General features: G+C 44.1%; 4 protein-coding genes and 1 long non-coding RNA gene across 5 annotated transcripts; 2 read left to right on the top strand and 3 right to left on the bottom strand.

Moving 5' to 3' along the window:
- Window positions 1-24,323: 24,323 nt before the first annotated feature.
- On the bottom strand, window positions 24,324-25,307 carry CBY2 (chibby family member 2). The gene has a single exon (XM_052783859.1). The coding sequence runs from the start codon at window positions 25,305-25,307 to the stop codon at window positions 24,324-24,326; it is 984 nt and encodes a 327-aa protein (XP_052639819.1).
- Window positions 25,308-50,693: 25,386 nt separating this feature from the next.
- On the top strand, window positions 50,694-75,674 carry ERICH6B (glutamate rich 6B). Its single transcript, XM_052786096.1, is given in 14 exon segments — window positions 50,694-51,057; window positions 53,627-53,684; window positions 56,083-56,221; window positions 57,458-57,533; window positions 59,743-59,874; window positions 65,708-65,832; window positions 66,760-66,858; window positions 67,059-67,213; window positions 68,805-68,869; window positions 69,449-69,594; window positions 71,429-71,517; window positions 71,744-71,896; window positions 73,867-74,095; window positions 75,218-75,674. Coding segments are annotated over 14 exon segments (1,977 nt in total). The 3' UTR covers window positions 75,365-75,674.
- Window positions 75,675-76,736: 1,062 nt separating this feature from the next.
- Window positions 76,737-109,037, bottom strand: COG3 (component of oligomeric golgi complex 3). The gene is made up of 23 exons (XM_052786095.1): window positions 108,817-109,037; window positions 106,876-107,022; window positions 106,257-106,318; window positions 104,382-104,547; window positions 103,494-103,568; window positions 103,280-103,372; window positions 102,839-102,964; window positions 100,491-100,571; window positions 100,241-100,284; window positions 99,907-100,033; window positions 98,727-98,818; window positions 96,120-96,259; window positions 94,670-94,830; window positions 92,533-92,638; window positions 90,423-90,547; window positions 88,700-88,789; window positions 86,864-86,984; window positions 84,453-84,541; window positions 84,221-84,355; window positions 82,956-83,031; window positions 81,163-81,290; window positions 80,135-80,233; window positions 76,737-78,902 (listed from the first exon to the last, which is right to left on the bottom strand). Exons 1-23 carry the CDS (start codon window positions 108,976-108,978, stop codon window positions 78,873-78,875), a joined length of 2,475 nt encoding a protein of 824 aa, XP_052642055.1. The 5' UTR covers window positions 108,979-109,037; the 3' UTR covers window positions 76,737-78,872.
- Window positions 109,038-109,838: 801 nt separating this feature from the next.
- Window positions 109,839-122,002, bottom strand: SLC25A30 (solute carrier family 25 member 30). Its single transcript, XM_052786098.1, has 10 exons — window positions 121,921-122,002; window positions 119,756-119,834; window positions 118,050-118,197; window positions 117,297-117,391; window positions 116,929-117,014; window positions 115,562-115,657; window positions 114,547-114,671; window positions 113,306-113,444; window positions 112,250-112,330; window positions 109,839-111,446 (listed from the first exon to the last, which is right to left on the bottom strand). The coding sequence occupies exons 2-10, from the start codon at window positions 119,817-119,819 to the stop codon at window positions 111,405-111,407; spliced, it is 876 nt and encodes a 291-aa protein (XP_052642058.1). The 5' UTR covers window positions 119,820-119,834; window positions 121,921-122,002; the 3' UTR covers window positions 109,839-111,404.
- A 1,212-nt stretch (window positions 122,003-123,214) lies between these two features.
- LOC128141403 (uncharacterized) lies at window positions 123,215-133,419 on the top strand. Its single transcript, XR_008235010.1, has 2 exons — window positions 123,215-123,363; window positions 128,448-133,419. It is a non-coding gene; the product is annotated as an uncharacterized LOC128141403 (long non-coding RNA).
- Window positions 133,420-142,059: the final 8,640 nt, after the last annotated feature.

Raw genomic sequence — 142,059 nt, 5'->3', positions numbered from 1 at the left:
TGTGATCAGGAGAAGTCCTCCTGACTCCTCAGCTACACAAATGTTTAGTCTCAGGTCCTCTAGGGAAAGGCAGAAATAACAGTGGTGATGCTGGGAAGCATTTTCATTGTCACTAAAATGCCTATGGCTTACTGCTCTCTTCTCATCCAGTGGTGACCACCATCTTCAAATCACTTTGTCTGGGGGAGATTTTGATTGTGTTCATGGTGACACATGATCCTGAGAGTGGTCCTCGGTCCCCCAGACCACAGCCTTCAGGCTGCAGCTCCGGGTCAAACACCCTCACGGGGTATGGGGTCACCACCCCTACGGCAGAAGAGCTGGCTGTCCCCTCATCATCCCACCCTAGAGCAGTCTCCTTCCCTGGCAAGCAGCCTTGCTTCCAGCCCAAACACCCCACAAAACTATCCTTATTCCTCCACAGGTAGCATTCCCATCCCCTTGCAGTGCTTAAAGGCCCCCTTTTTAATTCTTCTAAAAAGAAAACTTTCCAGCTCAAAAAGTGAACGCAAACCACCTCTATGTTATGTCAACATAATTGCACGTGACTTCATATTCCCAAAGGGTTAAGGGATCCTGGCTATCTCTTCAGCCTTGTGTTAGATGCCACATGTCATAACACAGTGTCATTTCCCAGTATAGACACATTTAACCCTAAGGCAAACTAGCACAAGGCATTGCAAAGTGTGCAGCAGGTAGAAAACAAGCAAGAAACCGTGAGACAGGCTTTCCAGTTTCACTTAGTTAGAAAGAAGCATCAAGGAGTGCAACAAGGAGTGCTTGGAGCAGGGCTGGCAAGGTGGGCATCCCTGAAGCTCAGCAGAAGACTATGGAAAAGAGGGGTTCCTGGAACATGACTACTCCATGATTTAATTACAGTTCAGGTCACTTAATCTGAATGCTTAACCTCTGAGATGCTGAGGTGTGTCCATCGGTGAGCATCAATGACAGCATCTTCAAAAGCCTGGTTTTTTTCTTTTAAAATTCAAGCAGTATCACTCTGCTAATGCCTTGAGAAAATTAATCCTTTGAGAAACTGGAAGTGTTCCTTTTTGGATGAGCAGTCCAAGGCTGTGCCACTTGAGATTCTCAGGACGGCAAAGCTCCCAGAGCAGCTGCTTCATTTAAGGACCAATGCATAGCAATTTTTCCCTAGGACTTCAGTCAGGAGATCTTCGGATATGGTTAAGCATTTCAATGGACAGGGAAGGACTAAGCACAGATTCTAAGATAAGCATGGATAACCTGCCTGAAGCCAGGTGAGGTATGCCAGATTGGAATTTAAATAAAGAAAGTGGCGTAGGAACAGGTAAGAAATTTACTGTACAAATCCTAAGCAGTGTTTTCTTCTGTATGTTTTTTGACATATACATGTATTTGTTAGCATTCATATTCCACTGTCCCCCCCCAAATATTTGACATCGACTTAATGTATTACATTGTATGAAGTGCTCTGCTTTAACGTGCAATGATACCTCAGAGAGAATTTCTTAATCTGAACAAATGTATATAATTTTCTAGAAAACCTTATGATGATGTATTACACGAAAGAGCAGCAATAAACCTTTCCATTGGTATCTGTAAAACATTTCACAATGTCTGCCGTGAAAAATGCCATTAAGTCCTATTTGGCATTCTCAGCTTGTATCACCTTCTTGCATTGGAGGGCTACTTTTATGAAGAGGGTAGTGCATCGTGAGAGGCTAGAAATGAAATATTAGGAAGAAAAGAACAATTGCCAAAGTGCACTGCCTGCTAAAGCTTGCCTTACAATTTGTTATTGCCTACCTTTAATCTTCTACAGTCACAACCAGTTTGAAAACAAAAGTGTCACCATCACTAAAGGCAAAACACAGGTCCCAGTACTCCCAGTTTGGGCTGTCCCCAGTTGCCCTCATGAGCTGGATTCGGCATTTGGTGGCGGGAGCTTGAAAATGCACCTGGGAATCAGAGCTTTGGTTCTGTGTCTAGCCCAAAGCTGGTCATGTGGGGAAACAGAGCAAGGGGTTCTTGGTATTTTCTAATCTTTCTGCCATTTCACTAAATGGAAACAACACAAAGCTGCTCCTCATTTCTTGCAGGCTTTGGGTGTTGATTTTTGTTTGGTTGGTTTTTTCTTCTGGACAATTAACAGGGAATATACTTTAGCGCTACCCCTTAAGTTGTCAAAGACCTCCACATATTAATTCTTTAATTTCAGGTTGGTTATTTGCAAGATCAGAATTGGGCAGCATCTCTAACCCTATTGCCTGTCAATTCCTTTTAACATCAATCTTTTCCTTTGCTTTCTTATTGCCAAAACCTGTTTCAGGCACTCATGAAGCTTGATAGAAATTGCCTTGAAAAAAGCTGAGTGATCAAAACTGACCAGACGTGCAAGATGAATATACATGGTTTATTGGAGCAACCTCCACCCTCTTCTCAGAGCAGGGTACCTTCAGCTGACCTGTTGTCTCTCATACAAATTACTGCCTCATTACCACTCATTCCTCTGGAACCTAGCTGTGAGGGACATCAAGCTCATGTTAAATAATTCAGCAAAACAGTGAAAGAAAACTGTATCTGATCCAGAGTGGAGGCACCTGAAATTCCCTGCCATATGTGCAAATGAAAGTGGACTTGAAGGGACTACAAGAACCAGCTTCTCCCCTCGGACGTGAAGCATGGATGTTGTCCCCTCTGATTTTAGACATCTGGAAGACAAGTGCCTGCATCTGCACAGGTCACCAGTAGTTCCCCTTGTCCAGCGTGGAGGCAGACCACTTTGAGGATGTGACCCATTGCAGCTATTTAGACATCTACTTTGGAAGGAAAGGAATAAAGTCGTTACATTGCTCACATCAACCTCCGCTCATTGTTGGGGGCTCAAATCTCCAGGAAAACCAGAGTGAAACCTACCCCAAACACGGCAGGCTAGAAGCAAAGCACCTTGTGCTTGCACTCCTGTCATATGCTAAAATTCCCCAGGAAAATCATTCATTTACCAGCTGGCAATAACAAAAGGTTACCAAAGGAGCATCCTGGGCTGTGGGTTAGCATCGGTCTCCAGCTGAGCAGCAAACGGAAAATTTAATTTCTGTTGTCCCCACTTTCTCTGGCCTGCCAGTGCAATCCTAGACTCTATTTCAACAAGGTTTAAAGAGGAGGACTCCATTTCTTTCAGGATTAACAACTTTTTTCATGTCAGACACAAAAAAAAGAGCTGGTGATGGAGGGGGGAGATCTGGCAGGTGATTTTCCTTCACTTCCCCATGAACAAATACACTCTTGGCTGCAGAGCAGTCGCTAGTTTGCAGAGAAGGCAGTTGTACCTTAAAACCCAAGGCAGGAAGGTGCAGAGTACTTTCTGTGGACCAAAATGATGTTTGGGGAAGGCAGTGTGGTAGTTCCTTTAATACAGCCAAATTTCATGCGCAGCAAGAACAGGGGCTAAAAATAGACCAGGATGCTAATGAGGGCTTGGCGCACACAGTCTGTATGATGAGGTGATGATTCTTTTTGAAAATGCAATAATTTAAGGGGTTGTTTCATTTTGTTTCTTGCTGCTGCTGCAAGGTGTTGAGAAACACGAGGCTGTTTGGGGCTTCAATTTTTTCTCCTTAATCTTAGGAAAATGAAATGTTAATGGACAAAGGAGAAAACAACTAGAAGCAAGAGTTGCTTTATTTTTCCCGAGGCTGCTCGCACGTGATCAGCAAACAAAGTGGGTCAGAGAGAGCTTTTATAACATTTCAGATGGATTTCCACACAGCCCCAAGATGGGAGATCAGGATACTTCTTACACAGAAGAACTTTGATTTTCCCCAATTTTTAGGTGCTGGGGGCTGAAGCATCCACACTTTTTTTTATTCCAGCCCAAAGCTTAGACACGTGGCTTGTGCAAGAGATGGACTGTGAGCTCCAGCTGGATCTTTCTGCAAGCCCGGGACATTTCTGCAGCCTCATGGCCCTTTCCCAGGCTCTGCACTGTGCCCTGGGACCACACGCGTGATGCAGCTTGTCCTCTGTTGCAGGCACCGCTGGGAGCTCCCTGTCCTCAGCTTGGTCACCTTTCCTCCTGAAATCCATCTGGAAGCTCCAGGCTAGCCCAGGACACTCGCTTTCGTGGCTCACCCAATTCCCCGGCTGCCCATATAGCTCACACACGGATTTTCCCCAGGGATGAGACATCCCACCACCCTGGGAGGGAGATGGGACAGAGGGAAGGCCTTGGTCGCATCTGTGAGCGGCATGGGCACCGGAGAACCGAAATCCAGCCTTGGATGCAGGTGCCGGTGGTGAGGCTGAGCCACCCCCAGCCCTGGTACACCCAGGCAAAATTGCCCAATGGTTCGGGCACGATGAGGGCATCGCATGGCGCAGGGCTGCGTAAACCACATTTTTCCAAAGGAAAGCAGGCTGCAAATCAGGGCAGGAAGGTAGAAGTGTTTATGAAACATATCTTTTTTTTCCCTGTCGGAGACAGCCAACTGCCTGCCTGTTAGCAGCCTACATTGGTGGACCATAAAGCATGCAGCAGATCAGGAGCTGTTTTCTGGCACACGCACGCTTGTCTCCTATAAATACTACTCCGGGAGGGAACGAAACAGGTATTGTCTCTTAATGCTCCCATTAAACAGAGCCACACAGATGGTAATTAATGCATCATGACATGACTAAATTGTAAGAAGAAATTGCTGCAACAAGAAGTCACCACAAGAACAGCAGGATTCAGATTAGTGTTCATTTCGAGATCGACTTCTTCTTTGCTTGAAGAGCTAGGGACCAGCTATTCCACATTATGAAAGATTTATTTGCCTGCTTCCCTGAGTTTTGGGTCACAATGCAGCTTTGTTATCTTTAATAGATTCATGTACTCCTTCCCTAGTGCTTTGTCAAATAATAATACTTACAAGGCAATAAAAGGAAAAAGAAAACACAAAAGAAAGAACCACCCCCTGTGCCATAAGTCCCGGGTAGGTGAAGGCGTGTGTGCATTTCTGTGCACGTGTCTATAGGAGAGGGGTTGTTTATTGCACCGTCCAGCGTAGAATGAAATAATTTATGTACCATCTACATGCAAATGTATCTTTCATTTTGGTAATAAACTGCACCCTTGTATAATTTACCCAAACAATGGAGCTGCAAGGACACCGCTACTAATCTTCGAAAATCAACTGTGCCTTTTCAAAAGAGATTTTTGTCTTTCTGTGAATTGATCAAACTTGACAAGTAATTTCAACCTAATGTTCACGGCTATCCTCCTCTCTCTTCACCATCTGTAGGTGAGAAATCCTATTTTCTGGAAGTGACAGGGTAATGCAGGAGGCTGCAGACATCTGTGAAAAAAAAAGAAGTGGTTTTCCCAGAGCTACAGGCAAAACAAGGGTGGATTCAGGAAGGATAGGAGTATATTTGGACAAATGATAAATTCTTCATGCCTGCAACTGTCCACACAGAGTCATGTTTTTTAAGCCACTAAGTTTAATGAGAGCATCTGAGAGATTAACACGTCTCTGTATTTAAAATACTATGGTAGAAATGCTCCAGTGGAATAGCCTTGCTCTTGTTAACAAATATAATAAAGACGCTCAGAAGAAATTCATTCTGCAAACTTATTGCATCAATGAAAACTGTATTATAGACAAAGAAACTGAATGTAAACTCAATTTGCTTTCAGATTTATTTATAAAAATATCAGCTTTGACTGCAAGCTGATCAGTCCTACATCAAACAATACAGGAGAAATCGGAAAAAGGCCAGTTATCGCCCCTCCAGGATCACTGACATAACTGAGATTAATCCAAAACAATTTGCACAGCTACAAGAGAGTCTTGTGCAAATTTTGGATTTTCCCCCAGGAAGTACAATGCCAGCTTCTTAGAGCCCTTTTTTGGCTGTATCAGCACACTTCAGGGAATACAGAGCAGCCCATGCACCAGCGGATGCAGATTCTGATATCCCCATGCTGAGAGTATCCAACGCCAAATATAAGCACATCTGTGTGCAATCCATATAAATACACCGACGCTGAGGGAGTAATTAATTTTTTTACTTAGAAAACCTTCTATGCACGTGCTTTCCCCCTTTCTGGATCAGCTGCTCCTGAGAAATCATTCAGGGCTATTTTTCCTAGCAAGTAGGAGGTCCTCATGTGGGACACCAGGTGCCCTCACACCCACCCCAAGGTGAAAGGGTGGGTTTTTTCCCCATGCCTACATCTACATAACTGGACCCAGAAGTGTCCTCAGCTGCTGGGTCCTGCTGCATATCTGCATGTGTCCTGCCTCCAAGAGCTCCAAGCCAGGCTTTTTCCCACATGCACACTCTACTTCCCACACAGAGGGATCCCCTACCTCCTCTCTTCAACCCTCTTCTGGGGCTGCTTATTGTCGTCTTTGGGACAGACCTGCTAAACATAAGCTAAAGTATTCATTTCGTGAGGATGAGGGGGAATAAGTGGTGGCTAGCAGGCTCTGACTCAAGGCCAGCTGTAGGTGAGGTTGAAGCAAGGCACGTGGGACAGCTGGAGGGGGGCAATTCACTTTGGTGTCACGAGACTTTTTGAAGTTCTGAAATCTGCTTTATTTTTTTCCCATTAGAAGAAATCCCATAGCTTCTGATGGTTTTCACAGCAGGGGATTATGTCAAAACAGATTGAAAAGGTCCTTTGGAAGATTGAAAAGGTCAGGGCTTTCAGGTCTTCCTGTATTTCTCCCTCTTCGTTTCCCTCCATCAAGGATATAACCAGACAGTCCACCTCAAACTTCACTAAAGCAGAATGGGAAAACAATCAAAATCAATATATGACCACAAAATATCTTCTTCAGGGAAAAAAAAATAAAAAAATTAGAACCCAGCAAAAAAATACATTTTTTAATTAAAAAAAAAAAAATCTCTTTGCAACTGACCTAAACACATTTTCTTCCCAGACATCCCAGCTGAAATATAAATTAAGCTTCTTTCTGTTATCAGGTAGGTGGACACTGTGTTAGCTCCTCAACCAAGAAAACTATCTTCATCTCAAGGTCTGGTCATTGCTAGTTAATGCAGGTCATAGGGTTTTCTGATTGCACAAGCAAGAGCTGAGCCCTTAGATTTGCCCCATGAGGGCACTGGCAGCAATAAGTCAGTGGAGCAGCGGCAGGCTGGCCATGCAAGGAGAGAGATGAGATTTTTTTGGTCACAGAACTCACCAGAATGGGATTTCTGAGCCAGGAAAATGCCAGGTGTGTTTGTTTCTACTTCAATAAGGGGAATGGGATTTCATTTCCATTCTGTGTAAACAAATAGCGGTTTGCCAAAATGCATTGGCCTCTACTAACAACATTACTCTTGTAAGTAAAACAAAGCAAAACAAACCATCTATAATCATTCATCAATTTCTTGAATCATCCATCCCCTTAAATCTTTGGGCTTCCTGAGGTTGTGAACTTAAACCCGTGGTGAAGTCAGAGAAACAGACTCTTCTCCTCTCCTCTCCTCCCCTCTCCTCTTTAGCTGTTGCTCTGGGCCATCTATCAACCATCACTCATGTCAGGCAGGACCAGACCTGCTGTTCCCACCACCAGTAGAAAAAAGTTTATTAATTTCTCCAGACCGTTTGGGTCATTGAAGGGAGCAGGGCAAGAGCTCAATGCCAACGAAACATTCATTTTTTTCTGAAAAGAGAGGCAGCAGCCTAAGTTCCTGCCAATTTCCATAAAGCCATAAAAGTCCTGCAGTATCAGTAAGATAGGATTCAGTCCGCAGCTCCTCATTATTCAGAGGGATGGGAGGATATGGAGATGCCAGAGTAATCTGGAGCAGACAATGGAAGTTGTCGAGGCTCTTCTGATTAAAACTGCAAATCCTGCAACCCTAATCCTAATCCCCCCCTGTGGAAAGGGGAGATTAGCCTAGGTCCCGAAAAAGATAACTCTATCTTTTCCTTAAATTACGTGTTAAAATTCAATCTCCTCCCAGGAGACGGCGTGCATGGATATGGCTTTTTCTCCCCCCCTAATTATGAAAGTATAAGAAAGTAAATGCTGCTGCTTGCACAGTAACTGGCATAGCGGAGCGGGCTGCCTCTGTGCCGATTGCTTTATTAGCACACTAAGCCTACCCACATAGCCAGGCAGGCTGAGCAAAGGGGCCTTTTCCAGCCCTTGGGGGGGTTACGTGGTGTTTTGCAAGATGCTGAAGCGATCCGTCAACTTCTGCTCCCATTTCCACCGGCATGAATCTGCAGCAAGCGGGCATGCTGCCGGGGAGAGTGCCGGCGTGCCGGGGCACCGCGGCCCGTCCGCCTCCTCGGGTCTCGCACGCTCCTCTGGTCGTTAGGAGCAATTTTTTTTAATGGGATTATTTTCTGCATGATCTGCGTGCAGCTAGGCATGATCCCGATCTCTCTTGAGGCTCCCCATCCAGCCAAATCTTCGCGTCCCTAAAAGCTGCCTTTAATATCGGCGGGACAGAGCGCGAAGGCTGCTTTCTCGGCGGAGGGCTGCGTTTAGGTGTTTTGAACTAAGGACCCCAAATCCCACAGCCAGGGTCTGTGATGGCTGATGTCTTCCGGGGATGTGGACAGAGGCAGCCCTGTAAGACAGGCGGCAGCCAGTGGGATAAACCAGTTGGGAAGATGCTCAACGTTGGTACATGGTGAAACCACTCTCGCCTCTGCTGTCCTCCCACCATCCTTCACTCCAGTAAGACCCTGGTGCATTTTTTTTCCTGGCTGACACTCCAGCGAGAGCAGAGACAGGCATGCAAGCCTTCGTTGCACACCCGACAGAGCAGAGGGGCTTTTTCCAGTTCCCACTGGTGCCAACAGGTCCTCGTCACAGCGAGGCACGTCCTTGACGAATTCCCCTCCCTCAGCTTTTCGAGCCACCGCGGTCACCAGTGCCTCCATATGGGGCTGCTGGTTTTCAGCAGGAAAAGGCTGGTTTTGGAGGACAAGGTGGAGCAGAGAAATCCTCCCGGAGAAGTGCAGCTGCCATGGGGCAGGGGACCCACTGCAGAAACCCATGTCACTGGAGGGCTCAGCAAGCCCTGGGGCACCAGGACGAGATTCCACCTGTGAAACGACCCTTCTCAGAGCCCAGAGAAGATGGCAAAGTAGCAGACTGCATTAATGGGACACTTTTTTTTTTTTTTGTCAGCCGGGCTCTGACTGTGCTCGGATGGAGACAATAATAACTCGGTGTCGTTTTGTTTCCAAACCAAACACGGATGAGACCTTTGAGATCAACTGGAAACCCTGCTGATGTCTTTAAAAACATGTCCATGGGAGGAATGCAAAGCATTAGCTGTAATATTTATTTTGCACGGTATAACTGTGTTTTGAGAAGGGGAGGGCGGTGCTCATTAGCAGCATAAATGTACTAACTTGTGTTTTCAAGCTATTAATATGGTGGGTAGTGTTAATGGAAATCTAATAGAATGAGATGCTTTTAAAAGTATGGGATTTAGCACAGTCAGGAAAAAAAAAAAAAGACATTAATGAAATTTTAATGAGAAAATCAGCTTGCAGTAGTTTTACAAGTAATGATTATTTCCTTGATTTGACTAGCCGGAATAGCTTTGTCTTTGGTGGGATGCGCTTGCAAGGTGTGCACGTGAAGACAGTGAACGGTGCATTACAGGCCACTTCTGTGACTGTGCTAGAAAAGAAACATGGTTCAGGGTTTTACTGTCTGCCTGGATGAGAGACTAGAGCCTGACCACCTCCTTTCTGCTGAAAAACAGGGAAGGCTCTCAGACGTGCTTTGGCCACGGGCTGCTAGTCACTCATCATTTCACATCTCAGCTCTCTCAATCTATCCTTGGGGTCACCTACCCTCCTAATTTGGAGCTGGAGCTGAGGCTCTTGACCGAGGTAGTGCACCTGGTCCTCCAGGAGCACATGCACCTAATTAGGCACTCAGTATAAACCCAGTAATACACAGGATCTTATTACTGCTCATGCATATATACTCGTGCACACCTTGCAGAAGTTTCCTCTTTGCTAGGCAGTGACAGATGCTCTCGCCCACCTCTGTGGCATGCTGACACGGGGTGACCATCACGGCTTTCCATCAGTGAAGCTGATCTGGAGGGATAGGATGGTGCTAATTGAGCTAGAAGGGCCAGGGATTTGTCTCACCTAGCTTGGGGTGCCAACAGAGCAGTCGTCTCCTCCTGAACGTCCCAGCTGTCTGTGGGGAGAAATGGGTGCATTTAGCATCTATCCCATCTGACTGCTTTTGGACCTCTGTGCCGGGAGAGGTTTTGCACCTAGAAGGTGCCTATTTGCCTTCACTCTGAATAACATCGACCATGTGTGAGCTTGAGATCTCTGCTGCAGACTTGCCATTTGAATCCAGGCAGACTTGGTCAGTCCTCCCAGGATGCTCCTAAAGTGAAGCCAGTGTATGTGCCTACATCAGTCTTCTCCACTGATGGCATCAGAAGTGCCTAGGGGCCCGAGGAAAGAGCAAGGGAGACGCTATTTCAGGGACAGATCAGGATGATTTTTTCACTGCAGTTCCAACTCAGGTTGCTTGACCCTGCCTTATCACACTCTGGTGTAGAGAGGACACTCAGGCAGGAAAAATTCTCCCTTGTCTGACAGAGACAGCATCACCGCAATCATCTGCTTGGATCCCATCTCCCTAACCCTACAGGTTTGAGAAGCTGTAGCTGAGTAGGATGGTTAAATCTGTATGCATCTTAACGGACACAGCCTCAAAGAGACATTTCTTGCTGTTCCTGGCTCTGACGTCTAGAATATCCTCTCACCCTTTCCCAGTTCTGTAGCTGTTATAAAAAGATAACTTCTGCTACTCTCTATAAGGCAAATTGTCTCTGGTCCCCCATAAAGGGTTGGATCATGGTAGCCAGCCGGGGGAGAAATCCCCTGCGACAAAGACTTTCTCCTGGCTTAAAGCTCCTAGTGCCAGCCCCCGCTGGTATAAAATTCATAAATTTCTGGGCTAGGAAGGAACTAACTGTCTAGTCTGAGCCCCTTGACAGAAATAAGGGCCATTTGATTTCCCTCAGTATTCTCACACGGAGCTCAAATCTCCTTGCTGAGCTATGGCATGCATTTTAGGAGGACATCCAATTGCTTTCCGAGGTCGCCAGTGAGAAAACAGGACGTGAGGGTATTGAGGAGGGTTGTTGCTTATGGTTCCCTCTTTTTTAGTACTGGTCACGTTTTGCAGCAAAAGTAAACTTAAGCCCTGTCAGAATGAAATGATTTGTTAATCTTACGTTCAGCGCTCTGTCCCCACTCTTACTGCTCACTCAGATGAACAGAGTGGGAGCCGCCAACGTGGGCTGTATGCTTTGGCAGGCCAAAGTCCAGGAAATAAGCTGTTACCTGAGCTTTTCCTTTTTTTATGTTCGGTTTTTTTTTTTCATTCTGGATTTAAAAAGGTTAAAGTGAAAAGTGGAAGCCAAACCTTCATGCCTGAACTGCAGTGACTGTAATACAGCGAGGTACCTCTGACCACTTTGAGACTGTAATACCCACAAAATCAAGTGGACACCTCTAATGTTCGGAAGTGACTGGAGCAGCTCTCCGTCATTTTCTTTTCCCTGGTAGATTTATTCTGTCATTTGCTTTTGTTTGGTTTTTTTCCAGCATACTATGAAATTTAAAATCAAAGCTCTGCTCTGAGGGGAAAGGAGTGCAAGAGATGTTCTAATTTATCTGAGCTGCTAAAGCGGAAGGGAAAAACTCAGCGAAGACATTTGTTGTCACCTGTCCTTTAAACTAGAGTGTATCGCTCTGAAACGTGTACCACATTGCGAGGAACCTTTAGTGTCATTTGCAGCATTGCTTCAAGCTTGGTTGCTCGCAACTTAATTTCTCCAACGCTTTCTACCTAAAAGCAAATTGCATATTAGGAACTAACACTGCAAACATGGATCACGCTGAAACACTTTTCAGTGTCAGCAGTAGCATCAGTCCCAGAAGCATACAGAAATTGTGGGGCTGTGCAGAGCTCTCACCTGCCAGCGCACACAGAGGCAAAAGGGATCAAGCAACGTGTGCCACTGACTCACAACCATTTTCTTGCTGCCTCTCTTGCGAGTTTTATTTTAGTGAAGAGTAATCCCACAGGGTTTCATTTTAGTCGTTGTCACAGACAACACAAAAATAGATTAGTCGCTTTTCTTTTTTCTTTTTTCTTTTTTCTTTCATTTCACTAGCTGAGTTTTCTGTGGACTGAACTTGTTTGCTTTAGGTCCTAATTCAGCAGAGTACTTAAACATGCGTTTAATACTCAATGGGTTGTTAGTAAAATGGTTTGTAAACATTTTCAGGATGGAAAAATGTGTCTGTGCTAAAGCTATCTCTTCCTATAGTGAAGGGAAACAAATGACAGTGTAGAAGCTCTTTAATTTTTTGCTCTTGTTAGCTTTTCTTTAAGCGGAAAACTGGACTTTGCAGTAGCAAATCTTGTAGCACGAGGAATCAGAGATGTCTCACTCAGTTTCATAGTTTAAAATGTAGGCATTTACATCTAAGCCCATTACCCTGGCTTCCTTTATCGCCAAGGAAATAAACACTAGTGGGGTGCTGCCACTGGTCCCCTTTGCGGGCGATGGCGAAAGGAGACCCCCTGCCCCAGCACTGGAGACCTTCAGAGCAGCCACGATGGCCCCCACAGCCTGCCTCAAGGGTAAGCCTACTTTTTCCTTAAAACTTGAAAACCTCAAGTTCTTAGCTTTGAGCTCAAGCCCTTGCTTCTTTCCTTCAGTGAAAAACGGAAGCCGGTTGCTGACGATGGCGGCACTTCTTCCTTTGTAATCCATTTGAAAGAGTCAGGTAGTGCTACCAAACTGTTCAGCTCGTGAGATTTATTTGTGTTTCCAGCACACTTTGAAGCTTCAAAGTGCCGTGTAAGTCTTATTGGGACCGTGTATTCAAGACTGTCCATCACCAGCCTTACTGCTGCATACTTGAGCATATCGCTATCCTTTGTAAACATCCACAAAACCCATCTTGTGAGAGGTCATTACGTGTTCATTCCCAGACACCTGTAAAGGATCTGGAAATTAATGATAATGAATTCCATATATATGTGTGTGTGTGTGTGTGTGTCGGAGCGTATGGGCATATGCGCGTGCACATACGCATGTGTATATATGGCTTATGTGTTTTAGAAGTATATATATTAATATATGAAATAACTTGGAATTATGTTAGAAATAGGTGATCCAGAAAAAGAATTAACCAGGCGTGAATTGTGCCTCTTCACCTTCATTTTACCTCCGATATGTATATTTGCATGAGGGCCTTGTTTCCACTGTCACTGCCTGTGTTAGTGACACCTCAGCCTGTTGCAACGCAGATGTGGGATGGCTAAATTGCAGCACTGAGGAAGCAAGAAGGGTCCTGTCTCCTCGAGTAACTGGGACATCTCCAGCCGCAGTGTTTTCTGGGCTATTTACTCGTTAGTTTAGTAGCAGGAGAGCCAGAGGCCAGGCAGAAAGGAAAGCCATAGCTGTAGATGAATAATCTGCCGGTAAACAAGGACGTCCCGGAGCGATGCTCGAGCTCTGGGGCAGGCTGCAGGGGTGTTGCAGCCCAAGACCTGGGACTCATTTCTCCGAGGCTGGGCACAACAGACAGTTAAGTCATTTTCTGCAGACCAAGAAGCAGTTGTCAAGGAGCCTGGCCCACTTCCAGGGCACGTCAAGCCCTAAGGTAAGACGGGCAGGTCTTCAGACTGTTTTGCATGTGTTTAATTCCCTTTCCTGGAGACTCTGTGACTGGGGATGTCTTTTATTAAACCACCGTAAAAAAAAAAATTACCAAGCAGCTGCCTTTTGGTCTCTGCCTTCACCCCATCTCTCCCAGAGCAAGGGGCTGCTGCCTGCCCCTCCGTCATAGCCACTGGGGATGGCCACAGCTCCCTCCCTGCCCCTCTCCCTTCCTTTGCCTCTTTTCTCTATTGAAAACTGTGCGTTCCCTGCCAGAAAAGAAGCGGAGCAGCACAGAGCTGTTACTGGGTGCTGTTACAGTGGGAAGCTCGGGGGTCTCCCAGGAGGGAGTGGATGAGCTAAAGGATTGAGGACCGATGGTTCACATCCCAGGAGGGTGCAAGCCTTGGGAAAGGGGCTTGTCGTCAGGTCCTTCACCTAAATCCCCTCTCCCTCACACACCTCGCAAACTGCTTCTTGCAGGGCCAGAACTAATACGCCTTTTGCCTTCAGGAGGAAAGACTCCTTGCAATCCATACGGGATCTCAGTACACCAAGTTTTCTAACGAGACGTCTCCCTTTTAATGGAGAACTCAGCTGGGTACAGACAACCACAAGGGACTTCAGCCATACCTGGCTCTCCTAAACATCTGTTTGGAGAAATTAGTACAGCTCCATGCCTGAGCAAGTCTGTCCTGCTGAGACTTAAGAAAGAGGTTTAAAAGGAGAAGGCAGGTCTTACTAGCGTAGCACAGCCCTCTACCACTACACATTTCTGAACCACAGCTACGTCAAGTCCCACCGTGTTGGAGCAACAGCCCTGTGGCTGCACCCACCCGACAGATTCGCCTCAAGTTGCAGTGGTAGAAATCTCAAAGCTAGATTATGAAGAGGAAACATTTCAAACGGGGCAAGGCCTGGCCCTCCCTTTTGCCTGACAGCATTTTTCACCTGTAAAAATTGCACCTCCATGTTTGCACTTGCAAAAGACTTCCTTGCGTACTTGCAGCTCTCCCCACTCCCCTTTACCCCAGCAAATGGCTGGAGGTGGCATCAGTTTTATCTGAGCTTGCTTTTCGATCCCAGGTGGAAAGAGTCTGTGCAAATTGCAAGGCTGACCTTCTGAAAATGAGGCTTTGAATTACTCCTCTCTTGTATTTAACTTCCGATTTACCATATGGTGGGAAGATAAATTAGATAGGTTAATTAGGAAGCCCTGGAATTCTGTTCATCATTGTGGTATGCAATCATAGATGCATCTCGCCTTTAGGACCCTGAATATGCTGACATGTAGTCTTTTCTGCGTGCCAGCCTCACGGCATTTCCATCACAATAAAGGAGCAGGAGGGGGAGATGGTTGGAGTAGCCAAGCAAGTCAGGAAAAACAACCAGCTAAATTGAGTGCTTTCTAATCTAATGCATTTAAGTCATACTCAATAAAGCTTGCCAACAATCCCTGGCCTCTCTGCTGCAAAGATCACAGAGGCATCTGATTAGAATAACGCGTGTCTTCTAAAAATCCTCTTTTAAAAAGATTTTCATTCTGGATAGGCAACATGTAATGAATCGGAAATGTCCCTTTGTGAGTGTGGGGTGAAGGGGGCATTCACCAAGCCCACCCAGCCCCAGCAGTCCTACTGCTGTCTGCCTGCCGCAAGATGCGGAACCCATCAGCTGTGGCAAGTTTTTCTTCCCTGCCAAAAGTAAATAAGTGAAACAGAAATAGCTCTGATCAGTCCTGCATTCAAGTCATTTCCTGAAACCAGTTTTGGGCTTGAAATCCAAGCCCAGTTTTAGATCCTAGCAAAAGCAGTCACACATCCAAGGGTCCCCAGGAACCTCATCCCTCAGAAAAGTATCGATTTCAACATGCGTGTTACATGACTTACAGCAACCTGTCCCACGTACAGCTCTTGGGGTTTAGGACATAAAAGTGGGAAAGGATTTGAGGAGAGATTAGGAATATAGTGAGGAAATGGATAACCATGGTGTCACATCATGTGCAGAGGGGCAGAGCAAATCTGTGGCAGGGGCTGTCAAGAGGACAGAAACACAAATATTTTTTTGAAGACTAACTTACGTTTTGCATCTGAATCCTCTGAAAACCAGCCCAGATGAAACCTTGATTATTATATGTTGTAAAAGAGTACAGAGCATGCAACACTTGCTTTGTTTGTGGCTGTTCATTTGCGCAGAGAACAACTCCTCCATGGATTGTGTGCATCCACGCTCTATCTGTGTTTATTCCTAGAAGGAGTTTGAGCTTTCCACTCACAGAATAGCTGGTGTCCGTGCCAGAAAATAGTACTTTCTTGGGCAGTCTTGGTCAATCCAGTGCTCCAGGTCTAGACATGTTCTCTAGCAGGGTCGCTTGCTGCTTCCCCCCGCCCCACCTTGGCATAGCACATCAGCCTGAATAATGTTGTGAATGAGGTGTCCGACCTTCTTGAGAAGGGTTGCATTTGTGTGTTGCATTTCACAAGTGGTGTTAGAGCCAAGAAACCCCTCAGGGTCTCTCAGCCCACACCTGAACGAAGCTTTGCTTGCAGCAACAACGTTCAATACGCCTTCCCCTACTACCGTCCAGCTTCCCCAGATTGCTGGTACCTCTGCAGCCTGGGAGGATTGGAGGACGTGTGATGAAGATGATGTTTCTGTCCAAGACGTGCCTATAGGTGTGGTGGCAGAAGAACCAATTCACATGGGGGAGAAGGGGAGGCCTGGGTGGATATTCAAGGAGGGAACCCCACTGGCCTTCCTAACCTCAACCAGCAACGGGAAGGAAGGCAATGCTGAATACCGTGAAGCTCAGGGCCCCTTCCAACCGTGTCCTCTGCAGAGGTCACTCGTGGCCGGTCAGAGCCCTGGCTCTGGCCTGGTGGGGTGGGATAACCTCCCTTTTCTGATCTGACTGCACCTATGACAGCTGGGGATGTGGGAGGTGATCAAAGCCCCACGGTCCTCTACTCATGGCCCTACACCCACACCGCCGGAGGTCCAGCTGAAGACGAAAGCCTAAGATAGTGGAAAAAAATGTACAGTCAAATGTACAGACTTGCTGCATACTGGTAGCTGGGGAGAGCCCATAATGCCACTGATATTCTTCAGCTGTATCTACAGTGCCCATGACCTCATGCTTTCCATGGAAAATTGGACAGGAATGAGGACATGGCTTGTGATATGTGATACCTGGAGAACCACTGAACTGTCTCAGATTTGCAAACACATTTAAATTGAGCAGTAAACCATTCTTGAAACCCTGTGCCAGACTCTGCTTTTATTTGCTCTGGTAAAAAGGTTTCAGTGCGGCATTAACGCACACTGGTTTTACTGGGAATTAGGCTGTCAGCTTTAGCACGGCATACAGTATTTTGTTGTACCAACAATTAGGTATTTACAGGCATGCAATTTTATGCCTAAGGCTAGCTTCCGCCAAGCAGTAAGGGTTTGCACATATGGTGCAGATTTCCTGTAAACAAGGAGCCTCGGTGGAATAGCAGAGCACTAGAAGGTTGCATTCAAGTCTGACAGTACCTTGAAGAATTGCATTTTCTCCCTTGCTCGTTCCATCTTGGCGGTGTACAACAATGCACTACCTCTAACCATTCCCTACAGTGTGTCCCAAAGAAAATAACTTTTCCATTCTCTTTATGGAATTAAATTAGCGCTGTTACAATTCTTCCTTTAGGGTGTTAAAGAATATATAAAGAACCTGTTTCTCATCTCCAGCTGACAGAGACACACAGTTTTATACTTCCAGTATAAGTGAAATCTGCTCCAATACCCTACCCGCTTCTTTGTCGAGTGCTCTTTTGCAGCGCCCATGAAATCTCTGATTATTTAAAATAGTTAAAAATAGCTATGGGTTAAGAGCACTTGAACCTTTTTGTACTCTTCCAAGAGTAATTTAGAAAACCTGTCAGGGTTCATCATTCTGTTCCTGATCAGTCTAATCTTTTAAAATGTGGGTGGTGGAGTACCAGCGAGACCAAGGGAAGATGACTACTCACGAGTAAGCTGCTGAAATAAAAAGATAATAAGCCAAGGCTTGGGCATCATTCAGTAATGACCTTCATCAGCTGAAATGTTTTTATATTTTAAGTGAATTAATGAGATATAATTATTAGTGATCTCTGAGACAGTGATCAGAGAAAGCATTTTGCATGATGCAAACAGTACAACCGCAAATGGAAGTGCTGTCTGTCTCAAACAATCAGACAAGGTCCCTTTTGTAATAATAAATGTTATCACTTTCCCTGCTGCTTAAAATGTGCTTTGCACTTTATACTTTGATGTCCTCATGCCACCACCCCGTCACTATTTATGGTACAGTCACATCTGTCATAGCAGTGGAGGTTTTGAAAATGTTTTACCTGACTTTTAACAGATGGATGTTAATGGGATATTTATTTACAGAATAAAATTAAATTGAAGCTGAATCTTAATGTAGAATTTACATAATCAGCTTTGTTCTGAGCTGGTGAGCTGTTTTTACCAGCACTTGGGACCCTTCAGTCACAGCTGCATCAAAGAAACAGCCACTAAGAGTGGAGATTAAACAATTTCCTAAAGCTAGAAGTCTTGATGAGAATCTATTATTCCATATTAGAATCCCATAATTTCTCCAGACACTGCCATAAGATCAAAGATGTATGTTAGAGCTTTGGCATAGCCCACGATCAAAAGGAAGATGTTCAATTTGCATTTAGAAAACATTTCTGTCAATTATATTTTTCTAAAAAATTGGAAGTGCTATTTTACTTTCTGCAGCCCAAATAACAACAAAACCTATTAACCCAGAGGCATGGAAAGGCTGAAAAGCTAAAATGCATATGTTTTCAATGAGTTTGGTGAGATTTGGTTGCGCTATTTGTGCAGTCTAACTACGATCCTCTGTCCTGCTGAAGCTCGGCTCAGCTGGAGTTTTGCCATGGGCATCAAGGAGCGCAGGACCAAACACGCAGATGCAACACTGAAAACCTGCTCGGTGGCTAAATCCCTAACTCCGAGGCTGGGTAACTGGCTGTGAGCCACCGGGATCAGGCCGGGGAGCTGATTTTGGGTTCAGGACCTGAGCTTTAGCTTTCTGCTTACAAGGCGAGCGAGACAAGTGACCTCTGCCAAGACACTGCTCCCACACCTCCCTTTCCTTCGGTATCCCTCGAGGTGCTGCCTGGGCAAATGCATTAAGGGATGTAACCATTGCTCAGGACCAGGCTTTTCCCACTTAACTTTGGCCACTCCAGGCTTTCCACAGCCGGCAGGGAAAGACCTGCACCCCTGGAGAGGGGCTCATCCCCTCTTGGCACTGAAGGTCTCCCTGTCTCTCTCCATCAGTTGCAGAAGCCACCTCAGGTGGCCATGGGTCTCAATTACTGCTTTCATTTAAGTGCCTCCACCTTGGTGGGATGAACACCGATTTGGAAACCGCGGTAGTGTTTTAAACCTGTCTGCCTTAAAACCAGCGAATGGCCTCTTGTAGGTAACAATCTCTTCTTGCAGCTTAGCCAAAGAGTTGCTCCCCCACTTTCTTTGCACCCCACTGCACGAATATTGTGAGCAGTCTGCATTCAAATGTGAACGTCAAAAAAAAGAAGAGGACTAGCCCCCTTTCAGCACAAAGGTTGAGTGAACGACTTCCACTGTTTCTTGCATTTAAAAGTATACACATAGCTAATTCTGTGCTGATGTGCTGAACTGGGACCGACACTGGGAAGATCAGACCAGGCTGCTGAGAACCCCAACAAACAGCCTGCACCACCACGGAGAGCATGGGTTTTGGCCAGTGCCACAGCTTCTGAAGCACATCCCCAACTTCATGAAATCACAAGCAACACTCTGGGAAAACTGTCTTCAGCAGTGAACAGGAGCAAGCCAGGGCTCAAGGAAGCTCAAAACACTCTGAAAAAATTCCTAAATTGCAATCTAGGGATGGGAGGATGTGGTGGGGCTGCTAAGACAAGCACAAAAGGCCAGGGTGGGTGTTATATGAAGACAGTACAAAACCAGCTGTATTAGACTGCCTAATAAGAAACGAGAACAGGAAAGTCAGCATTTGCACAGCTACAGGCAATAATCCAATTTACAGGGAAGCAAGAGGCTGATGATGACCTTGCCAAAAAACCAGCTTTCCAAAAATAGTACTGACAAATGAGTAGTGTAAAAATAAGGAGCTAATCAGCAACAATAAGAAGTAGAGAGACAGAAAGTTTGTCTCTCTGCAAAAGGTAAATTGTGCAGCATAAGAATGACATCCATCCGTTTCAAACCAGAATAGCTCTCAGTTTCCAGGGACTTGTAAATCAGTGAACAGGCTAGGAAAAAAAATCAAGCTTACCCCATTTCTTCCCAAACCTGCCTAAATGTTACGATAATTAATGAGTTGTTCCTGTAAATACCTACTGCTGCATTTTTTCCTCTATGTGTACTTTAAGTAAGCTGCAACAGCTGTGGACCCAGCTCTCCCCACCAGCACCCACCCTGGATGGAGACCTGTAGGATGCTGTGACGACCCCACTGAAGTGGTTAATGCCGCTCGCTGGGGGCACGGAGCAAAGCAGAGCATGGCAGTGCTTAGGACTGTCCCGTGCAGTCCTGTGACACTCTGCAGGCAACCCAGCCAAGTCTCACCATCCATGCTCTTGACACTGAGTAACAGATCGAGCAGTACTCATGTAGACCGAGCAATACTCGTGATCGCTTGCTTTTCTCCCATCATCCAGAAGCGATCCTCCACCACTGTCACCAACACTGTCCGGTTTGTAACCGAATAAATGCAGATTGGAGATTTGGTACTTTCTGGGATTTTGAGCGTTTGCTTATAACACAATCCTCTACAAGATTAGGCGCTGGGCAGTCGTTGTGGGCATTGATATCTCAGCATGTGGACAGACTTGAGAAACCTTTAAGGCAGGAGTCAATTCAACTTCTCTCTGAGAGATGCCAAAAAACATACACCAGGTATAGACCTTTTATAACCAGGAAGATCAAAGATCCAAAGCAGCGATCAAAGTGCAAAGGGCTCACAAGACGTAATTCCCTCCAGGAACATTGCTAGCGTTTGGGAGAAGTAGCGTTTTTCCCTGAGGATCCTACACGTGTTCCTGACGGTTAAGCTCTGCCCAAACTAACTCAATTTTATTCACGAAGTAATAATTTCCCCTCATAATGGAGAGATCAGAGTCAGCTGCTTAATGAAGGCATCTCACAGAAAGCAAAGCCAGGGACTGGGATGGGCAGTGCCACTTCACCACCTGGTGAAGCACCTTCTCCACTCGGGACTGCCAAACTCAGAGAGCAGGATATGTCCCCTCCAACTCAGAGAGCTCCAAACTGAACGTCTAAGTTGGAGCTAATTGCCCCCAAAGCAATTACAGAGGCAACAGAGAGAAGCAGGTGACTCCAGCTGGTGACTCAGACCATCCTAAAATGGATGTCCAAGAGAGGTCAGACAAATCACAGCCTGAGGGTGCCCATTTCTTCCTACAGGCTAGAAAGGAAGCCCAAGGTGACTAGTTGAGATCTGGATCTCCTTTCCTGGACACCTGACGTTAGGTGAGATGACTCTTCCCAAGCGCCTGGTGGAAAGCTGCACATCATGTGCCTTTCCTGCCCATCTACAGGGACATGGCAGGAGTCAGTGCCCTGACCACTGGCAAAGGAGCAGTTTATTTCTTCTAACAGGACACAGATCACTTTTTGTTAAAATACAAACACATGACCAAAGCTGGTTCACTACCGCTACTCCTCTCCGGATCTCAGCATTAGGGTGTCCATAGACCACCTCCTGCCTCTTAACAAATATGACATTAAAACACGGTGAGGGGGACAGCCAGGAGAAAAGGAGTGTGAAGGCACAGAAGCACGAACATGTTCCCCAGCACGGGGCTGAGGTATTTATCTATATATAGTTGTAATCCTGTCATTAAGCAGGAGCAACTTGCTGGCTGCGCATCCTTCTATTAATGGCCATTGCTCCAGGCCCTCTTCTTCTTGCCTGGTCCTTACACACACAGCCCTCCGTTCCCCTGCATCGCTGAGAGCCAGCCCCTTACCTTCAACCATGAGAGAAGATTTGCCTCAGCTCCTTGAAGCCCTAACAGCAGAAGAAAATGCCCCTTACTTCAAGCCTCTGAAGTAAACAGTCATCGCTGGTATTTGACCTGGTGGTGTCTGAGTGAAATACAAGGTGAAAGATAATAGGTGCCAAATCACTTAGAGACCTATAAACTAGAGTGACAAGCTGCTGCTTGGGTCCTGTTGCAAAGAGGTAAACCTCACGATAACCTTCCCTTTGCTTTACAATAATGCTTCTACAATTGCTCTGCAGAAGTCTCCTTGTGCCTGTCTTGTTAGATTACCTAAAGACTCTCCCGTATTCTGCCTGAAAGATTGCGACAAATTGCACTGCACCAGAGATGTCCAAGACAGAGAGGAAAATGCATTTCCAGACACTCTGGCCACACAATTGAGACCAGACTTTTTAAACATGTGCGTATCAACAGGTTCTCCTTCTCCTGTGCCAGCAGGTCACTTGAGGCTGGTGTGTCTGTTCATAGTGTGAGCAGATATACAGCCAAGTACCAGCTTAAGCCGTGGAATGGCCACCGAAATGCTGCTTTTGGCAACCTGTGGAGCAGCTGAAAACCCACGTTACCTGGCTATTCAAGAAATCCAGAGGGACCTCAGTGCTCTGTGCAGGAGATGTGGCCCTGCTGCCTGCTCCATTCACACTTGTGGCCCCAACATGATGCCTGGGAGAAGGGATCCTCCCTCATCCATCAGCACTTTGTAGCAGAGGGCTGTGAGTATGCCCTTGGACTATGAGCTGGGACCCACATTTCTCACCGTAGTCTTCTTGTCCACCCCTGCCAGGCTACGATTGCACGCGACAGTTCAGCGATGGTCCAGAAACAGGCAGTTCTCCCCAGAAGTAGTGACCCCACAGCCTCAGCACCCACGTGAGCGTGACAACTCTTTCCTTTCCCTCCCCCTCCGTCACAAGTGAGGGCATACCCCTGACTTCCCTTCATTTTCTCTGGGGCCGTATCCCTAAGGCAGGGCCCAAATTTTTGAGCTGTCAAGTCAATGGGCCAGTTCTGCCGAAAGCAGCTTAATGGTGAACTGCAGGCGTCCCACCAGCTGGTCTGTATGCAAGACAGTCTGGTGGCTGCCAAGCTGTGCAAGGCACAAAAGCAAAGCTGAAGAAAGCCCATGGCGAGGAGACTGCTGAGTTGATATGTTATCAACAGTTTAAAACAAAGGAGGGAAATCGTCAGACATTCGAACAAAAAGGCACTGCAAGGACAAGGTGTAAAAACTCTAAGAGACGCAGCAGCAGGACCAAGGTGCAGAGGAGGTCTGGCTGATGGGGACCCACTGGGCGATGGAGCGGGGCTGGTGAGGGTATCGGGACTGAATGTCACAACATGCTCACCCCAACCCAGTCTTCAGCAAGTTATTGTGGTACGTGCAGTCCTGCTTTCACGTCTCCAAGTCCAATGGAAGATTTCAGAAAGACAGCTCAGACTCACAAAGCTGCCCAGGGGCTTCTGCTGCGCCGGGGCAGGACATTGCCCTTTCCCTTGCCCTGGGGTACCACTAGAAATATCACTGCTCCTCCAGGCTAGAGAGCTGTTAGCCCCGTAACTACACATGACTTTTTGCAGACAAAGACACGCTTAATTCCTGGCCACAAAGAAGAGCTGGTCCAAAAAGACCACCAAAGTCTACAGGAATTTTGTTTTAGCAGCGAGCTATAAATAAGACACTAAGCAGTCTTTCCTATACACACTGCATCCTAAAAGTGCCATTTATCAGCAAATAATAATCTCACTTGAAATCAGTAGGGTTATTCAAGTGTACAAAAACAAGGCAATTTGAGAAGAATTAAGCTTAATTAAGGTACAAAACAATGAGGGTAATTTACAAATAACCAAGGCGGAAGGGGACATGCTGTTCTGGTGGGCGATGTGTGCTTTAGGGTTCTGTTATGCTCTGAGGCAAGAGATAGATTCTTTTCTGAGGAGGAGCTTTAAACAAGGGAAAGAGACAACAATTTAAATGGGAATGTGGGACTGGGAAAAGGAGACAGCAAGAATGTATACACATGGCACATACAGTGTGTTTTTCTGTGTCCTATTGTCTTTCATTGGCCTGTCTGATCTGGGAGGCTACATTTTCCATGATCCACTCCTTACCATGTGTGAGAGGGAAGGCTGGTGCATGGCAGAAGACAGAGTTCAGCCATTGAACTTGGCCAGACATAAGAAGGAAAGGGACCACCAGGGATGCAAATTCAGCTTACAGTTGGGGTCCTCATTTTCAGGAAATGCCCATCCCTCTGAAAAACACGGCCAACATAAGGTACCTCAAATTAAGTGTGGAAAGCATGAATTATCTTTTGAGAATCTAGGCCTTATTATCAGAAACTTTGAAAAAAAAAAAAAGCTGAAAAAAGTGTTTTCCTGACACTAGGCAAATTCATGACAGTCACCCACACTATATAGTCAGAAGGTGAAATACATCTAAGTAATGTAAGAAAGTTTCAGAATAACACAATGTTCCCCAGATGTCTTCAGGCTCTACTGGGATTTTATTAGGTTCCCTGAAACAAGGAGAGAAGCTTTCCAGGAAATTGAACTAGCAGGTCTTAGCACCAAGCTTCACATTTCTCCAAGCTGATGCTCAGTTGCCAGCTTCTGTCCTGCTGCTTCATACATTGGGGAAGTGATGGCGATGAGCTCCTTTTCCAGCATTTCCATTTGAGCCGTAATGTCTGACACGGTGTTTTTAATGGCATTCAGCTGCATCTTCATTTTGTTGTGATCTTCTTGGAAGGATCTGTTCACATCATAGAGAACGTGACAGCCCTGCTTCTCCCCAAGGAGATGGTTCACTTTCAGGAAGACGTGGAGGAGTTCATATAAATCTTGGAGAGCCCAGAGGATTTCATACTCACCCTGCGTGCTTTGGGCAGACTTGATCTTATTCTGGGTTGGAGTGGTGCTCTTCTCTTTAGCTTCATGTTCCTGCTGGGGCGCTGGGCCAGGGTTACCTTCTTCCACAACTGCGACGGTGTCAGCATCCTTCTGGAGATCTGAGCTGGCATCTTTGCTCTCTTCATGGACTGTGGTGGCTTGTTGGTCTTTCCAGATGATGGGGACTGTTTCATTCTCCTGCTGGAAATCCTCTAAGACTCTATTCTTTTCCTGGACCGCCCGGAGAGCTTTGTTGCCTGGGCTGACCTGAAAGCATGTGTTCCTCTCTTGGAAGAATGGGAATGGCTTGTTTTCCTTCGGGAGGCTTTGCTGAATGGCATCAGTGTAAATAACCTGGACAGCTTTGTTCTGTGACTGGAGACATTGCAGAGCCCTGTTTTCTTCCCAGAGCATCCTGTTTTCGAGCTGGAGGACCTGGTTTTCCTCCCAGAGCGCTCTGTTCTCCTCCCAGATGCTCCACTCATTCTGTGCCTTCTTGCTGAAGACTTTCCGGTGGGAAGCGAAGGATGGCTGGCAGTAGATCTCATTCACCCATTTACCATCCACAAAGACAAACACCTCATCCCTCAGTTTTATCCGTGGGGTGATATATTCTATCTCAGGATCTGTACGCTGCATGCTCTGGTTCGTCAGATCAAAAGCAGACATGGCCTTTATTTAGTAAATTGAGGAGGACTGTGTGAAAAGACTTCTTCCAGGACTTCTGCAAGAGGCCACTGTCCACTGGCAAGGAGCAGGTGACACAGGGGAGCTGGAGAAGCTTGATTAGAACTGCAAGAACAGGGAACACAAATGCACAGAGTTACTGCCAAAATTCAAGGTCAGAATTAAAGTACGTTGGACGACAGGAAAAAGCAAATAAGTCAGTTCCCACAGTCGACCGTGTTGCCCCTTCGGCTCTGAAAGGTAAGAAATACACTAGAAACATAGTTTATAGAAGCTGAGAAAATTGGCATTGGTAGATAAAGCAGCTCTATGGCAGCACCACAAGCTTTGGTATAAAAACCTGGACTCTCCTTTTATCTCTCTACCTCATTTTGACAGACATGAAAGGGAGTAAAATGTAAGAATATCTTGTGCTTCAGAATAACCTGTTCCCAAATGACTGACAGACGAATTAAAAATTGTTATGGGGCTGAAACCAACTTTTCAAAATAAAACATTTTTAAAGCATCACAGTGAAAAACTGGCCTTGAGAGAAGCTTTTTGTGTTGATGCCCAGTAGCCTCTGTTAACAGGACACCACAAAACTGCAGTGACAGTTGTGCTTTTTGATCTTAAAACCCACAGAACTGTGAACAGGAAAAGCACCAAGTGATACAATATGCACAAATAATTAAAACTCCAAACCCCAGCCCTGGGACATCAGGCCAGGAGAGCTCTGTTGGTCTTTGCATGTTTTTCTGACAAGTTCCCATCACCATGATCCAGAAACTGTCACAACCCATAGATAATTCTCCATCTTTCCTTCTCATTCCTCCCATCACTCTTGTCTTTATATCCTTTGATAGCTCCATTATTTTTCTTGCTTTCTAGCCTTGCAATAGTGATTGCTCATCTCTTTCCTACAGTCCATCTGCCTCTTTTTCACATCATCAGAAAACCCATCTCTTTAAAATCCACACTGCACGCTATACCTCCAATGCTTCTCATTTCAGTCACAGAAACCTCAGACTTATCTGCTCAGCACTCTTCCCTTCTTCCCTCTACCTGAAATGTTGCGGCTTAAATCACCTTCTAGTCATGAGTAAACCTGGGCAAATGAAGGTTTTCAGTCTTTTTGCAAGAGAAAAAAAAAAAAACCACAAAAAAAATGTGTTTTGTGCCATAGAATATCTTATTTTCTGCCATTTTCACCAAAATTAAATTTGTGTGATTTTTATGATGAAGTCATTTGAACTGAGGTTGAACTATTTTTTATAACCAAATTGTTGGAATTCTTAGGGTTTCTGCGCAGTGTTTCTAACAGCACAAACGTGCTTTTTTCTAGTTAAAAAAAAAAAAAAAGTTGGTTGTCAAATTTCACCCAGGTCTACCCCTCTCCCCTGCTGAGGTCCCCCAGCTCCCCTCCTTTCCCTTGGCAAACCCAGTTCTGCCTTTCCGTTGGTGAGGAGAGTTTTACCTTCATGAATTTTGCCGCTGTGTCTCTGGCCCCAGCGTTAGGCACGAGCTCCTCATACCTTCCAGCTCTGCCATTACATTGTGCATGTCCTGCCCTATTCTCACCCTCTCCTTTCCAAAACCTGCTGCTCCCTGCTTTCCCTGCCATCTCCACTGCCTCTCCGGGCTCCTCCAGGTTGCTTCTGAGAGCCAACATCCATAGATGCTTCCTTCACCCCCCTCCCAAGCTTGTCCAAAAGCTCAGAGAATTATTGGTTGCATTTATAATACAAAATCCCTTCATGCAGGAGAGGGAAACTGCAATATATGTCTGTTTGCAGTAACACTTGATTTTATTGCAATAGGGTCTCCATCTGACTTTCAGGGTTGTCTTCCACATCACCAGCTGGTTTATCACACATCAGACTTGCGTTTTCGTAATATCGTTCCTCTGCTAAAAGGGATTTCCCCCAAAACTCCCAGTTTTGGAGGGTTTTGTTTCCACTTATGCCATGTTCAGAGCCGTGTACCACTCCCTCCCTTGCACCCTCTCCCCCGCCGCCTTTCCGACCCATCCCGTTCCCTGGGGTTGCCCAGTCCCGTTGTTTCCACCAACAGCCCGAAGATGGGGAGGTAAATCAGCCACAGGGGGAACAGACCCCTAAATATCCAGAGGAGAAGCAGAAAACATCCAGCATCATAAGCCCAGACCCACCTGCCACTGCATATCATGGGCAAGCAGCTAGAGTCGTTAAAAGTCACTTAGGCTTAAAGTGTTTAGAAGGCATGTTTTCAGGATAAACAGAAATGTATAATATATACGGCATTGAAGGACATTATCTTGGGGACAGTTCAACTTGACAGCAGCTCTGTCAGCTCTTTTGCACTGCGGGGGAGACATCAACCCAGACTTCAGAGAGATGCTTCAAGTTCTCCCAATTCCCGTATCGTTTTCCCCCAAATCTCTGAACTAAATAATCCCAGGAAATGCTGGGTGGGCGGCGGGGGAAGCCACGCGAAATCGAGCCAGGCTGGGTAATTTAGCAGCACTAAATTAAACGCCTGGCACATGCCTACCTGCTCACCGGGGCCGGTGGTCTTCCCTCTCCCCGTGCCGCTGCCAAGCAGCCCAGTCTGAGGTCCTGCTGCTGCCGGGGTGTCCGAGGGTGGCTGGGGGGGACAGAGAGGACCGATTGTGATGCGAGAACTGGCAGGGACATGGCCCCTGGGAGCTGGGAGCTCCTGAGCACCCTCCTTGCACAACCCACTTCTGCGCTCCTTCCCTGCTGGCCTCCCAGGACTGTCTTTGATTTTTCCCAGCATGGCGCTTTTGGGTTATTTCTCATGGAAATCATCTTTCGGGTAGCTCAGCTCTCATGCCCTTTCCTGATCCCAGACTTCCTGATCTGTCTTTGATGCTCATAACTGAGAGAAGTTTGGGTGGATTCTTTCTCCATCACACCCTCTTAAAACAAATTTTGTCTTTATTCCGAATCTTCCAACTATGTTTGCAGCTGAACTGATATTGATATGTTCAAAAATCACTTCCTGGGATGCGCTATGAGACCTGAAGTTATTTTCCAAGGACAAAATGGGTTTGGAGCTTTTCTTTGACTGTAAGTTTAAGAGCAGACTGTCACTGAACCCTATTAAGAAGAAAATAGAATACGCAGGGCATTCATGCATTGCAAGTTTCAATATTATTTGTAGCAGCTATTCCCACTTCCATGTCTTTACATTTCTAATAATCTCATTCTCTTTCTTATTTGCTACATCTTTCAGATGTGGAATTTTTTTTTCTAATCAGGGTTCTTGAATAATAAATACAGCACTTAATTTATTTTCCAGTGAGAATTACCGACTTGACATCAGTCTCAAGGTGACTGTTACTGCTTTTAGGAAGTTGGAGGTACCATTCTGCTTTGGTGTTCGATGATAAACTCAGGTATAAAATTCTCTGTAATTTCTCCCTTACTTATATTTAATCTTAGACAACAAAAAACATCACAGGTTACTATGGCAACTCCCCAGGGAGCATTCTCCTTTATTCGAGCTCCAGGATCCTGCACAGGAAAGCAGGAAAATGTCCTCATAAGAGAAAAGAAAAGATTTTATCATGGGGTGCTTGTGCTTGGCCTGCCATCAGATGGGAATTTAAGGGTGCTCCCCAGGTGCAGCCAGTTTTCAGGAGAGATGACTGAAATGGCCGATCCGAACTTCTGAAGAACTGAGGCTGTGGACCACTGAAACAGACCTCTGATGAACATTTTAAGGTCTAAGAGCTGACTGGGAACTGAGTTAATAGAGACAAGTGCAGCATAGCACTGATCAGCAGACAAAGCCTACTTAATCCAGAGCTGCTGAGAACTAAGCAGTATACCTTCGCCTTTTTTTATGCAATATTTTTCTTAAACTTGGATAAAGTTCTTCTGGCTAGTCATTTATTTGCTGAAAATTATGACTTCAAATACCAATATATTTGGATCAAATTTAGTGAATATCATCAGATGTGTGTACACATCCGTCAGAATTGGAAATGCTGCAACAGCTCACTGCAGAATTTTTTATAGCATCTACAATGATTTCTGAGCTGGACTCTCAAAAGGACGGAGATGTCATTCACAAGATTACAAAGGCAGAAATAATGCTGAGTGTGTTCCCCTTCCTGCCAAGAGACAAGTAACCCCTGCTCTGGAAGAAGGGTTTGAACTAACTTCCCGAGTTGTCCACAGCTTCAGACTATTCAATTTCTCCAGGTGAAGCTGTTTCACTATACAAAGAATTAAATATTAATTGGAACCTAAGCCATATTCCCCATCCTACCTGCACACCTTACACCAGGCTGTTCAGCTGACCTTGCTGTCCTTCTTGGAGATTATCTTCTTCTGGAAAGGATCCAGTGGGAGAGAGTGGATGATCACACACACACACTCTCATATAATATTCTCCAGTTTGGAAACTCAGCTCCATGCTGGGCTGCAAGAGGTCACCATCCAGTGATGGGCTGGCAGTAGGGGCGGGAGAGCGAGGTCTGAACTGCTGCCATGAAGATCTTGCAGGAAGGACCCTGGAGACCCCATCCCAGCCTCCTTCCCACTGGGAATGGTGGTGTGTACCTACAGTCAAGTTCAGCCCTTTCCTTTGCTTTTGGGTTTAGAAGACCTGTTAAAGTGCCTGCAATCAAAATAATCGAGGGGTTTTTTTAGTAAAAGCATAATGTTTCTTTGAATTTGGAGCATCTTCTCTCTTTTTCTCTTTTATAAGTGTGTTATATTCCCAAATCTTTATTTGATAAAACCAAAAGCATCCACTGCCACTTTCTACCACTCCAAACACATTTATGCCAGCCTCTGTTCATGTCAGCACAGGCTCGTCTCACCACACACTCATCCACTGTTCTACAGGGCATTAAGCCTGGATGCAAATCCCACTGAGTCCCTAAAAAGATTCTTGCATATTTGAGGGATCTTGAATCATCTCCTGACCACAATAATGAGATGATAGGGAGTAAAAATTATGTTTTCTCAGGTTTTGAGGCAGTGAAGTGTCTGGAGGGAGAGGTGGTGATACCTCAGCGTTGTATTCCGCCAGGAAGAAGTGAATGCACTTGGTCAGCAGTGTGAAAATCAGTAATGAAAACCTCCAGAGCAGGTTTTTTTCGGACAGATAAATGGCTTGAGGCACACACCTATGTCACCACCTATTCAGACTAATTGTCCTTCCAGGACACCACCACAGCACTGCTGCCTGTGTGCCTCCCTGTAGCCCTCACCTGTGCAATGCTGTGCAAAACACCAAACTCCGCGTACTCGTATCAACACTGGCCAGGATGGTTGGGTCAGCTGAGAGCTGAAACGAGAGGTGGAAATATCTACTTTCATACCTTGCCTCTGGTCCTAGTTTCATTTTAGACACTGGGCAAGTCATCTGTTCCCATCCACCCATTTCCTCGGGTTCTCAGTGAGTTTGGGATACTAACTTTCTGACGCAAGCTGTCAAGAGAAATTAATTAATACTTACTAAGCACTAATAAAGTGCTTTGAATGTGAAGAACACTACAGTAAAGAAGCCCTACGCACCACTCCTATTTATCCCCACGACTGTAATACATTGTTTACAAGCTGAAGCAAAATATTTGACTTTTGCTAGTAAGTAACATCTTACAGAGATGTCAGGCTTTGTATTGTTCCGCCTTAGATCTCATTCCCACCTTGCTTTCATTCTACTTTAGGTATGAATATTTTAAAAAAACATATCAAAACCACATGCAGTCCCTTGGTCAACTCTAAGCCATTGCCTGTTGACACTAGTTGTTTGTGTTGTGCCGCTGTGATCGACTGCTCGTGAGCCTTGCCAACAAAATACTCAAAGCCCAATTACCGTATCACTCTACTACTTCTGTCTGATCAAACTTCACAGAGCACTCTGTGTTGCTGAAACAGCCCATTAGGAGTTTATTGTTGAGTAAATGCTAGAAGCAATGACCATAGGCGCACTTATTTTTGTTGTGAGGGCAGAGGCACGCTTAGCAAGGGTGATGGAGGGGCAGAGCTGACATTGCACCCGAAGGAGCTCTTTGGTCTTCCCTTACACCAGGACGATTTGGATGGGTACAGTCGCCTCAACATGCCATATGTGACCATGGGGTATCCTGCGTGCCGAACCCGCTGGCCCTGGTCTCTGATACCGATAAACCCCAAACGGCAACAGGTACTGGTCTTGAGGCAACAGATTTGAGCCCTTGGTGGTTTGTCAGTCAAGTGATGCTTCGGCCCTCATTACGGTGCTGATCAGGTCCCTGCTGACTGCAGGAGAGCTTAAACACTTCACTGTCCTGTAGGTATTACACGTAGACATCTCAGAGTAGTTGTCTACAGTTTGGAGGTGAATCCTCCCTGGCCTGCAGTGTTGTGGGACGTGGCGTGTCACCTCCTAAAGACTGAGCTGTCTCTCCCTGCACTGACTGCTGAGGAGTCTGGAGTTGTTAGCCTCCTCGATGAGGTGGCTAAAGCAGAACCTCACACCGCAGCAGAGATCTCCAGCTCAGCTTGACTCTCACATGCACCCTGCAAGGGAAGGTGCTGCCCAGCCAACGACCGCTGCGTGGCCTGGGACACCTAAACGGGGTCCGCTTGGCAGAACAGGTTAAAAATAAGCATCCTATTCCCAGGGGTTACAAAAAGCCATGTGCAAAATCCCTGTCCCTCAGGGGCATCAGGCAAGAGACTGCAAAAGGTGCAGAGATGGGGCAACGCTAAGGAATGTCCCATTTCATGTGCGAGGGCAGGAGATGCGAGTCTTGACGAGCGGAGCGGACCGCGGGAGCACGGAGCCGAGCTGTGATGTCCTGTAAACGGGTGCGATGTTTGGGAGTCGAGGGCATTGCAGCTCGTTTTGAATGCAGCGGTTCTTCCATGTGACAAGTGTCTCTGGGTGAGAGGAAAAGTCAGCGGCTCCGTTCCTGATTGACAGGGAGAAAATTGAGGGTTCAGGCTTATTAAACAATCTCTAATAGTGATTTATGGGGTCCTGTACATTTTAATCTAACAAAAAAAAAATTAAAATCCTCTAATTAGCTAAGTCTGTAATCCTGTATATTAATTGTCTATTAGCCACTTCTTAATTATAATGGAATGCTTATCAAATAACATGTGATGGCCACGTAGCACCAATTCAAGTCATTATCACACTAGCTCCTGCTTTAATAAGAATCTGTTTAACTGAAATCTAACCATTTCATTTTATTTTAAAAGCTGTAAAGAGGAGGAAGTTAAGATCTTAAAAAATTAGTATCTCATTAGGATTTACTAGACTCTATACTATAAACAATGCTAAATGAAGAATCGTGAAAGCAACATAAAAATCCATTCAGATGCTAACCCGGATAATTAAATGGCAGAGCACGGTGGAAACCTACCAGGGAAGAAAGACATGTCTTATTTAGAAATACTGGCAAGCTCAGGTGTTTCCTGTCTCTTGACCGTTTGACTTTACAGCCTTAATGTTCCATTGACATGTGTTTGTGCATGTACCTTTTCTGACATTTTTTAAAGAGATGAACTGAGAAAATTTGATTATATACAACTACATTGATCTCTACATATGTCACCAGCAGGACTGGTAACATCTCCACAATTTGAATTCAGTAGGGTGTATTTGCAATAGCAATAATAACAAGTTATTTTTTTATACACAAAGCCATGCTATAGGGAGACACATATGGTGCAAGGGGATGGCCACACTGTCAATGGGTTTCACAGGTATGTGCTGACTACCAAGGAACCTGCAGACCCCAAAACACTAGGTTTGGATCTGTGGGATGGACAGGGCATCCTAGTAGCTCTTCACCACAGCCCAGCTCCATCAGCTCCTCCGTACCTCTTCTCTGTCTTCCCCAGCCACGGCTGGTCCTGGTTTCTTTCTCCTATACCTATAGCTCACGAAACAGCATTGCGTCCTGGAGATGCCATTTCCAAAAAGGCTGAGAATGTAAGGTCCCACTCTCCTTCCTATGATTTTATACAGCCTCTTCCCTCCCTTCCTCATTACTCATGGTTCATTCATCCTTCGAGAAATTATGAAATAGCTTACTTGGAGTTGCACCCATGCTCTAACGGGCAAACACTGCTGCGTACAACTCTCTTGGTCTTTACTGGCATGCCAGATTTGTTCTCCCATTTTGTTATCACTAGATCTGCAGGGGCAGCCTTCTAACAGGGCACAGGACACATCTGGTAATCTTATTAAAAATCAGATTTGGCTTTCAGAAACTCACTCTACCCTGTGGGTTTCTCTAATGGTTGCTTTGTCACCTGAGTTTTGCGAAGAGCTCCACACCCAGCTCCAAGGACTGTCCTTCCACAGCATTTTTGCCTGCTACAGTTGCACCCAGTTTTTGACTGTAGCTGATGGGTTTGTGCAAAACAAGCATCTTATGAAAAATATAAATAGCTTGAAGGGTCTCTGAAGCCTATTGCCGGACAGTGTAGGTTTGCCAAACTAGATATGTGAAAAGCACAAGAAAAAAAAGAGAATACAGGCTCATAACAAAACTTCAAATGTGGAGCAGTGCTGAAATGAGACCATTTCAAGCTCTGTGGAGCCACTGGTTTACCTTTTCTAGCGTGTGTCATGCTTTGATGGACCACCGCACGCTTTGCTTAGAGGAACACAATTTTAACAACTGTTCATCTCAGGGTTTAACTTGCTGCCAGAGTACTTTTTTAATGGTATGCCAGAAGAAGAGAGGTTTCAGTGGTAAAAGAAGAGAATAAACAGTTAGATCCCAGGTACTATTGTTAAGCACACCTAGGAACAGTTAAACGGGTAATTTTAGAAATGTTATGCAACCCCTAGGAATGATTTTATGCCAGAGAAGCAGCCCCTTTTACCCATTTCTCTCAATTTTTAATCTGCAAAGTCTGTCCCAGGGTGAATGGAGGTTACAGAAGTTACCTGGTCTTATAAAACTACCTGCAAACATCTGCAAATTTGGGGTCACTGCATGTCCAAGTGCTCTGTGGTGGCACTTGAAAAATAACTGGAACCGGAACACACATCCACCCAGAAAAATACAATGAGAAAGAAACAGGTTAAACTGTCTTCGTATGTGTCCGGAGGCTATCATTAACATTAATGTAGTCATAAAGCAGCACCTGCTGGCTCAATGCAGCAAATCTTTGCCTACTACCAATTAACTCTTCAAAATAATAGAGAACAGTTTTTGCCCTTCTTGCCCCAAGCACAATAACTTGTTTCCTGCTAAGCATTATTAATTATAATGTCCCTGCTGCTTTGCCTCGCTCAAATGAACGGTCTCATCAGTGGCATAAGCTTCGTAGTAAGGTGTATCTCAGCAGGAGCAAGCATGGAGTTATTGGGCTTTAAAAAATGCTACACTACTTTTTATTACTATTGTTGTTCCTTACTTGGTATAGTGCTTTCACTCTTCACCATCCAGAAGGAAAAAAAGCGCATAACTCAGTCAAAGCACAGATGTCCGCTAGGTGACGGGACAAATTCCCTGAAGAAGTTCACATTACTGTAATGTCAACGATTCAGTGAGCAAAGTCTGAGAAAAAGGTTTAGGTGGGGCGAGGCGTGTGATGAGATGGGGAGAGACGCTCCTCAGACGCAACTGTAACCTTGTCCTGCATTGCTAAATGTGAACTGCAGTCTGATTGTTGCCACAACTGATGGGAAGAGTATTGGAGGTGACCCGTCTTCTGGGGGCAAGCGTAAGGCTCTGTGACTACGCAGCTGCATGTTAGCTGTGAGCTGCTAGCTCGCATGTGTCCTTGGTTCCCCTCCAGTGCCCTTTTTACACCAGCTCTCCTCCAGCGCGCTCAAGTGATGCCAACCACCCCTCGTGCAAAGTTTCCGATACGGTGGCCCCGGGGCGCAGAACACCGTAACGTGTACTATCCAACAGGCTCACGTACGTATAGCTTTGGATCGCTGATTTACAGCATAAGGGACGCTGTCTCTTCTGCAAGGTGTCTCCTACAACATAAGTGATGTTCTGCGACTGAGTTGCCAGCCGTCTTGGACATCACCAGGCATCACTCGTGGCCGGAGCAGTGCTGGCTGTGCAAAAAGCAAAGCTAAGCCTCTTCTGCTCGGGGAAAAGACAGCTTATCTCCTTCCAACTGTAAGCAAGGATGAGGTGGCAGAAATACGCGACGCCCATTAAAATATTTGGCATGGTATTTACCCATTAAAATATTTGGCATGGTATTTAACCTGAGCATTGTGGTAGAAACCGTAAGCCACCTGGACTTTCTGCACAAGATAAACATATAGTATGTGGCAGTCAGCCCATTAACTGAAACACCGTTTTGCATAATACAAACACTGAGGTTATGCATCGTGCTGATGTTACTCTTCCTATCTTACCAAAGTCACTTTCTGCATGGAGAGAGTATCAGGAATATGATTTACTGCTTACACTTGTCAGTGCATTGCAGGTTATCACCTGCAAGTACCACTGCTGAATGGACAAACACCAAGGACACTGGTTCCCGTCTTTATAATAGAAAGACAATAACGGGTCAATAGTTCGTGTCTGAAGCCAAGCTGTCCTTAGTCTGTAGCTTGTGGAAAGCTGCACAACTGCTCCTCTAAACGTGTGCCTGCTTGCATGTTTGTTCACATATTTGAACTGCACAGAAAGGAACGGTTGCTCTGGCTGCAGAATCTCTGCAAACCCTTTTTTTTACGAGATAGCAAAGTCTTTCCTCAGCCACAAAATGCTTTGTATTATTTGCTGCTGTGATTGTCACATCTCCTGTATCTAACAAGGTACCTGGAGACTGTCCTCCTATTTCTAGCGAAGATTTCTACCTGACATTAATAAGAAGACAGTGGCCTGACACTGCCTTTTCGAGGCAGAAAGGGGCACTCCAGTGACCTGGGAAGCCTCATCTGAAATGACTGAACCAAAGCCTGTCATAAGCTTACAGACAAGGTACATGTCGTCAGCCATATCTCCTTCACCTTCCACCCCAATGCTGATTAATTTCTACAAGTCTTATCCCAAGAACTGATGAATGACAGAAAAAAGATATTTCTGTGGCTTGCGGGCCAATTTTTTGCAGTGCCTCTTTACCTGCTTTGCCTGATCGATCAAACATACCGTTATCTGCTGTACTCTACAGTCTCATTGACTAGGTTCAGCCTTGCTAACCCCAAGCCTTCAACAATCATAAAAAGTGCTAAAAATAAAGGCAATTTAAAAAATAAAAAAAGTGGGGTGCTTTTCATTTGACATCTGGATTCTAGATCTTTATGGAGGTCAAATTTCCTTCACACCCATGGGAGACAGAAAGTTACTTTCTTTCTGATGACAGCAGATGGTCTCTTACAAATAATGAGACATCTGCCTAATTATTTGTATTTGGTTTGTCATATTTACTTTTGCTCTGCGATTTTCTTGGCAGAATGTGTTTCCTTGTTATATAGGGAGTAGAAGACCACATTATGAGCATCTACTTCATGTAACTCTGCTTCAGAAGAGAAAAGCAGATAGACGACTCAACAGCTACCTACCTCCAGCTCCTCTGGCCAGTGCGATTATCAGCAGCCCTTACAGTCCTACCAGTTCTGTTACCTGCCACTATCTCCATTTCTTTCTCTTTGCACCAGCTCCACCCCACCAAACATTGAGCCCCTATCAACCATCTCCAACCATTTCCATTTACACATTCACGCATAACCCTCACATTGCCTCTGTTGAGGAAGCCCCAGGCAGTACTCTTTAAAGGCAAAAAATTCAGATGCAGTAAACCTGCTTGAGCAAATAAGACCAGAAATTGCTTGCGTTGTTGTTGAAACATATCATCTTTGATGCACAACTGCCACCAAAGCACAGATGTAGCTGGGTGATGGCTAGGGCTGAGCTGCAGATCTCCTGGGAGGTCTGCCAAAGGAACTGCTTCTGAGATTTAGGTGAATGTTAATATCAAGTGAAACTGTATCCTTCTGTGGGATACCTGTGTTCTTAGGGAGGAAAAATACGCAGCACTGGAAGTACAGACACTCAAAGAAATCTGAAGCAGCATTTCCTGCAAATTATGCATATAAAACACCAGTACCTGCGAAGTAACACCGCACAACTTCTTTTTTTTTCCAAAAGACAGAATCACTGAAACACTTCCTAAGTAAAAAAAGGCAGATGTGGGTAAAAAAAGTTGAACTAAAATTTGGTTGGACCATGTAGTTTATTAAAAAGATACTTGCTTTAAATGCCTTGTCACTTGCATATACTTATAAAATAAATGATATAGTGGCTCTTCATTATACTGACATCTTTTTGTAGTGTGTCTGAGAAACCACAGGTACAAGTTCACATACATGTCACTGCGCAAAGTGCTTGTGGTAATCATTTTCATGGGGAAAAATAAGCACTTGCAGGATCATATATTTTGTGTTGTAACTTCAGTTAATGCCCACATCAATCAGATTGTCAAAGCTGTTTACAGCCCGTGCCTAGATATTTCGAGCTTTTGACATGTTATGTCAAGGAGAACCAGAATGCTTGAAACACAGTTTTGTCACTCTCTCTCCTTGCTCCTTTCTTCCCATCTTTGATTTCCCTGGTAAACTCTTTATACCATTTGCAGCTGCTTCAGAATCCCACAGCTCCCCGCTCATTAGCAACGTCAAGATCACATTATTCCTCTTCTGAGAGACTGCCCTGGGTTTCCCACAAAACTTACAAGGACTGACTAAGATTTCCAACATTTAGGTGGGTTCAGCTGCCACATCATTCTAACCTAAGTTGCTCTGTTACTCCTTTGCACATTACGCTACAGTCTACTTCCTTTCATCCAATTCCAAGAATGTACCGTTCTTCTTTTTTTTTTCTTCATTTTTTTTCCTTTTGCATTTGATACTTCTATGTCTGGCAAGTCAGAATTTGCTGATGATGAGCTGTGTCTCCTCTGGGTTTTGGCCAAAATTTAGAACTAGCCTAAGATATAATAGTCCCAAAAGAGGGTGTGAAGAGGAAGAAGGGTTGGAGGATCTATATTTTTTCTTGTGAAAACTGAAAAGTCTGAAATTAGAAATGACCCTTTCCTCTATATTTTTGCCCAGATTAAAATCGTGGAAAAATCCAAAGTTACATCTCCATGCATACCATGTGTCATGTAACAGGGACTCTGGAGTCGGGTATTTCAGGCCATAAAGACACAGTGCTCATTAACTGAGTGAGTACTAGCACAGAAAATTTCTAGGAACATCCACTGAAGAGAAACAAGCCCAGATGTACTTTACACCATCACCAGATGAGGTTAACTCAGCCTGATGGACTGTCCTTAAGAGACGGGCACTGGACTTGACAACGAGCCTGTGAGAAATGAATAGGTGTAATTTATTCAAAGGACCGAATATCTCACAGAAACGGGCAGGGGGAAGGGAGGAAAATGCAGGAAGGGAGGAGAGGGGTCAAAAGCAGTCCAAAACTTGTGCAGGCAACTGCAGCATAAAAAACCAAACCAGTACTACCCTGAGAGCTTGGTTATAAAGTTTAATGTCTTGTTATCTTTACGAAGCCTTCAGCAACACAGAAAGAAATGCCTGTTTCCCCTCACTTCACATCTTTACTGTTGGATGCTTTCTTTACTCTCTCTCTCTCCTCCCCCCTCCCTGTTTTAGATAATATATCTGGTTTGAGTGCAACTATAAAGCAGACTGTTAGAAGGGACAGAGGTGTGTGCCAACTGGAAACAGCCCCGCTCCCGTCCCTTCCCAAGGTCGTTCCCCACTAACCACACCTGAGGAAAACGAGCCCGTGACACCGTCATCAGCCGCGAGCTTGCACTGAGGGTAGCAAAGGGACAACGTGCCCCAAAAACTTGCTGGGATATGCCCCAATACAGCAGGATCTTGAGCCTTCGTGGTGTTGTCAAACATTGTTTTCCTTCAAGACATCTATTAAACACCGGATTATAGAACATCCTGATAGGTTTGCATGAAGTGCATTGTGAGTCTGACTGACAGACCGATGGGATAAAGACATCAGGAAAACGTTCAAAGTTTAGTTTCTGCAAAAGTCAAGAAAAAGAACTGCAAAGACTTCCAAATCTTGCTGCAAATGGGCTTTCCCAAGGATTTAATGGGGGAAAAAATGTGCAAATTCCAACAGACCCCATTTTAAGTCACATTAGCGATTTGAGATGCTTCATCATTCTCTACGCTATATGAAATGCAGACTTTTTATTTCCCAGACTCTACTAATAACAAGCCCTATAATTAGGTATCCGTCCTTTGCAATCAGCACTACAGCTTTCTGTTCATAGGAGAAAAATTGTAGGGCGTGAGAACCACTCAAGAGCATAGGAAAAAGCTGTCACCGGTGCAGTGTGACTGGTTAATGATTTCAAAAACATTATTAGGAGAGAACAGTTCCTTAATTTCGGTATGTAGCACGCTAATAAAAACGCTCTTGTTCATTTGTCTCTCTGATTGAACCTGACGCAAGTTTGGGGTTCAGACTTATTCTCTCAGCCTGCAGTAGTTAAGTAACAGATTTCTTCTGATTTCCTCCTCCCCCGTACCCATGAGCTGTTTGCTTGGATGACTGGCCACAGACTGTTCTTGCTCATTAGTGCTGGTCAAGATTTGCTTTTGAAGTTTGATACAGCAAGGCAATGTAGAAAGACATGCTGGAGAGATGCTGCATGGGTTTTTACCTTCCTGTTTTGCCCCGGTTTAGGAGTGAGGATAAAACCAATACCTGTGCAGTTTGCTGGTTTCTGTTCTTTGATTTGCAATGAAGAGCCCAGTTGTCAGCAAGCAAGAACCAGGCTGTTCTTTGACTATCTTGGAAAGCTTTGAGTAGCAGCAGCAGGAGGCTTCAGTGTAAAATCTTGGCCCATTGAAGACACGATGGCATCAAGTGAGTCAGGGGTTTTACATTCAAAGGTAGACGCATTTCACCAGTCTTATTATAGCCATTAGAAGCAAAAGAGCAAAAATTAATCTGATTACCTGGCCCCCGGTAAGGCAAAAGTCTGCTATTCACTGCACGGTACTGTTGAGCCCACAACTCCACAAGCTATTCTGGTGGAGCTCCTCTGGACCCCCTTTTACATCTGAGAACTAAATTTCCCCACCAAGTTGCCTCTGACTACATTTTTTAAATGAATTTCATGCCAGTGCAGCATCCCGTTCTTCATTCCAGCAAAACTGACTCTGGAGGAAGGAATGACAGCTCTTGGAGATAATATTCTGCCCAGCACTTACCCGATAGTCTTTTCATCTCTGAGGTTTCCAAAGCCAGGAGGGTTATTTTCAGGGTCACGCGTATTAAAATTAATGCTAAATCAAAAGGACTGCCTGCCGTGGGGCTTGATTGGATTTGGACAAAGAATGTTGCTTTCTGAAGTCAACCCGCGTGTACATCATTTTTTTTCACCACCTAATCATGATTGTGAGAACGTAAATCATGCGAATTACAATGAGCGGAGTTGATGAATGTGCACCACAGGAACTCCAGCTTCAATCTCCTCCGAGGTCATCACTGGAGAAAGTCCTTTCCTAGGGCTGGGTTTCTACTGCCTGGCACATCCACTCCTTAGCCACGCTCTTTTGGGGGAGACGAGGAGTATACCACCTTTGCTTCTGTTTTGCCTATAAACTGTCTCTCCTTTCACCTGAAAAATGAAGCCTGCTAAGTGTCTTTGCTATAAAGGCTTCCTGTAATTTTTTTTCATTCACTTACAACCGGGCTCTTAATAATTGGATGTAAAGCAAAAATCCTCAGGAGCACAAGAGTGAAGTCTGCAAGTGCATGGGAATTCAGTCCTCTCAATATTTATGTTTAGCATTAAATACTTCATGCAAAAATAATGACTTTGACTCCCGAGGCCTTCTCTCTCCTATCTCAAAAACTGTTCATACACGTGCTCCGGGATCTCTATGCAAATATAAAAAGGGGATTAAGTTGTATGTGTAGTAAATCCTGCTGTTACATTAAATAGGTAAGAACTAACGGAGGGCCTTTGGATTAAAAATAGGTCCCTGTTTGCTGAGCAGACTAAAGCGTTCTTTCCTTTGGCTGCCCTGCCATGCAGGAATTGACTTTTTCCTAGTGAGAAATTTGAGTCAATTATAAAAATCTATAATATATTAGAGGTATGTACTGTACAATACATGCTTTTGATTTAAATTACTGTATTTTAGGGAATGCCCCCTGCCTCCACAAAACCACTCATTGTTTTGCAACGGGAAACCAAGCCCCAGCCCCAGTCTGACAGCACCGTTGCATCAGAAACTTCCACATCTGGGTGCCCTTAGGGAAATTCTGGGGACACAAGGTGAAAATCGAAATCACAGCTGTCTGGAAGAGGAGGCGAAAGCTGCCCCTGGCCCCAGACATCGTCTTTGGCCATCATCTAGTTCTTTCTCTCCTCCCTTTGCAGCAAGAGCCAGGAGGAGGAAAGTTCCTCCAGCCCCACCGGCCCTTCAGACACCAACTTATCAATTGTAACTTCTCGGACCACATGCAAAGGTTAAACACACTGACATTTTGGTTCCATTTTTACCGCTGGTCCCACAAAAAGAGGAAAACCAGGCAGGGCAGGAAAAGCAGAGAGCTCTGCAGGCAGCCTGGCTGCACAGCTGCTGACCTGGCCACATTTTTTTGTTTGTTTCACTTGTTGTCATTTGTTCCCTTATAATAAAAAAACCCCACCAAGACACTGCCAAGCACAAGGTGAATTCCTCTCTGTGCATTTTGTAATGTCATCCCCCGGGCCCACCACGAGCCCAGTTGCCAACGTGGAAAATATCTGGCAGAGTCTGACAGAGGGTTTTAAGTGCAAAACTGGCTGCAAAGGGTAAAACACAGCTGAAGGCAGCAGAGATGGGGCCACAATTTCCTGACAACACCGGTATATCTCACAGCTTGACTTAAGCAAGCGTTCCGTTTAAACCTGGCTTTCCTTTCAAGAAATCTCTGAATGAAATAAAGTAGTTTTTGCCTGAGTCATTGGCCTTTGCAACTTCCACAGGACTCCAAGCCCTTTCAGCTCAGACACTCAGCTGCCAGAATTAGAAGCAGCCTTATTTCACCTCTGGATGGGAGGAAAAAAGGCATATATATAAAAGACCTAAACCCACCAAGCTGGAGAGCTCTTTCTGAGGACAGCAGGGGTTACTAATTCACTCCATGCCTCAGCACCAGCAGCTGGATGGGGTGAGGATGATGGTGTGCTGGGGACACCTCATGCCAAAGAAGGCTCGGGATGCAGCCCACAGCAAAAAAACCAATGGCAAGGGAGCCCTTGGGTGAAAACCATCCACTGTGACTTAGATGGATGGGTCCAAGCCAGGACCAGGCTCTCCTTGTGGAGAAACACAGAAAGGCGATTCTCCCGCCTCCCCTCAGGGCTTGCCTGGGGCTGGTGGTACTGATCCTTTCCTGCAATGAGCTTGCAGGTCGGCATCCCTCTTCCAGCAAGCCGGGCAGTGCCGACATCTCTGGATGCGGTCTCGCACATCCTCCACCACCGCAAGTCCCTGTCCCCTCCATCCCCCAGCCCTGCGCCAGGCTCCTGCAGCCCTGCTGAAATTTCCAGGGAGGGTTGCAAGCTGGCAGGACCCCCCATCTCCCTGCCCGCCCCGTTGCTACGGTCCTGACACCGGTGGCTGGACAGAACGAGGGGACAATGGGACAACAAAGGGAAGAGGTCCACCAACCCTCAGGGCCACTGAGGACCAAGAGGGTGTCCCAGGCACCCCACCACCAACACCAGTGGGTCTCTGCCTGCCCCTCGTGGGGGGGGGTTCCTCTCCCACTCTCCTGGATGCTCCTACCCAGAGAGGTAAGACTGTCCTGGGATGTCTGTCCAGGGTTTTATGGGGAGGAAGCTTTTTTGGGGCCCCACTGTGGCTGTCAGATACTGCTTTACCATTTACCTCTGTGTTTCCTTGTTGCTCCCATTTTTGTTGCTCTCCTTCCCCATTTTCCCTGTCTCCCAGGAGACGAAAATCAAATTCCCGCATGAAAAACCCCAGCACTGTAAGGGGGTTATGGAGGGAGGAGGAGGAGGAGGAGGAAGCTTCAGGATGCCCCAAGAGCTGTCCCCTTCCCCGCAGCAGGCAGGGGTGGAAACACAAGGGTCAGTGATGGAAGGGGGAGAGACACAGAGCAGACCTCCCCCCTTCAGACCCCCAGCCCTCCCTGAAATCAGACTTTCTTGAAATGTAGGAGCAACAGTTGACCAGACCATACTATAACATACCTTAATTAAAAAGTAAAAAAAAAAAAAAGGGAAAAAAATGAAAAACTTTCGTTCTCCAAAGCTGCTGAGCCGGTCCTGGTGAGACTGATGGAGTCTGTGCCTCCATCTGCACCGGCCCCAGGGCACCAGCAAAGACCCTCAGGCTGGCAGACCCTATAAATGGCATACAGGGACAGGGCAGCCTTGCAGGCAGCCTCTTGGCAAGGTGCCTATGGATAACGTGCAGGCAAGTGGTTTTTAGGGCATTTGGTAGGACTGTGCCTCAGCAGGGTCAGTGCTGGCTGCTTTGGCTCTTGCCTTCTTTCTCATTCTCTGTTTTTCTCTTCATAGGCAGTGTTCACACTAATTTATTTGTTTTTCTTTGTTTTTATCAGATTACGCCATCATAAATTTCTACTTCAGAACTTGTAGTTTTAATAGACCGTTCCGTGAATATATGTATTGTTTCCTGAGACTCACCATAACATTTATATTTCTAGATGCACACTTTAGAGAGCATAGCATAAAAAAGAGGCTCAGTTGAATAGTGTAAGTAGTAGTTCATTCTGTCAGGGGAAGGAGGAGACATGAGAAAGCTTCTCAGCTCTTTCTCAGTACAGCTGCCTGTGATTCTGTGATTTATTCTGCCTCTAAACCTACAGTAACTGTAGTTACTTCGTATTGCTGCAAATTTACACCGCTGGCGTTTCACTGGGCGCATCATGACTGTGACCTTGAGCTCTGCATTTAGGGGCTAATGGATTAGTTATGCGTTATTCACCACCTGTAAGAAACGCTGTTCTGCTAAAATATTTGACTTCTGCGGAGGACAGGGCGAAAGGCAGTGGTGCCTGGGCTTCGTTCTTGCACTGCGGGACGTGAAGCAGGAGGGACTCTCCTGCCAAAAGACCTTTGCGTGGATGAGAGGATCGGGTCCCCCGTGCCGAAACGAGCACAAAATGTTTCAACCTGCTGTTTGCTGCAGTGCTAGAAATCAAGGCTGCAGCTGGCAGTAACTCGGGGATTTCTGGGCTTTCAGACAATCTAACTTCAGTTTAATTCTTGTCTCTCATGACACAAATCCCAGAACACACACTAATAACCGTGATTTACAGCTGGAGCCGCTTCATTTTACTGTGTCGTGTAATTGCTATCTTGTTGAAGAGCCAGGCTTTCTGAAGAATATTCATGGACTGTAGCTCTTCAGCTGCGCGTAGAGTGTGTGTCCTGTCCGCTCCATGGCCCAGGCAATGGCATCTGCTAAAATCAGGTTTATTTTAAATGGTAGAGGTTGGTAGTCTGATTCTGCATGCCCCTCCCAAGCTGTTTATGCCTACGTATTACAAATGCAAAGGAAAAGAAGTTACTTTCCCAATTTACCAGAATAAATGGGTTTAACTCTTAATTTGCGGGTGTTAGTGGCTGCCAAGCAGAGGCAGCTGGTTCTCATCCGTGAACCTGCAGAAATAGCGTGGTCTTTATAACCTTGAGGTTGAGTGAATTCACCAGGGCCTGGATCACCGCATATTTGCCATTTCCTTCTGTATTTCCTATAAGCCTGACAACGGCCACTACGGCTTACAGAGATGCAGGCAGCCCCTCGGTTGGAGCCGATGTCACCGCTATGGTGAGATCCAGGCTTTTGGATGCAGCCTTTCAAACTGAAAGACGCTGCTGAGATGAGTATTACTGGCTCGGCTGGTGCTTACGGGACTGGTAGGATGTAATAGGCATAAGGGCTGCACAACGGGAGACCACTCAAGAGTCTTCTGTGTGATTTACGGCGATCAATTGCTCTCCAAATGTCTTTGAAAGTGCAAAGTGCAGAAACGGAGTTATTGTAGGAGATTGTTTTCCCTACAAGAGTAGTGGTTATAACTCGGAATTTGGAGATCTAGTCTGGACGCAGCTGCAATGGCAGAAACAGGGGAAACTTCCCGCTTGCTTTTGATGGGCTTGTTCTGCAATTAAAGCCCATAAATGCTTTTTGAAATATATATAATATTGTATTGTATTATATTATATATATAAACGTATGTAATGTATATAATAATAATAATAGTGTGTATAATGTACACACTATTAGGAAAGTAGTCAACTACTTTCCTTGGATCTGTAAATGGATACCTATATACATATATGCATATGTATATGTATATATACACACATATAGCTGCGTCTTCAAGGAAGTGTGGACTCCCACCAGCCCAGCCTGCCCTCGGTGGGTGATATCAAGCCATAGATCTGCACATCACAGCACCCACAGTGCCAGCAGGCCCCTCTGCTCCAACAAAACGGGGTGAACGCAGCGACGGGGTCACTTCACTGGGGCCTCAGTCCCTCCTGGGCTGTGGGTCCGAAAGCTCCTGAGATCTGATGGCGTATTGTAAAGTCCTGCCTCAAAATCACATCTAAGGAAAGCAGAGGCACTGTCAGATGCCTTTCATTGCAGTGGACTATAGAGCAGGAGATTATAAATCTCGTAGGATCAAGCAGGCATTGCTTAGAGGGAAAGAGTCCCTCTACAAGCACAAATATCTTGAAGATAGCAAAGGAAAGCAGAGGCTGACTAAATTCATATTTACATAGTATTCTCTCCAGACCCGCTGCAGTGTGGAAATTCCCCTGCAGTGTCTGTGTATGAAGGTCTCTCCAGCCTTGTGTACACAGCACTCCTCTACCTTTTGGGATACGTGCAGGGAGCTTACGACTGGAATTAATTTGGTTGGCATTTTGCAGTACGGCGAGGAGTTTAATCCTCATTTGATGGCATTGCACCCTCTGCCTTCTCCTGCTGCCTGGGGAGTTAAAGCCATGCAAATAATAACATTTCCCCTGGGACGATCCTGCGGGGAAGGAATCATCTCTGACCGTGTGTTTGCAGCACCCAGTGGAGCAGCCTGGATTAATGGGTGCCACCAGTAGCTCTCAGCAAAAGAGCTTGCCAATGTTTTCCTGGCCATCCTCGCACCCAACGGGGGACCCCGACCATGATCATCGAAATGGCGAATTCAGCTTGATTCTTAATGGGGGATGACGGGAGAGCTCAGAGTAAGGAAAACAAGGTTTTCATGGCGAATCTGGCAGCTGTGATGGGTATATCCATGGGGGGCCGGGTATCTCGGTTCAGCAGCCCCACCGAGCTCAGGGCAGTGCCCCAGGATGGAGATGGCAGGAGGTCCTGCCGTGACCTGCCATGGACTCATCCAGCCTGGCTGTGGCTGAGAGCGAAGGAGTGAGGGGCTGCGAGATGGGACACGACAGCAAGAGTCAAAGAAATATGGGGGTAACGGCACCAGGGAGGCAATTCTACTGTTATTAACACAAACACAGTCATCGGTCTGCCTTTGTCTCCCGATGAATCAGAGGAAATTGCCTCCCGAGCCCTTCGCCTTCCAGCTACTTCAGCTGTGTTTTGTTTCTCTAAGATTTAAATATTCTGACTGGATTTCAGCATATTATTGTGAGAACAGAAGAGCTACAGAGAAAGTGAAGCTTCACAGAGGAAACAGCCAATAAATGTTGCTTTGAATTCACTTGCTTTTTATGGCGAGCTCTGATGTCAGGGACAGATATGGCTTTGGAGAAGATGCGTCGCTGTGCTGCAGATGTGTTTGTGAATACTTAGTGGACAATCTCCTGTGACATTGTAATAGGAGGCTTACCATTATCTATTAGATTTTTAAGCCTGTCATTTTGATGTGACTGAATTTTCTATTTAATACCGGTCCCCATGAACTATGAGCTTACAAAAGCAAGAGCACTCTTCTTTGTGTGGCGATCCTATCTGGCCAGATTAGCAAAGTGTTTATTTGCATTTTGCAAAAAAAGATTGGGCTTTGTAACAAAAATATGTATCAGGTCAAGTGAAAAATGTGATGGTTTGATATCAAAATCCCAGAATGGCTCATGACGGAGAGGGGGAGGCAAACTTCCAAAGCAGAAATCTTTAATTTTGGCACTTTTAAAATGTGGCATTTCATGCCTCTAATTTGCCATGGGCTTTTTGTTTCGAACATTTCTTTTTATGAAAGCAAGCATGCAAACAAAAAAACCCCTCTATTTAGAATTCAGTAAAAAGCTTCATTTGATCCTCTTCAGTTTCCTGGAAAAGTTCAACATGAAGATTTAAGTACTGCATTTCTTCAAATTGTGGGGAAACTGCTGATCTGGAAGTTGCGCAGCTTTGATGTGCCAAGTGCCAAGAGAGGGTCTTCTAAAAGCTCCTGTAATTCATATTACTCAATAGGACCATCCCGATGAGCGTGAAAGCTCAGCCTGGCAGGTACGGTACGAGCACAGAGCCAAAGGCTGTCTGTCCTGAAGGCTTTACCCTCCTGGTATACAATTCCCATAGGGTCAGCGATTTGGTTTTGTGTGGAGTGGCACAGGGAGAACGGGAAATTCCATTTGAAAAGACTTTCCACTGCTGGAAGAGAAGAAGTTCTCCACACTTGCTGTATAAGCTGATTTTTCTCTTTTGTTTTAGGGGGAAATTGGGATGGGAAGGGTGACAAGGCCAGATAGACAAGCTGTATATTAAGGATGAGATCCTGCCCCTAGGCACTGCTGCTGCAGCTGCGGGGATCCAGGCAGGTGAGATAAGCCCACCTGTTCATGGCTTGTGCTCTTCTGCTGGGTTTGAAAAGTGCTCGTTTCAGTTGTGCCTTTATTAATTCAAATTCCCCATTTTCAAGACCGCAAGAGAAAATTTTTTAAAAGCCTTACTAAAAATATACTACAAAACATCCTTTAAAACATTGGTGAAAGAGGATGAGTCCAAGGGCGGCAGCCAGTTTTAAGCGGTGATGGTGTGCAGGGACTTACCTAGGTACCTGGTCGGAGGTGAAGAGAAGCGCCGTGCAGAGATGCGGGGCCAGGACAGCCCCCGCCACGCAGACATTATGAAAATGGCCCCGGCTTGCCCCAGAGCAGTCTGTGAACTTGCCCAGATCCATGCATTGCAATCCAAGGCAAATGGCAATTACAGGGCTTGAGAGCGGGGAGATGAAGGCGATGCTGGGTTGGAGGAAGCAGCAACCAAAACGGCCGAGTGAGACCTGACTTCCAAACCCCGGGTGGAGGGATGTGATTATTACCCTCTGCTTGGCACTGGTGAGGCACGTCTGGAGTGCTGTGTCCAGTTTGGGGCTCCCCAGTATGAGAAACATGGATGTACTGGAGTGAAGGGTCACCAGGACATAGGGGCTGGAGTCTATATGCCTATTAGGAGGCTGAGAGAGCTGGGACTGTTGAGTGTGGAGAAGAAAAGGCTCAGGGACATCTCATTGCTGCCTACAGCTGCCAAATGGGAGGGTGAAGGGAAGACAGCCAGACTCAGAAGCTGTGCAGCTGTAGGAGAAGGGGCAACGGACACCATGTGGAGTACGGGAAATCCCGATTAAATACTGGAGTCAGAAAGGCTGTAGGATCTCAATCTTTGGAGATATTTAAGATTTGACTGGGCAAGACCCCAAAGCCCCTGATCTAGTTGACTTGCTTTGAGGAGGGGCCTGGAGCAGGTGTCTTCCAGAGGCACCTTCCAGCCTGGCTTGTTCTACAGGTCCATGACCATGAAAACTTGACACAGGCAGCAAAAGGACAGCAGTACCATGATCAGTAGAGTTAATGACATCAGAGATGCCTTAAAGTACAATGAAGAAGCAAAGGAATCTTAACATTAATTTATTACAAGAGAAACGACAGAACTGTTCGTGAAAGGCAGAAACGACAGACTTTTCCAAAGCTAGTTCTCTAAGGAGGTGAAAATCAAGCAACGTAATAAGATTACATGATAATGAGATACTTGCAATGAAGGATGCAGTGTGAGACTGCCACTGGTAAAGCTAGGTGCTTTAAAATTAGATGTAGACATCTAGCCCAGACCAAAGAGTAGTAAAAGAGAAACCTTTGGGATCTCTCTGGGTCATTGCTCCGCATTTGCCTACTCTCTTCTCAGAAATTGTCCTGCCAGGGAAGCCCAGCCGAGGGGTGAGGAGCACATCCCACCGAGCGGTCCATGGTGTCCGCGTGCGTATTTTTCCGTGGGCTCCCACAGCTGGCAGAGACCACTCTGCCCATGTGGACGGAGAGGGATGCATAGTCTGGAGGTGACCCCCAGGTGCCCCAAAGATGGCACCCAGGGCACTGGAAGGTTTTGGGCATCCTGCATCCATAAAACACCTGGAAACAGCCATCTCGGTTTGCAGTCAGTCAGAGCAGAGGAGCATCATGCCCGATGGGAATTGGCAGGGAAGGGGAAGAGGAGGTTGCGAAGCACTAGTTCTGCCAAACTAACCTTATTATTTTTCCCTTCTTTCTCTTTTGACATTAAACAGGCTGAGTGGATGAAGGGAAGATGCAGGCACAATTAACCAGATATTGCAAACAGGAGGACGAGTAGCTTTTTATGGCTAGTTTATGTTTCAGACACACAACTATACAGAATAATGCAATAACAAAAATCATGTGGTAGTTACCCTGGGTTTATTCACTGCAAGTCCTCTGAGAGCTGCTTTTGTTTGTCTTTATTTAATTGGCATGGTCGGATGGCCACCAGCAGGTCCAATTAAACAGATTCAATAGATTCCACTGTACGTTTTTATTATTTTCTTCATCAGCGTGTAGCATAAAACGTCCAAAATAATTTGTCTGAGTACTAGTAATGAATATAAAGTGCACTCTGTTCCAGCCTGCATACAGTAAGTTTCAGCTGTACAGCATTTTTACAGCCAAAGCAAACTAGGTTAATAATGAAATCACTGATGCAATCTTTAGTACAGCCTTAGTGGAGACGAGGGTACCATTGCGTGTTATGATGCGAGGTATTTGGTTGCTCAAGTTTGGGCCTGTCTGAGCACAGATAGGCATTATGCCACGTTTTTTAGCGATCTTAAGCTTTGGTGTTTAAGCGTTAGGTGGAACCTATTTAAGAATATTCCACCAATGGGACTTGGGCATGCCCTTAATATCAGGTATTTGTTTAAGTGCTTTGTTGAATTGGAGCCTAGTAGATCCTCTTGAAAAGAAAGTGATTTTCAATCTAATAAGGTTATCTTAGTGTGAACATTTTAACTACATCAATCAATATGGCCGTCAGGAGTAAATGACTAATGGGATTTCTCTTTTCTTTCTTTCTTTGTTACCAGAATGATGAATTGACTTTGCCTGTTGCTGAAGATTCTCATCTCCTTAATGCATTGCAGATATGTCTAATGGATGCAAGCTGTCAGGGCCTGGCAGTAACCAGTCCCAACCAAAAATATTTCCCCCTGGGACTGGTTCATCAGATTCCAGCTCTGCTCTCACAGTGGAAAATGTGAAAAGGCTGGAAAAGGAGTACATGACTTCTAAAGAAGCCTTCAATAAGCAGAGAATACAAGATTATATTAAGCAGACTAATCTTACTCACTTCAACAAAGACACAACTAGGAAAAGCAGCACAGAGCTTGTCTGGGAAGCAGAGCCTGAAGGATCCTCCTCATCCTTTCCTGCAAAGCAGAGTGAAAATAGCAAAGGAGTTTGCTGGAAGACCTCTGAAGAAATTTCAAGGAAAGATAAGCTATTAACAGGTATTTGTCAGCGATCTGTTAGAGGGAAGGAGAGAAAGACAGCTGTCCTTGATCTTTCCAACATTTCTGTTTCCATATGGTAAATATGAGTGCCATGCATGGATACCTAAAATGGTGATGGATTTTTGAGGAGCAACATGTGCCTGCCCTTCCTTGCCTGCCAGCGAGGGCTGTGGTTTTGTGGACTGCTGGGCTGGTTTGTCCCATGTTTGGGGCAAAGGTATTGAGCTGTGAGAGCACGGTAAGGAGCACCAGCACCCAGACCTGAATCCTAACCATGGAGATTGTCAGAGAGCTCATCACAAATGCAAGGTGCTAGTCAAAGTGTCCCAGCTGGAAAAAATGGGATTTCAACAGGAATTTAAACAGAAGCAGAGTGAAGCCAGGACAGAGTGTAAACAGAGAACCCACACATCCATTTTAGGCAGCACTCCTGAATTTCCGAGGTGTTCAGAGTCCAAATACTGTGATTAGTTTTGTCTGGAACAAAGTTGCTCTGTTGCATGTAAATGCCAGAAAATTAATATTAGACAATTATCTCTCTTACTAGATAGCTCAAGCTATGTTTACTTTTTTTATATATACATATACTCCACTTTCAATAATATTTTACAGCTCATTAAGTAATCCAGCCAATGTTCAGAGGCAGATAGCAGGGACAAAAATGTAGTTAATCCACGGAAAGGAAAACCCTCTAAATTATAGGGGGAAAAACCCCTTTTTTAAGGATGGCAAGACCTTGTCCCATTTTGGTTCTGGCTGCATGTGGTGACACAGCCCATATCCTCTGCTTGCAAGCCAGGATGTGGCTTGTGGCTGTATGCAGGACAGGGTCACAGCTGTTCCCAGTGACTGGGTGAGGAAGGGACAACTGGCCCGATCAAAAGCCACTGGAAATGGACCACACAGCAGCCGTGGGGACCAGCAACTGATTCCCTACATAGGGAGAATCTGGCTTTCTGCAACAGAGACTGGATCCCAAACTGGTGTCCAAGTGGGACAACTTGGCCTTATCCTAAGTATAAATCAGGTTTTTATGGGGAAGATTGGACTTTTTCCATATTTCTTCTTTGAACACGCTATCAGCATGCATTCCACCTGCTGTAGGAGAGCCCCTAGCACAGCCTGCTTTGGCACAGCCGGCATGAAAGAGCCAGGCTAATCCTTGAAGTAAAGGGTTACCTATTTCCTACAGAATTCATGCATTGGTCTTCCTTGGGGGTTGGCCAACAGAAGTGTTTTCTGCTCACTTTTGCATTTTTCTCAATGCAAATTTGTCAGCTCCCAAGAATAGGAAAATCGAATGTTTGCAAACGTAAGGTTTATTTTTGAAGAGCTTTCCATGTGGAAATCAAGTATTCTTAGCAGGCATACACGTGAGCTGCATCCTTGAGGACAAATCTGCCCCTGCAAGAGGCTGAGGATCTGAAACAGCCACAAGTGACTGGAAGCAAATGCATGCTGAAACCTCTCTCAGTGCTATCCCAGGCAATCGCTTGTTGGATTTCCACATCAGAATTTAAAATTCAGATGAAATATGAAGTTTCTCTCAGCCTGTTCCAGTAGAGGGCTAGTATTTAGACACAAGTAGGTTTACCAAGGAAAATCAAATATGGGAATGCCTCATTAGGGACCACGAGTGAACAGCTAATATGTCTTCAAGAATTTTGTACAGTACAGTGATTCACAGGGCTTCTTTGGCCTTTTTCAACCTCTTTTCGTTGTTTTTTTATCCTTCATAAGAGTGGCTTATGTAATCTGATCAGTAACCTTCATTCCAATGCTTTTTCTGGCGCCCTGTCACAACCATGCCTCTCTTTTTTCCACGTCTCTTACTCTTCTACATTTTCTTTTCCACCATCATCTCCTCTGCCACCCTACTGCCCTCCCCAAATGCCTCCATGCCCGTGCTCTTTCCCCAGACCTCTACATGCCCACGGGTGCCTCTCCTCTCTCCCACCACCTTCTGCATATGCCTGCCCTAAATCTCTCCCTCTGTCCTCTCTGATTTTTTGGAAATAAAGCCACTTGGGATGGTGGCACTCAGGTAGGTTGCCTAAGCACTGGCTTATCTGATAGACCGTTTGACCTGAGATGTGCAATTAACCCAGTAGATGGGGGCTGCAACAGCCCCCAGTTCTGCTGTGCTCGAGGGAAACATCCAGCCTGTGGCACGAGCAGGGAAGGTGCAACACGCATGGGAATATGCCCTCCCAAAGAGTCGGTAAAATAAGGAGACCCAAGCTGCTTACAGATGAAACCTGAACAGAAAGGCAAAGTAAATTAGCTTGTAACTCTTGCCTCTTCCTCTGCAAAGCCTGCCCTGGGTCTCCAGCAACTTTTTTTTACAGCTCATTTTTGGGAGCTTTTTCTTCGCTCTCCCGCAATTTATTATACCATTAAAACTGATGGGGAAAAATGTTCGTCGTTAAGGTGGGAAGGTTTTATCTGAAATACAAAATAATGAAATGGCAAGAAATCTCAAGGCAAGAAAAAACCCTGCTGTTCTACACAAAAAGAGGATCTTTTTTGGATTTTTTTTCAAGAAACCTTTTTCTCTCCCCTCCAGCACCAGCGACAGATTCCCTGTCAGCTCAGCCCACTGGCTCTAAGCGGAAGGAATCCAAGTAAGGAGAGTAATTGGTAACATTTTTCTATATAATTCAGTCACGTTAGGCTGTATTTATGCTATACGCGTGTGAGCATCAGGAACATCTAACAACTGGAGATTTACAGTATGCCTGAGACATCCACAGCCTGGCAGCCACTGCTGTGCCTCTGTTGTTAATAAACTGGAAGTTATGTCTGTCCGAGTGGTTGTCTTTGGGCCCCTCCACATTTGCTGTATTAAAAGGGATGCTGCTGGCCTCTGCAGAGGTTTTTTTAATTTTTTTTTTTTTTTTTTTTGTTAGACAGATAAATGCTGTGCAGCATCTCTCGAAGCGGCTGCAGTGTGTGATTTTATTTTGCAGGCTGTTCTTCCAGCTGGGGAGGAAAGGGAGGTCTGATTCCCCAGCCACGGTAAATCAGCCTAATACCACCCTTCATACCACCGATGCTGCTGCAGCAACATGGATTTACATCAGCTGGGGATGTAGCTCACTCCTTTCGGCTGTCCGATATAAACGTTAGACGTATCTAATCTTCCTTGCAGACAGAGAGAAGGGGAGAGAAGAGAAATTGAGTAGACACGCTTGTTCAAGAGACAAATAAAGACCAAATTCTTCTGCAGTGTACTTTAAATGGCACTCAGTTCATTGATAACATTCCTTACGTGAATATCTGAAGGATGGTTTGGCTTTTTTCCTGAAAGATGTTACTACATGCACTTGGCACCAAGGGAAATGCATATAAGCAGCTGTTTAAGGAAAAGCTGTTGTATTGCTACATGAACATGCGGCAAGGTGGTTTTTTTCATTATAGGGTTATAAATTCATAACTTGCAGCCTGAAAGAGTGCAGGCTCTATTTTTTCCCCAAATTATGAAAATGTTACGGTCTGAGATAAAACCTCTGTTGCGATATCAAGGGAAAACGGTCTTACGGTTTCCAGGCTAACAGAAAGTCATTACACAAATGCAAAAAAACCAAGATTTCCAGCCCATCTGAGAGGTTTGTGCCTTCCCGTGAGGCAGGGAGCTGCTGCTGGGTGAGCTGGAGGGGACCCAGCATCCCAGCTCCTAGCGGGGCTGGCCAGAGCTGTCCTTAAGGAACTGGCCGTGATTTGGGGTGGATGCAGCCGGCTGCCCACGCATTGCTGGGGCTGCAGCCAGACCCTTCACGGGCAGGCAGGTTGCTCCGTCTGAGCACACGTCCCATCCTCCAGCAAACACCGGCTTGACCCACGGAGCAGCCCGAGTCACCTGCCAACCCCTCGGTCCCAGGAACGGGGGCTCCCGTGACATTTGGGTTCGGTACCTGTCCCAGTTAACCTGCACGTGGGTCTTTACTGGGCTCTGCTCCTTGTTTAAGGCAGAGATGACGGCATTTTGCTACCTCAGGAGGGCTGGGAGAGCAAACATGCGGTGGAGGCACCAGAGCATCACTGCTTCCCCTATTCCTTGAAAGTTTTCATCCACGGATGCATTAATTTGTGTGTGCTGTGCCCAGAATCCTTTACTATTTGTAGGTAACTAATAAAAAAGCAGTGATGTGTAAAGGCCTTTTTGAATTACTAATGCAGATAACTTAAAAAAAAAAATCAAAAGCCCTTCACTCCTTCTCTTGAATCAGATCAAGTCATGCCCCAACCACAGTTTGTTCAGCATCTTTTTTTCTTTTCATGTTTTTGGTGTGGGTTTGGTTTTTTTTTTTTCACTCACCAAGGCCACAGGCATCTTTAAATTAGTATATCACAGGGGCAATCAAAAAATTCTCCCTGCGTTACACAGATAGAAGCAGCTGGACACCTTGATAGCTCCGTGTTGTAGGCTCAGAATGATTTCACACCTTGCCAAACAGCTTCAGGTGAAAGGAGAGAATGGGAGGGGAAAGCCCCAGTTGCTGCTGGATGTGCTGTGGTAAAGGAGGGGTGCCCCAGTAGACCCCCAACCCGCGTGGGGTGCAGAGCGATGCCGTATCGCCTGGCGGAGCAGGGCTCACCTAATGCCATTTGCAGAACTGTGTGAGCAGAGATAAGCAGGAGAGGGATTTTAGGACTGATACAACCTTGTTTCATCCAGTGAACTAGAGGCAAGGAAAGCAGTAAGTCCATAGATGACTCTGTGCACAGCTGCTACCAATCCTCCTTGCCCGTTTTTGGGGGGCTGGCCGTTGCCCCTCTCCACTCTGCGGTCCTTAGCTTTGCAAGTGCATCTCTCCCCTCCGCACGCTGCAGAGACCTAACTTTCCCATCTTCTGAGGCAGGACTCATTTAAGGTGACTGGTGCTTCCCTGCCCAAAAGAACGCCACCGAGAATCACTGGAAACTGCTGGGAAAGTTTGCCTGCTCCTAAACCCTACAGCCCTCTTCCCCACGGACCGTGAACTGCCTACGAGCATCCCACCCGGTGTCACCTCTTTGCAGACAGCGTGTAGACATCTATCCTGTCTCCTGCCACAGCAGAAGGCACGACATGGAAGATGAGATGACCCAGACGGAGTGGAGCTATTCAGATGAGTCCCTGGCTGCCAGGAAGGACGGTAAATTCATTTAAAGCTGCCCTGTACAAAATCCCAAGTACTCAGAACTGTAGATTTCTTTTTAAAAGTGGCTTTTGGCATCAGTTTACTAAAAAAAATACTCACAAGGTAGGCTTTGCTTGGCAGAAATTTTGATTTGATAAATATCCTCTTACCAATATCCTGAATTCTGTTCCTCTCCTATTAAGTAAGGCACCCTCCTGGTAAGCCAGGGCAATGCTGAGCACCTCGCCCCATAGCCCGGCAGCTGACGAGCATCATCAAGAGTGCTCTGAGCCCATACGACCCCAGCCCGCTCTGTCAAAGAGCAGGCATGAGCTGGTTTTGCGCTGAGCTGCTCCTTGAAGTCAGACTTGCTCTGCATCACCACCCTAAGCCACGATGCTGGAGCTGAGGGATGACACGTCCTGAGGTGGGAGGATGCCCAGACGTGTTCGGCATCTCCGGCCCACGCCTGTGCCAGCCTGGGTTGTCTCACTCAACAGAGATGGTCGTGACCCAGAGTGGAGGAATATTATTATTTGCCCAAAAAGGGGGAGCAAAGTCAACTTCACTTGAAGTTCCTGAGCGTTTCGATGGTGCTGTCATTGCAGTCTACCAGCAACGTGCCAAAGCCGTTCCTCCCCTCCCTGCCTCCTGCAGTCCTGAGGTTGTCCCTCCTTGCTGCCCCCAGCAAAAGGGGCCTCTGCAACCATCCGAGGTCACTTTTCAAGGCCAGCATCTCCTGTTGGGCTAACGCAACTCCTCCATCCCCAGCCATCCAGGTTCAGAAGGAGACCTGAGGGCCTTCTGCACCATTCACAAATGTGATTCAAATCAATCACATTGATTTCCAGGGGCACATTAGACACCTAAATGTTTTAGGGGATCCTGGCCTAAGAGTTGCTCTGTGAGAGAAGCACAACGTTGTCACTAGGCTGTCTCAGCCCACGAGGGTTTATGAAATGCTTAGCTAGCAAAACAAAAAGCATTAACTTCTTGGCTACAGCTTTCTGCCAAGAGATAGGCAGGTTGTGCTTCGATGCAGATGTCTCAGAGAAAAAATGTGCAGTGCATTAGAGAGCTGTGACTCATAGAATAATTATCCTCGTTTCTCATAGTTTATTAATAATTTAAACCCAATCTTGGTGTTATTGATCTATCATTGAATTGGAGATTTATTTCAGATCTGTAGTCACTGGAGCAGTAAATTTAATCCCCCTTCCCCTCCCACCCTTCCATCCACTAAACTCACTTTATAACTAAAACATGATGTTTAGGCTGTTTCAGTAATAGGAGAGAAGAGCTCAGAGGCTGTGGGTGGCGGGAGCAGCCTTAAGCCCACAGAAGACCAAGGTGAGTGGCATTAAGATTCTGGTTTTAATACACCTTTTTTGACCAAACCAGCCTCTGCACATGATCTCAGGGATGCCAAAAGGACCAAGTACTACTTGAAGGCACGTGCATCACAACCAGATCCTAAACCAGTTTTGCCTGTTTTCATCTGAGTTTGCTTGCCTGTTCCCACAGTTGACCATCAGTATTGCAGTCATCCCAGTTGTGGATCCCAGTTCTACTCTTTGTCCCCTGGAAACACAGATAGGAGCTCACCGAAGTAAAAGCGTCTGCAACACGTAGGCTGTTGCAAGGCACACAAGCTCTTGGGCCCGATCCTAATCTTACTTAAAGTGGCGAAAACCTGAAGCAGCTGCCTGGGTGCCCCAGGAGTACCATGAGTGTAAAATCAATTTAAGTGCATGGAGGATCAAGCCTAGAAAACTATAATGTGAAGACTCCTACAGCAGTGCTCACTTGGCTGTACCATGTGTCTGGTGCATTCACTAATATAAGCAGCAAGACCTGGCCTTTTAAAGGAAGCCAGGAATGGAAAACAGAGGGCTTTACAGCTGTAAAGTGCCCAGAAGAGTGATTTTTGTAGGCAAATGAAATACATTTTTATTAGACCAATTGTAGTATACAGTTGGGGTGGGAAATGTGTTCTTGGCCATACCAACTCTTTCTCAGGTCTGAAAGAAAGCAGCAAATGCACCCAAATGCTCATCTGTTGTTTTCCATCTGTATTAATGGATATACTTAAAGATATTACCATTCCCTGCCAGCCCATCCTCTCTGCTGTCCTTAAACCCTGCAGCTGGAACCACAGCAAGCGGGGGCTCTTGGCTGCGGTCAGGGCTCCTGCAGCTATGGAAATGTGCGACAGGGCCAAGCCATCACAGCCTTGCTCTGAAAAGCAAACAAGACACGGTGTAAGCAGGAGGAGAGGATGTGTTGGTGAGGTAAAGCGTTGTGTGCACCACAAGCATGTGCTCTTAGCGCATCCGATGTTTCTCGCCCAAGTGGGAGACGTCCCTAGAGATGAAGCGCAGGAAAACAAAGCACAACAAATTCGGTGTAGTCTATAACTATGTTTTCCAGAGGTATCATTCTTAATGACATAGTTGTGGAGCTGGGTTTTCCTTGGTTTGGGTTTGGGGGATTTTGGGTGCTTGGTTTAGGTCAGCTAAACCTGGAATAAGACCACGGAAATGCTGCTGTTTCATTGATCCTGCAGGACAAGGGATGGTGCCAGCAGTAACAAAACAGGGTGCTGGGTGTTGCGGTGCTGTTGGGAAGGGAACAAATCCAGGGAAATCCGCGGCTGGAAACGCTGCTGGGCAGTTGGGTCCCTGTGACACTGGGTCCCTCCGACACTGGGTCCCTCCTGTCCTGATGGGACCGTTGTCATCGGTGCGTCACAGCTCCTGCAAAACCCAGGCTTGCTAGCATCAAACCTTTCTCTTCCGTGAGGCCTGAGTCTTGTTTGGGGAGATTTCACCCAAAGGCGTGAATTCCTAGAAATCGGGGGGTTTCCTGCAGTTACAAAGCAGTGACCTCCTTTCCTCCCCCCTCCTCAGTGAAATAGGTGGAGTGAGGGATCGCAGGCACAAGTACCCATCACCAGCGCGTTTTGAGCACCCACCTGTGATGGGAGCAGATTCGGTGCCTCTCTGAACCCATAACCCTTCCTCCCACAGTTTAGTCCTGCACCAGGTGATTAGGAGGGTATTTTCAGTACTGTGCAGCCCGGTAGAGAAACTGAGCATCACTTCAGGGTGCAGTTCACCCAGAATATATTATTTAATGTGTTTAGGTCTCATTGCACCCCAGCGAGGTGAAGAAATGCCTTTTCTTGCCCTTTTAGGAGTGGGTAACTAGAGAACTGTGTCCCCATATCATCCTCCCTGGGCTAGGTGCCTACTCCTCCGAATCGCTTGCTGGAGGTGCCTGTTCCTTGCTGTTGACAATATTAGGCTCCTAATTCAGGCACTTCACCTACAGGGATGACCGTGGGCCTTGGTTGAGCTCACACAGGTCTCCTGACTCGTGGGACACCCTCCTCAAAAGGCGCAGGTAAGGTATTTGCAGAGGCAGGTCATGCTCAGCTCGCCCACCCAGGCACGTGGTCCCCACCACCCCACCCAGCACCCTTCAGAGGCTGTATTGGTGCAGAAGCAGTTTCGGCGCCGTGTCCTCATGCTACGGGAAATTCTGCTCTTCCCTCCAGCCGTGGAAGTGCTCTCCAGGGACACCGAGGTGTACTCCAAGGCTGGAGATAAGGAGGAACCAACCGAAACCAAGGAAGAGGCAGCGGCCGAGGATGGAGAGGAGAATAGCCAAGCAGGACTGTATGAGCAAGGTACAGTGCGATATTTGGCATAATCACAGCCACTGTGAGATAAATTTGTGTTTTCTAGGTGCCCACCTACCATCCTTTGAAAATCCCAGGCTAAACTAAAAAAACTTTTTGTTCATAAGAATGGCTGAAGCATTTGAAGTCCTCCTTTTGCTGCTGTGGATCAGAGATTAGCACGGTTTGGTGGCCATGGAGGACAAGTCATCCTGTCTAGTCATCCAGGGCCATGATAAAAATGAGAAGGGAAATGTGAATGGGAGCATTTTTGTCCAAATACTAGAGTTAGCCTCTAGAAAAGGGCCAAGTGGATGTCTGGGAGTACCAGCCTTAAACCGAAGGGTCGCAGCCCTCTTCGTCCCATGGTCTTCCTCCTCAATTTCAGTGGGTTTCAGTTCTGCCACGTCTCAGCTGCGTGGGACATGGGGTGTCAGAGACGACACGAGGCAAGAAAAATATGTGGTTTGGGAAAGGGGATGAAAGAAGGAAAACTGGGAATCTGAGAAAGAGGACAAGAAATATGGGATTAAAAAAGGAAAAAATATCTATCAATAGCTGTGGGGATATGAATGAAAAACTGAGGACAGACCCCAGGGAGGAGAGGAAAACAAGAATAGGGATTAAGAGACAGGCAGACTGGGGGGGATAGAGAGTGAGACATTGAAAGCAGAGGTGGGTATAAATTAGATGCTAAACTTAGAGGACAAGAAATTTAGCAGTGTTACAAAACAAAAACTGCAAAGGGAAGAGCAGCTGATTCCAGAGAGCAGGGGAGATAAGATCAGCAAGACAATGCTCCCGGTTGTCCATTGAAAGTTTGGTGACAAAATAGTGCAGAGAAGGTAACTCCTCTATTCTTCTTCTGTCTGGGTATCTGCAGTCCTCAGAGGAATCAGGCTGTGAAAACAAGACCTGGGACTGCAAAGCATTTCCTTTCTGTTTGGGATGAAAAGCGCTCATTCTGGGGAGAAAAGGGGAAAGGGCAGAAAGAAGACATTCTTGCTTTTCTTTTCTTTTTTTCTTTTTTTTTTTTCCTTTTTTTAGTTTTTATTTTCACAACAAGCTTTGAGACACATTTCTTAGGTAGAGGGTGGTTACCTGGAGCAGGCGACATGCTCCATGGTGAGCTCTGCTCCAGCATTTTCCAGAGCAGATACCAGGCAAAAGGAGGGCACAACTGCAGAGTCGCTGCCTGTGCTACCTCCCTTCGCCCACACCAAACCTCTCGGTGTCCCATTGCTGGGGTCCAGCAGCTTGAAATCTGCAGGAGGAGAGTTCCTGGAAACCCAGCTTTATGCCTTCCCACACCCTGCAGCTCGTCCCTCCATCCCTACTTTTGCTTGTCAGGCATTTGTATAAATAGGATTAACATCTGCAGTTACACTTAGCTAGGTTGCAAATTACACAGGCTATCAAGCCTCGTGCTTCAGGGCATAGACTGATTACCATCGGAGGGGCAAAAATGAGTTTTTCCAATAACAGAATATTGCGTGATTGACTGGGGACATTATGGGGCAGAGTGGGTTAGCCTTTGCCATCAGTATCAGTTATATGTCATTACCGCATCAAAGCACCAGATGTGGGTGAGCCACTTCCATTCAGGCAGCGTTGGAGGTGGCTGGGTCCAGAGGAGTGGGGTTGGTTGGTAAAACCAGCACTGGTTTCTGAAGCTGCTTATAAAAATGTGCCTCCAGCAAGCTGTGCTCCCTGCTTCTGCTTGCCTACCTCCTGGGCTGCATGCCTTCAGCTGGTCGGAGGAGCCTGCCCTCCTCTCCTTTGTCTCCTGGCATTTCCCGACGCTGGTGGGATCAAGAGGTATCAGACGATTTGGGACCCACCGTAACAGGAGGCTGGAAAGGACCTGACCAAAAAGGGCTGCTGACCCCATCCTTACGGTGCTTCCAGGGGCTGAGGTCCCCGTTAGCTCTCTATTATCTATAAACAGCTTTGCCCACCCTCAACTTTGAGGCCGTCTCATGTCCTTCATCTTGGCAGCAAATGATTGTCTCATTTGAATGGAAGAGCTACAATTGACAGAAAATCTAAAACAAGGAGCATAATTAGCAGCAAAACTTTTAATTCCCCTTTCTAAGCCATTTCTAAATGTGTTAGTGCTTATTTATTGAACCTGGCTTGACATTTAGACAGTTCCTTTTAATGCTAATAGGGTTGATTACCAGGTCGAATCCTACTGCTTTGAGGAAATATCTGCTCAGTATTCAGAGCTGCCAAGTTCTTCCCTGCACGGAAACACCCGCCTTTCTTCACAAGAAATATGTATTATTCAGCGCAAATATATTAAAATCAGGCCATCGCGGGAGCGAGGAGCCTGTGCCAGCAGTGTGGCCATGGGGTGCCAGGGTTCTGCTTTTCTGTGGCTAAAAAACCAGCTTGGGGTCTGCCTGTCTGCTGGGGGGGACCCTGGGGGCAGCGGGACCCCCAAACAGTGACAGACGGGGAGCCTTGAGGAGGAGGAGGAGGAGAGGGTGAGAGGGGCAGCTGCAATGAGGGAGGAAGAGGAAGAGGAAGAGGAAGAGGAAGAGGAAGAGGAAGAGGAAGAGGAAGAGGAAGAGGAAGGGGAAGCCACCTGTTTTCCCCAGGTTGCAGCCAAGACCTGCTCTTGCCCACTTGCAGTTGACACTCTACATTCAAGGCTCTCATCTCTCTCCCTATCCTACAGAGCCAAACACAGCAGGAACTCCTTCCTGATGGAAATCTAGGACCGAGAAATGTGGGTGGGGTGTCTTTTGGTTGTTTGGTTTGGTTTGGTTTTTTTTTTTTCCCCATAACTATCGCTATCAGATTGTTTGCTTCAGTGTGTGTAATGGAGCTTTTTGTGCTCCGTCTCCTGCAGATCAATCGACCAGACAGATGTCTGATTGTCCTCTTGTTTCAACATATATCATCATTACTCCTTCGGAGCTGCTGCAAAATAGCTCAGGTGTCAATAAGAATAGAATTTGGCCTTACATTTATTTTGAGTTAGGCTTTATAGGTGAAAAAGGTTGGTTTTTCAGAAAAATAAGCCTCCCCTCTGCATTACTGAGCACGCAGTGTCAACACGAGGCTGCTTAGGCGATGCAGCAGCCTCCAGAAATAGGGTAGACTCCTAAACGCTGAGAGTGACAAGCCAGCCTAGCTTGACAAGCCTTGCCAATGGCTGGCCGAGTGCAAGGAGATTACCCTGATGTGGGGAACAGAGATACTTGAGCTCAGGAATTTTTCCCCGGGGTGTGATTACCTTGTAATAGCCACTATCCCTCACTCTCATTTCTAGCTGGAAAGGAGGTGCAAAGTGAGGCTCCTAGTTTGTATCCATCAGCTGGTAAACAGCCAAGGCATGGCTTTTAAGGCAACCTTGGAAAAGTGCACAGGGACATAAATGTCCCTATCATTAAGGTGGTGAGTTTTCAGCCAGAAGAGTGTCATCGGAGCGTCCAAGTGTTTGTTTTTAATTTACTGGGGGAAAACTTGAGTGAATCGCTCAGATTTGGACCAACTGTGCAAGCCACTGCTGCACATTTTACTTTTTTTGCTCTCCTGTCATTTGTAGCCATGCATCACAAGCAGAACGGGAGCCGCTTTCTTTGAATGCTGCCTTAGAACGATAAAAACCAAGATGATCCAGGTCAGGCTAGGGGAAGGTGACCCAACTGCCATAAAACATCCTTGTTCTGAGCCGCAGCCACCACCAGGTCACGTTTCCACCGCACAGTGAAATTAGAGACCTGCATGGAGCATGAGGTGCATCCCTTGGTTATCAGCCGTGTTTCAGAACGACTTGGCCTCCAGCTGAGGACCTGCGGAGAAGACTTGTCCATGCGGGAGAAGGTGGACTGGAGAGGCTTCCTCAGGTCCCAGACCTGGTGATGGGAAGAGATGGTGCAATCCAGGCTTCTGCAGGGGGTGGTTTTTGCTTTATGTCACTGTGCTTGTTGGGGATAGCAGGCGGCTTGGTGCTTTCCCTCGGTCACTCAGGTCTGCTGCAGGGCTCCCACCGACAGCCACAGAGGTCACTGCTTCGTCTTCCACGGTGGGGGTATCCCATGAGAAGGGCTCCGTGCTCTGAAGTGGTTGCCCTACAGAGGCTTTTGCTTTGGGAGCTAAAGGAAAAGGGGATGCACTTTCCTGCAGGTCTTGGCAGAAGGGTTTTTAAGCCGAAAATCGCGCCTGGTGTGTTCAGGCTGGAAAGCCACCAAGCAGCTATATCTCTGTGATGCGGGGGGCTGCATCAGAAATGATGACAAGCAGCAGCACCAGACACCTCGGGCTACATTTAAGCTGCTTGGCCTTAGTGGGAGAAATGGCCTGGTGTAAAATGCAGGACGTAAGGTTGACTGCAAAGGGTCAGCCCCAAAGTGCGCCTGGCCCAGCATCCTGCCCTGGATGAGAGACAGCAGATGCTCAGGAAGCAATACGAAAATAGAGCAAACATTTGTTCATGCTTCGCAGAATACTCTCCATTCCCCCAGTTGTCTGTGACTCGGGAACCTCCTGAACTGTAGACACCACCTCTGCATTTAATCGCCCTTGATTGGCTTGAGGGATTCTTCTTCCATCGATTAGTTTGCACCTTATCGAACCAACACAAGCTTTAAACATCCACTGTAGCCTATGGCAAGGAGTGTCACAGCTAAAAATCTCTTTTGTTTATTTTGAACTTGTCACTTGATAGTTTTCTTTGACGATCACTCTCTTCCTTTGAAGAGCACTGAATAATGTGAACAGCTGTTCCCCAGTCACGCCACTCTTCCCATCACAAAACTTGTTCATATTTCTTCTTCAGTCATTTTTTTCTTCCAAGATAAAAAGTCTTAATCTATTCAGTCATTCCCTGAATGGAGGCCCTTTTATGCCTTTGATCATCTTCAATTGCCTTCCTCTGTAACTTTTCTGTTTCTTCTGTATCATATTTGAGATTGGTGAATCAGGACTGCACAATAGTATTCAAGAGATGGGAGCCCATGGATTTACGCAGCAGCATAATGATTTCCTCTGTTTTGCTCTCTCCTCCTTTCCTAATAATTTCTAGCTTTCTGTTTGCTTTTTTGATTGCTACTGAGTGTTGAGCTGACATTTGCATAGAGCTATCCATTATAACCTGAAGATTTCGCTCCCGAGTGGAAATAGCCAGCTCAGAGCCCATTATTTTGTATGTAAAGCTAGGATTGTCTTTTCCCATGCGCATCACTTTACATTTATCTACATCAGATTTCATCTGTGATTTTATTACCCTTTTATTCAGTGCCATGAGGGTCTTTCTGCAACTCTTCACAGTCAGCCCTTTGCCTCAACCACCCTGAATATCATCAGCAAACTTCTCCTCTCCCTGCTCACTGCTATTTTGAGATTATTTATGAATATTTCAAAAGCAAGGGACAGTGCTTAGGCTAATTTAGCAGCTTTCCCTCTCAAATTTGAAGTGCCAGGTCCCAAGAAGAGGGAAGAAATGTAGTCTCCCAAGCTCTTGGCATGCGACAGGAGATCAGTTGGTGCTTCTGGGGATGGATGGCGTCATGCCTAGCCAGCACATTTCCCTCTCCCCTTGCACAAATAGATGGGGGGGGGCGATGCCATTTGCTGGGATGTTTGTCTGCCCCCTCCACCAGACTGTTATGGGACCAGTGAGAGACGGATAGGGTTATGGTGGCCCTTTCTTCTGCTGAAGCTGGGCCCTGGTACAAAAAGAGGTGCGCAGAAGTCCTGAGGTCCCAGGAGAGGAGGCGGAGGGGAAGCAATGGATGGCAAAGCCTTTCTCTGAGAAAAGCACTGTACGCAAAGTTGTGAGACATTGCTTTGAATAAATAGGAGCTAACTGGCAACTATTCCTTGCAACAAGCTTCACGGGAGCCTGTTGAGCTTGCCCAAGGGAGTCCAAGGCTGGAGTTAGACGAGGAGCCGCTGTCCACGGGAGGAGAGTGTGAGGATGACGGGATGGCTGTGACTGCCCTCCACCTGGGTGAGGTGAGACCCAGCCGGCCGGTTAACCAGGAATTACTGGGACGTGCACTTTTTCAGTGGTGTTTTTTCCCTGGGGAGCAGCACCTTGCAGCAGTGCCTGGCTGCAGGTCGGTGCCGGGGTGGGCAACAGTGAGGAGAACCTCTCTCTGCTGGGTGCATCCTTGTTTGGGGGAAGAGGCTGGAGAGCTGCCGCTGCTATTTGTAGACAAAAGAAGTCAGGCTGAGCAACACCATGGCACCAGAGGTGAGCATTAAATAAATTTGGAGAAAGCGAACAGCTTTGGTGGAAGATTCCTCCTCCCTGTCCAGTGGTGCACCTCGGAGCCGTGGGTTCCCACCGAGCATGTTTTCCCCTCCTGGTAATTTCTTGTTGCTGCATTTAGAGCCAGGCAGTGCAGGATTTGCCAGCTGTCTGGCAAGACGTCTTCCCGAAAAGGCATACAGCTTCCAGAAAAATGCTCTGCGGAGGTGGTTTGATGCTCCTGCAGCTGTGAGGGGAGAAAGGACGGTAGTGTCTCTTCTCTGATAATGGAGCAAACATTGCTCCAAAGGGGAGATGCTCTCCCCTTTAAGAGACATGGAATAGAATAGAATAGAATATTTTCAGTTGGAAGGGACCTACAATGATCATCTAGTCCAACTGCTGGACCCCTTCAGGTCTGACCAAAAGTTAAAGCATGTTGTTAAGGGCATTGTCCAAATGCCCTTAACACTGGCAGGCTTTACCAGTAGTTTCTCAGGGTTTTGTTTTTAAAGAAGAGACAGGAGCTGCTTTTTAAAACTTCTTTTAAAGTTTTAAGCCTTTTAAAAAGGCTTAAAGCCTTTCTTTGCTCTTTGGTTGCCTTTATGGGAACAGCCTAGACTTAAGCCCAATTTAGTTTTTAAAAAATCAATGATGCTGATGCTGAATTTCCTTTGTCCTCTGGGGAGACCGCCTGGACCAATGACTCTGCAAAGTGCACCTTTTGCAGCGCTCCTGAAAAGCCGATCCCAACAGTGGTGGATCTGAAGGAACAGCCCCAGGAAAATGTGAGTCTACCCAGACCATGTGAGCATGCCTGTAACATAAGTTTCTTCCTGGCAAAAGGGAGAGCAACCACCCCATGGAAGTGGCAGAGAGGAAGGGGAGAGGGATGTGGGCAGTGGGAGCTGGAGGGTGAGGAGGTCCCTGGTCCACCCAGGTGCCCCATGCCAGCCCCACCGCTCCTGATGGGCGCTGCACCCCACAGCTCTTTTGCTGCAGGAGATATAAGGAAGTGTTTGACGCTGTCATCCAAGAGCTGATGAGTGAAGATGAAGTGGAGGAAGAGCTGGACACAGCTCCCTGTGCCGACCCTTCCCAAGCTGAGCTGAGGAGCAGCATCAAGAAGAAACTGCTGCAACAGTAAGGGACTGAGGGAGAGCAGCCCCAGGCCTTGGTGGGAGGAGGGGAGCCCCATCACCATGTCCCTTTGGTCCCAGGGAATTTTGCTGGTGGAAACCTACCTGTGGCATCGCACTGCTGCCCACGTGCACCAGCAAGCACTGAGGCATCCTCATATCAGTCCTATGATGGTACCACTGGCAGGAAAGATCCATCGCCTGTCTCAGGCAGGATGTCCTGAGTATGCAACAGTACCAAACAGGGCCAGAATAAAATGCTGGACCAGGACGGTTCAGTGCTGCCAAGGCAATACTTGCTTGAGAGGCCTCATGCAACTTATCTTCACTTTAGAGCCCTTAGAAAGGCACTGGATGGCTTGATAAGGAGAAGCTAGAGCTGAGGGCTCAGCCGCCATCAGCTGCTCCATCTCTGCAATTTTGGCATTGAAGGTGTGACATTTGCAGATTAGGAAGTGCCCTAGAAAGAAGAATGGATCCACATGCTTTCCCAGATGGCAAAAGTTTTTCCCAAGTCAAACCCCGGGTAACTGTTCTCTGCCAAGAGACCCTGAAGGCACCTGACCCCATCTGGGGTCTCCCTCCCATTGCAGAGCCCCTACACAGCTTCCCACCAGAGTTGCTTCGGTCCCCACACCCAGCAGCCTTGGTGGACATGGATGTGACTTCCCAACCTCCTCCCAGGTTGCTCAGTAGCAGGAGAAGGGTCTAACTCCTGTTTCACCCCCCTAGAGACGCATCTCTCCCAGGGCACACCATGGGTGGCCGTGGCTGGGGCATATTGACCTCACCAAGGTGGGCAGAGACCGGACCGCATCACTTTTGAGTTATCCATGCTTTGTCGCTGTTTCCCCTTTTCTCCTGCTATTTTGGTCCTTTGGGGTCTGACTTGTAAGTGCCATCATATCTTCATGGGAGCGACGGCCCACACTAAAATTTCCCTTGGGTACAGAAGAGCAGCATGAGGTTCAAGTGCCACTCAGATCATAGAATCATAGAATCATTTCGGTTGGAAAAGACCTTCAAGATCATCGAGTCCAGCTATCATCCATGCCCACTAAACCAGGTCTCCAGGTAGGATCTGGTTTGAGCCTTTTGGGTAGGGTCTGTCTTCTGGCTCTGGACGGGTCAGCAGCGTACGTGGCGTGCAACGCTCGGTCCCACCAGCCACGCGAGCTGAGTTTTGCCTTGAGAGACCAGAGTGGCAGTCGGGGGCACAAGGTGCAGGTGGAGTGGGGCAGGGTGTCCGACCACACGCGTGGGCAGCATGTCCTGAGGGTTGGGACTCACGTCATTTCTGTAAGCCCATACCCACGCCTTCACCCATCACCTGCAGCTCCCCTTGACAGAAGGGCAGGGAAATAGGTGTTTCTACTGCACCATTCATCAGACCTGCAGTGAGATGGCTCTCCCATTTCTCTGGCTATAAAAGCCATCGATGGTGACAATCTCATATGCAGACATTTGCATTGCTTCACGTGAATCCTGATATAACATCCCCTGATGATACTTTTTTTTTCCTTTAGATTAAGTGGGTGGTGTCATTAGCCAACAATTTGATCTTATTTTTAACTTCCCTTTTTTTTTGATCTTAGGTTAGGCGAAGGAGGCTTTGAGAGCTACAGGGAAATATTCCAGCAGTATCTGAGATTTGTTGCCTGTAAGTGCCTTTCCTAGTGAGTTGCTGTGATTGCTGGGCTTGACCTGGAGCCAGAAGCACAAGGCAGCTTCAGTGCACCTAGAGAAGAAGCAGAGACTCCAGCCCTTTGTGTAGTAAAAGGTGCCATAATCTTAATTACAAGTGGCCAGGAACCTTCACAGTTTCTCAAAACACAGGTCTGCATAATTCCCTGTCTAGAAGGCCTGTCATCACCATATGTCCTCTGGTTGAGATGAGTAGGAGATGGTACAGAAGAGACTTGCTAGTCCATGTCTAATCCATCCTTTGCTATAAGTAATTATCAGCTGTTCATGGGCTGGATGTTTCATTGTTTTAACCGAGGAGATCCCTTACATCTCTTAGGAAAGCCATCCTGCAGCATCACAGATCCCACCCCATTCTAGTTAGGTAAGATTTTGCCTTTCCACTTATTTCTCCTCAAACAAGGCAAAACACACAAAAACTCCTCAGTCTCTCCCTCCATCCCCCCTCCTTTCCAAATAATCCATGATACAAGGCTTGGAGAAACAGAGCTGCATCGCCTTCTCCTCAACACCAACCTTCTAAAATTTTTTTCAGGGACCAGAATCTCGTTCAGACTCTCAGAACAAAACAAATATGCTGTCAGACTGAAAACTGTCCCTTTCAAAAAGCACCGACTGACATCAGCACCTCCAGAAGACCTGCTGGAGCCAGACAGCGAGTTTGTTGCAGAGCACTTAAAGGTGGGTCTCTTCTTATTGCTTTTCAGGCAGGAATTGTAGAGAGCTGTAGGGTGTCATACCCCGTGAGAGTCCTGTGGTTCCAGTCAAGCCCATTTAGATATCTCCCGTGAGATACGGAGAAGATCCTGATTCAGCAAAACAATAAAATGATTATCGGTGGGTGCACTAAGTTGATGGGACGTACCAACTTGTGGCTGTTTGAAGATGGATTTAATCAGATATTCATGGCTGGGGTGGAAAGCTGAGTCTGGTGTCCCTGTGGTTTTACTGGGATGGCACCCATGTATGAAGGCTTTTACTTACGGAGCATCCTATGCAGCTTGAAGGCTGAACACCACCAGTCAGTGATTTCCACCCAAACTGAAGCCTTAGACCCTGGTCTACTCACTTCCATACTGTTCATCCCTCACCCTCCAAATCAGGCTGCCTTATCCAAACTGCCCAGCAGCGTCAGATCCAGGCTCCTCAGCCAGGAATCACTTGGGGGAGCACTCTCAGTCCTGGGCCAAGCCCTAATCCAACAATTTAACAGCACAGGCAAAAACCTTACAGGTCCAGGCAGCCTTGAATTCATCAGTAGGGGCATCACCGCTGTGCCCAGCAAGGGATGGTGTGTCCCGGGGTGTCCCCTCCACCCCAGCTGCTACAAGAAGCAGCTCCCTGGGGCCAGTTTTCCGAGCCCCAGTGTCTCCGAGAGGGCAAGCAGAGACTGGTGGCCCACTCCATCAGCCAGGGACTGGATGGGACCCCCTCGCCAGCTCAGCCCCCGGCAGCACGGCTCTTCTTTTCCTTCGCCTGCCTCTCCTCTCCCTTCCCAAACCAGAAAGCATTGCAGTTTCTGCGGGTGTGCAAGAAAAGTACCTGTGATTTATTACACAATCAGTGATTTTGTTGGCTTTTTTATTTTTGACATAGAAGCGCCTTATACTGCTCTCCCCTCCTGAAATATAGGGGTAGCAAATCCTCCTGCCTGGGACCCTCTGTCTTTTTAGCCTCATAAAAAGCCTGAAAAATGAAAGCAGGAACAATATCGTCGGTTTGTTGCTTTTTGGTTCCCCTCCATCCCTTACGACCGGGAAGTAATTCTTAGCTATTCTGCAGAGCCAAAATGTGCATCTTCAGGTTATAAATTAGTGCTGCAGTTATGGCTAGAGTCAGCCACTTCACATGTACAAAATGCCTCCACCTGGGAGCTGCTGCGGACGAGTCCCTCAGGTCCTTGCGACAGACAAAACCCGAGCACGGCCCCTTTCTGCACATGAGAATTAGCTGCTGCTTTTAACAAAGATGTTAAAAAGGAACAGCAAGGTCTCCCAGCTTCCCCCGTTTCCTAGCTGCTCTCCATTCTTCCCAGGGAAGCAGGCGGTAATGCTGCTTATTCCTATTAGAAAGCATTAAACCAAGCTCCCTTGTAAGGCTGGGAGCTAAGCCCTTAGCAAAGACATGTTTCTATTTTGCTTGTCAGTATGTTGCAGGATAAATTACTTGTGTGTCTGATGGAAAGAGGGCTCTTGGCAAATTATATCATCAGAGAGCAGCTAATAACATAAAATAAGAGAGCTGAGCTTTGTACATGAAATGCAAAAAACCACAGAAGTGAAGGATGAGTTTTCCTCAGTTATTTAAAAGGATTTAATTAAAAAGTAAGCAAGCAAACAAAAAAACCCCCACAAACCCAAACAAGGCTAGGTGGAAAGTGTGGAACGTGATGGTCTGGCAGTGCTCTGGGCTTGGTACCAGTGTGGGGAGAGGAAGACCTCGGGCAGAGCATCCCCATCCCCTGTGTATCCCCATGACTTACCTGCCTCTCACCACCTTGGTTTTGCTCCTACAGCACTGCCGTTCTCCTGAGCCCGTAAGACGACGTTATCCTGACGGACAGACATTTTTCCTCTTGTTCCTGGATGGAAGCGGTCAGGTTTAGTATCCAGCAGCAACAGCGCTTGGCTGGCTACACAACTCATGCTGCTCTTGCAACAAAATGAGGTCTACAGAGCTGGTGGCCTTGGCGTTGGCTGTCTGAAGGGTGGTGGAGGCTTGGGTCACTTCCCACCCCCCCCCCCCAGACACTGTCCCATGATGGTTTTCTTCTCAAGCATGCTTTTCGGTGGGCTTTCTACGGGCTCGTCTTTCCTTAACTGTTTCTCAGCTACCCGTCGGGCAACTTGGCCATTCTCATCACGTTCACCAAGGAAGCTCTGTTCACCTATTGCATCCTGGAGGACAGCAGGTACCCAGAGATCAGGGCTGCCTTCGGGAGCCACGGCCACGGGCTCTGCTTCCACCCCGACGGCCACCTCTGGTAAGTGCCGGCAAGCCCAGAGGTGATACCGGGTCCCAGTTCGTCCCCGACTCACCCCAGTGGCACCCTAGGGCTTTAAGGCATGGTGAAAGCATTTTCATTTTTTTGTTCCAATTTTGTTTTTTTTTTTTTTTTTTTCCATGAGAAAGCACGGGAAAAGGAGGGAGGGCTGTGCTGCAGCCCACCAGAGCGGTGGCTTCTTGGGTTTTGCACCCAGGTGCTGGGTGCAGGCACCATGCAGGGCACGTGGGGATTGCCCCATCTCCATCACCAGTGACATCTGTCCACAGACCCTGGCGTGAGGACTGATCTCGGCCAAGACTGGCCACACGGCCACGGAGATCTTTTGGCCCCATTACAGTGCAGGGATGAGGGCGAATCTATTTTACCAGCTTCCCGCAGAGCCCCAGGTGGCCACGCTGGAAAAACGTGGGGTTATTATCTGCACACGAGTGAAAGCCTCAATAGCCAGAGTCGGTTAGCTTGAGGTCAGCGTTGCTTCTGGTTTGTTTCTAATATCCAGTGAGAGTTCCTCACTAAAGAATGACTTAGGTGACCAATTTCTTGCAGTCTTTGTAATATGAGGTGACCGATGGCTTTAGTAGAAACTGCTGGCGTTCGAGCCATCAAATACTAATTTTCCGACACCCCATCCCCAGTCTCCAAAGTTCCTCTTCAGAAAGCTAGTATCTGGGGGAATCAGTAAATCCCATCTCAGTTTTACAAGTCCTCCCCATGCTGAGGCTAATTAATGGACATCTTAAATGTCTAACTGGCTATTACAAATAATTTTAAATAGCTTTTGCAATAATGCTTCCATCAGACTCCTGCAGTCCTACCGTTTGCCTGCAGGCATGTTTGGTCTTTCATCCATCACACAGCAGCCAGGTTTTTACAGCCCAGCACCCAGGCGATCCGTAGCAGCACTAAACCACCGCCGACCCCGCCGCGGGTCTCTCCTCACCCCACCGGCCCACACGCTCCCCACTGGTGTTAGCCACGCACCGGCTGCTGGCTTGCCATCAAGCTGGGGCAGGCTGCTACGACTCCCCCCCCCCCAGCCTCTCCCAGCATCTGTAAATTAAGGATGATGCTCGGTGACCGCTCTATTTATAAAAAGAATATGATAGCTTTGATGAGAGGAAAACAGAAAACCAACAGCCTGTGGGTAGGTCGTCTGTCCCGCATATGGACCGGTTCAGGCTTGTCCATGGCTGGAGCTGTAGCACATCACAGCTGCAAAGTTAGATTTATTTTTTTCCCTGCTGTTTTTTCTGAGCTGCAGCATGAGGTAACACTGGGGGAGGCTGAGCCGCTCTCGCAGCCTGCTGAGAATCAACTTCTTCACGCTTAGGCAGGAAAAACTCAATGTAACGTACGCCGTGAATGATAAAAACTCTCCGCATGCCACGGCTGGGGGATGCTCCAGCGCCCAGAGCCGCCTTCTCAGCCTGTCATGAGATGGGGAGTATCAATTTGTATTTGTATGCCGTAATTATGGGCTGTTTTCCCCCACACGCTGCATTTCTCTCTCCTTTGTAGTTTGGCAAGGCCGTTTCCCATACCCAGCCACGCGCGCAATCACACACGCACGCACGGAGGACTTGTTTTTAGCATAAAGGTTGCTAGAGCAAAAGAAATTACCATGTACAGGGACTTTCAGAAGATGCTGATGTGCAATAGGAAAAGGGAGACTCACACACACACAGAGCCCACGCACTGCCCGAGGATTTTCTCTGCCCTTCGGGGACTTGTTGCTCTCCCAGGAGCTGGCCAATTTCTGTAGCGTGCTTTTAGCATAGGACAAAAACTATTACCAAAAAAACAGTCCCTGACCTGATGCATCAGGTCCTAGCAGTGACTCTTGGATGGCAAAAATAAGAAGTTTGGTCCGACTGCAGACAAAAGATGGCATTTGGAACTGGGAAACTGTCAGCTCTGGATTCATCCAGCTTCTCGTTTGTCCCCAGGGCTGCCCTGGATCCTTGCACCGCGATCTGCTTGGACCGGGCAGGGAACAGTCAGAAGCGCTGGAAGTGGCATGACTTCAGCCACCACACTCACAGCCCTCCTTTCCAGCCCATCACCATGAAACTGAACGGCCACCTCACTGTTAAAATCCTGGCTCAGGATCAAATCCACTTATTGTTCACCAGCCGCAGCGATCGTATTCGTTTCAACGTGGGGTCCCGGCTCAAGGTGAGCGCTCGCTGTAGTAACCCAGCCCGGCCAGCTCCTGTCTATCACCTCCTTGGAGAGCAGCAGTAGCAGGGAAACCTCCCAGTGGAGATAACCTTTGGGCTGCCGCATGGGGCCGGTCACAAATTTTCAGGTGGAAAAATCACCATTTTGTTCAAAAGCAAATTTCCTGCCCGTGTGAATCTTAATGAAATTCCCTTTCGGGAAAGCATTTAGATAAGATTGAAATGCTGTCGCTAAAGGGCAAGAACAGCAAATTTATTCTGAAACACTATTTCTTTTCAAAACATTTATATTAAATGTCAATACAAACACAAAGCTCCTGATTTTATCTAAACAGCATTTCACTTAACACGAAACGAGCATCTGGGGAGAGGAGCACCAAAATCCTTTGGTATTTGTTGTCACTCAAATTTCCACCTCTGACACTTCCCTGGAGGTGGAAATGCTGTTTTGGCCAGGGCTCAGCCCTGCTCGGTGCCACTGTGACCGTCCCAGCCTACTGGTGTGCATCCCCGTCCTCCACTGGATGCAAACACCAGTGGTCAGCTCTGAAACACAGGTCACGTCACCAGGACCTCACGCTTGCTTGGGGGCTGCGTCCTCAGGGCGAAGGATTTAAGTTGTCTTCCCCGACGCAGGCACAAACCAAATGTTGACAGCCCTCATAGCAATAGTCTCTACGTGGCCACAGATGTATTGCTAATGGAAACAGATATCTGGGGGAGCTATTCAGAAAGGTGGCAACAACTCAAGGTCGGTATGTGGAAGCGTAAAGCTCTGGCACCTCCTCTTCCATCCCCAAAATTCAGACTTCTTCCCGCGACCCATTGCTACGTTAGGTAAGGAAGTCGTCTCCCTTGCCCCACCACTTCTGGCAGCCCACTCCCACCCAAGGAGGCAAGAGCCGTGAGTTTAGCTCCTCAGTCCCCTTGTACGTGCGCTGGAAGAGGATCGCCTCCCGAGGGAAGCCGTAGGGTTATTGTGCTCCATGGGCATGGAGGGAAAGGGCACCCCGGACACGCTACACGGGTAAGCATGAAAGGTTGGGTTACAAGGGATACTGCCCCGCTTCAGGGGGTTCAGCATTAACACTTCGCTTTGGACGGGCTCTCTTCGCAGTTAAAAGACCCAGAGACAAGTCACCTGCTGAAGCCGCCAGAAAGCCAAGAGGAGCTCTTCCTTCAGTCTAAAAAGATTCAGCTCAGGAACCTGCTGTTCAAAATACAGACAGCGTTGCGATGCTTTTGGCAACCCCTCTCTCAGTGATATCACACCTCGTGTTTCATCGTCTTCTATCTGCACGAAATACCGAAATGAAGGTCTTAAGACTCGCAGCAAGCAGTTACATCAGCATTTCAGATCAACTTTGCCTTCACCAAGGAGGTAACGGTCACTTTGTGATAAAAATAAAGCTCCTTTTTTCAAGTTCCCAATGCCCATCTCCCTGTACATCAAGTCCTTGTAACACCAAACTCATCTCGGTTGAAAGCACTTGATGGATCCTGGTACGATCAGTGGGGTCATACGCCGAAATGTGCAGTACTTCGAAGGAGATGGCTTCATTCCTACAGCTGATGAACTGGACTTTGGGAATTTGTTGTACCGACCGTGACTGAGGAGCCTGCTCTGGCTGTCAGCCGGAGACACCCGGGCTGGTGGAGAGGGGAGGATGAACAACAGCTTGGGTACAGGGAGTGGGGGTAATCCAGGAGAGGGAAGATGAGGGTTTGAAGGGCTCCAGTTGGTGGTAGATAGCTTAAAGGCATGGTTGGCCACCACTGTAAGGGGCCAACCGATTCTTTTTTCTTTTGGTTTTGTTCTATTCAGAGGTCTTTGTACCAAAGATCTGATTTGCTCCACGGTGTTGGCTTGGTTTTAGGGTTCAGTGAGGATAAAAATGCACGAGGGTAGGAGAAAGCAGTGTTTGTGGACACAGGGCTGGATCCTCCTGCAGTCACCGCATGATTTGCTGCAGCAGCACCGACTTTTTCCCCTTTTCCTACCCACATCCCTTTGTCAACACCAAACATGCAGAGTTTGAGGAAGGGACAATTGGTTTTGCTTGGAAAACACCCAGCAGAGCATAAGCTATGCTGTGGGCATCACTGTTGTACAAAAAGAAGCGTGAATGCCTGGCCAGCTGCTTCGGCATTCATTTAATTTATGAGGGATGTAATCCAAAGGGCCAATCCTCTTTATGAGGCTCCAAGCACCTAGGAAGCAATGGTCACACATCACTGCCCCACACCAGGCAGAGAGAAGCTGAATTCCACAAGAAAAGAGCGTTTTTCCTTAGGTTAGTTCATTCAAATGACATTGTCAAAGCCAGAGGGTGAAGGGAAGCTTCACACGGACATTACAGGGGACAAACCACAAGGGTCTGGATGATGTGTTTCTACAGTACCAACAGCCAGAAGAACTGTATGTGGTAATGAAAAACCACGGGTAGATGAGGCTGTGAGTAACCAGGCAACAAGAACAGCTATCAAATACAATACTACTTGTGCTTTCTGCCACCAGCTCCCAAGTTTTCTCTTAGTAAAAGCCAACTAGTTAAAATATGTTCTTATATTACAGTTGCGATTTCTCCCCCCTGACAAAATTGCAAGCCAAGAGACCATTTAGTCACACAATATCATTTGTCAGTAAAGAAAATACAAATTTACTTTTATTATAACCATAAAGAGGCATTACTTCAACAATTAGCTGTACATTCAGCACTCAGGTATACATCTCTGCCAAATAAAGTCAATTCTCTTACTGCTAAAAAGAACACTTCTTCTCAGCAATGCACTGCTTGTGCTTACAAGGATGTTTATTGTCTCTGTATTACAGTTATCTTGACAGACAAGCCTCAGGATACAGAATAAAGCTTTACTCTTGGACCAAAATAGGAGGCAACATTTTCATTTAAAAAAATTAAAAACGGCAAGGTTCTAGTCAGATAATATAAAGCATCTTAAATTAATCTTTTGAAAGTATTTACACTATTTGTAAACGTAAATATCTGAAACTGTACATGTTTAAACAAATGTTCATTTAGCAAACAGGCTGTATAAACTGATTGCTCTTCTAATCGTTCAACCAGCTGTCCTAGAGCTGTCTGGGTACTCTAAGAGAGAAAAAGATCCCAAGCACAAGAGCGACTACTGCAATGGTTTACCCTTCATGTCTTTTCTGTACAATGTCTGTATTAAGTCAGTCATAACTCTATACAGCAGCCATGCAGTCCTCCTGTAAAACTTTATAAAAAACAAATATACATATATTACAATGCACTGGACATTATTTTACAGCCTGTATTTCTACATAAGTAAAAAGAAAGGGCAAGTTTTCTTCCTTGTTAGTTCCTTTAGTTAATTTTTAAGGAGTCATGTAAGGTCCTACGAGTACCATTTATGTACCTCAGCACCACTGCTGCAACACTTCTCGTGGTAGCTTTAATACCTACCATCTTAGTCTCCAGCTATACGGTTTATAACAGGAAAATTATTAAATCAAAACACCACCGATGTGCATGGAAATTTCTACATCTCTAAAACTAAAGAGCAGGTTTTACAAATAAGTTAAAAATCTGCCACGTAAGTCACCACATTTTTCTTTCGCAGTGCTGCACAATAAAGACTTACACACTCAGACACCCTAAAGCTCCTAGTAGTGTCTCATTCCATTAACGGCCAAGTGTTTAGCATTCAGCTTTCTGAAACGATGACCAATTAATGCATACTGAACAGCGTGCATTAGTTACCAGTTACCAAGTACTTATCCTCTCTTGACAATGCTGATTTGACAGGCTTGCACATTCAATTTCTGGCATCCCCACACCCCCTTATTAGCGCTTACTCCAGTGCGCAAAGGCTGTACAAGTTCCAGTCCCAGTTCCCACTTTAAACAATGCACACCACCATCTGATCTTGGGTAAGGCCAAAAAAACAACTCTAACCTAAAACTAAGGACCTGAGAATCTCAATGCTAAGCTTTGCTGTAAAGCATCTGAAAACATGCAGTTCCCTCAGAAACACCAGAAATTACATTGCACAGCTTTCCATTGCAAATCCAAAGGAACTGAGATTCTTTACATGGAGGAAGGTTAGAGCATGAAACTTCAGGTCTGACCTCACAGCTCCCAATCACAACAGTGTAAGAAAAACAGCACATCCAGTGTTTCAAGAAATGCTTCACATGCGGGAAATAAAGTCTTCCCAACTAAAAATCTCTGAATTATGTTCAAGCATGTGATGAATTACCAGGATTTTGGGGGGAGTTAAAGAAAAATCAGAGCATGCCTGCTTAAGTCAAATTGTCATACTAATGGGCTTATCTCCAAGCCTTGCAAATATCTATTACCGCTCCCATTTGATTCCCTGCGCTTTATTTCCAGCACGTCTTTGAAAAGTGCAGCTTTTCACTGCATACATCGGCTTATTAAAGGAAAGCAAGAAAGGTTTTTACATTAAAAAAACCCAGGATTTCAACTTTGAAAACATCTGGATAAGGCAGTAACTGAGCTTCCATAGGAGTGATCAGCAAAGGGTTTTTTGTTTTGTTCCCCCCCCCCCCCCCTTCTCAAGCCAATGACCAGGAAGACCTTTAACATATCAATAAAACTGGTTTTTTCTTTTTTTTCCTAAAACAGGGTTGAGCAGCCTGGATAGTTTTGATGCAGACTGGACTGCACAGTGGGATCCTCTGTTTACTTCAAGCAAATGTCTTTGCATTGCCTTTACTGCCTGGCATTCAGCTGAAGTTTACTTCAAACAGCCCCACTGTTGGGCTACTTCGACACTGATAAAAGTAAGTTCACCTGAAAGACAAAAGCAAAGCCTACATTAGACAGAGCAGCTAAGTTTCAGAACTGATGTCCTGTATTTTAACCTTCAAACAGGATTCCCAGGAAGCACATAGAGTCTTAGATGAATCTGGAGAAGACAGGTACAAAACAACTGGGCAAAATTTCCAGTCAAATGCCTACTCACAGGCTTTTTAAAATGCAATTGCTGACCATGTTGACTAGTCATTTCAGCAGTCACAACCTACGGTATCAAAGTTTCTAGGATGACTTCAGTGTTGTCAAGGAATTCCAAGAAATATGCGCACTGGCAAAAAATGTTAACATTCATCTTAGATATCTGAAACACATTTGGGATCCTTTGCAATACTTGTTTCCCACAGATTACAATACGGTTTCCCATACACTTCAGTTTGTAGAAGAAGCGATCCTAAGGATTAACAGATAAACAATTAGAGGAAGCCATCTCCTCTAGGATAACCCCACCTCCTTCCAGTGCATCACTCCCACTCTGTGCTCCAGGATAGTTATCTTGCATCCCTGTAGCCACGTTCACTGCAGGCAACGTCCTCTAATCCATAAACTAGGTTGTCTGTTTAAACATTGGCATCCTGGGATAATCATGATTCTATCCACATTCCCTGGACCATTAATGTCAAAGTGAGATTTTTCAAAACCTACTTGGTTTCTGTCAGAGCATCCTAATACAAAGAATTCTTAACCCCAATCATCTGTGAGACTAAAGACCTTATCATGTAGGGTTACATTTTCATAAACATCTGCACATTTTCCCAATGCAATTTACTTCAAATGAACCCTTGTAATTCTTTCTCATGCTTCCTAAATGTAAAAGTTGCTGCTTTTTGTATCTGTCAAAAGCAAGACTGCCTCCACACGCATGGGCTTTTTTAAAGCGTATTCACTAGCTTTGATATCTCTCCAAAAAGACAAGCCCAGAAACGGCAAGACTCTGCCAAAATGTTGTACAACTCAATCCCCAGCAACATCAATCACCACCTTCAGTTTAAAAACTCTATTAGATATTCATAAAAAAACCAAACAAAACCCCCTTTTAGCTGAAAGCCTAGAGTTCAGATAAAGCCCGAGTTTAATCATCCAGGATTAAGGGTGATAATAAATAAGTAAAGATTCTGAACACTGAAAATACTAAAAATGAAAAAAATAATGTTTAAAAAAGCCAATCATGTGAAAGAGCAACTGATAAAACAGGGAGCTTCAATATATACCTGTTCCATTGAAGGACAAGCTATGATCTGGAGATCTTCATTATTGAATTCTTCTTTCAACAAAGCATGGAGTTTCTGGAACATTTGCTGAATGTTATTCTTTTAAAGGAAAGAAGAAAAAACTCAATATTAAAAAACATGAAATGCATCTCAAACATGAACCAGAAAAAGCACAATGTACATGGAATAGCTACTGAAGTGACCAGGTAGGGAGAAGCGGTTGAGCTTTAAGAGCTTTCCTTCTAAAACAAGCCCCAAAACAACCACGAGGAATCCACACTGACTGTGAGATAAAAAGTTCAGCTAAGATGTGCTAAGCTGAAACACTGAGTCCAACAGATTTAACCTGGAAGCTTAAAACTCAAGCTTAGTTCTTTCTGGTGGGTTTACAGTGGGTCTCCCATTGAATCTGTACCATCCTCTCTGCCTCCAGTGCTTCTGCCCATGCATAACTGACCAAGCTGTACTGGTTTTGGCTGGGACAGAGTTAATATTCTGTATAGCAGCTCATGTGGTGCCAAGCAGAAGATGTGCAGAATGAACAGAACCGGTTACTTCCCTGTAACGTGTGTATATTATGTAGGCCGAGTACAATGGAGAGCAGGACAGCTAGGTTTGTTTGTTTGGGTTTTTTAAGCTAAACATATCAATATAAAACATACTATTACATTTATTTATTTGTATTTCATATGTCTTTTTAACAAGCTTCTCAGATCAGGGACACCACAGCGACTGTAATAGTCTGTTCGCTATTTGGTGCATGGTATTTGTCACGTTTACTGGCTGGACTGGTAGCCTAGAATAACTCTACAGATATACAGATATGTGTATGTACATGTGTCTGTATATATACACTTATAAATATATGCATGCATACATATATTTATATAGATGTATTATTCACATAACAACACACACACACACAGAAATACAAGGTGAACGATCCCACAAAATGTGTTTAAAGTCTAACTAAATGAAGGCCCAACACCTACAGGAAAGCATGCTGAAGTACATCTAACAATACTCACCCTAACTGGCTTAAACAAAATTAATTCTGTATCTTTATTGGACAAGTATAACGACATGCTTCGTAACGTTGATGGCAGCTTTGTTTTTATTGTCTTATAAGTGGAAGAGACCAGATCGTTGATCTTTGCTGAAAGTAAAAGAAAATATGCTTAATAGGCTAAAATGGCGTTCTGCTAGTTGAAATCTACACTCCAGAATATCACCTCCACTTTACTGGGGCTCATCATAACCACAGGTTTGTGTGAAAGGGAAAGAGGGGGTGACTGGGCTGTGCAGCATCAACCCATCATATGACCACAATATGCCAGAGAAGACTTTTCTTTTGGGACCTACTCAAGACATCAGCCTCTCTCTCCCTGCAGAAAATGCATCTAACCCATTTCTGCAAGCTGCCACATCTTCCTGAGGTTCCTGAAGTCACAGCCTTCCAGCAGCAACAAGTCCTCCACAGGCTCACCCCCAAGAAAACTTGCCTGGAAAAGCAACTGCTGGGAGATAAACAGTGCTAGTAAAGAGAACTACATATCATAAATTCTCCTTACTGACCACAGGCCACATCTGTAAGAAGAAAGGCTGCACAGCCATCTGGATTTTGAATCAACCAGGCAGGAATCCTCTTTCAGACAAGACCTTCTTTCTTTATTGCTAGGTATTTTAATGATTTTACAAGATCTTTGCTTAAAGGGCAGGGGAAAAGTACATTTCATGTAAGTACCAAAGTTAATATACTATGTTTATTTTTTTCCCCCAATTTCTACTGTATCTAAATTTTCTGTCTACTCCTGCTTCCCAGACAAATGACTCCAAGAAACAGCAGAAGCTCTGCTTAGATCTGCCTCTACACATATAATTATCTCCAAACAAACATTAAAAATACTCCTGAACAAGCAGGATATGTTAAGTAGAAGCTCGAGTTAGCCCTTGAGAGTGTCTGACCCATGGAGCAGCACTGAATTATGAATGAATGTGGCCGGCTTTGCATTTTTAAGAACATGACGCAACAGAAGGTTCCAATGTATGAATTGGAATAATCAGATTTTTCAGTGTCACCCAGAAGCACAACTTTGTGATGTGAAGAGCAAAACAACCCAGGAACCAAATGTTTGTATGAAGCATTCACATTTGAATTCTTAAGAAAAGGGAAACAAAGCTGGATTCCATTTTTGCATAGCGACAGGAAAACTGAAAAGGAAGTAGGTACCAAATGTACAGACAATAAAAGCTTCAATGCAGATTCATTTTTTCCTACAAAAGCAAAAGCTTTATCTTAATGTAATCAAATCATTCCTTAAACACATTCCGTATGCAGTTGCAGAAATGCTGTTTTCATGCAAGAACAGTCACAGCTTGAGAAATACTCGAGTCATTCATCTACTGCGCCAATTAAATACATACCCTGAAGTTTATCAGGTTTTGATCTAGAGGTATCTTAAGACATTTAAACTAGCACACAGGTAAAAAAAGAAGCCAGGATTTTCAAGAAAAAGGTAGACAGTTCTTAGGTACTTAGAATTCTTCCAAATCAATCACAGTCTTACAGTCCAAATTAATCTGGCCTGCTTTTCAGATTCCTGTGTTTTAGAAGTCAGGCACAGAGACAAATGACATTCTGAAATACTCGAGCCCCATATAATGCAGCTTATATAGCTCTACCAAAAATGGTGAATGGAAAGGGTCTTTTTCTCCATTTGATGAGAAGTTTTTAGAAGTCATCTCAAAGTAGCAAACAATCATGGCTTTATTAGCCTACAAGCACTTCAGAGACAACATGAATATAAACCAAAGCAAATACCTGGCTGTGCCCAAGGTTGCTGCGAAAGGCTGTACTTGGGACCTCCTTGAGTGGCCATTGTTTTTAAAGCAGCTACCTAAAACAAGGACAACCAACAAAATGATGTTTCTTTCAGCTGAATTCACAACAAAGGGACCAAGTAACAATTGCACAAGTCTCTTAGATACTGCAGTGTACAGAGTCTCCCTTGCTCTTTCTCTTCTATGCCCTGATTTAACAACATACAAGGGAAGCACCTTGACAGAAATGCAAATGAAAATTACAACCATGATCACTTCTTGAAAGTAAAATTCAAAATGGGATTACATTTACAAAGACGCTTAGGCACCTAAGGATACAAAACATCAAGAGATTTATACTTGTTAGTCAAACTCCCCAGATTCCCAATGAATCATTTGGATCACTTGCACAATCTATCAATCTCACTGGTTACCCCTTTATACTTTAGGCTCACCCCAGCATGACAGGCATCAGTAAATTTAATACTGTAATCTTCTAAATTCTCAAAAAACAGCAGCTGGGATATTTGTGATGTCCATGCGATGCTGTAGCCCCAGTTTCTGAGAGGCCATGCCACTTATTCTCAGTACGTAAGGATCCACATCACACTTTTCATTTTCCAGAAGTAATAGATCCTGCTGTGTGTTTTTCTCAAGATGCCTAGAAATCCTGAGCTCTACAGCACGTTCGAGCAAGAAGTGTACTGTAACAAGACATCTTTTTTGTTCCTATCCCCTAGGATGCCTAATCTTTCTGACCAACTTCTATCAGGAATTTCTGTCACAAACAGGACTTGGGAAGAAAGTCCTGCTTAGCAAGCACCTCACTGGTGTAAAATATGCTGAAAACAAAATTTTAACACACTTCACAGCCATGCTTTAAGACCTCCCTCAAGAACACGCACGACCCAAGACTGTTTTTGAAGGCTTACAAATTCAGTTAAGGTAGGAGTTTTCCTGCAAACAGAAAAGCTCCTGCCAACTTTCACAGACCTGTTTCAACTCAATGAAACATTAGAGCTTCTTGATAGAAGAACATAAGGGGTGCTTTTAAAACCAAACTATGTCATGTTCCTTTAACCTATTAATCTCAAAAATGCCTGGAAAATTGTTGTTGGAACTTAAAGGGAAGCACGACCTTCTAATGGGAAATGCCATCAGCTAATCAGACAGAACTAGCAGCTTCTCCTATGCCCAATTTAAATACTAATTCCCTTGTCCTACCAGTATTTCAGTAACATTAGCGAACATACAACATGTCTGTACCTTTGTCATGAACTCCTCCAGCTGCTCTATAAACTGTTTGGTTTGCTGCTGAATAAACTGCTCACAAGCTGATTTCAGATGACGATCTACATCTTTCTTAGAGTCGATGTAATGTTCTCTGATTTCTGGAGTACCCTTGAACAGAAGACAACAATTCTCTGCTTTTTATTTGCCAGAGATCACCACCCGCTTAAATGACCCATTTTCTTAATGCAGTAAGACTCCATATTACCTCCAGTAAGAACTGTATCAAGGCATTGTTGCTGTTTAGTCTAAAAAATCTTGAAACTGTCTTAGGGTTCAGGATTTTAAATGCTGCATCTGTGAATCAGAAAGTTACTCATGCTTTAAGTCAATGGGATTCAGCTCCAGAAATTAAAAACTTTAATCACTCATTTACACACAAAAAATGGCCTAGCTGATTAGGACTATAACGTTAATGATTCCACTGCCACTAGGTGTGGATGCACAAGTGCACATGCACAGAAGCACACAAAGCGTGACCCGCTATTTTTTAATTGCACTTACAGTAAACCTGAATTAACAGTTGCACAGTCTAAACAGATAAATACATTATATGAACATAACAAATAGCTGATATTAGCTGTAGTGCTGATAGCATGCAAACTGTCTGAGCTCTTTTCCTTTTGTAACTCTATCTACAAGTGAAAGGCTTTTACATAAGCTATGTAGTTAAGCATTTACAAACAATATGCAGAATTTGGCCCATGCTGCCTGGGAAAACCAAGTACAGTTGCATGAAATAACTTAGAAGTGGCACTCTCTTTCTCTGGGCTTAATTATTTTAGTTAGGACTGAAGAACAAAACATCAAGGTTGATATACACTCATGTTTATGGTCTCTACAGAAGTCCCAAGAAGGAAAAGCAACAATATCTGAAATTAACACAAGATATTGAAATTATTCCTATAGTGTTAACAGGATGTTGCCAACCTGAGATCTAGTCAAATTGAGGAAAAGGAAAATTATCAATACAGCTTCAGAATGGCTTATTGCCCTAATGTCATTCATTTATCATCCTACACATCCATCTGCTTTTTTTTTTTCATTTCAGAAGCAATTCTGCGCCCCTCTTGCTGTATAAAACAATGGGAGGGAAACAAGACATAAGAGTTAAAGAAGTGCTGTCAAAAGCTTTAAACAAAGAGGGAACACCAGATACGTAGACGTGTACGTTTTGCACTGAACTAAGAATCTGCACTCCTATGCAGTTAAAGGAGACCACAGAGAAAGATTCAGTTTGTTCTCCTAATTATTTCCCAGAAACTTCACCGATTCCAAAAAGAGCCTATGTTCTCGATCAGAAGCGTATGGGCTAGTCAGTGTGAAAGTCACTTCTCCCCACTGTATACTTCAGTTGCACGAACCTTAGCATTATACTACTTTAAAAAAAAATTGGGCGGAAGCATGACTTTTACATTAAGCAGTGTCCCTTTGTCTATAAATCCCAAATTAAATCTTAAATCAATGTGCAGAAAGCTTGGCTAGAACACAGTAAAACTCCTATTAGCCATGTTATTTTTCTTCTACAACCCATCCCAAATATAAAAGCCCTACTGGCCTATGCTAAACTACGTTAAGAATTAAGTGCAATGTACCTTTTCAACACCACCATCACCATCCAATATAAAGAAAGCGTTTTCCATTACTTACCACCACCATCTGCAAAGCACTGGCTGGCACAGAAGTTTATTCAATTAAATGAAGATGGAGAAAAAACTTGTGTGTCAGCCAGGACAAGACACCAAAAGGATGTATTTGCCCTTTAACCTCCAGTCAACTAGAAACTACTCAACAGGTAGGAGGTTTCATTGATGTTCAAATGCAACAGGTGAAATGGTTAGTGTAAGAATTGCTTGCTTCAGAGTTAAAACAGCAGCACATTAGGTGGCAGGAAAGAAAAGTTATTTCTTCAGCGTTCTCTTCTGGAACGGGAGAGAAACTTGACATGCTTCCAATTATTTTTCCAATTATCTTTATAAACTTGACAAGTGCGTGACAGTTCACTTATGTATTGAGAAGGGTTTTTCTACATTTTATGAAGGAACCACAGTACAGTACAATCTTAAAAATCATGACCAGGGCCACTACTCTCTATTTTCCCTTCCTACAACAGACATGGTTGCTACATAAAACTATTCAACAATACTGTTTATTGAACTTGCAACATAAGAAATCCTTTCCAAAACAAAACCTCACAGAAAGGTCTAGGAAATCTTACTTTGTTCTAGGCAAGTCAACTATGTATTGTTAAATTCACCTGCTAAACAGTGGTAACAAAAGATATTCCTTTAAAGGGTCAGAGAAGGGAAAAGACATCTCTGTGCGAAAGAAATGTAGATTACTTAGCTGTTCTTAAAAAGGACTGGATAAGTAAGTTATGTCAGCAGCAAAAAGCAGTCAACGCATTTCATACAAAAATAAAGAATTTGTTAGATTCACCTTGAATCACCCTGAATAAGAGAATGGTTTTGTTTTTTTCAGAGAAGATAAGAACAAAGCAAGAGATTAGAACAAGCATACAGGTCATTGCAAGTGAACATAAAATAAACCCAGAACTTTTGCTGGCACATTAAGGGAGGACAATCCCATCCCATTCTGTAGCCAGCAACTGTTTAGTACCTCTAGTTTTCTTAAGGTCCAGGGAAATTTCCTTAATGGTGAAATCAGTGTGGAAAGGAGCAATTTGTTCACGAAGAATCAAAAGGTGTTTTATTAAGAAAAGCTGTCCATCAACCTGGGTCTACAGCACAACAAGAGAAAGAACATGCATTACATGTAAAAAAACCCAAAACAATTAAATGAAGAGCAAAGTTTCAACACCTCCACTTTTATTAGTTACTTCCTATAACAAAATTAACACTAATAACCTTACTAACAAGCTTCTTCCATTAGTCTGTAGTGCCATTAACTACACTCTGGGACCACCAAATCCCACTTCTGTACTGTTCCTAACACATTGCTCTACAGCAGCAGACTTTATTCACATTTCTTAGAAGAATTAGATTACACAGCCATATTACTAAATGTCCACATGAAGTACAGGTATCCATTATTTGAAAGATATAAACTTATTCCTCATAAGAGCCAGGAATTATTTCCTGTATTTCATATAATTTGTAGTTGAAAAACATGAGGTTCCAGAATTTTTTTAATCATTACAATGATTAAGAAAAAGCCAAACAGTTAATGTTTCTGTAATGACCTTGATTAGCTGTGCTATTGTGCAAAGGTCTTACAAGGCATTTTTCTCATGTCATTAAACGCAAAGCTTAGTTAATTTCTAAACAGTACAGCAAAGATACAAAGAATAAAACAAGGCCTAGTTCACACCACTGAGACGATCAGTTTTGCACTGCTTGTTATTTCAGCTGTGTGCTTTATACTGTGTGCTGCTTTTAATCTCTGAAATTCATGGCTCATTGAGGTAAATGGAGGAGGACTCAAGAATTCAAATTTGCTTTTGCAAGCTGGAAGAGAACTCTCCTTGATATAATGTTAAATAAAACTGTAAAGAAGAAATCAGATTTAAATCTGCAGTTTTAACAAATAGAAATGTTTACTAAAAAATAAGTGGTGGAAGGGTTTATTGAGTTTTTATTTTTTTTATTCTTACATGCATGATTTCACCAGATAATGTTAAATTAACAAGCATCAAGAACAAAGTGGTACAGATCCTAGTCCTGGGCCAACCTGTCTAGGGTTTGCTGCAGGATGAGTTGCATTCTCTGCAATCCTTTTAAGTCAATGCTGACCCGATATACAGTGCTGGAATGGATAATTAACTGTAGAACTCTGAATCAATTACATATGAAATAGTTTCTGCTCAAGCTAGAAGGAAACGTGGCTTGAATTTCTTTTTAAAGATACTACATTTAGCAGATATTTTTCAAAGGACACTCGAAAGAAATACTTCGAAGGCTTACTCCAACTACTTAAAGTAACACTTAAAATTAAAATGACTTGATGAAATGGCATTGAATTCTGAGCAACACATCAGATCAAACCTTTTGATAACAGACAGTTCTGAGCAGAGAATACTTAACAAATCTTCCCAGTGAATTTAATACTTGGAAAGATTTTTGAAAATTCAAACAATGGAGGCAGAGAAAAAGAGAACAGAGTAACAGACAGTGAAAACAAATACTGGGAGCAGAGACTTCTAGCAGAAATTTTTCTTTAGGTATCACTTGATTGAATTCACATGAGTTAGAGCAGCCTGTAAACATGATTGCTACGATTTGTATTCCACCTTTTCAGATAGGCTAGCATGTGAATCATTATCTTTGCTTTACAATACATTAACTGTAACTAAAAGCTGGCAAATCCATCAGGTCTCTCGGGATAGAGCAACATGCTTTCACTGAGATTTCAATAGAATTCTGAATAACTGCTTCATGCCTTTAGATGAACAGGAAGGGGGAAAAAAGAAATCATACCCAAAGCACAGATTCTGACCTTGTTTTTGCTGATAGAATCAGCAGCTCCCAGCAGCGAGTGGATGCAGGCAGATAAGGCCTCTTGCGATAATCCCTGAAACACTGCCCTCTGCAGAGAAATCAGACCAAAAAAACAGGTGTTAGCAAAGCTTAAGCAGAATTTAAGAGTTGCAGCTTGTGAAGGATGTGCTCAACCAGCACATAAAACTCCACAGTAGTTAGCTACAAACATGTCACCTAAATGCATTAAGACAGGATGGAGCGTTCATATACAAAAGCTTGCTACAGCACTTAGAGTGGATACAGGTACACACTCACGCATGCCCTGTTCACCCTCCAGCTCTGAATTTGCAGCCGGGTAGTGACATGGTCAGTGACACCTAATGCATTCACAGCTAATGGCACGAACGATGCTTACCGGGTAACCTGACTAGATAGCTCACGTGTCAGGGTAACTATCTGTGCGCAATTTATACTTGCAATAGACATGAGATCATTCAAGGGAGCTTAACCTCAAGCAAACTCGAATTACCTCATATTTGCGCCAGGTTAGTAAACAAACATGACAGCTGCCACGGCCCAGGTGACAAAGAGTAACTCATTAAGCTGCAGCAACTAGATCGTAAGGCTGAGCTAGCTGTAGGAACAGCCTCCACCAGCACTCCAACGTCGTACACGACAGCCCTGACTGCTCCAAGACTTGCCAGTGTCACTTCATTCATGTCTTCTCCTATCTACAGGGTGCAGGCAAGGCATACCAGTTCTGCTAGAATCTCTCAGTGAAAAAAAAAATAAATCACTGTGCAGACACACTATAAATGAGCCTTGCAGACAATGCAAAAATGACTTCATCTCCAAAGGTCTAGCTGAAAACAAGGGCAAATACTCATTTATCTTTAATGAGACTGATATATCAAGCAATAAAGTATTAATATATCCAGCTTTCTTTTTAAGCAAATAGCATCTTGGTAGCAGTTTCACATAACACCTACCAAAGATATTTTGAAATGCATTAAATGTATCTAATAAAGATACAACACGTACAGAAAAGCAAAAAACACTGGCATTATGTTTCTTAGAAACTTATTAGTCTTTTATGCTATTAGGTGACAAACATAAATCAGATTCTAAAGGGCAAGTCTCAAAATACTTGTGAAGTAAGCACTGCTTTTGCTTCTGTTAGACAAGGGGATTCCTACTGTCTTAAACTTCAGAAATGTCTCCTACGTTTTGGAAGGTGAAAAGATGAGCCACAAAAAATTTCTGAGAACATTTCCAAAATGCAGAAGTAGTAGAGTCACCATTTTTAAGACCAGAAACATTACCTTGTCTGATGTCCTGCAAAGCCCATAGCAAGAAACACATTACCCAGTAATTTCAGCAGTAAAATCATTCTCTATAATCGACCCAGAACTTTCTATTCTTTCTTGTCCTATTCAGTCCTCGACTTTGGTGTGATAAATATCTTGAGCATCAGACACTGAAGTATTTCTGCAGTAGCAAAAGCAATAGATGTACAAACTAGTGCCTTTTTTCTAACTCTACAAATACAAAATTGTCTTGGAAATGATCACCTAAATTTTGTCAGTTCACATGTTTTACATGAAGATAGCAGCAAAAAGACTAAGAGATAACAGAGGCCAGTAATTGTCCATTCCTAATTTACATTAAAATATTTAGACATGGTGCTACACACTTCGTAACTGCACTTTAAAAATTTAGATAAAGAAATTTTTGCATACGTCTATACATCTGTACAGTTTGGAGAGACACACTAGAGTCCTTCTGACGGTAGGATACCACATTCCATGCAGATCTGCTGGTGAAATCGTGGTCTGGTGCCTGGGATTAAGGGATTCTGCTGAACCTGTTTAAAAGTAAAAGAATACACCCATGAAAAAACTTGCCCATCTGTCCTTTCAGCTGAAGGAGACTGCAATATCAACTGCACTGTATACTGACTCTGCAGTAGTAAGACATATTTTATTGCACCCAAACAGGTTAGGGTTTTTTTTTTTCCTTCTGAGCAGGTCAGTGCTAGATTTCTGACGTATATAGAGCACATGGCTGTGAAAGACAAGAATTCACTTTCAGGCATGGCCCAGTTTGACTTTTTTACTGAGTTAGTTTTACAGGCATGTCTCCAATGACACACACACGTGTGCACACACACACACACACACTAGCTCAACAGCGGAAATGATCAAACAATTACTTAAAAAAAAGCATAGGGGAAAAAAAAGAAAAAAATGGTTAGTTATCATGGACCTACGGGAGATGCTCAGCAAAAAAAAGGAAAAAAAACATTCCATCAATTTTACTTCTTCATGCTTTCCTTTCTGCTGGGGATAATCCCACATGGATTAAACAGCTGCAGAAAGTGTAGAGTTTAAACATCACGTTAATAACTGCAAAAATAATGGCAAAACCAATTTTGTCATGAGGGGGCTGGAAACATAAAAATGTGCTCCTCTTGGGTAACCTTTGTAATAATTCTGTATGCTCGAAATGCATTCTTGCAACACCTGACAGACAGAAGTCTTGTATTATTTTCATTTTGTCCTTAAATCCTGGGAAACAGCTGAGTCAATAGCATCAGAACTCTGATTCCAATTAGCAACCATTCAAAAAAGTAAAATTTTTAAAGTTTTACCTAATGATGGAATAAGCACTTGTGAAACGTTTCTGTGATCAGTGCAGGAATTGTCTAAAATAATTCAGCGATATCTTTCTACCTTTTGCAACAACAAATTTATTGCAACAGTAATTAGAAGGCCTGTAAGACTTTAGTTGTCAGTTTGAGGTTCCTAGGCTCTTTATTAGTCACTTCAGATACTCCTGCAGGCATTGAAATGGGAGAGGCACCTTCGAAGGGCAAATAATCCCAATTATCTCAGACACTTATCTTCAAATTACACCATATAGCTTCTTTCCGTCTCCTGAATGCAGGTGGGATTTACAGGACTTGCAAACGCCACACACCTGGCTTGAAGCAAGATGAACTCCACTCTCAGTGGGATTTGTGGAGTCCAGCTAGAAACAGCCAGAAAGACCTCTGCAGGCCTTGCAAGCCAAATGCAAGAAACTACCCTGTAACCAAAAGGAATATGAGAAACAACTGACAAAGAGCTGAGAAAGGTGCTGCTGGGAAAATTAACCATTCTGAAAAATGACAAAATAAAGGGAGAAATTCTTCATGGATCTTAGACAAAAATTTAAAGGGTTGTAACACTCAAATGACTGGCATCAAAAGAGCCACATTTCATGGAATTTGCTTCCAGTTCGCTGTAATTTACAGGCACACGGTCTCACGCATTTTAAAAGTCAAGGACTAACTGGTTTCAGTAAGTGGAAACACATTCAAAGGAAGAAGTTGCCTTCCCAGGTAAAGGCACACACAAAGACACTCCTAGATGCTCAAAGGATTCATTTAAGAGACATGCCTGACACACCAAACCACCCTTCTCATCTTAGCACAGCTAACAAACAGAAGCATCCTTAAGTATACATCTTGATGGTAGGGCTACTTCGCAGTAGAGAATACAGAAGCTCAGTTTTATACAAAGTATAATAGATGCTGTCAGCTACAAAAGCAGTTGCTTCACAGAATGGATTGCACTGGAAGCACAAAGAAATGCTACCGAAAGAACAAGATTAAGTTGTTTCTCATTCAAAAAAAAAATAAAAGTTATTAAGAACCCTGAGACAAAGTTCACCTCAAAATCTCTTATGAATGTCTCTAGGAAAATAACCCTTTAAGATACATGCAAGTCTCTCACTGACGGTTCAAGTTAATGCTCACTCTCTGTGAGATTTATGCATTAATTTGACAACGTGAGATATATTTCATACCAGATTTAACTAAGCTGCAGGACTCAGGATCTTCTAGCCGGACATCTGAAAACGAAGCTTCAGATGGCAGCTTCTTCTGTTCCTCTTTCAAACTCTGTGCAATTTGCTGCAGAGGAAGATATACCACAAATTTTTTTTTTTTCCCTCATTAATTTAAGCAGCATTACGCTGATTACAATGGAGAAAAGCATAGTAAATTTCAAAAGGAGTCAGTTACACTCAGCTCCCCAGTGTTTCAAAGACATTAAAAGAAATGGACAGATGTTTCCAAAACAGTAGCAGAAACATTTCAATATCAATTTAAGATTCACAAGTATTATACAGATCTGTGTAAAGCAATGTTCTTTCCATTTTGTCTGGTTTTACTGATCTGTAAATAAAAACCAGTGAAGCCACCTAGAAAGAGAAGCTCAAAATAGGGGAACCCAATTCAACACTCACGTGGATTTCATACAGATAATTTCTGTGATGGCTTTATTCCTATAAATGATATGTGCAGATGGCCCCAAAGTACTCTCTAGTTTATTCCCTGCAGGAGTTCAACAAAAAGCTTTCCCCCAGCATTACTCAACACTTCCACACTTCAACCTTTTTCACTACTTGATCTGCTTCAAAGCAATGAGAGGCAGCAAGAAGGGGCAAAGAACTGCATTAATATTTGAGCAGAACAGCATAAGAAATATTTCTGCCCTGTGCTTTTAACATTTTAATAATTCATTTACTCAGACAGAAGGTCTCTCTAAATAGCAAGGTTTTGAGGTTTAAAAGCCATCAAGTAGCAAAACAAATCTCAAACCAGGCAAAAACTGGAGTCTTACGAGGACACATGAAGAGCAGTGTAATTTCTCAATTTAGAATGAACTGTAAAACTCACTTTCTTCTTCTTCCTAACTGAATGGCCACAGGACTCTAGTTAGAAAATAAGGCCTTGTATAGACTAAGTATCTGTACTGCTTGCCTATAGAAATTATAGCTAACATTAAAAGGTTCTCACAATCATTTTTTTATCCTGTTGCTCTATTCACACAGTTTTAGCAAAAAAAGCCAAACCAAACAAACGTTGGTGCACTCCTAACAGTTATACTGGTAAAACTTCTGATCCCTAATTGTTCTAACAGAGGAATCCCATTTAGCTACATTTTGTGTGGTGGGCTTCTCAATTACTATTTTTGCTTTGTCTTCAAAATCTTGTTAGTCCTTAAACTTTCAGTATAAAGGGCAACTATTCTACAAACTCACTAGCTTCAGGATTTGTAACTGCTTTCCTAAAAACCTGTGAACGTTCCTTATACTCATCAAAGCATAAACTGTAACATAATAAAAGCTTTAGACATGTATAAAGACAAGATTATAGCAACCTGAGTTCAGTACTAAGAAGTTTCTCATAGTGTATGTCTGTTTACAGGCAAGAATTGAACACAATAAAGTACAGTTATACGATGTTAATTTCTTCCAGCCCACAGCAAAATATATATATATAGCTATAAAGCTTCTGCATTTTATATAAGTAATGCTCTGATTCTGAAGTCAAACAACAGCTTCTCTACCAACTGGTCAGCTGCAAGTAAGTCCCACAATTTTCTAAGGACCACCAGCTATTCCAGAACGCAGATGGAAAGCAGAATAGAGCAATAAAACCTGGATCTTGCCAGTCCATGTTGGAATTGCCATTCTTAGTCAACTCAATCCTTTGACAGCTTGGGCCTCTCATCATAAAGTGAATGGCAACAGTTATTTGGGGAGGGGATCTTTATTATGCTTAATCCCTTCTGTGCAATGCTACCTTTCAGTTGCATATCAAATGCAGTTCGCTCTAGCCAAAAACTAACTTAAAGTCTTTCATCAGCCACTTTTTTATTTCTGTGAGTAGTTTCATTCTGAAATCTTTCATCAATATAGTATTAACCTTTTAAAGTAAGTAGAAGTAGTTTGATTCCTTTCAGCAGGAACATTGACTCAAAGGGCTTGGAATGACTACAAAAATGGCTAATACTGATAAGAACTTGAAAAAGGCTACTGGAACCCATTGCTGACATGTTAAATTATTTGAAGGTACAAGCAAGTCTCCCTTCACAATTGTATATACTGCATATAAAAAGAAAACCAATCAAGAACAATAAAAAAGCTGATGCTATACCTCCATCATTTCCAACTTGTCAGGATATGCAAGATCACCCGGAGCAGGCTTGTAGCCTGTGATATCAGTCTGAATGTAAATATGTGTCCTATAGACAAGACGCTCTTGTACATCTTCTAACATCTGCTTGACACCAGCTGCAAACGCACCCAGTTGTTCAGCTGACAAAGGTAAAAAAAGGCACAAATTTGTTAACTTAATTACAAAACAAGCTTATAGACACAAAGTTGGAAGTTTCACATACAGAACCGCCACAAAACTGGCTCACTGCAGATGAACTCAGACTATTTTTGCAACAGCGGCATGAAGACAGATTTGTGACAAACAAGGAACTACTGAACTCGGTATTGCAGTTGCTTCACCTCCCCAAATTTTCATTAGATTGTGAAAATGCAATCTCACGCTGATAACATCAGACGCCATGTTACAATTAAGCATTCTAATTATTTTAGACCTGGGTACGTCGAGTGGCATTTCTGCCTAGACATCAAACCAATGTGCTTTCGTTCCATCATAACCAATGCCTGCAGTGTGACTGTCAGGAGTTGACAAGCTAACTCATCTACCTACCTACCAGAACAGATAATCCAAAGCAGCTCACATCCAATTTAAGAACTATTATATCAGCCTGAGTTTAAGTAGTAGAAAGTCACTTAAGATTAGCTGAAAGATTATGTCACCAATTTTTTCCTTGTTCCCAACAGTGTTACAATTCTACTTCCAGGAAAATCAGCAATTCTTCACGATATTGGCAGAGCTTCAGAGACAAAGGGGTACGCTGTGTTACATGCCAGCTACCAAGTATGATTTCTGTTTATCACTTGGTGCAAGGTTAAGACTGTGAAATGATTCCATTACGCATTGGTCATACTAAGAAAATGAGATATCAGATTTTTTTCTAACGGTCAGCTCAATTCTATGAGACTATGAGCTCTGAACACTTCCAAACCTCCAAAAACTCTACCAGCTATGTAACTCCTCTGCTGAAGTTGCAATTGCTAGTCTGGGAAACACCACATCAAGGAGAATGAAAAAATCAGGTTTGCATTCCTTTGTTTTATCATCATGTATGCAGAAAGCTCTACACGGATGATGCATTAGCAGCGCCAAGCGAAGTAATTCATTCATTTGAAAAGTTCATTTAAATCAGTCCTGGTGCACGTATACGCACTGGGTGGATGCTTGCTTGCAGTTGTACAATCCAGAGAAAAAAGGACTGTACAACATCAGTACATTAATTTAAATGAAGATATACACAGACCCATAAATACAGACCCTTCTATTATAAATGAAAAAACCTAATTTATTTAAAATAACCTTACCTCATCTTTGACATGTTGAAGACCCATTAGAAAGAAAAAAAATCTAGGGATTTCTTTGCCTACGCAATTTCATAATTTTATCACTTAAGAAGACAGTTAAAAACAATCAGCTTCCATCTATGAGTTACCGTTGTTCTGCACATGATCTTCAAGCATCTCATTTTTGAGAATCCCACAGAGTTCAGAAAGTGTCTCTAAGTGAATGACATGGATGATCATTGGCCTCAGGACATCATACAATGAAAGACACAACTTCTCCAAGAGTTCACTATGAAGAAAAAAAATAAAACAAAGCAAAACACTTTCAGGAACCTGCAATACCAAAATAAAATTTTATCACAAACATGGATTATTTTATGGCAAAGATTTTTAAAAGGAGGGTGAGAAAACAATGCAACACAGCATCACAGGAGACTTCAGAAAGGACTGTTTAACACATGAACCCCTGATTTCCTACAAAGTCTTTTAAGAGATGTAGGATACCACTGCTTAAAACAGTGGTGCAGTTTTGAATTAATTTTAAAATTAACCCCCCCCCCCCAGTTTCAAAAAACAACCAACAACTCAACCTGTCACAAAGGGAAGATACCGCAAACTGGTTTACCTGGCTTCTGTGTAAAGAAACGCTCGTGGTGAGCTCAGAATCATACCCCCAATCTCCCCTTGAGAAAAGGCTCATCTGATTCCAAGTACTCAATAGTTTATTAGAACCAGGACCACAAGGAGAGGGACACAGGAGGAGAAGCTTGGTAACCTTTTCTGTTACAACTTCCTACATTGCAGGGCACGCTTTCCAACCTAACTGAAGTTACGATACCAATGCAATATGAAACACCAGAAATCCCCCTTTGATTTATTTTCTCCTTTCCTGTTCAAAGTGATGCTTATCTTGGTCAAGACACCAGTAGCATTCATCCTAAACATTTTTGCCATTCTCAATGCTCCCTTCACTAATCACAGATTAGATAATAATGCTGTCACCAGTAGTTGAAAATTCAAGTAATTCCCCAGTTAGACTTGGAAATATAAGCACTAAGAATATTAAGTATTTACAGTGTGGTACAGTTGTTGAGTTTATTGCACTAAATTTTTTTTTCTAATTCACTAAGAATGTCTGACAATAGGACAAGGACACTTCAGTTCCTTTCAGAGTGTGGACAAAAAGTGCTCACAAAAGAATGCTCACAGAAGAAACATTTTGAATGCCTCTCTTCTGTTGTATTCCATAGCTTTACAAGCAACTCTATAAAACAGTAACTCTGCACGTTACAAGCAGAAACAAAAGAGAAAGTTTCAACAGCCTTATTATTAAATACAACACTCAACCTCAGATCTCTACTCTTGGCTAGATTTTTGGTAAACTCTTTTTATCTGTACAGACACCTAGTTATTATGTCCTCAGAGCACCTGAGCACTTCAGAAAAAAAATCAGGCTATTTATTATGCAGCTAAGAAAAACCTAATAAAGTAGTTACTATTTGAAACATTTTCCTCAAATTATTTTATTTAGATGTAGGCAAAAAAAGGGAAGCAAATTCTTACGAAAGGAGGTTAACTACTTTCCATCAGGATTCAAAAATAATCAGAAGTCTATTCTCATTCTTGGTGTGAAGAGCAATAGTGATGAAATCTCTGTCTGAACAACATTTTACACTGACTTCTATTAGGGATGTTTACTTCAGGATTTGGCCTGAGATAGCTAAATTGGTTCTTAAGCCAATTTAGTCAGGTCACCTCAAAACCTGAGCATGTCCTACACAACACCTCGATTTCTCAGAAAAGAGAAAGGCTGATACTACTCTGGCACTATGGCTTATTTCTAGTGAGCTTTACGCATTTATGGTTTTTCTTTAGCTTTAGAGGATGGGGAGGGTAGTGGGCAGTATTTTTTTCTACGTTACACTTATTCAACTCAAGTTGCGCTTGATTTTAGAGATAATACAACATTCAAAACCAGTGTCTCAGTTATATTAATAGGAATACACTTTATTTATGAACTTCATAACTAGGGAACATGACCTGCCCGAATTTCAAAATTAAGTATCATTATTAAAACATACCAGCAAATTGGAAAAGGGGAATAATCTACTCAATTGCTCTAGTATTACAGGTCTGTTGTAAAAAACTTAGAATACCTTTATAATGCAATTACCATGGGAAGACAACGACCTGTCCCTCTTCTAGATCTAGGCAGAGCAGATACAGATACTGTTCTTGCCAGGTGTCCACTACCCTGCCTTCCGTTCAGCCCACATACAGGCACATGCAAATACTCCGTGACAGTAAGGGCAGCTCACTAACTCTAAATCCTTGATGAAAAATGGCTGAGTTCATCAGCTTAATTTTACACTGAAGTAAATGAAAAGCATTTCTGCAACTGACTGTGCAAACCATTGGCACAGAGGCAGTACAAAAACAGCTGAGATCTGTAGCACTGTAAACTTCTACAGCTATTTCCAAAGCAACTGTGTCTCTTTATCTCCTTCAGACCATCTACAGAGCATTTACATTACTCAGATTACTTATTGAGAATGTAAACTATCAGCTTCACTTGAAGAAAAAAGAAAACAAAAGAACATCAAATTCTGATGCATGAAGTGATTAAGGTTTTTTTTCTTGCTGGTTCTTACCAAACCACTTCAATACAACCCTATTTGCCATATAACATTGTCTGCTATATCACAGCATAGTAAATACAACATGCAGTAAAACAAAAACCAGCATGTACCACCTACTCCAGTTTTGGTGTTGGTTTTGTGAAGAACTCATTGTAGAGCTGGTGTTCATCCTGGCATACATGGACCATAAAGGCACAACCACTTCGTACCTGTATTCACAGAAATGCAAATGCTTGATTATTAAATTATTTTCCTTGCATCAGTACCACAGGAGGTATTACAGATATTATTATTATATACTAAATCATTATATTCTATATTGTATTATCATTATTACTACAGTAGCTACGATTAAATTGAACCTTTGTGGAACTCAAAATTATTGAGATCAACTATAAAACTAAGGACTGAAAAGATGTTACTAGCCAAATACAAGCTCATTGTGCAACTTCTGTCCCTTTTCGTTTCAGATGAAATTTAAGTAACCACATTTTATGCTTTTGCACACTCCTTTGTGAGGTTTGTAGCAGAGCAGAATTTTTACAGAATAATCTTGCCCAAAACATGCATTACTTGAAAATATTAGTAAAATTTTAATGATTCTGTCCTGGGCTCAGCTGGGAGAGAGTTAATTTTCTTCCTGGTAGCTGGTGTAGTGTTACCTTTTGGGTTCAGTATGAGAAGAATGTTGATAACACACTGATGTTTTCAGTTGTCGCTAAGTGGTGTTTAGACTAAGTCAAGGATTTTTCAGCTTCTCATGCCCAGCCAGTGAGAAAGCTGGAGGGGCACAAGGAGTTGGGAGGGGACACAGCCAGGACAGTGACCCAAACCAGCCAAAGGGGTATTGCATACCGTGTGATGTCATTTCCAGTATAGAAACTGGGGGGAGTTGGCCTGGGGGGTATCACTGCTTAGGAACTAACTGGGCATCAGTTGGCAAGTGGTGAGCAATTGCATTGTGCATCACTTGTTTTGTATATTCTAATTCTTTTTTTATTATCTTCATCATTATTAGTATTTTCTTCCTTTCTGTCCTATTAAACTGTCTTTATCTCAACCCACAAGTTTTACTTTTTTTTCAATTCTCTCCCCCATCCCACTGGCTGGGGGACAGTGAGCGAGCGGCTGCGTGGTGCTTAGTTGCTGGCTGGGGTTAAACTACGACAGATTCAAAACCACAAATAAAAGTGACAATTCTACGTGTAAACTATTGAATTAAGTAAGTACATTTTACTTGGGGGACAGGGGATTAAAACATAACAAAACCCCCACAACACATGACTACTTTACCTACCAGCGCACAATGATCTCTGTTGTTCTGACTGGTTAATTCTGTAACGGTGCTAGCGATACTTGGACCAAGCAAAAGCTCCCTCTGGTCAAGGTAACATTGATGAATTTCGTTAAGAACTTGTTGATACCTAGCCAAGAAATTAAAATAGTAACTGCATCCTGAAGCTCATTTTCTGCTAAACACAAAATTCATTCTAATACCCTCTTTAAGGTCTACGTAATTTCAATTTTTAAAACTTTCTTTTGAACGAATAATGTGTTAAACAGTACTTAAACAAAAGTAAAGATTTTCAAAACTTAAAATTGTTGAAAATAAATTATGTAGACATACTCACTCTGGCATTTTTTCAGATCTTTGCTCTACTTGTTCAATAAGAGTCTGCTCAATAAAAAAAAAAGTATTATCAGTAAGTGATTTTTTTCTAATAATTGGAAAATAGTTTGCAGTATTTTTCCATGGACACAATATGCAATCTTTGGACATTCACACTTGCACAATATGCAATCCTTGCATTCACACTACTAATAAATTCAAACCCCATTTTCATAGCTTCCTTCTTAACAGCTAGTTACCAGCCTACTTACTCTGACTTTGGGAGCAGCTGCTCTGAATTTTACATAAAACAGCGTGAAGGCATTGTCAGAATTTGGCACAGCTGAAGGATCCTGAAAGAAGAGATGAGTAATTGGTTAAAAAGGAAAATACTATATTTGGCTTCTAGTATTTAATGGCTGAGATAATTAGTCTCTAAAACAGGATATTGGTTCTTTATGCTTATACTGCCAGTGGGACAGCTCTTTGCCACTTTCCACCTAGAAAGGCATGCCTGTTTCAGAACTTGGATAAAGCCAGCTGGAAGAACAAAACCCAAAACAAAAGTTTCAACCAACAGTCTCTACAGCAAAAGTAACATTTTCAGTAATTACAGCATTCTCCATTAGAGACAATTTTCTCTGGACCTGCCACAGTAGTACTGATTGTTGCTCCTTAATCTGTTGTACTAAAACGGAACAAAATTTCCCTTTTACCTGCCAGTCCCAGGGTGGAGAAGCTAAGATTCAGCTCGCATTCAAGTTTCAACTGGAACATCAAGTTTTGACGCAGTTCCCCCTGCAGCTCCCCAGCATAGCTGGGCAGACAGCTTGAACTTAGGCAATTCTAGCACTAATGAAGCAGACCAGAGACTCCATTTAGCCACCAGGCTTTCTTCCCCTTTTTCCTACTGATGACAGAGAGAGAAGCAGATGGCCTTCCCTTGAAACATGGTGGAGACAGGAAAACTCTTCCACCTTCCCCACCTCCTACTTTCATCCCTGTGAGCAACCTCATCATCCTTCTACAAACACAGATCAAAATCCCCAAACACTCACATGTGAGGAGTAACAAAGAACATCTAGACCTCATCAGTCCCTTTCCAGTCCTGACAAGACCACTTGTTGTGTTGCAATAGGAAATCTCAGCGCTTGATCGCAACTAAAGACCACTGGTCCACTACTGCACTTCTAGCAGAAGCAGACATTAGATGTTTCAGAGAAATACGCAAAACATCCACAAAACCCCCATCTAGATGGGGAGGAGGAGGTCACCTGACTCCTAGAAGAGGTCTCCTTCCTGACTTAAAACTGCTAAGCAGCAATTCAAATCCAGAAATACGGTTTCACTTCCTTCTGTAGACATGCTTATTATCAGAGATGTTCAATTCTGCTCGAGTTCAGCTCAGTCAGGGCAATCCATTGGCATCAAACCAAGCTATAATACTTTTTTAAAAACAAAAACTATTTTTTTACCAAACATGAAAAATGTTCAATGCCACTTAACCAAGATCTTCACTCCAGGAGTATCCTTTAGCAAGTTTCTATGAACATTGTCTAAAATCCCCTTCTTTTAGATCTGTCAGTTCTCAATTCTAGCATCTTTCAGTTTCACTGGTTATCCCTCATGACAACAAGTTTGCCTGTAATAGGACTGAGCACAAGGCATACAACAATTAATTGGAGAAAGAAAGAAAGTGGGTAGAACGCAACAGTCCCTTCTCCTTCCTCCTCTGCCAAAATATTGCAGCACGAGACTATTAACATTTTAACAAGACCAAAAAGCCTCCCTACTCACCTTTATGCCTAAATCCCACCAGAGTGAGTGGGAGTAGAGCACCTAACTCTTCCCTGTGACTCTCTAACATCGCTGTCACCATTTTTAAACTAACCAAACGATACTGCCAATACTAGTAGGAACCTATCACAGTTATTCTCTGCAGCTACGCAAAGCACTGCAGACTGATCAAAAAGAAATATTTAGATGAGCAGGAGCACCCAAAAATACTTACTGGAATATAACACTGAAAGAGTCATTTCATGAACTCACGAGTTGTTGCGCTTTAACAGTTTTCATCCTACAACACCCAGCTCCTGAATACTTTCTTCAAGTATTCCCTGCAACCTCTCTCTCTGTCTCTTAACGATCCATCTCCAAAAGAGACCCCCACAGTAGCCGTATTTCTCTTGTGCGCCCTCCCCATTTGGCAACACAGATAGCAGTGTGCACTGCAGCTGATTCAGAGCTACACTGCACAAACGGGTTCAGGAAGGCATGCTGCCTGGCCAGCTGGTTGCTGCCTCTCCAACACAACCATTTATCCATCCCTAGCCTTCACTGAGGTTACTGTTCACCTACCTCAATTCACCTAATTCACCTTCTTCAATTACCAGGATTTTTTAATTATTACTATTTTTAAATCTTTTGGATCACTAGGTCTCTGTCAGATTCAGCTGGAACTTGGCCAACCTACACAAACACTGTGGTATAGGACTGACCTATTTTCACACAAAACTGCTGGTGCCTCCCACCCTCAAAAAAAACAAAGAGAAGAAAACTGTATAGTGTTACGATAGACATTTCAGTACAGCTTGAGTTACCACTTACTGATTCACCTTACCCTTTTCATTAACTGGCTTGTGAGGTTCTGTAGTGTATTCACAGTGTATGTCTTGATAAGGTGCATAGCTTTAGAAAGGCATTGTTTAAACTTAATCAAATATACAGGATAGTCTTTAAAATTTGGCTGAAAGAAATAAAAAAATCCATTTTAAATACAAACAGTAAGAGTCAAAAATTTATCAAAACTTAAAATACTCTTTTCACTAGCTAGAAATGCTAGTTTGTACAAACCAAAAGCAGTATTTTATAAAAATTAAGCAGAATATTAAATATACTCAGTAAAAATTTCTTATGTTTACAAACCGTCATCTTTGCTTTCTTACTGTATTTGGCAGAAAGAACATTTTATAGGGGTAAAAAAACCACACCACAAAAATAGTATGAATGCATAGTTTTGAAACTATCAGGATTTAACTAAAACCAATACGGAATTACTTACATGCGATGAAATATATGCAATACAATCATCAAGCTTAGCCAGCATGGGAATGAATCCTTCACTGTTCACAGACAGCGTAGGGGAATTCAATTTCTTTGGAAAACAAGACAAAGCATCATTGTAAGGAACCCAAGTAACTTAGTGTTGGCCACAAAGTTCAAAAGATCGGTACACTTTCATTTTCTAAGACTATTAACAGTGAAATAATACTTACTGTGTTGATGTTTTCCAGCTCATTAAAATAGGAAAGTTTCTGTTGGATGTTTTCAGCCAGGTCAACAAGTTCTGACTATTAAAAAACAATAAATAGAAGAAAATCAGCAACCTAGCAAGTACTTTAAATATATATTTATAAACATATATTAGAATATATATATATAAAAAATTATTCAGCCTCCCTTTCAGCTCTCAGCATGCACCAGTGTTAACTAGCTTTAGATAACTTGCAACTAAAGAAGTACAACAAAAGATGCAGAATACAGCTGTGCTCTCTTGCTCTCTCTTACCAGAGAAAAGACACGTTACTCTCAATAGTGTATTTAAAAACATATATTCTACAGGTTTGTCAGCATTCCACAGATACTGTTGCATACAAAGAGCAATGCTGTCATCAGTATTATGGAGAACTGTAGAAATCCTGTATTTCAGGACTGGAGCCTTTAAAAGTTCTCCCTTACCCAGTTATGCTAAAAAGACACATTTGTTATATCACTGTTGGAGCAGTTCATGAGGAGAAAGAAAGTATGAGGAAATAAGCTCGTAACTTTAAAAAAAAATCTTTCTTCTTGCAATAACCAGCTCAAAATACTTTTGTAAGGGATATGAATTATTAATCTCAATAAAGTTTGCACTTGTCAGGCATCAGTCACAAAAGCTCACCTCAGCTAGCTATCCTTCTTGATTAAAGCGTGTATCAACACATACTGAACATTTTACTGCACAGAGCCTGACACCCTAGCTGCAGGTGAAACACACCAAAAACGAGGTCCAAAGCAAATGGAGGGATTGTCACCACAGCTCACAAGTCTTCCCAGCCTGAGAAAAAGAAACTTTCATTTATGGTATCTTAGAAGTTTCCAGTAATGCTCCCATCAAAGATTACCTGCTCTTTCAGAAGTTGCTCACAGGCCTCATGCAGCGTTCCTGTCTTTGTGGACACAAAAAGATACTGTTTTTGCAGTGACTCGAGGTGCTGAAGGGCACTATTCACATCATTCAAGATAGCATCACACTGCTCCTGAAAGCCAGACAAGTAATCCCTCATCTGTCTGGAAAAAGAGAATCAACAGATAACAGAAGTAAAATTTCACTTTCTGAATTGCAAATCCGGCTGCAAGCAGGGACACTGCCACTACCTTTCCCTCTCTAGGAATAAAAGACCACTTCCGTCAAGCAAGAGCACACAATAAGCAGATGTTCCGTGACCCACAGAAATAACACAGCTATAGTGTTTGGAATAGCCACTGCAGTAACTCCATTTCCCTGACATTCCTTATAGCAAGCGTACCCAGAAAGCAGCAGCATGCACCACAGCTAGTCTAGAGCACGCAAATATTGTCTAAACAGACAGCACAAACATAGTGACTACTGCAGGCTACTGCTAGCAGGCAAATTCTACCTGCCTTCCTTCCAGTAGGGGTGTTAATTTGGGTCTCTCCTACACAATTTTCAGTTTCCATTTAGAAATTACTTTCACTCTCCTAAAGTAGTTGAAATTATCCAGAGGATTCAAAACTTACTGCGAGGATTGAAAGAGGCTTAAATGAAATAGATCCAGTATCTAATGTCACCAAGTTTGTCTAAGGGTCAACACAGATATAAACTCTAAATGATCACTAAATATGTGTCAAGCATTGAGCTTGACTAAAACATCATTTAAAATGAATCACTCTTGGATTTCAGCTAAAACTTCCGAGCTCTACTTTACCACATACAAAGCAGCAAGTAAAATCACAATTCTCCGTAGTCGCGTGCAAAACCCTTTAGTGTACAACAGGCGAAGAACTTACTTTCCTCCTGCTCCTCTGGCCTCCTGCAAACAATTACGTTGGCCATCCTACAGACCATTCTGCATCCATGGCACACTTAAGTATCTGTGTGCGCTATTATGAACATGTCAACTGACAAAGTGTAAGGGTGCTACTCTTTTTAGGTTGTTAATGATCTGATCATGGGCTCAGTATATGCCTAAACCTCTGCTTTTAAGAACCATCACGTCCTCAAATGTCAGAGCAAGAGAGGAAGAGGCAGACCAAAGACAAGCAGAGAAAAACAGAAGAGGGGAACACAGCAGTATCACTTTGTGGCCAAGGGCAAGTTTATAAAGTCTGAAAACACAAGCCAGTTTCCATAAAAGCCATCAGCAGATTTGGCAAAGCCATTCAGCTGTACTTCAGACTCTTGAGGAGTAACTGCAGAAGTCAGTGGAAAGGAGCTCTTGGGAGCCCGATGGAAAAGTCAATTATACACAAATAGATGAGAATGCCAAGTCTCAAAACCGGAGTTGAGCTCAGTGTCAAGGAATGCAGGGAATGCAGATAGAGAATCACAAATCACAGCCACAGGCACTGGTGAACCAAATGGCGAGAGAAGAAATGACTACCAGCTACACCTGCTCACACAGTCTCGCCCTCAGAAGATGCCATTTCAATAGCAGTGGCAGTTGAAAAGGCATATGAAAGCTCTTAGATTGCCTTTCTCTACAGCCCTGTCTACAAGCCAAAACTAATTTTAATCTGTCTTAATGTACTGGGCAGTTCAGAAGGAAATCTGTGTCCCTTTTAACTGCTCTTCCACGAGGGCAATAGCCTTCAGGATGGGAGCGGGGCACACGGCCTTGGAAAGCTTCAGCTGTTCCAACACACTCCCCCATTCCCTGCCAGCTGAATCCGAACACGTGCTAACATTATATGGACAAGATGAAGTCCTTCAAGGTTGAAATTGCTTACAGTGAAAGGAACTGAGGAAGAACACGTACCTATACTTGGCACCTTCATCTTGATCCATCTGTGTTTGTACCTGAGCAAACCAGGAGAAGAACTAGAAGAGATTTTATGGTGTGAACAATACAGATATCACATGCAGTCAATTAAAAAAAAAAAAAAAAAATCAGATCTATGAAATGAAGATGAGCTTTTGTTAAAAACAGAGCTGTTGCAGAACTTTATTGTTAATCAAGGAAACAAACTATTAACTCCTCATTGTAGGTCCCTTCCAACTGAAATATTCTATTCTGTTCCTCCACCAAATTAAAATGGGAAAGACTGAATTTAATCTCTTTTTATTTGCACAAGAACAAGCCTGTCGCATTAGAAAGGGGGGGAGAGGGCACTGCATTCTTCTACATGATGAGCAACACCACCTTACTGAAGGGGTGCCTTAACCTCACATAAGACTCCACTCGAAATGGGGAAAGTATCTGTCACTTAAGAGCTAAGACTTCAACGATTCCCCCCCCCGCAAGTTTCTTCATGCATCTTGAAAAAGGCCAAAAAAATTTAACAAACCCACCAAAAGCTAGGCAAGAGGCACAGAAACTCACAGAATTCTCTGAAGAAGATCACTGCAACTTGGAGGTTACTTTCAGCATCACTTACCTGCTGTGCTGTTTCAATTCTTTCATCCTCCATCCCCAGTATGGCAAATCCTTTCAAGAGGACATCCTCTGTGGATTCTGGCACTGCAGCCGTCAGCGTAACAGTTAGCGACTGGGATGTGAGGCTGCACAAATCTTCAATTGGAAGCTGCTCACAAAAACCCACAGACATTAGTTAGAGAACTTACCAAGAATAAGTGTATTTATCTCAACTACAATGACACAATCCAAAGCATCAACTTGAGAAAATTACAGGCATCTAGTTTTGAAGAAACAAATGCAATGGACATTTTATCTACCAATATGACAATATGCCAACAACTACCATATCTATATATTCAGAAACACCTAATTATTTTTTTAAGTCAGAAAACATTATATAGCATTTTATGTAAGTACACGTTTGTGTAAGAACAGAAACTAAATGTACATGTGCCTGACATCCTGATGAGCTATACTTTGCTTTCCAATTTAACTGGTTCTATACCCACAGAAATGCACTAGAAAAGTACCTGAGAACATAAGAATTCAGAACAGATGCAGAAGCAAAAATAAATGCCACTACTGTCTACACTACACGGCAACACCACCGCACAGGAATTGTCAGGTTTTTTTGCCAGAAATTGAAAGAAAATTCTAGACTTAACACTGCCAGAATTTATTCAGGAAATAGCGTCACATATTCTTTCAAATGCTTTTTACTGAAGAAGCCAAGCTAAAAAGAAAGGCTTTTTTAGAAAACAAGGAATAGCTCTGCTGAATGGGAATTATCGGCCACAATGATTTTTTTTAAGCAAGAAAAATACGGAAAAAAGTAACTTGAGAGAAATTGTATTTAGGGACGATTGGAGACTATTAATTAGCTTATATGGAAGAAATTAATTCAAGAAAACAAATATCATTATATACTCTTAATGATGCAATACCCTTTTTAATTCACTTGGCGAGTGAAGTATGCTTTCTATTGCTGAGAACATCAGTAACATAAAACCAGAAAACACTACTTAAACAGAAGTTGGTATCTCTCTAGAAAATTACTCAGTAAAATATCCATTGCCTGGTAACATTAGTCCGGCAAAGACAGAACAATCAGGATTTCAACTATTTGAGAAAAAACAGATTGACCTATCTTGTTCAACTTCCACGTGTCTCCCGCACCCCTCCCGCCATCCGAAACAGGCAGGACCCTAGCTGGGGAGCCCGGGTTTCTCTCCTGAGGAAAAGACGAGTCCATCAGCACCTGCTTTTTTGGAAAAGACAAGATGCCAGTGTCCCAATCCACTTCAGCGGGAGCCTACACCAGCTGAAGTACTCAACGTCTTGGCATCCCTGTTGTCCTGACTGGCAAATCCGGTACCTGCCTTGTTGCAAAGCTGTTGGAAGATCCTTAAGGGCACCCGCGGGCAGCAGCACATCCTTCTACAATCCTTTGGGATGCCTGCCAGGATTTACTTTAGTACGGTTGCACACAGCTGACACCAGAAAGAAACCAGGGAGCGTGACGTGAAGCAGGTGCATTTCAGGAAGGGATTGCCTTGCCCCCTCCCCTCGGTTATTTTGAGCTTTCGGACACCCGCTGACAGCCAGCTTTGTGGATTTTGTGGCACTGTGCCTTGATACTCGTCAAATACAAAACCTCCCCTGGAGAGCGCAGGTAAGGAACGCAAACGTTTCGCTCCTTCCCTTTGCGGACAGGGGAGCATTCGTAAAGAACCACCTTGCCGGAGTTTTGACATTTTATAAGTGAGCGGGAGACCACCCCTTCCACGCTAACGACAGACTATTGTCAAAAAAAAACCGTAAAAACACCCCAAAACGGGAGAGAGCGGCGGCCCGGCAGGCCGAAGCCGGTCGGGGCGGGCCAGGCCGCCAGGCGACGTGGCAGCCCGGCGCCTTCCTCCCTCCCTCCCTCCCTCTGTCCCGGCCGGCACCGCCGCCTCACCTCGGCCGGTACCGGCAGATTCTCAGCCGCCGCCTTCAGCTCCAACACCGAGTCCGTCTGCCGGTCGCTGAGGGGGGCGGCGGGCTGCGGGCGGCGGTCCCACAGGCACAGGCGATCCCGTATCTCCCTCCCCGACGGCTCGGAGGCCGGTGGTTCCGCCATACTGCTCGGCGGGGGGTGAGAGACCCGGACCGGGGCCGGACCGGAGCGTGACGCTGCTTCCGGGGTGGGGAAGCGGGAAGCACGGCGGGCTGCGTTCCGTGTCGCGTGGCAGTGGCGTCACGGGTGGGGAGAAGTGCGTCAGAGAAGGGGGAAGAGAGAGGGAGCCAGGGGGGGGTGGCGCCCCCTGCCGGCGAGGAGGAGCCGTCTTTGCCAAGGCGGGAAGGTAGGCCGCCCGCCATTTTGACGGGGGGCGCATCGTTACGGCCCCAGCCCACCCCCGAGCGGGCCCCGTTAACGGGAGCTGCCGTTCCCCACCGTGCCGCAGAATTCATGGTTTACTGTGGAAACGTCCTTCGGGACCTCGGGTGGGCTGTCACGCTTACGAAAACCGAGTCTTTTGCCATTAAACTAAATCCTAAGGCAGGTCTGAATTCCGAGAGCTCGGAAAATCGCTGGAGGGAGGTAGGTGTTCTCTGCGGCAGCCGCGTCCACCCCCAGATCCCGAACTCCCACTCCCTCCCTGCTTAGCAGTTCATTTCACACTCCCCATCGTCCACCAGTCCCCCTCCGGCTTCCCCCACGGAGGAGCTGGTGGGGCACGCTCCCGCCCTGTTCCTCATCCCCTCAGAGCTGCATACGCGTGCTGAACACCTGTTATTTGGGTAGTAAGGTACAGAAACATAAGCGTTTAACTACAACTTCAGTCCACCTTGCCTGAGTAACCAACAACATCATACGGTTCAATGCCAGCAACGGCTTTCCTTCCTCAATCACCTTGCAGTATTTGGAAACTCACCCCTCTTCACCCCCCCCCCCCGACCTTGAAACTTAGAAACTGAAAGCAGTTCAGAGTCACTACATAAGGATTTTAAAACTTTTAATAAGCTTAAAAAATGTAAAACATACACTTAGTTTACACAGTGTACAAAAAATATTTACAAATACTTCTATTAATGCATAGAAACAGCTGTAAGGAAAAACGCTGCACATAAGCATACCCATATACATAGAAAAACATTGTGCCTTAGGAAAGAAAGTGCCTTGTGCATTTAAAATCCATTTGTGAACTCAAAATCAGTAGTTTTAAGTGATGACAGCAATTTTGAAATCACAATGAAATTTCTTTAAGTGGAATGCATGATTAACCAAAAATATTTAAGAGATTAACACAATGCCACAAAAATGCAGAGCTATGCATCCTGCTTTGCCACCCTCTGTGAAGACAGAAGGACCGCTCTACGACTTGCATCTCACACACTGCCTTTCCTGGAATTCAACAACAGCATTTAATAAGAACCTTGACATAACTGTTTAGTTAATGGCCCTGAAGTTTTGATATACATCTCACTCAAAAAGTAATGCTTAAAGGAACTTGTGGTTGATTTCTACACAAAGTGTTTCCCTGCATGTAACAGCAACCTGGGCCTGTCTGCTATATGACAGTGCTCCGTAGTTCTGGGTTTGGGTGTCTTTTTAAAGGAGGAAAGCAGCCTTTATAGAGGACGTAACCTTTGGAGGGGCTTGGTTCTTTTCACACAGGCACCTACGTGACACAGCCTGAACTGCTCAGGGTAAAACTTGCATCTTTCAGATGACACATAACAGCCAGTAACCATTACAAGTAGTTCTTCCCAACAATGGAAGAAGCATGGAAAGTTTCTCTGCAAGACAGGCAGATGAGCATGGACTTGTTTGAACTTCGTTCCTACTTGCAATTTACATATGAATATGCTGAAGAATCACTTATGCCAAAAAATCAAGAATGATACATTGGAAAAAACTTTCCTCAAGCTACGCAAAACTGACAACTGCAGCAACTACACTTTCAAATGAAGCTGGGTAATTCCCAGCAAATTATGCAGACATCTAAGGACTTGGAACACAGGAAAGCTCTAAAAACAGAAGCAGATTTTTGTATTGCAACAGGTATTTTGCTGAACTGAAAGCCTGCAAAGATGTCATGTGACACCTTCAGTTCATTAGAAGCTATTACAGTCAAACTGTATACGCTTCTGAAAACAGGAGAAGCCCACCTCCTTGGAACTACCTATCTTCCTTTACAGAAAGATTGTTCTCCGTCTCTTACACCTCTAAACACTGTGCATCTGAGTCTCAACAGCATAAAGTTGCACTACGCATCTTCACATTCAAGACAACTTAAACAGTTGACAGAAGGTATTCCACCATGTTTGGTTCAGTCTAGAAAATACTGCACTACATCCACTGAATCACATGAGCAAGCCATTGTTACAGGAGCCAGTTTGCCTTGAATTCACTTCCAGGTTGTTTTCATTTGCGACAGTCTTGTAATGACCTCTTCCTTTGGCCAGCATCTCAGACAATAAAGAGCAGATACTCAGGGTAACTTACAAGTTGCTCTGAACTCAAACTGTACATTAACAGAATTCAGTATACAGTTCAGCATGTCAGCAGTCTAATTTCTTCAGCTGTTCATATGTCAAAAAGAACTGGAACAGCTGATTAAGGAAAACTGTTTCCTGTTCACGCAGTGCAAAATGGTCACTTCACTTCTAAAGGACAGCAGCATCTGTGTGAAATTTTGCTCTTCTCTTAGTTCCCTCCTATGTAATGGTGCTGGTTGACCATTTTTGTTACGCAGAACAGTAAAACTTGCTTCAGGGCACTCCTGTACATCAAAAACTTTAAGGCTGGTGATGCCAACTGCTTTCCCATCCCTGTTCCTCAGGATCTTAAACACAGGACTGACGAGGCAGGAGACTACTACAAAAGCCCTTAGAGACTTCACTCACTTAGCTTTGATAAGCTAAAGTAGGTTTGCTCATGATAAAAAAAAAAAAAAAAAAATTACTACCAACCCACTTCCCAGGGTTCCAATCAGCTGGCTCTTGAAACACAAACCAAGTTGTGTGAGACTAAGATAAATAGAAAAAGACTTCATGGCTAACTGCCAGCAGTTTCCCCAGTTTGAGAAGTAGCCCCCATTTCTAACTCATCTGGTCAATCTTATTTAAAACTAGGCTCCAAACTAAGGAAATGGACAGGTATGAAATTGGAGGAACTGAAAAGTGTTTTGCAAGATGACATTCTAATATTCACTGTGTGAATCACAAATTCAATCTGACCAGCAGCAGTTGACAAGAAAGTGGTCAACTACACCATGTTCCATTCATAAAACGGGAATATTTGTGCTGACATGACACTTTCCACAGAGCACTCTGTGAAACTGTCTGTCAATACTTGCTGTTGTATGGCTAGCTTAATAGTTTTGCACACCTTTGAAAAAGGATACAATGATATTCCAAGGACCAAGTCTTAACCAGTTTGGCCAAAACCCTTTATATAGAGCAAAAAAGCCTTCATTCTTCCATGTCTGGAAAAAAAAAAAAAAACAAACAAAAAAACAACCACACAGCAAGAACACACTTATGTAATTCTTTATTAGTGAGAAATCTAAACAGCAGCTCAGCTAACAAGATTCTATACCACTAAAGGGGACTGCTTAGTGCTGTAACCTTGATTTAAATATATTGTACGATGGGACAAGGACACGTTTCACTAGATAAAGCCAAGATTAGTAATGCCTGCAGCATACCTGGCAGGTAAAGACGTAGTCCATGTCATTTAGTACCCAACCCAGATTCATCCTAATTGCATTCCTGGACTTGTTTTTTTCAAAAACCTTGCAGAGAACAGCATGTAAACCTGCAGTTCATGTTAGGCACCCCCTTCAAATTTTTCAGTTTGCTTTATGGACTTCACAAAATTGCACTGGACAGTGTGACTTGGACTGTTAAACAAACTGGACTGTTCAGTCAACAGCAGCTTCCTACCCACTATTCCCCACGTAAAAGGCCATCATGCTCCTACCTCATACCCAATTTAGGGATTGAAGAAACCAAGCCAAAATCAGAGACTGACGTTGCCTTTGGCTGTACTGGGCTTCCAATTACGCAGTAAGCAACAGAGAAAAGCATCTGCCCCAGAAGATGTTGTTCTTTAAGAATTGACCTATGAAATTACCATTTCCTATCAATATCCTAACATCATAAAAAGTTAAGTAAGAGACAGTGCTGCTGAGAGACTTAGTCTACTCATCCAAGTACCAAAAGGAAGTAAGTGCCTGCAGTACATGCTAACTTTCTTCCCGCCCTTCTGTCAAGACAGTAGATAATTTTCACACCAACTGCATTATTGGCAGTACAGTCCTTCTGAGCGTAAGGGCAAAAAGCACATTTAAGTTTCCTTAAAAATTAATCCAAGTAACTTGGAACAATTTCAGGTTCTACAACAAAATCACTGCTTGATGGCACCAGTTTCTACTTGCGCTGATACATGAACTACTTACTTGTAACAAGCAATCCAAAGTACCCTTGTAGTTTGAGTGTCCTCCATGTTGTTGGCTTCTCTGATTCATCATGCGTGTTCTCACAACATCAATTGGGTTGGATGCAAGGGCTCCAGCTAACCCACAAGTAAAACTTGAGCTAATAAAAGAAAGGTTTAATGAAATTTGACCTAGCACATTTAAAGGTGCACAAGAATTCCCCCTCCCCAGAGAACATGTAGTAATAATGAGTGATTACTGCTTTTAGTTAAAAGTTACTGTCCTGGTTTCAGCTGGGAGAGAGTTAATTGTCTTCCTAGTAGCTGGTAGAGTGCTATGTTTGAGCTAGGTATGAGAAGAATGTTGATAACACACCAATGTTTTCAGTTGTTGCTAAGTAATGTTTAGTCTAAAGTCAAGGATTTTTCAGCTTCTCATGCCCAGCCAGCAAGAAGGCTGGACGGGCACAAGAAGTTGGGAGGGGACACAGCCAGGGCAGTGACCCAAACTGGCCAAAGGGGTATTCCATACCATGTGATGTCATGTCCAGTACAGAAACTGGGGGGAGTGGGGGTGGGGGGATCGCCGCTCGGGGACTAACTGGGCGTTGATCAGCGGGTGGTGAGCAATTGCACTGTGCAACATTTGTATATTCCAATCCTATTATTATTACTGTTGCCATTTTATTAGTGTTATCATTATCATTAGTAGTTTCTTCTTTTCTGTTCTATTAAACCATTCTTATCTCAACCCACGAGTTTTACTTCTCTTCCCGATTTTCTCCCCCATCCTGCTGGGTGGGGGAGGAAGTGAGTGAGCAGCTGCATGGTGCTTAGTTGCTGGCTGGGGTTAAACCACAGTTACACCAGCTAATACATGTGAAAAATTATTTTTATTTACTATAAAGCATCATTTTGAAGATTTGATATACAGCCCTTACATACGATTTTGGTATACCTGAAGAAATGTTTGTGCCTCTGAAAATAGCAAATATTTGATTGGAACTTGCCTCTAACCTCAATTTGCAAAGCTGAATGATTCAGACCATCCATAAAACAAAATTCTGTATTCAAAAGAAAGTTAAATCCAAGTCCTACATAAAATTAGCTTCCATGCCATGTGCTACCATTTGAGATGCTATTGCATTAAAAAGTATAAACACATCAGAAGTATATTTACATCTAGAATGATTACAGAAAAATCCCTCATAATGAGAACTAACCAATGATGAGCTATGCAAACAGTTAGTTATACAAACTTACAGGAAGTGAGTATATACTGTATCTCCCATAAATCCAGACGTAATTATGTGCTTCTTGGTAAGGTCATACACTGGCAGTTCCACTCCAACAACAATAGCAGCTCTCTGCGCTGTCAATGATACTCCCTGTCAGAAGAGAGGATATAGCTGAAATTTAAAATTGAACTTTTGTGCACCATCAGAAAAGCCTAGCTTTTACAATACAAAGCAACACACCATGAATGTGTTAAGAACATTGTAAATTCAAATAAGACTAATTAGTCCAAGTCTTAGGCATATGTGCTCCAAAAATGCAAATTCAAATTAATAGATAAATCACTTTTCCAAACTGAACGGCAATTTCAGTTCCTTTATGCTACCCCATCTCTGCTTAACACCTCAATTCTTACATCAACAGTCAGCTAAGACCTCAACAACCAGGTGATACTGGCTCCCCTCACTGCTAACTGAAAAACTGACAAAGGAAGATGAACAGAAAAATGGAAATCAAGAAACTTTGCAGAGAAAAGCACATCAATAGAAAAACATTTCTATCTTCCAGCTGTTTCAGAACAATTGTCCATTCTTGGTCTTCAGTTGTTACAGTCACTGACTGTAATTGGCATAAGAGACAGCCTACGAGACTGAGTACAAGAATTCCTGAGCTAGAGGGGATGTTCATTAATACTTTTACTTCCAAATGTTCTTTAGTGTATCTTTTATAAAAGAACAGAGCATACAGGCAGAGAAGTGCCTTGCAAAGGGTTGCTGAACTGATCCTAGAGCCAGTCACCATAATTTAAGCCTCCATTTGTCTCCCCTTTTTTAAGAAGTGGCTAATCCTTGAACATAACAGTGGCAGTAACTCTTTGTCAAAATGCACCGAGACACCAGCAGTGAAGTAGTCATGACAAATTACACACATATTAGCTACTGACTTCTCCGTATTTTGGCCGAGAATACTGTAGAAGTACGTGAAATTCAGTTGAGCAAGAAAGCGTACTTGAAGTGTAGGATATAGTTCAAAAAAAACTTACCTTCCATAATCCTTTAGCGCCTTCCTTTTGGTAAATCTGTATGAAGTTGCCCATCATTCCTCCTTGAATCACACTACCTTGGGCTTGCATTCTGATCTGAAATTCATTTGAAGATAAAATTAGAAAATAAATACTTTTCAAACATACAACCCATAATAGTTTAATACAGTTTCATTAACATTTGAAGTTACAATCTTTTAAGTAGTAAAGTCAACTTCTGTTTGACTACAGATTAAGAGCTGACATTATCATAACGATGATGCAATCTTTCGAAGCGCCTTAACTATCCAAATGCAGCTGCTAATTTTGAACGAGTACGTGGTGTAGTTCTTAACTGCATTAAGTCACTTCTATTTCTGTATTTGTACATTACTCCATTTAGATTAGACTGACAGATGGGTTCTGCAGGATGTTCTTCACAGTGTTCTCACAGGAACATGTGAAAATGAAAGGTTAAAAAGATTAAGGTTTCAGCTAGTGAGATCCATGGTCTTTGACCTTGGGTACTTCCCAAGAATGTCCTTGCAAACCTGCCATGATAATCACCAAATACAAGTTTGGTGACAGGCAAGTTGGTACGGGGACATAATTTTGGGATATAACTAATTGAAGCTACACTTGAAATAGAAGCTTATATTTGAAATGCCTCTACATAACCACACTAGCCCTATGAAGCATGAAGTTTTTAGTAGTTTTAGAAGAACAGAAAGAGTTTTCTTGAATTTTTCATTAGAGGCAGTCATGTAAGTCACATGCTACAGTTTTGCAAGTTAAATACCATCAACCCTTCTAAGTAACTGGAAAAGAGGTTATTGACTATCATTAAGCTAACAGCTTCTTAAAGAGGTGATCCTTTCACCAATTCACTTTGACTGATGCTGGAACACTGTTTCCATGGGACACTGGATTGCAAAGCCTCTCTACAGGATTAGAGAATCACACAGTACAAGTAGCACTCACTGAAACTCTTGCCTCTGAATTGATCTTCACCTATTTTGAGCTCTAGAAACATCCTAGTGCAAGTGTTACCAAAAAGTATAGATGAAATATACAGTGTGGCTTCCACACAAACACTACAGCATGGAATTTAAAAAGAGTCATCTTAAATTATTCTCTCCCCACCCCCAGAAAAAGCTATATGGATCCAACTACCTCCCCAGCCATCAGTTTCCTGGTGCATACTTCCAAATAATTAGTATAGACCAGAAGGTCATTCCAAGAATTCAGGACACTACTGATTTTTAAAAGTTAAGAGATGAGAATAAATAGGGTTACAAAACAAAAAATCCTATATTCATCAGGAGATTCTGCATTTCCTCAAGGAGAGGAGAAAAACCAAGGACAAAGTCTATGTAACACATAATTACCTTTAAGACATCTGTAGGGTTAGCAATAGATGATGAGATTACTCCCGAAAGAATGCCACATAGAACATTTATCATCAGGGTTTCATCTATTCCATAAAAAAAGAAAAAGAGTTTAGCTGCAGATTTACAAAGCTTAATATGCCTAAGGGCAGGATGATGCCACCCCTCCTTCAACCAGAGAGAGTGCCAATTACAGAAGCCTTAAAAACTGCTCTGACAAGTTTTCCTTGCCGACTCACTTTGCTGTAATTGGTACAAGGAATGTCTTCTCAGTAGCCTTGGTTCAAACCACTACAGTAAGATATGAAATGGAAACAACCAGCTTCAAGCAAAACACTCCTCAATTAAATTGAAAAAAACCCACTCACCTTCTGGATGCTCAACAAACATTCTTTTAAAGCTCTGGTAAGTGCCTATTTTTATAGTTCCATATGAAGCTTGCCGTAGCATTGCAGGTGCAATCCTGTAAAAATAGGCAGTGATAATATTTATGCTCAAAATTGCAAAAGACTGATTAGCAAATACTTTTTAGAGCAGGAGAGACTGAACACAAGATACCTACCAGAGGAAGGTTTGTTCATTTAAATCAACAATTCAAATTCACTATAGAAAAAACAAGCTTTCATGGTTTTTGTTTTGGTTTGGGTTTTTTTTTTGGGGGGGGGGGGGGGGGGAATTATTGTTGTTGTTTGGGTTTTGTTTTTTTTTTAAATAAAGCCTGCAAGAACATGAATGAACTGTGGAAGGATTACTATTAGAGCATACCTCAACTTGTGATCTGTAACTGGCAAGCTTGTCTGAAACATAATCTGCAGATTACATCTTGTTTTAAAGAAAAGTATGCCATTTATACACAAAGGTTAATTCAGTTTTTCTTCTGAGAGATGGAACAGCCATAGCAGCATGGTATAGAATAACTTTAGGCTTAGCTATTTTTTCAAGTTTTTTTTAGAAAACATGAAATGCTATTGCAGAGTGCAAAGACTGAAGCAATCAACTTCCAGATTAATTGAGGCTAACCAAATACCTTGTAAATCTGAAGCCCAAGAATTCACACACTATGGGCTTATACTTATCAATATACTGTTCATAAACCACTACTGCAAGTCAGTTAATTTTACCCAGAGTATAAGGCTTTCAATCCTTCTTCTCTGCATATTCTGACTAGCGCATGCACCATTCCACGGTAGCGTATCTCTTTATATTTGGCATCATTAACTTGACCTTGAACCTGCAGACGTGTTTTGGTCAGATCAATGGGGAAAGTACCTTGAAGAAAAATCAGAGAGGAAATTAATCAAGTACTTACCTAACCAAAGACAACAAAGAACATGATATAAGAAACAACAGTGTTCATTATATACTAAAACATATAAAAATACTCCCAGGGAAGAAAGTGTTTAGAAGAAAGTCTTGGTAAGAGACAAGTGGTTCATTTTATGTCACCTTGCTGCTTCTAAAAGCTTGTCAGAAGCCCTACCTACTTCTCATGTTTACATTTTGCATTCACTATATTTTCAGGCAACATGGTATTGCCTGGTTGTAAACAGCCACACTGAACAGGACTCTGCAATCACAATCAAGTAGAGTTTGGGTGTGTATTCTACCAACATCTTTGAAGAGCATTTCTTTGAAGGCAAAGAAATAAATCCCATAGGACAAGCTATACAGATTCTAGTCTAGAATCTAAAGAAGCAGTAGCAGCAGTATCCATTTCTGTTATTGCTTTCCTGTAGCCTACTGCTATGTCAAGTTCATACTCTCCATCCTCCCTTTATGAAAGGGTTTAGAAAGCATATTCTTCCAGACCTTATCTTTAGAAAACAGACCAGCTCAACATTCAATACTCACCTAAACACTAACAGCAGTCAGTATTAACTACATCTGTTCTAACGCAGTTTACCAGACAAGCAAGGCTTTTATGAATTGCTTGTCTTCCACACAAAGCTTTTGGTATTATTGGCCATGTTAAGTCAAGTCAAATAAGAGAGGTTTCAAACTCAAGTTTGAACAGGATTCATATGAGAAGGTAGAATAGAAAAACAAAATAGTAGTTTTAAGTGTAATTTTATACTACATCTACATTATTAGACAGACTTCACATGCAAGCCCACCATGTCAGACTACATTCTGCTACTATGAAAAAACAGATTTCCTTTATATTCATGTACATGCATTTCAGGTAAGACTTTAAAAGGATGTTAGTATTTTAGGTTTGTCTTTAGAGTAGGCACTAAAACATCAGATACACCATCTCACTATAGCAATTATTCTATGTTGCATGCTAACTGAATGTAAGTGTTCAAATCTAATCAGCCACTCGCATTCAAGAAAAGAGAATTTAAACTGCAACACAGCTACTGAGAAAAGAGAAAAATTTTACAAGCTAAGAGCTTAACTTGTCTAGTCTAGAAAAACAAAAGCTGTGTATACTTATGACCACTGTCTAGGAACACATCAACAAACAGCAAATACCAGAATCCAAAGGCAAAGTTTGTAAAAAAAAAAAAACAACAACAAAAAAAAACCACCCACAAAAAAACCCAACCCAAACCAAAAAAAACCCCACAAAACCCACACTAAAAAAAACCCACAACAACCAACAAAAACAAACAAAGACTTATATGGGACATGAGTTTACAGACAGAAGTGTTCTGACATTGTAACAAAGTCCTGAGCAACTCTTCAGTCAGCATTAAAGAAAAAAACCTCCTATTTTGTAGACCACCATATGCTACTGTGTCACTGACAGCATGGAAACAAGCTTGTTTTAGAAGGGATTTTCTGGGTAAAAGAAATCATGTAAACAGTTAAAGGAAAAGCTTACCACATTCTGCAGTGATTGATGCTAAACCTCCATAGATAAAGGGCTTCCAGTTTAGTGCTGACATTATTGATTTTTCTTTCTGTGAAATAAGACAATGATTTAATGCTTCTATAACTACATCTGTTATATATTTATACATGCTAACATTTAATAAAACTTTGTGCCTTGTCCATTTAAGATGGACCTTCCAAACCTGCTGAGGGTAAAAGCATTTAATATCTTTGACAATCAGAAGTCAGTCGGTAATACTGCACAAAGGCATCTGGGTTCAAATCAATGTCTCTGCTACGTATTTGGGCCACCACTATCATCAGCATGCAAGGTTAAAGTAGTTTGTCTCCCAGGCATGATTTTAAGGAGCACTGCAGTGAATAGCCTCCAATGATTCTTACCAAGCTGAATTACTTTGACTACACCCTGCAATCAAATGGAACTTTAGGACAGTCATTACCAAACTTCTGTGTCTTCCCCGCCCCCCCCCCCCCCCCATCAACATTAACATGGGCTGGTATACCTGGACAGAAAATAGAGGCACTAGAGGCACATACTTTAAGGCCTATTTCTGCTACCAGTGTTCACAATATTCATTCTTGTGAATGTTATATGAAAATAGTGTAATCAGGTGCCTAATGCCTTTTACAGTGACAAAGGCTGCTCTAACTTAGAGGTCAATTGAGTGAATTTGTCAAAGTGGCCGCAAATCATAATTAACTATGGCATATGCTTTGCAAAATGCTAAAGTAATCCAATTATCTTAGAAAAGAGATAAGAACAGCAAAACCAGACTAGTCCAGCCCACATAAGATTGCCCTTTGCAAAGCCAAGTAGGTCTCTCCACAGCTTATCTTTCCCCTTCGTCATAATATAAATACTTTCCATTCCCCATTTTCTATAATATCCTCCTAAACATTGGATTCTACAGTTATCTTTTTGCCAATTAATTCTGTGGAATAATTGTACCTGAAACTATTTCCCTTGGCACTTCCATTCCCTGTTATTTTGTTTATTCACTTGTACTGCCCAGCTGGAAAACATCGCCAATACACCAGTTACTTAGCACCACCTTTTGTAAAGATGAACATTCTTTGGTCACTTCCTCTAAAAGTGCCAATAATCCAGCATCCAAATGAAGTTAACAGAAGTAGCAGACACTGAGCATGCCCAAATAGTTACTGCAGCCCTGGTTTTCCTTTTGTCATCTTTACTTCGGAAGGAGTTAACCTGGGTCTTCAGTCTTCTGATGCTCAATACAATAAAAAACCCCTAGGAGCTCAAAGCACACAATTTCAAATACTCAACAACTAAGCCCACAGAAATCCATCTTACTTTTTAGGCCACTGCAGAGAACACCACTGATGTGAAAAAAAAAAACCCACAAAGAAAAGGCAAGTAAGGGCACCCACTACATTGCCAAAAGGAGCACAGTACAGACAGAGATCAGGACCCACTGGCACAGACTATGCAAGCTTTTCAATATGAAAGCAGCAGAGCTACATGGCTACAGCACTGTGCCAGAAGCTGGCCACTTCCAGCTCCAAGTCGCTTATATTCCTGTCCTGCTGTGATTGATGGCAGATCATTTAATTAAGGGAGACAAAGCCAAGATCAGTTTCCCCACTATCAGCCACACACAGCATCTTTGCTTTTGAGAAACTTATCAAAGATGAAAATAGAGTTAACTTTTTTCCCCTCAACACATTAGAACAAACTTTCATCTATCACAAATCCCAAAACACTGAAAAAAAACCTTAAAATATATATCTGTACTTTTGTTTGGTTTGTATTTCACTCTGCCTAGGCAAGGAAGGCTACTCAGTTTTTCTATGCAATTCTGGGGCACTGACACAATGTAGAAGTATGCAAGCACAGCCAAACAAAGTTTTCAATTCATACACAGATTTACTAATATTAGCTGAAGTTTTGATATATGTATAGGATACCCTAATGCAGAAATTTTATAGCACACTGTTCCTCTGAGAGATCCCAAGGTAAAGGCCTCACATAGCACTATTGAGGTTTGTAACTCTGAAAGGCTTACTAGTCTCCTTTCCTGCTATTTAGGCTAAACTAACCATCCGAGTCCTTCCACTTACTTCTACCTAGCATCCCTCCTTCTAGCTTTCCATACTTACAGGAAGAAATTAAAACAGAGTGGCAGAGCTTACCTCAAAAAAAAAAAATCCAAGGCATATCAGCAACTTCACCTTTTCTCCTCTACTGTCTCGTTTTCCTTCTTCTCAGAAATTCTTCCCTACACTGATAAAAATAGTAAGCATCTCCTTAGAAGAATTCCATTGGCAACTGGCAATTCAGTTGGCAGACTACTTAAAAATGAAGTCCAGCCCTCATTATAGAATAAATTAAGGTCTCCAATTCTACTAGAAAGAAATCGGCCTTACCAAATATACATTGTTGTTCCCCAAACATCATTAAGATGACAGAGGCGATACTGCCCCTGAAGGACACTGGGTTAGGAGTTAATAGAGCAATTAATCCACAAACTCTTTGCAAAAGTCAGAAGCAAGTTTGATTGCTTTTAATTAGCAGTGTGACTGAAATAAAATCAAAAGCCAAGGTTCCATAAAAGAATGCATCACTTAAATATTTAGATATTGCCCTGTTAGAGAACAGACTTTAAAAGTCACATATCAAATTCTTTATTGGTTAACAACATTGCGAGTATACTAGGCACACAGTATACTCCAGATTACAGTGGGTTTAGCTATTTAAGATGGATTTGACCCTTGAATGTTACAGAAGGCTTACGCTAAATGAGTTATTAGTCCTAAAAAGTTATTACCTGTAATATAAGCATGCACACACAAGACAGTTATCCAAGCAATACTTTCTAACTGCATGGATTACCCTGTAGACACACAGCTACAGACTTTGCATTCAAGCAGCAAAGCACCATCAGAAATAAATAAATAAAAAAACCCCAAAACACAGGACTAAAGCTAGCAACCTCCGTGGCAAGTTTTTGCAAGATGCCAGCTCTCTTACAAGCACGAAAGCCAGTGAAAACCCCCCTCCGCAACTAAAGGGATTGCCTGCAGCACTCCCCGTCCCCCCTCAGCAGCGCGAGCCGGAGCCCACAACGGCCTCGCCGGCCGGGCGAAAGAGAACTCCCACCCGCCAGCCCGAGGAGCCAGCCGCCGCCGCCGCCTCCCCGCTCGCCGCCGCCGCCGCCTCCCCGCTCGCCGCCGCCGCCTCCCCGCTCGCCGTCCCGCCGTGCCAACCGCGGCCACGCTCCGCCGCCAGCCCGCCGTTTATAAAGGCCTGCCGCGCTGCCCTCAGCCGGGGCGGCCGTTGGGGAACGCGGGGCCCCGCCTCGCCTCGCTTCCCCCGTTGGCGGGCTCGCCTGAGGAGACGAGCTGGCGAGGTCTAGGGGGGAGGGGGGTGTAAGGGGTGGGTTTAAAGGGGCCGTGAGGGGAGGTTTGGTTTGGGGGGGACGCCTGAGCCGGTCTGTAATGAACCGGGGAAAAAAATTAACCGCCCTGTCCTTCCCGTCAGAAGTCTCCCTTCGCTGCTGGCCCTTGGGAGACTTGTGTTTGGCCGGGCGGGGTGGTATTTTCCACTAGCAATCCCGCCCCAGGAGACTGGAACAGGTATGTCAGGTATTGCAGTGCTCCTCGGTTAAGGAACAGGTCACTCACCCCTCGGGGTTTTTCCTCATCATTAACTATAACGACGTTGATTTTGTCCCTCGGTTTACAGCTGTACAGCCGCCTGTGCTGGCTGGCGGCGCGACAGCAGTACCTGGGTTCAGCTTCCTTAAATCGGTACGGGAACCTCAGATAGCTGCTCTGTGGAGGAACAGAGAGGGGCCCGGCGGGTTTAAATAGCTACTTTGCTCTTTAAAATACCCCGTCTAATATTTTTGACAAAACAGTTCCACAGGTGATTTATTATTATTATTATGCGGCTTTGTGCAATTCTAAGTGTTATAAGTTTGGACAAAGGTCCAGGAGCCGACTGTGGTGAATAATTAGAAGTAATTTATTAAGCAAGCGGTAAATAGGCAAAACAGCGCTGGGTGGCCGGGGAGCCACTGCTCTACCAACGGCTCGCAACCCCCCTTCCCGTAGCCACAGTTCTTATAGTCCTCTATTTCCGGTATATGTGTCATTTTCGGTATACGTATCTTCCTTAGTGTACTCCGCGTCTGCGCCGATCTGTTGCTAGGGGGGTCTTTTTCTGCCTTCTGGCTTCCTTGGTGTACTCCGCATGTGCGCTGATCTGTTGCTAGGGGGGTCTTTTTCTGCCTCCTGGTGATTGCTGGGATGAAGGCCCCCAAGTCTTCCTCCTGCGACTGCCCTGTGCCACTCACTTGACACATGCGTGTTTTATTACCTTTTATAGGCCCCAAGTCTTCCTCCTGTGACCACCCTGGGCCCCTCACTTGACACATACATGTTTTATTACCTTTTGTATAAACACAAGGCTTGCACAAACATTGTTTACATTACCAGTTATCTGTAGCTAATGCAAGACCCCCTCCTTCCTGTTTTAAGGCCGACATCTGGTTTTTCTACTAACATAAGCAAGATTTGATTAACAAACGCTTATCTCTTATCACATAAGTATATTTCTTTGCATTACCAACGCTGAAATTATGCAGCCAGTATGTAAGCTTCATATTGCTTTGTAAATGTACATCCAGTGCCCTTCCAGAAGGATGGCAGCGTGCTGTACAGGACATCGGCTGTGGTCACCACAACGCTGCCTGGCCAGAGGAGGAACATCTTTTGGGGACATCCAAAAGGGCAGGTCTCCGCTGCTGTGCAAGTGGCGGCAACCAGTCCACCAGGGCTGGGCAAGAACCAGAACTAGTCCGTTCCCTTGGTTCAGAGCCCAGGACTCCCTGCGAAAGAGTTGAAATTAGCTCTTTTCTCTGCCCCTAAAGGCAGCCTGTTCTGGCAACTCAGTGCTTTCCCTTTCTGACTGAAGAGCTGCCAGACGTGCTTGTAGGATCTATCCCCGTGGTGCAGCCCTGCTGCTGCTGTCACTCTGCTGCCTGGCAAGTGGATGGCATGCCTTACCCCTGAAAGGTCAAAATATCCTGCTGTATTGCTCCCCGCACTAATCTCGGGGAAAGGCTGGCAGCTGAGAAACTTTGTTCAAGCTTACCCGCTGGTGGAGGAAGGGGACAATGCCCCTTCAGCTCTCATTGAGAAGCTAGCTGTGGCCTCACATGAATCTGTCAAAACATAAGGAATTCAAAAATTGGGTCCCAGTGTGCTGTAAACGCTTCATACAGTGAAAATAGTTCTCTACAACCATCCAAGTCCATCACAGACCTCCCAGAAATTTTACGTTTCAGTTGTTATGACTTGGGCAGCCCACAGAGTTCATGCTCCAATTGCAGTGTTGCAAAGTTATCTTTGCAGATGGGCCTCTCAGAAAATAGGTACAAACTCACACCTCAGAACTGGTACTCATATTCAGACCCCCTCCTGAAACTCCTAGTAACTGCCTAGTACTTTCCAGGTTTTATATCTACAGTGGGGAGGATCTTATTTGAGGTAAACTTTGAATGGCTCCTTTCTTTTTGCACAGAGATCATTTGGACCAATTCTAATGCTGAGTGATTTTGCAGGACAGCCACTTCTGTTTTCTGACTTCCCAAATGTCTCTCTCCTTTTAAGAAGGACTTTAGTTCCACTTTGACCTTAAGTTGTTCGTGGAGTTTGGCCAGCTCCTTCCGCCGGCAGCCGGTTTTTATTATCTCTGATGCAAACCAGTTCCTGCTCACACATTACAGCTTGCACCTGACTGCATTTCTTAAGTACCTGTTAGTACTCAACCGTGTACTTCTGAGTAAAGAGGAATTCAGGCTAACTTTTGTTACTTCTAGTGACTTTTGGATGGGTCCTCTGAATAACCTCTTTTCTTGAATTTTCAACCCGATTCATACCATGAGATACGTAATTCTTTGATCAACGGCCAATAGACTATATTTGGCAAGCTGCCTTGAGCCTGACATCAGTGCCATATCAGCAGTTGACCTTGGTGCTCAGCATCTTTTCACATGTCTCGGAACAGGACAGTGCTACCGGTTACACAGTCTTACAACAGTTTTGACCAAAACCCAGTTCTTTCCTGCTGGGCTGCGTAGGGCTAAGGTTTAATTAATTGGTTCCCACGCCCCTAAACTTACTGCTCCTGAGTTTCCTCACACATTTTTTGTTTCTTTTCTAAACAAAAGAGGGGCACCCATTCTACCAGAGAGCTCTGCTTTTTGTGCATTGATTCTCGTTTCACTGTTTCCACTGCTACTTACATAGGAAAATCGTTTCTCCTCTGGTCTCTGCAGTGGTGAAGGCAGTTTTGCCTAGTGTCCTACTGCTTAAATGAATGGTTAGTGAAGTGACCCAGATGGTTATGGGCATTATTCAAACTGCCTTGTCGTTTTGTCACTAGTTGTAACTGCTGGAAAGTTTCCTTTGTCCATTGGAAACTTTCATAATTATTAGTCACATAATTCATTTGCTTTGTTCATGTCCCATTGGCTGCATGCTGAAAACAAGTCTGGCACATGGGAGTCAACTGCTCCCTGCCCTGGCTCAGCCTTCTCATCTTTGGTGTTTGCACTTTCTGTCTGGGAAGGAGTTAATCTGACCCTCAGTCATAGAGCAGATGACTTTGTTGGAAAAAATAAACACTCAACGTGCTATTGGCATGTGTAAAAAATGTAAGACACATTAAATAGTCCTTCCATTGTGTTTGCCAGGGGCAAAGCCGCAGCTGGAGCACCATGTCCAGCTATGTGTGATGCATTTCAGGAGGGCTGTAGAGAGGAGTTAGGAGGATAAGGCGAGAGATACAAAACACGATCTGCAAGGAAAGATTGGAAGAAGTGACTTGTTTATTTTAAAAAAGATTGAGGATAACATAATCTTCAAGACTGAAAGGTGGCTGTACAGAGGAAAGGAATTACCTGTTCTCCACCACTTGTATTAGATATTAGAACAGACTTTCTAGTGGTATGGACAGCGCTAGATGAGACTGACTGGGAAGCTTGCAGTGCCTTCGTCATCACAAGCTTTTAAAAACTGTTAAGCAGCTGTTTCTCAGGAATAGTTTCAGTCTGGATGATCCAGCCCAAGCATCGGGATGGACTCTCAAGGATCTTTCCAGCCCTTTTTTCTGTAATTATTCAATGACATTTCCTGCTCCAGCTTCTAGCATGTCATACAGGCATACAATGACAACACATCTTCCAGTTTCTAAGTTAGTAACAGACTGCTGTGCAGAGTTCAAGGAGAAAGGAAAGTGAAAGCAGGAATAACAGTAAATGTTACTTTGTAGCCTTTTTGTTAACAAATATTTTTTGATGATCTGATTTGGGCCCTGGCATTGGCAAGAGCCAAAGGTCTTTATCGTATCCTCGTTTTGTGGATATAAAAGGACCATGTTATTTGTTTTTAATGCATAAAGGGTGAAGAAACAGAGGACAGTTCTGGGCTTTGAGGGTGAAGGAACTGAGGATAGTTCTGGGCTTTGAGTGGACGGAAGAGTCATACAGCACGAGTTCCCAGCAAGGCAATTCTAGTAAATGTAAACCTGGAATCCAAACAAAATTTTCTGAAAGTGTTGCAATCTTCCAGCAGGTCCTGGGAAATTGATTTCTCTTCATTTCTGAGACTCCCTACAGAGATAATAATTCCTATGTATGTCACAGCGTTGGATTTGATGTTATTTGAAAAGCTGTTAAAGATTCTCAGATAGGAAGGCACTACAGAAGGCCTTTCATTACTATACAATACTTTCCAACCTCAACAGGCAATCTGAGAAGTAGGCTGTTGTCCTCTGACCGCTTGCCAAATAAAGATCAGTCACAATTGCTTCACAGAGGCTTCTGTCCAACATGGCACTGCAGCTAAACAAGCAGCAGCTGGAAGAAATTATGCCAATTTGAATGCTAGCAGGTGCAACACAAAGAAAAGCAAACATGTTTCTATGCCCTACTAAAAACCAGGCAGCATGTGGTGTAAGATATGGCCTAACCTTTTCCACAAGAGATGATTCAATGTTGAACGAAGGACAGAGAGGTCGGCGTGTCACCAAAGAACATGGTACATACAGTATGTTTTCTACGACTTTAAGTACACCCCTCACTTGGCAGTACTCAATATCCAGGGACAGTAGGACTAAGCATCTGCTGGGGGAAATACTTATTTGCACTTGACTATCCTGTGAAAGCAGAGTTGCAGTTGAAGTAGTTCTACAGTAACAGAAATGTGACTCATACATGATAACAGACAGTGAGATGTGGCAGCAGATGACCCCAAGCCATGTCCTTCACGGTACAGGATTTAGGTCGATCAAAACACAGAAATGCCTATGTATGACATTTCAAACTTTCAGTGCTGTTACTTTTTAAAGGAGCCTCACTATTCTCTTTCCTAATTGCCAAGTTTTCATCATTTTCCCATAGTATCTCTGGAATACTTTGCATTAAATCATTACCCAAATAATCCAGCTTTTCTTCTGTTTACCACAGTCTGGCTGTGGGTAACCCAGCTTTTCCTATCCATGTTTGAATACCATTTCCTTCTTTTTAACTTTAAAAATGTACTTTACAAAATTTTGTAAAATGAAGCATTTAAGTAACATCACAATTCTTTTTAACTTAAAAGGTTTGGAAAAAACAGGATGCTTTCTGAAGAAGTACTTTCTTGCTTTGCAGGCCTGCTGATTCACAGCGTGACAACACCAGGGTCCCAGAACTAACGCTGTGTTTGGCCAAGATGAGCTGATTGCTGTTAACCTTGAGCAAGACAGGTTAGTCTGCACAGCAGGAGAAAACAGCTGTAGGATTTCATCCTTATGGTAGTCATCTGTCACGAAAAACACATCTTGGACAAGTCACTCACGATCTTTAGTGTGCAGTGGGATTCCTTGCCGATGCTGCAAAGCGGCAGCCGCAGGTAGGACCTCTCATCTCCACTCGCTTCCAGTCACAAGGCCTGACAGTGAGGGAAAGTGGTGGTGTTCTAGGGGCTGAACAGGCACAGACTGTGGTGATAGACACCCTGGGCTTCTGGGGAAACATGGTAGCTGATGTGTTCAAACACCTCCCTCCATTTTCCGTAGTAGTCCCTTCCTAGGGTCTGAACAGAGGGTTCAGTGGATGCCAGCTTTTGGACTGGCTCACGCCTTAGGTGGCAGCACCAGTGAGCGCAGTGATGTGCCTCGCAGCTGCAACAAGGGCGTTCTGCAACATGGCAGCACGGATGTAGGAGCTCATTGCCAACAAGGAGGATGCTTCCTTACCTTCCCACATCCTGCCCCTCCCCATTCCCAGACACAGCTCTGGCCCTTTGCTCACGCCGGTGATAGCTTTTGTCTGACTCACAAGCAGGTTCAACTCACTATGTTTACAGAACGCAGTCATCAAAACCTAGGCTTTTGCCAGCTGATGGAACTGAATTGGCTTCACACTGGCACCAGCACCAATGTAACAGAAGCGGCAGGAGTGCATGACTTGCAGTGGGTTCAGCCTTTTTGGAAGCATTGAACTATTAGAATGACTCAACATCTCACAGGACTTAGCCACAAGTACTGGGCACAGCAGAAACATTTGAGGAGTTGCAGTATGCATCCTGCCTTTAACACCACATCCTAATACCTCTGGCCTCCTGTCTGGCTTGCAGCGTGAACAGGAGGTGGCATTAACCGCCAGACTTCACACAATGTGCTGACAACTTTTTCTGACCTTCTTCAAAGTCAGAGAGCAGAGACTGCAAACAAGGCAGAGCGACCTTGCAGCCTGCAGGCTGCCAGCTGGACCATGTGGAAAACCTCACTGAAGGACTTTGGATGGACTCCTACAGTACAGCTAAAAATGCAGAGTCTAATTCATGCAGGAGATGGGTTGGCCTCATTTCAGCTCTAAGGCCAGGGGCAATCCAGTCCTGTAGAATCAAAGAACCAGCCTACAAATTTCATTGCTCTCTATTTCAAATGCAAAGCAAGTAAGAAGACACGGAGAAGAGAGACAAAAAAGCAATTAAGAGTGACATGGTTGAACAAGAGAAGGTAGTGCAAATGAAGGCTGAGATAAGAGACATGAGAACAGGCATGTATAAACTGTGCAGAAGCTTTTACTGGTGCTAGACTGTCTGAAATGACAAGAGGGTTTTTGTAAGTGAAAAGAATAAGTGATCTTTTGAAAACAGATGGTCTGCCAGTTCTGTAACAGTTTATGTGTGGATTAAGGCATTTAGGTAGCTTGTTCCAGAGGAAAGTGCTACCGGTGAAAGCTATTTCTGTCACCTTCAGCAGTCTGAGAGCCAAAATGTTCAAAGGAAAGTGGCTGGAGGTTGAGTTGAATTCCCTGGAGGAGGTCTTGAGGGACCTTGGAAGGCCACAGCACTATGCAGTCACACCTCAGGAGACCCACCATGGCCGTCCTTCAGGCTGCTGGGAGAGCAGGACTTAGCAATAGATTTTATACTTCTCCCTGGATGGAGTTAAACTTTGGGGGTTTGTAATATCTGTAAATCTTATGGGAAACTAGCCCAGCTCTTGTAGTTCTGACACACCCTGGATTTTATATGGTTCCAAAAGACATACATCCGCTGTTTTTACTATTTTTTTATCTTAAACTACAGTCCCTAACTGAAAGGCTTCTATAATGGATGCAACTGTGTGAAAATGCACACGCATGTGAAATGCCTCTGTAGTAGAGGCTACACAACTTTTCTTCAAATCCTTCTCAGTAATATGCAGATGACAGCACTTTTTCTGATGTTGACTGTCACTGCAGACTCCATTGTAACACTGAATTTTTGAGATTATAAACAGGATGCTCTGTATTTCTAAAACCTTGGAGTACAGAAACAGTTCCAGAAGCAGGGGAACCCCAGAAGACAGCTTTTGATCAGTAAGTGTACAGCAACTGAACGGAATGGGAGAGGTGCAAAGAGTGAGCAATGAAGTGTACAATATAGATGATCTTAACTCTCTCCATACTGTCTGGCACATCGTAGAGGCATTTAAATGGTGTGGGTAAAAACTAGGTGGGGAAAAATCACAGTGGTGTGCAGACTCCTGCAGCTCCATCTGGCTTATCTGAACAGAGCTCATTCAATTAGCTCAGCAAGTCTCTAATCAGTAAAAAAAATCTTAGTTTAACCACTGCCTGCGTCACCACGGCAGAAGGATATAGCTCCCAAACTGAGCTGCCTTCTCATCTGACCATGTTAACACATAGCTATGGGTCAGTCTTTTCAATCTAAATGTTAACACACCTAACACACCTAAATTCGAGGGTGCTTAGGTAAGCTTAGCCAGACACTGGCTTCTGGATACCTGCCCAGAAATGGTTCTAAGAGTTTACTTAAGCCTGTGTAGCCTCTGCAGCAGCTCTGCGCTGTGCTGTGATCCCCTACCAACGGTGATAAGAGACAGAGCTGCAGCAGCAGTGAGACCTTCTAAACTTCCTGTACATGTTGCAGGAAGACAGCATTAGGAACAGAATACTTGGCACGCTGTCACAAGTCCAGCACTTCTCGTAGCAGGAGAAATCAGAATTGGGACTCTTGCGATCAAAGCTGTTCTGCCTGTGCCACAGATTCTTTTATTTTGCTGTTTTGCATTAGAAATAATGAGAGCATTTTTGCATTTTCATAAATAACATTCTTGGTCAAAATCAGTTTACCCAGAAAGCTCAGCTGAACAGCTTTTTTTTCTTCTTAATTCTTCTAAATCCACTGCAAAATACATCGGTTCTCCGGAAAACAATTGTTCAGACAGGCCACAACATTTTTCCTCCCATCCAGTGCTCTCTCTCCCAACAGTTTCAGCAGCCCTGGAGCGCGTTTGCCAGGTTTGGAGGTTTTTGCCGTTTGCTGACTAGTGGCAATGGCATTGGGCCCTAGAGCTTCTCACTGACATTCACTTCTTTCTCCTTTACCTTCCCTGTTTTATTTACTTTAAATGCACTGAAACAACTAGCAATGTAAATGTCAATGAATCATAGGCTCATTAAATGGACCTAAGTTTGCCTCCAAGTTTTAGCTGATCTCTCTTAGCCTTGTGAGGGAGGTACTGTGAAAATGCTTGGAAAGCCAGAGCTTTGATCTCAGAGGGCAGTGGTGGGAGGCTGATTATTATTTTCTGAAGTTCTCAGGGCATAAGTTTTGGACACAAAAATGGGAAAAAAAGTCTTGAATGAAAATCAAGAGCAAAATATATCCCTCAGATTTTTGTCAGGATGGTGACAACTGCTCATCCTAAACCAAGGGTCTAGCCTCATATCTTCAAATATTAGGCTAGACACAGTAATGTTAAACTGCTTCATGTGCACTGGCGCTTAAGGTGCTGCCGCAAAAGGTACAGCTGAATTTATAGAGCAGATGATCCTCTCTAGTGTACATTACACCTAAAGACGTGCCATGACACCGACATTAAGTATTGCACTGTAAATACAGAGATGTATGTTAAAACATTGCTCTGAGCTCATATAGGCTTTGCTCTGTTGATTCTAGTTGACTGTGGCCATTGGGCTGAGGAGTCAAAGGTGGCAAGGCATAATAGTAGTCACTTTGAATTTTTGATGATGGAGACTGGTCCATCTTGGCTCCAGTATGTCTCAATTTTAAAATCTTCTCAAGCGTAGACTGAAATGTTTGCCACCACTGAACACCACATACGCAGATACAGACACTCTCCACCCCACTCCCCACCTTATTTCATACTTGAAGAGGTGCTTGCAAACATGAACTTTAAAAGGTATAGTCAAAAGGGCAGTCAGGAGCTCTGTGGGACAGGTAAAAATATATAATAAATCTCCTCTCTCAGAACTGCATCTCAGCTCTTGCTGCCTATGTTTTGAGCCCAGAGTTGGATGTCTGAACTTTCCCCCGAGTAGCACATGACAGAGCGAATTTGTGCCAGGTTCCAAAACCAGCTCCCAGAGACCTCTCCTGACCACAGACAGGAGCCAGTGCAAGCAGCGTGACCTTACTGTGGGGTCACTCTGCACTGGTCTTTTAAAAAGTAAGTCTTTTGCTTTCTGCTTTACACTTCTGTAATTGCATTAATGGATTCATGTCTGAGTTAGTTACTGCAAGCAATACAAAGAGAAAAAAATATAGCACTTACTAAATAAATGTGTGACTGCAAGAAAACTAGGAAGAGTAGTGCAAATTAAAGCTGTTTATATATTTGTAGAGACTGCATAAGATCCTGTAGCAAACACCTCATGGCTTTTGGTAATATAGTGCTGTATTTTATATCAACTGTAAATTGATGACAAACATTTGTTAACATAAACCTTGTCTACGGAATATAAACTTACGATGCCTTAATACATTCAAGACATTCAACATGTTAATGAATAGCAACAGTGGCAACAATGATGATGCATCAGCTACAACATTATGCCAGCTGCGTTCGTACACAGTAATAATTCAGACCATCCCTTTTCTTAGTTTAAAAATGCTCAGATGCACTTCCTTGCAGAGCAAGCATTGAAAAACAAGTGGGAAATCATGAAAGAATTGTACCTAAAATTTTGCAAATCTTCATTGTTTGGCTTTGTTTCCTCTTACTATACACTATTAACATGAGAATTTGTGTTTGAACTAAGTCAAAATAAAGCCATGGTTCACTTGCCAGAGCATGGACAATAAAACATTGCATTGTAAATCACAGTTCTTGTCTTGCAGACTACATGATGTCCTGGTTTCAGCTGGGAGAGAGTTAATTGTCTTCCTAGCAGCTGGTACAGTGCTATGTTTTGAGTTCAGTATGCGAAGAATGTTGATAACACCGATGTTTTCAGTTGTTGCTCAGTAGTGTTTAGTCTAAAGTCAAGGATTTTTCAGCTTCTCAAGCCCAGCCAGCGAGAAAGCTGGAGGGGCACAAGAAGTTGGCACAGGACACAGCCAGGGCACCTGACCCAAACTGGCCAACAGGGTATTCTATACCATGTGATGTCATGTCCAGTGTATAAACTGGGGGGGAGTGGGGCCGGGGGGAATCGCCGCTCGGGAACTAACTGTGTGTCGATCGGCGGGTGGTGAGCAATTGCACTGCACATCATTTGTACATTCCAATCCTTTTATCATTACTGTTGTGTTGTTTGATTGTTTATGGATTGATATTTGTTATAGCAGCATGTATATGTGTGTCGTGCATAAAAAAGGGTTTAGAAAAGATAGTAAATCAGGCCTGGCTTGTCCAAAAACAAAAAGGGGAAATTGTGGGAGATTTCATGGAAAATGGGGGACATTTCTTTGAGCCTGATTATTTAGAGTTAGCATAAGTAGGCCGCAGTTAGCATGAGTGGGACAGGGTACGTGACAGCTGCAGTACGAACGGACTTTGAACCACCAGAAAAACAATGGACATGAGGAACTTGGACAGTGGAGCAATTAATAAACAAGATAACAGAACTGCAGAGGCAAGAAGGAGCTGCAAGAGCTTTAACGCAATTAAGAAAGCTGTCATTTCGGCTTAGAGCATTTAGCTGCGGGATGGGGATTTAGGAGTTGGTTTGTAACTTTGTTAAAAATCGGGGTTTCTTTTATTCTTGTGTATTTTATTAGGTATAATGTTGCTTTTACTGTGTTTAATTAATTGTGTTCATAGATCTTGTAGGTTACTTTGATCAACGTGAAGGGTCAAGATTCTTTGTGCATTGCAACTGCATCACAAAGCCCATGAACGAATAGACAGGGTGGCTATGACTCGTGCAGTGCGCCTGGCCAGCAAGCGCATGTGTCATAGGCTCCCCATGTTGCAACCGAGGCGGATTTTGGCACCCGCTGGCCACATGTGCTGAAATCCGTTCCTCTGCAGAAGTATAAATACCGGGATTTTCCAAAGAGCATCGGGCTGGTGTATGGCAAGGCCATCGTTGCCTACGTGGGGACGCCCACGTAAAGCTGGCACCTACCGATTGCTGGGCTGAGTTTGCGGTGCAAGGCGGCACCAGAATGTATGGATGGTCCATCTTCCTCACAGTCCTCGGTTGGATGTAGTCACGGATACTGCCGCAAGCCAAAGAAAACATCTGGGTGACCCTGGCTGACGTGACCGGACAAGATTGCTTGTGCCTCCGTACAGCAGCACCAAGCAATCCCTTTTTCACAGGTTTAATAGGGGGTTCCACTGGCATCAGTGAAGTTTAAGAACTTATTGATGGAAACAATTGATGAAAAAACAAAAAGGGGGAATTGTTGTGGACACATATTTAGCTAACGGTCGCAAAAGTATTCCAGACGCCTTTAGAAGGCCTTGAACAGAATAAACAAGAAGACAAAAAAAAGAAAGATGCCAATTAGAAGAACACAGGTGCACATTCCAAGATAAAGGGAACTTGGCACGAAGAACCTCAATTCGGCAGTTTATCTTAACCAATTAGGCTGAGACAAGTTTTGCATGTTTTAGTTAGTATAACCAATTGTGTCCTATGTTTAGGCGCGTGTACAGAGTTAGTATAACCAATTGTGTCCTATGTTTATGCGCGTGGACAGAGATAGTATAACCAATTATATTTTAGCTTTTGGCGCGTGGACAGCTGATGTTTAGCTTGACAAGGTATATAAGCACGCTATTTGGGCAATAAAGGGAGAACAACTTTAACCGTATCGGTGTCTGGTTGTTACTCGGCTCACGTCTCCAGATGGGTCCCTGCTACAAGTGGCGCCCGAACAGGGACCAACAGCTTGCTGAAACCTCCAAAGCATCGCAGAGCAGCGATACCGGGAGGCTGGATCCGACAGCTTGCTGGAACCTCCAAGGCATCGCAGAGCAGCGGTACCGGGAGGCTGGGACCAACAGCTTGCTGAAACCTCCAAAGCATCGCAGAGCAGCGATACCGGGAGGCTGGACCCGACAGCTTGCTGAAACCTCCAAAGCATCACAGAACAGTGATACCGGGAGGCTGGATCTGATAGCTTGCTGAAACCTCCAAAGCATCGCAGAGCAGCGGTACCGGGAGGCTGGGACCAACAGCTTGCTGAAACCTCCAAAGCATCGCAGAGCAGCGATACTGGGAGGCTGGACCCGACAGCTTGCTGAAACCTCCAAAGCATCGCAGAACAGTGATACCGGGAGGCTGGATCTGATAGCTTGCTGAAACCTCCAAAGCATCGCAGAGCAGCGGTACCGGGAGGCTGGATCCGACAGCTTGCTGGAACCTCCAAAGCATCGCAGAACAGTGATACCGGGAGGCTGGATCCGACAGCTTGCTGAAACCTCCAAAGCATCGCAGAACAGCGATACCGGGAGGCTGGGGACATGAGAAGCAGAGGTGGGCACAAGCCGAAAGTAAAGCGTCGGAGCCTGGAGTTCGCGCAGCTGAGCGACCCTCTGCAAAGGTAAGAACCGTCATGGAAGATGAGGTGGCGGTTCGGCTCCTCGCAAGTATCCTCTCTATGAGAGGGCTCGAGGCAGATATTAAAGGGATTCAAGCCCTTGTTAAGTGGGCCCCGGAGAAGGGACGGTGCCAGTCAGCTCTGCTTTTCTTCAGCCCGCAAGAATGGCGAGAGGTCGGGGGAGGAGATGGGGTCCACGCTTTCCAAAGAAGAAGAAGCAGTAGTTAAGCTCCTCCAACATATACTCTCAAAGAGAGGCATAAAATATGATGAAGCTTGTTTAAAGCGGCTTTACAATGGAGCAAGGACAGAAACCTTTTAATTATTGTGGGTACAGCTTTTGAGCTTAGTACCTGGGAAGCTATCGGAACCTCCCTATGGGATGAAATTAGTAACGGGTCTAAAGAAGTTAAAGGTCTTGCAACTTTATGAAAAGTAATTAAGACAACTCTGCAAGAAATGAAAGCAGATCGTAAAGCGGCTGCGTCTGCTTTTGCTGCTCTCTCTCCCACCACAAGCGAAGGGGAAATGCAGGGAGAAAAACATAATGCAGCGAGAGAGACTTTTGGCTTCCCTGGAGCTTGTCCGCCTGCTTCTGTGCCCTTGAATTCCGCTCCACTCCCTGGGACTGCCGATATTAATCAGCTATCTGACAGTTCCCAAGCCTCCCTAACCGTACACTTAAAGGAAACCCTACAGAATCAGGAAGCGAGTAAAAATCCGCCTACGAGAAAACAGCCCCCAGATATTGCCGCTCAACATGAACAAATTATACCTAGCATATACCCTCCGTTGCCTCCGTCTACGCCTGGGCCACCTCAAGAGCATGAAGAGGGGCTGGAGCTCACTTTGCAGCAGTTGCAGTCAGTAATAGAAAAGCTGGCACAGCTGGAGGCTGCTGTGAAGCGAGAAAAACTGCCAGCCGTATCCTTTGATGCACCCTTCCCCCCCCGCCCCCCCCTCTTCCTCCTCCCCGTCCTTCAAACCCTTTTTTACCTCTGTCCCCTCCTTGTCCTACACCTATACCTCTGCCTTCTCCACCTCCCAGGGAACCCATCCCCACCTTTCCAGAAACAACGGACCCCCGGAATAAATGGCAGGGAATTATTCATGATGCCTTAATTGAGGGAGAAATCACAGCAGCTCCCACAGCGTTTCCGGTTATTGCTGGGGCTGGGGGTGGACCTAATCAATGGTTTCCATTTGATTAGAAAATCATAAAAGAAACCAAGGTTGCAATTGTTCAGTATGGTTTAAAATCTTCTTTTACGCAGGCAGTTTTGTCCCATATATTTTCTGGGTCAACCTTAACTCCACATGACTCGTGAATGCTTGCTAAAACCTTGTTGTCGCCGTCACAACAGTTATATTTTTTCCATAGGTGGCAGGAACTCTGCGATGATGCAGATGCAGGAAATAGGGGACGTCAACAAAATGATCCCTTATTTCAATGTGCTGCTCAAATGCTGATGGGTTCTGGACCATTTTCAAACGCCGCTTGGCAAGCTCAATTTGCTACTCAAGTTTTAATGCAATCACAGGAATTGGCATTTAAAGCTCTCCAAAGCATACCCGAGCAAGGAGAGGTTTCTCCTTCCTATGTTAATATTCGGCAGGGAGAATCTGAATCATTTGCTCAGTTTATAGACAGACTGCATACCGCATTGGAATCTCACGCAGATCTTGATAGTAACATGAAGGTTAAGTTGCTTGATCAGTTGGCGTTTGAAAATGCAAATGCGAAAACAGAGCAAGTATTGTGCACGTTACCTTGAGGTGTTACTGTTAGTGAGATGTTAGAAGCTTGCGACCGTTTGGGTGAACAAGGGAAAGCTGCTCTTTTTGCTTCTGCATTTGCCACAGCAGTGCGACCTCTGCTACAAACAAAATGCGGGGAAAGGTCAGGAGGCGCAATGTAAAGTTTATGGTAAGGTCTCTGGTGAAACACAATGCGATCGATGTGGGAAAAGAGGCCACATGACTAAAGAATGTAAATCAAAGTACCATGTCAGCGGCAGGGTTTTGGGAAACTCCCAACTGAGCGCGAGATCCCCACGCGCTACGACACAAATACAGGGTGTCTGGACAGCATCCCCTCCGCCACAGCAGGAAGTGCCGGACTGGACGTGGCAACAGCAGTAGAAGTAACTTTGTTGGACACAAGGGTGCATTGCATTCCATCAAACATGAAAGGACCTCTTGGTCATGGATTATGTGTGATATTGTTGGGGCGATTGTCAACATCTCGACAGGGGATTTTTGTCTTACCAGGAGTAATTGATGCTGATTACACTGGTGTGATCATGATCATGGTCCAAACAATAACGCCACCCGTGAATATTGCGAAAGGTGCACGCATAGCGCAGTTAGTTCCGTTTGAATCCCGAGTACCAAAATCTGGCAAACTTTTGCGAGGAGATGCAGGATTTGGATCCTCTGGTTCACCTGCAGTGCTATTGGCCTTAAATATTCAAAAGTCTAAACCAGAGGAGACAGTGAGAATTATGGGACCAAAAAACGAAACCATTGTTTTAAAAATGATCATTGATACGTGAGCAGATGTTACCGTAATTCCCAGAAGTAAATGGCCTAATGAATGGCAGCTAATACACACCACTGAAGAGATTTATGGAATTGGTGGGATGCAATCCACTAGTGTGAGCAAAGAGCATTTAAATTTCTGTTTTTCTGATGGCTCTGAGGTGAAAACACGACCATACGTTTTGAACGTTCCCATCACATTGATTGCGCGAGACATCTTGAGTCAACTGGGTGAGAGGCTGACAACTCAGGGTTTTTAATCACGGCCATTGAAGGACTGCCAATCCTAAAACTGAGATGGAAAACTGAAACACCGGTATGGGTTGATCAATGGCCGCTCAATGCAGAAAAGCTGTCCAAGATTCAAGAGTTAGTACAAGAGCAGCTAGAGGCAGGACATATAGTTCCCTCTACTAGCCCATGGAATAGCCCAATTTTTACCATCCCAAAGAAAAATGGGAAATGGTGTTTGTTGCACGATCTGCATGTGATCAATGCAGTAGTGCATGATATGGGAGCCTTACAACCTGGATTGCCCTCCCTGGTAATGATTCCAGTACATTGGAACATTTTGATTATTGATCTGAAAGATTGTGGGTTTTTTTACTGTACCGTTACATCCTGAAGATCAAGAGTAGTTTGCTTTTACAGTACCATCAATAAATAAGGCAGAGCCTGCACGACGGTATCAATGGGCAGTTTTACCACAGGGAATGAAAAACTCTCCTACCATGTGTCAACATTTTGTTGCTTGGGCTTTGAAACCAATCAGAGAAAGATTTGCTCAATTTCTGATCTATCACTATATGAATGATATATTGAATGCAGGGAAAAAATCACAGAAAGCAGCTTGTGTGTGGCAGGAGGATGGGAAATGGCAGACGCACGTGCTGCAAGGAGACGGGCAAGATAGCCTGCAGACCTTAGAGCTCAAGGCGGTCTGTTGGACCGTCTTAAAATGGATTGATGAACCTTTGAATGTGGTGTCTGATTCGCTGTATGTCATCGGAGTAGTGCGCCGCATAGAGGACACCCTACTGAAGCGTACTGCCAACCCTTGGCTAGGAAGTTTGTTTCAAGAATTGCTGCGCGCCATTAACACAAGGCAACATCAGTATTGTGTCATCCACATTAGAAGTCATATGTGGGACGTTGGCCTAGGGGAAGGAAATGCCAGAGCAGATGCGGCAGTCAGTTGGATCACACACATGCCTCCCTTGAATCAGTTTGAACAGGCACAGAATAGTCATGCAAACTTTCATCAGAATGCCCGTGCGTTGCGAAAACAATTTAGACTTACACATAGAATCATAGAATCATAGAATCATTTCGGTTGGAAAAGACCTTCAAGATCATCAAGTCCAACCATTAACCACGCCCCCTAAACCATGCCCTGGAGTACCCTATCCACTCGCTTTTTGAATACCTCCAGGGATGGTGACTCAACCGCTTCCCTAGGCAGCCCATTCCAATGTTTGACAACCCTCTCAGTAAAAAAATTTTTCCTAATATCTAACCTAAATCTCCCTTGCCTCAACTTGAGGCCATTTCCTCTTGTCCTATCTCCAGACACCTGACAGAAGAGACCAACACCCTCCTCACTACAACCCCCTTTCAGGTAGTTGTAGAGAGCGATAAGGTCTCCCCTCAGCCTCCTCTTTTCTAGACTGAACAACCCCAGATCCCTCAGTCGCTCCTCATAAGACTTGTGCTCAAGGCCCCTCACCAACTTGGTTGCCCTTCTCTGGACACGCTCAAGCAGCTCAATGTCTTTCCTGTAGTGAGGGGCCCAAAACTGAACACAGTACTCGAGGTGCGGCCTCACCAGTGCCGAGTACAGGGGAACAACCACCTCTCTGTTCCTGCTGGCCACACTGTTCCTGATACAGGCCAGGATGCGATTGGCCTTCTTGGCCACCTGGGCACACTGCTGGCTCATATTCAGCCGGCTGTCAACCAGCACCCCCAGGTCTTTCTCTGCCGGGCAGCTTTCCAGCCACTCTTCCCCAAGCCTGTAGCGCTGCATGGGGTTGCCGTGACCGAAGTGCAGGACCCGGCACTTGGCCTTGTTGAACTTCATACAATTGGCCTCAGCCCATCGATCCAGCCTGTCCAGATCTCTTTGTAGAGCCTCCCTACCCTCAAGCAGATCGACCCTGCCTCCCAACTTGGTGTCGTCTGCAAACTTGCTGAGGGTGCACTCAATCCCCTCATCCAAATCATCAATAAAGATATTAAACAGAACAGGGCCCAACACCGAGCCCTGGGGAACACCACTCGTGACCTGCCGCCAACTGGATTTCACCCCATTCACCACGACCCTCTGGGCTCGGCCATCCAGCCAGTTTTTCACCCAGTGAATAGTGCACTTATCCAGGCCACAAGACACCAGCTTCTCCAGGAGTATGCCATGAGAGACAGTATCAAAGGCCTTGCTGAAGTCTAGGAAAATAACATCGACAGCCTTTCCCTCATCCACTAGGCGGGTCACCCGGTCATAGAAGGAGATCAGGTTGGTCAAGCAGGACGTGCCTTTCATGCTGACTGGGCCTGATCCCCCTCTTATCCTGGAGCTGCCGTGTGAGTGCTCTCAAGACAAACCGTTCCATAATCTTTCCCGGTACCGAGGTCAGGCTGACAGGCCTGTAGTTCCCCGGATCCTCCCTCCGACCCTTCTTATAAATGGGAGTCACATTGGCAAGCCTCCAGTCCTCTGGGACCTCCCCTGTTGACCAGGAACGCTGATAGATGATAGAGAGTGGCTTGGCAAGGACCTCAGCCAGTTCCCTCAGTACTCTTGGATGGATCCCATCAGGTCCCATAGATTTGTGAGTGTCCAGATGGCGTAACAGGTCCCTAACTAATTCCTCCTGGATTAAGGGGGGTATGTTATGCTCTTCAACCTTACCTTCCACCTCATGAGGTGGAGTACCCTGAGGATGACTGGACTCACTATTAAAGACTGAGGCAAAGAAGGCATTAAGTACCTCGGCCTTTTCCTCATCACTGGTTGCTACGTTCCCTTCTGTATCCATTAAAGGACAGATATTCTCCTTGGGATTCTTTTTACTGTTAACATATTTGTAAAAACATTTTTTGTTGTCCCTTACACTAGTGGCCAGATTTAGTTCTAGCTGAGTTTTCGCCTTTCTAACTTTCTCTCTGTATGATCTAACAAGATCCCTGTACTCCTCCCAAGTTGCCTGCCCTTTCCTCCAGAGATGATAAACTCTCCTTTTTTTCTTAAGTCCTAGCAAAAGCTCCCCATTCAGCCAGGCCGGTCGTTTTCCTCGGCGGTTTGACTTGCGGCACATGGGAATAGCCTGGTCCTGAGCCATTAAGATTTCCTTTTTAAAGAATGTCCATCCCTCCTGGACCCCTTTGCCCTTCAGGACCGTCTCCCAAGGGACTCTCTCAACCAGTGCCTTG

The sequence above is a fragment of the Harpia harpyja genome, chromosome 4 (genome assembly GCF_026419915.1).
Source record: "Harpia harpyja isolate bHarHar1 chromosome 4, bHarHar1 primary haplotype, whole genome shotgun sequence".
Taxonomy (NCBI): Eukaryota; Metazoa; Chordata; class Aves; order Accipitriformes; family Accipitridae; genus Harpia; species Harpia harpyja.
Note: the sequence above shows the minus strand (reverse complement) of the source record. Positions and strands in the feature narration are given on the sequence as shown.

Coding starts and splice junctions, on each gene's coding strand:
- CBY2 (XM_052783859.1), bottom strand. CDS start 25,307: ATGTCTGCTTTTGATCTGACGAACCAGAGCATGCAGCGTACAGATCCT.
- COG3 (XM_052786095.1), bottom strand. CDS start 108,978: ATGGCGGAACCACCGGCCTCCGAGCCGTCGGGGAGGGAGATACGGGAT. Junction 104,548..106,256: donor GATGAAGGTGCCAAGTATAG/GTACGTGTTCTT, acceptor CTCTTTTTCCAG/ACAGATGAGGGATTACTTGT. Junction 100,285..100,490: donor CAGCTGCTCCCAAAGTCAGA/GTAAGTAGGCTG, acceptor TTTATTGAGCAG/ACTCTTATTGAACAAGTAGA.
- SLC25A30 (XM_052786098.1), bottom strand. CDS start 119,819: ATGTCAGCACTAAACTGGAAGCCCTTTATCTATGGAGGTTTAGCATCA. Junction 114,672..115,561: donor GCGCTAAAGGATTATGGAAG/GTAAGTTTTTTT, acceptor CTCTTCTGACAG/GGAGTATCATTGACAGCGCA. Junction 113,445..114,546: donor ACAGTATATACTCACTTCCT/GTAAGTTTGTAT, acceptor TTCTTTTATTAG/CTCAAGTTTTACTTGTGGGT.